This window comes from Phyllobates terribilis, unplaced genomic scaffold (genome assembly GCF_046119375.1).
Source record: "Phyllobates terribilis strain yellow unplaced genomic scaffold, ASM4611937v1 Scaffold_5__5_contigs__length_657084704, whole genome shotgun sequence".
NCBI lineage: Eukaryota > Metazoa > Chordata > Amphibia > Anura > Dendrobatidae > Phyllobates > Phyllobates terribilis.
In genome coordinates, this window is record NW_027362765.1 from 375,860,012 (window position 1) to 376,004,190 (window position 144,179).

General features: G+C 46.9%; 1 protein-coding gene across 1 annotated transcript; it reads left to right on the forward strand.

Annotated features, from left to right (window-relative positions):
* Window positions 1-18,374: 18,374 nt before the first annotated feature.
* Window positions 18,375-97,016, forward strand: LOC141273237 (transient receptor potential cation channel subfamily V member 6-like). Its single transcript, XM_073684809.1, has 13 exons — window positions 18,375-18,540; window positions 20,808-20,945; window positions 25,102-25,200; window positions 25,835-26,007; window positions 26,184-26,330; window positions 26,994-27,206; window positions 41,397-41,483; window positions 41,597-41,673; window positions 76,528-76,693; window positions 76,926-76,992; window positions 77,173-77,441; window positions 93,755-93,861; window positions 96,448-97,016. Exons 1-13 carry the CDS (start codon window positions 18,399-18,401, stop codon window positions 96,893-96,895), a joined length of 2,133 nt encoding a protein of 710 aa, XP_073540910.1. The 5' UTR covers window positions 18,375-18,398; the 3' UTR covers window positions 96,896-97,016.
* The last annotated feature ends 47,163 nt before the right edge of the window (window positions 97,017-144,179 follow it).

A 144,179-nucleotide genomic window follows, 5' to 3' on the forward strand; every position in this document is an offset into this window, starting at 1 on the left:
GTTATGAAGAGTATATTTTTGTTAGCCAGGCGCGCGCCCCATATTTCTATTGCTACCACTATTGGAAACAGTTCCAGGACTGTCTGTTTTTTTGTCAGCACTTGTTGTGCCCAATACAGAGGCCATAAGCTTGTGCACCATTGGTTATTTAGTATCGCTGCATATCCGCCTGATTCTGCCGCCCCGGTGAATAATCTTAGTTCAATGTTGGACTGTTCTGCTGACATAAATAACGTGTGACCGTTGAATGATTATAAGAAGGTTTTCCACACCTCTAAGTCCGCCCGTAGCTGCCTGCTGATTCTGATTGTATGACTCGGTTTAGATGCCAGTCGGAAGGGTTTTTTCTCTTCATTTATCACCCGCAACAAAAGGGGCATCACCCAGCTCGCAAACACGAGGAGACCTAGTAATACTTGCATCTGCTGTAGTGTTACTTTCCATACTGCGCAAAAAACCTAGATCAGGTGTAATGTTTTGGTATTTTTTCCCATGGGAGACGGAACAACCTTGCTGTGGTGTCGATTTCGATGCCTAAGAACAATTTTGTTTAGTTGTGGGGCCTATGTTTTTGGTTGGGCATAATGGGACTCCAAACCGACGGGAGATGTTTGTGAATTCGTTGAGTAAGGGGCAGCGAAAGTGGATGACCAATCGCCACATGGCAGAAAAAGAAAGGAAAAAATCAGCTTACCCACCTAGAAGATCAATAGCACGGAGCCAGGAGTGCTACCAGACGAACATGAGGAACCAGGAAGATCCAGCTGAACAAATCTTCTAAAATCCACTCTTTCTTGGGTCATACAAAAAAATATTTTAAAAGTCCACCTTGGAGAAGAACAGCAAACGCGTTTCGAACTAAGGGTTCTTAATCATTGCATAGCAAAAAAAACGTGATATTTATGTGTCATGTCCTGCTATGCACCTGTTCAAGGCTGAGTTAATCAGAAATTTAAACACGCATACCATGTTAAAATCGTATAGTATAGAAACAATGCATATAAATGTAAAAGAAAAAGAAAAGAGGAAAAAGGGAATATATATATATATATATATATATATATATATATATATATATATATATATATATATATATATATATATATATATATTATAATATAATATAATATAATATATATATGATCATTCATAATGATGCATCAAATCATGTCTGATGTTTTAAACCCGCTGGTACATGTGTATTTAAAGTATAAATCCACCAACTTTCTCTATTAAGGAGCTTTCTCCTATAATCATCCACCAATTCGCCATGGCCCACGGAGGGGCCACCACAGTCAGTGAATCCTTCCTTATCTGGTATAGAGTCTACCAATACTTTGGGCGTATTAGCCCAGCTGCGAAGCAAGCTGCACCGCCTGTGTATCTAATAATAATTTTTAACTGCATCTATCCTAGGCAGACTGTGGGGACCCCCAACCAAACCCAGACGCTCTGCATCTAACCCAGCCAATCATTTGATAGTATTGCTAGTAGCATAGCCTGTGCATTTTTTCAGATCGATAAGGATGACCCAACTCGTGTTATCTGTAACATTTGTCACCAAAAGCTAAGTAGAAGCCAAAAAATCCATAGTTTGAGTACTTCATGAATGAATCGTCACATGGATATGAAGCATAAGTTGTAGTGCGAAGCTCACTGTGCTACAATGCGGCCAAGCGGGCCGGGACAACCACCATCTGCCCCATCTGTGTCATTCTGGGGAGACTAAAAGCTTCAGGATTTTGGAAAATCACCTCACCAATAGTGTTGAGCATTCCGATACTGAAATATCTGGTATCGGCCGATATTCGCGGTATCGAAATTCCGATACTTTTGCAATATCGTATACCGGAATCGGAAGTTCCCATAATGCAATGAGCCATTTTCATTTTATTCAGCCAAGGAGGATCCTAAGTGTGGGCACATCCTGTTAGGCATGTAGGCATCTTAACTAATGGCATGGCTGTGATTGGCTGCTGAAATGATGTCATGATGCACTATAAAAGCCGCCGCCGCCATTTTGAGCTCACTCTGCTGTGAATTCAGTTAGGGATAGGACGCTGTTGTTCTGAGGGACAGTTTTAGCTACCTATTTGGTCGATTCTGCTTTACCCAAGCTACTTTATAAATCGCTGTGCCTTGTAGTGCTAGTGCACAGTTCTCTGTGCTGTTCACCGCTTTCTGCAAGGTCTCTGTGTGTGAGTGCAGCTCACCCTGTAGTGTGTGCTTCAGCCACGTCTGGTTGTAGTGCACTCAGTGTGTGTCACTGCCTCATACATTGTCCTTTTTTGCCAATTCACAATTTTTCCTGATATCTCCTATTAGTGTGGTGGTTCCATCCGTATTCAGCTAAATTGGTTCCAAACACACTATATAGGAGTAGTTAGAGGAGCCTTTCTGCAGCATTGGGCCCTGCAGCCCCAGCCAGATTAGTATTAGCCTATTTTTTGCAGCCTCATCTATTGCATTGTAGGTTACCTTCCTACATTGTAATAGCTACAAAAAGTTTGTGATACTATCGTTATTACATCTTTAGGCACATCCAGTGTCTTTTTGTGACAAAAAAACCTAAATAAAGTTCACCAAACACTCCACTTTACAGTTGTGTAGGCCACATTAGCTCATATTAAAGTCTAGTCCACACTTTATAAAATTAGTGTTTCTTATACCTGTTAGCAGCTGTTCAGGAATAAGCACACTAAGCCCTTAGTATTTTTCTGCCTATCTTTATCAGTCTACCAAGATGAAGGCAGGGAGTAAGGCATGTGGGCGTGGAGTTTCTGCAGGGAGAGGACGTGAGGATTCTGTGCCTGCAGGGAGAGGACGTGGGGATTCTGTGCCTGCTGTGGGCACCAGTGACTCAGCATCCCCCAGTTTTACCAGGGAACAGTCCTTTATGCGCAGCTTTGTAGGAGCTAGCCGTACCCCACTGCTGCGCGAGGACCAAATTGAAGCCGTTGTCGGATGGATGGCAGCTAACGCATCGACTTCAATTATTTCCAGATCCTCTCAGGTCCTGAGCACTGAAGAGCAGCCATCTGTCTCTTCACCACCTGCCAAATTGCCCAGGCAGTCAGAGAGCCCTGGACAGGAGCCATCTCTACTTCTGTTCTCTGAATCTCTTGGCTTGGAAAGAGGGGGCCAGCCAAGCAGAATTCGAGAATTTGAAGAAGAGGTAGTATGCAGTGATGCGCAACCGTTTTGTCTCTCTGAATCTGAAGAGGCGGGTGGGCCAGTGCCTATGGTCAGCAGCACACCTCAGTACGCATCTGATGATGAGACTCAGGTGCAACTTTCTGGTGCGTACTGTGCTGTCGAGACTACCCAGGAGAAGCAGTTGTTTGAAGAGGGTGGTGTAGATGATGAGGTCCTTGACCCATCATGGCGTGAGGGACAGGAAGGTGGTGGGAGCAGCTCTGAGGAAGAGATTCCCCGAACGGCCCAAAAAGGAGGGAGAGGGAGGGGGCAGACTTGGTTGCCTGTAGCCTCCACTTCGGCACCCATTAGGAGCATGGCTCTTCCAAAATCCAAAGCGGGCGCTCCCAAGACTTGCAGTGCCTGGTCCTTTTTTGACACAGTTGCAGATGACATTTGCTTTGTCAAATGCAAGCTGTGTAATCAGAAGGTGAAAAGAGGGAAAAGTGTCAGCAACCTCAATACCACAAATATGTGGAAACATGTGCGGACCAAGCACGTGGTGGAGTTACAAAAACACACTGAAGACCTAGGCCAAACTACAGCGCCACCTACCACCTCTTCAGCTCGTGTTGTAGCCTCTTCCTCCAGCTCACACACAGCTGGTTCGGCTTCCTCAAAGGATCGCCATGGAAGAATCTCTGGCACTGTTGTACAGAGACACAGTGTAATTCCACCCACAGCACCACTTTCCCAGTCATCCTCACACTCCCAGGCCAGTCTACAGCCATCGTTAGCACAGGCATGGGAGAAAAGGCGCCCATACTCGGCAAACCACCCCTGAGCGCAGGCTCTGAATGCTGGCATTGCTAAACTACTGGCCCTTGAAATGCTATCATTCAGGCTGGTGGAGACTGACACATTCCGTAACTTTATGGCATTGGCAGTCCCACAATACAACGTGCCCAGCCGATTTTATTTCAGCAGGCAAGCCGTCCCTGCCCTGCAACATCATGTGGAGGGAAAAATTAAACATGCGCTACAAAATGCCGTCAGTAGCAAGGTGCACCTGACCACTGATGCGTGGACCAGTAAGCAAGGACAGGGACGATACCTTTCCCTCACTGCCCATTGGGTAAATGTTGTGGAGCCGGGTACAGATCTTGAGAGTGGCGCTGTACGTGTTCTGCCAACTCCAAGGATTGCAGGAATCCAGTCTGTACACATTGACTCCTCCTCATACTCCAGTTCCTCTGAATCAGCGCTGCAGGAGCTGTCACGGTCTACCTCCACATCGTCCCGTGAACGGTTACCTGTTATGGTGACCAATATGAGCACAGCCGTGGCCAAACGTCAACAGGCCGTATTAAAATTAATTTCTTTGGGGAATCGAAGCCACACAGCGCAGGAGCTCTGGAATGCCATCAAGCAGCAGAGCGACGTGTGGTTTGTGCCAGCGAATCTCCAGCCAGGCATGGTAGTGTGTGACAATGGCCGAAATCTGGTGGCAGCTCTGGGCCTAGGCAACCTCACTCACATCCCATGTCTGGCACATGTGCTCAACTTGGTCGTGCAGAGTTTTTTGAGGGACTATCCGGATCTTGATGCACTGCTTCACAAGGTCCGCATAGAGTGCGCTCACTTGCGGTGTTCCAGCAATGCAAGATCACGCATTGCAGCTCTGCAGCGCCGATTACGTCTTCCGGAACATCGCATCATATGTGACCTACCCACCAGGTGTAATTCAACGTTGCATATGTTGGAGAGGTTGTGTGAGCAGCAGGCAGCTGTAATGGAGTACCAGCTGCAGCAGGCGCAAACAAGTCGCAGTGCGCGCCGTTCACACTTCACCACCACTGAGTGGGCCTCTATGAAGGACATTTGCCACGTTTTGCGTGCCTTCGATTATTCCACGCGGATGGCGAGTGCAGATGATGCACTAGTCAGCATGACTATCCCCCTTATCTGCCTGCTTGAAAAAACACTGCAAGCACTAAGGGACGAGGTTTTGGAAGAGGTGGAGGATGAGGAGTCACAAATGCCATCTGCTTCTCTACAGTCTGCGCAACGTGGTTCCTCACAAAGGCCTAGGCAGGGGACACTTTGTGAGGAGGATGAGGAGGAGTCAATGGATGAGGAAGACATCTGTCCAGAGGAGGGAGGTACACAATGCTCTAGTAGTCAGTATCTAGAGCGAGGGTGGGGTGATGCAGAGCAGGCAGAGATCACGCCTCAAGCAGGGGACAGCGTTTCTTGGCCAGTTGGCAGTCTGCAGCACATGGTTGATTTCATGCTGCAGTGCCTGAGAAACGACCGCCGCATCGCCCACATTCTCAACACAGCTGATTATTGGGTGTCCACCCTCCTAGATCCTCGCTACCGGGACAACTTACAAAGCCTCATAACACCGTTGAACCGGGAGCGTAAAATGCGGGAGTACCAAGACGCACTGGTGCATTCCATCATGTTCTCCATTCCAACCGAGAGCAGTGCTGCTAGTGCTTTACAAAGCAGCTCAGTGCGTCGAGGCAGTGGAGGAAGCTCTGCACAAAGAGGGAGCAGAAGCAGCGCCTCAGCACAAGGCAAGACCAGTATGGCCGAAATGTGGCAAAGTTTTGTGTCCCCGCCGCCACAAATGTCTACACCATCACAGATGGCTCCAGTCAGCAGGAGGCAACGTTTCCGTCAGATGGTGACAGACTACATGTCTTGCCCTCTTAGTGTACTCCCAGACGACTCTTCTCCCTTAAAGTTTTGGGTCTGTAAGCTGGATACATGGCCAGAGCTTAGTCAGTATGCATTGGAGGTGCTAGCTTGCCCTGCTGCTAGTGTATTATCGGAACACGTCTTTAGTGCCGCAGGTGGTGTACTAACAGACCGTCGCATGCGACTATCCTCCGATAACGTTGACCGGCTTACTTTTCTCAAAATGAACAAGGCCTGGATCTCTCATGAATTTGCCAGTCCTCTTCCAGAATAAATAATTGGTTGGCAACAGTATCCAGGTCTCCTGTTCTGTTCATGTTTCTACCACCTGAACTGTAATCCCTGAGCTCCAACACCGCCAGTTGGCGCTCGGAAGTGCCATCTGCACAGTCAACACTTGCTGCCGTGTTATTGGGGTTCAGTAACGTCAGCTGTTCCCCTGCTGTGCGGACGGCAATTTCTCCTGCTCTGTCCACATTCTCACTACTACAGATTTTAAAGTTGCTCCAATTACACCTCTGGCTCCTCTGTTTTCAGTATTATCTCTGAGCTCCAACACCGCCAGTTGGCGCTCGGAAGTGCCGTCTGCACAGTCAACACTTGCTGCCGTGTTATTGGGGTTCAGTAAAGTCAGCTGATCCCCAGCTGTGTGTCTGGCAAATTCTCCAGCTTTGTCCACATCCACTGTACTACTGATTTAAAACCTCCTCCAAATACACCTCTGGCTCCTCTGTTTTTAGTATTTACCCTGGGCTCCAATACCGCTAGTTGCTGCTCAGAAGTGCCGTCTGCACAGTCAACGCTTGCTCCAGTGTTATTTGGGTTCAGTAACGTCAGCTGATCCCCAGCTGTGTGTCCGGCAAATTCTCCTGCTTTGTCCACATCCACTGTACTACGGATTTAAAACTTGCTCCAATTACACCTCTGGCTCCACTCTGTTTTTAGTATTTACCCTGGGTTCCAGCACCGCCAGCTGGTTCTCGGTAGTTCCATTTGCTCTTGTACCTTCTACTACCCATCCGGGTTCCAGTACCGTCAGCTGGTTCTCGGCAGTGACTTTGGCACGGGTACTCCCTCCTGCCCAGCCTGGTTCCAGCACGCCAGCTGTTTCCGGGTAGTGTCAACGTCACTTTGCCTCCAATGCGTTGTCCTGTCGTGTTGCGGTCAGGTTAGCCGACTCTATGGTGCCTGCAGTTTAGGTGACTCCTATGTGGGCTGCGGGATCTGGCAATGAAGGCTGGTTCCATAGTGCCAATAGGACAAGCACCCCCTGTAGGACTGTGGGTTTTGGTAACTGCGGCCGGCTCGCGGCCTTGAACTTTTTTTTTACATGGGTACCTTCTGCTACCCATCCGGGTTCCAGTACCGTCAGCTGGTTCTCGGCAGTGCCTTTGGATTAGGTGCCTCCTTCTCGGTATCCGAGTTCCACCAACGTCTGCTGGTCCTTGGTAGTGCTTTCTGGCACAGGTACCTCCTGCTTAGTAACAGAGTTCCAGTACCGTCAGCTGGTCTTCGGCAGTTCCATTGGCTCTTGTACCTTCTGCTACCCATCCGGGTTCCAGTACCGTCAGCTGGTCTTCGGCAGTTCCATTGGCTCTTGTACCTTCTGCTACCCATCCGGGTTCCAGTACCGTCAGCTGGTCCTCGGTAGTTCCTCAGCTTTCTTGTACCTTCTGCTACATTTACAAGTTCAAGCTTTTTGAAATGGTTCTTGGTAATCACTCTAGATCTCCCTGACGAGGACCCTGAAGACCACCCCGAAGAAGACGAGGACCCTGAAGACCACCCCGAAGAAGACGAGGACCCTGAAGACCACCCCGAAGAAGACGAGGACCCTGAAGACCACCCCGAAGAAGACGAGGACCCTGAAGACCACCCCGAAGAAGACGAGGACCCTGAAGACCACCCCGAAGAAGACGAGGACCCTGAAGACCACCCCGAAGAAGACGAGGACCCTGAAGACCACCCCCGAAGAAGACGAGGACCCTGAAGACCACCCCCGAAGAAGACGAGGACCCTGAAGACCACCCCCGAAGAAGACGAGGACCCTGAAGACCACCCCCGAAGAAGACGAGGACCCTGAAGACCACCCCCGAAGAAGACCAAGAAGATGACCCTGAAGAAGTTGACCAAGAGGACAAGGACCCTGAAGACCACCCCCGAAGAAGACCAAGAAGGTGACCCTGAAGAAGTTGACCAAGAGGACAAGGACCCTGAAGACCACCCCCGAAGAAGACCAAGAAGGTGACCCTGAAGAAGTTGACCAAGAGGACAAGGACCCTGAAGACCACCCCCGCAGAAGACCAAGAAGTTGACCAAGAGGACAAGGACCCTGAAGACCACCCCCGAAGAAGACCAAGAAGATGACCAAGAGGACAAGGACCCTGAAGACCACCCCCGAAGAAGACCAAGAAGATGACCCTGAAGAAGTTGACCAAGAGGACAAGGACCCTGAAGACAAGCACCAAGAAGCTGCAGAACAAAAAGCGGAAGAACATTAAGCATAAGACTAAAAATCAGAGGCAAAGGTATTATCTAAATTATAAGCAGAAGATGACTAAGCAGTGTATGGGGGTGAGTCCGTTCCTCCTCGTGGTGCCCCTGGAAAAGACCTGCTGCTGCAGGCCAAACTGAACGCGGACAAATCCTGTTGTAAATCTTTTGTGACGGGCAGAACGAAAGGTGTAATGTCCAACCTTTTATAGATAACAATTACAGGAATGCCTGTCACAAATAAGAATATGATGAAGAAGAAGAAGTAGAATATGAAGAATGTAAAAAAAAGAATAATACGAAGAAGGTGAAGATGAAGAAGGTGAAGAAGAGGATGAAAAAGATGCGGAGGATGATGAAGGAGAAAGTGTGGGAGAAGTAAAAAAGGTGAAGAGCATGGAAGTAGTGAAACATAAATATCTGACAAAATATAAAAAAACTTAACATAGTCAATATTTCCGTAACTCAGAGCGTCTTAAAAAAAAATATTAATTCCTGCTATTCCATTTGATTGGGCTAAACCTCTATGCCTTTATTGTCTCCCCCAATACATTCTACATTATTCTTAGTTGTTTTCCTTCATGTAGAATTAAGCTACAAGGAAAGAAAGGGTTTATTTTCATTCCGATATTTCTGTCCCATTGACTTGCATTGGTTTCCGGTATCTGAATTGGCAATATCCGATACTTTTTCGGTATCTGTCCGATCCAATCCGATCCGATATTTCCCGATATCGGAAGGTATCGCTCAACACTACTCACCAACCATTTTAAGCAACTCTGGGACAATTGATGCCACTTAAGTGGTGTCTGTGCCACAATTTTGGGAAAAAATGGAGACTCTTTTTGGAGTCCCCTTGCTGTGTTTTACATGACGTTGCCATCGTCCATTCCAGGTGGGTCGGGTCTCACCCCCCCCTTTCTTTTAACCGTAAGAAACTACATACACTATAGCTTTGGGTAACACAGATGGTTGAGTCTGAAGAGCTGTTTACTCATACTATAGCCTGGGAATCAGAGGTCTGCTCCAAAGCTTCAGTGTCTGCTAGTCAGCGGAGTAGCCACCGCCTGTAGATCTAATTACAATTTTTTTTTTTCAAACTCAAGTTTTTTTTATTTTTGTGTTGAAAAAGTACAAGAAAATACAATATACATAGTAAAAGGGGTAGTATAACTATAAATCTATGCATAACGACAGTACATTGGGGGGTACAGGGAGGGTTTTCCATCAATATCCAGATCAAGCATGTATTTTTCCATATGAAAGATAGAGAGGGAGCGGACCACGGCAGACCACCAATCAATAGTGTGATTATGATCATTGTTGTGCCGACATCACGGATAACTTTAGTTTGGGGCTAGATGGTAGGCGTCAGAGTTTTGCAAATCAATCCAATCCCTCCAAATCACACAGTATCTATCAACATCAGCCGGTGAGATGGCAATCAGATGCTCCATCCTATTAAGGAGGGAGATCTCCGCAAACCATTCCTCCACAGTGGGTGGGTCTCTGCTTTTCCAGTGTCGTGGAATGACATTCTTAGCCGCCTGTATTAGGTAGCCTATTGATGACGTTTTATAACTACGTTTACTTATTGGCAACATTGATAAAAGGAGGGCTTCTGGCGTATTAGGGATAGTCAAACCAGTTATTTTCTCAATCATGGGAACCACCTTTGCCCAAAATGCATTTATTATAGGGCATGCCAACCATATGTGTGACATTGTCCCTTCCCCCTCCCCACATCTCCAACATCTATCTGAGACCACTGGATACTATCTATGAAGGACTGCTGGCACCCGGTACCATCTCGAGATAATTTTGTGAGTCAGAGAAGGACTTCCCCCAGTTCCCTTTCCCATGCACCGCAGAATCCTGGCCTATTGTCAGTTACCTGGGCAATGAGGAGATTATACAGTAGGGAGATGGAGTGTGTAGGGGGTGACAATGATAGGCTCAATTATTCAAAGTTTGTGAGATCTCTATGAAGATGTGTGCGCTTCTTCACAGTTGAATAGAAGTGTTGTAACTGGCTATATTCAAAATTAGCATTCGGGGAAGTGGCTCTTCCCTGTAACAAGTCATTGAGGGGGAGCAGCAAAGCATTGGAGATGACATGAGAAAATAATATCGGATGGGATTTATTTGAACCGAGAAATCTATTTGCAGATAGTCCTGGTGGGAAATCTGGATTATCTGAAATCAGGAGCAAGGGGCCCTGGGGGTCGATTTGAGGATAAGCTTTTTTTTGGGATCTCAAAGCCAAAGCAGTGGCATAAGTACTATATGACATGAAGCCAAGAGAGGGGACAATTAAATGGGCGCACCATGGGAGAGTGGTAAGAGCTTTAGGACAAATGGATTGAGCTATTTTGACCCACAATTTCCCCTCCAAATGATGGAAGAAGTCCAGGATTCTAGCGTGTACTGCTGCCATGTAATACCTTCTACAATCCGGAAGGCTAAGGCCCCCCTTTTGTTTGTGTCTGATCAGAACGTCCCCCCGAATGCGTGGACGCCCACTTGCCCATATAAATCTGCAAAAGCTACTGCGTAGTCTTTTCCAAAAATTTGAGTGAATTACCACGGGAATGGTTTGGAAGAGGTATAAGAGTTTAGGTAGGACGTTCATTTTTAGTATATTTATTCTGCCGAACCAGGAAAAATCCTTCACCGTCCAAGAAGTAAGATCTCTATGGAGTTGTTCAATAAAGGGCCCAAAATTAAGATAAAATAGACGACAGGTCTCTATGAATACGAATTTGATACCCTGCGAGAGCCAGGCAAAGGGAAAGTTGGACTGGATGGAATCCTGTATGGATTTGGGGAGGGAGACATCGAGGGCCTCAGACTTCGCTGCATTGATTTTAAAATTTGACCATGTAACAAAGTGATCTATTTTGGCCATAACAGCAGGTATGGATATATGTGGTTGAGTGATATATACTAGGACATCATCAGCAAATGCAGAGCACTTGTACTCGGTGCCTCCCACCTCAATCCCCCTAATATTGGGGTTATCGTGAATTGATGAGAGCTGGTGCTCCATCACTAGGATGTATAAGAGAGGGGACAGAGGAAATCCCTGCCTTGTCCCATTGGTGATTATGAAAGGTGATGATGATGTTCCATTTATCTTCAGTCTAGCTGACTGATTGCGATACAGGGCCATGATTTTGGCTAGAAAAGGGTCCCCTACCCCAAGCTTTTTAAGAGAATAATATATGGCGTGTCAGGAGACTCTATGGAATGCTTTCTCAGCATCCAACAAGAGTATCTAATTACAAATTTTTAACTGCATCTAGCCCAAGCAATACTTTGGGCCTAGTAGCAGTGTCTGCTAGTCAGTGGATTAACCCAGCTGTTAAGCTACACCACCTGTAGTTTGGACACTTAATTTTTTCAAAGGAAATGGTTCGGGCCCCCGGGACACTCAGTGAAGAGCATCGGGGAGGCACCCCAAGGCACAGGGGCTGGGACAGGCGGTAGGATGCCTTGCGGTGGACAGCCGAGCTCGATCCTTATAAAAGCTTTTTAACTGCAGCAGCTTTAGTGGACGCTACTGGAGCTGGAATTACCGTGGCTGCTGGCATGAGACTTGCCCTCCAATAGATCCTTGTAAATGGATTTAAAGTGTATTCATTCAAATTAGAGAGACAATTTTAAATTAAAAAGATTAGACCTGCCTCCACCGCTCGACCCACCAGCGGACAGGCACCAGTATTGGGAGAGGGGGGCTGGCCGTCGGGGTCCACCGCAGCTCTGGCACAAACCCGGCGACACGGAGGTCGCACGGGCAGGAACGGACTGGCCGTGTCGGCTTCGAACTTTTTTGGTTTTAGAAGTGCATGACATGCCTATATCTGTCTCCCCCTCCTTTTACTCCTCCACCTCTTTTCTTTTCGCATGACTGCATGTACTTGTCATTTTTCCATGTGTTAGTTGTGTCTTCTGAGCAGTTTGTCAGCTTTTGGACACCTTTGAAGGTGTTTTCTATGTGTTTTCTATGTGTTTTCTATGTGTTTTCTATGTGTTTTCTATGTGTTTTCTATGTGTTTTCTATGTGTTTTCTATGTGTTTTCTATGTGTTTTCTATGTGTTTTCTATGTGTTTTCTATGTGTTTTCTATGTGTTTTCTATGTGTTTTCTATGTGTTTTCTTTTGCCTGCCATTGGTTTTAACGGTGTTCGGCGAACAGGTCGGCTAACATACGGGTGTTCGGCGAACAGGTCGGCTAACATACGGGTGTTCGGCGAACAGGTCGGCTAACATACGGGTGTTCGGCGAACAGGTCGGCTAACATACGGGTGTTCGGCGAACAGGTCGGCTAACATACGGGTGTTCGGCGAACAGGTCGGCTAACATACGGGTGTTCGGCGAACAGGTCGGCTAACATACGGGTGTTCGGCGAACACTACGGGGGTGGCTCAACACTAGATACAGCTAGATACAGCATTTATTCTTAATTAGACCAGACCAATTTTTCAGGAAACATAGGCCATTGTTCATATGGGCCTGAACGTTGGCTCTTTGTTTGTTACAGTTCATTGTTCTGCTATCCTTGGGGGGAAAAATTTAACAATCTATGTTTGCTAATATGTTGATTACTCATTGTATCAGTCCATGTAGCTTGTTGACCTACAAACACAAAGAACAAACTATGCAGATTGATTGAATACCTGAGCAATGAGAGATGACCTCATCCTATCTTCCCTCTAACCTGTTGATGACGGCCTGAAGGACTGTTGTGAACTATAAAAGGGGATCTGTCCAGCGACATATAGAAACCATGAAGCCCCCATAGCAAAAGTCCTAATTGGGGGGGGGCCCTTCCCTCTCGGTGGAGTAGATGGGGTCACTGCACACCGGAAGAGTCACAAAATGGCATACATCATTACTGTGTATGTGATGCAATACAGGTCTCCCTATCTTTAAAAGTTATTTTGCTCCTTCTTAAGCCCTTTACTATTTTCACTCACTACAATGCACCTTTTGTGGTCACATTCTGTATAATGCATCTAATACACTGCATTATACCCACACGCACGGTATTATGAACCCACAGTACATTCCCCTGCATAGCATGATCCCCCCCTCCCCCACACCCTACATATCACACAAAGACATATCACCTAATACAGTATAATGGTCCCACCAGTACAAATCCCTCAAACATGGTATGAACGCTCACACAATGGTCCCCATCAGCACAGAGAAAGATGGCCATATAAGTACTGACTGATAAAAGAAAGCAAAAATACCACTCGCCTACCCACATTCCACTGTTGTGTTGCTCCACTCTGTGTGGACTGAGGCTCTGGGAAACAAAAGCATCAGGGAATGTGAGATGCTGCGGTGCCGTGGTCTGTGGGGAGGCAGAGCAGAGTGTATTGCTTTTCCAGCGGCCGTCTTCCTGAAACCATGGTCTACAGGGAAATGGCCCACGGCTCAGGAAGATGGCCGGCGCAGGCGAGGTTGATATATCGGCTGGACCTAGATCCAAGTCTGTGCGTGTGGCCCATGGCTTCAGGAAAAAGGCCGTCGGGAAAGCTCTGCCTGATCCCCGATACCGGTCCCGCAGCATCGCACCGCTTCTGCCGCCGCAAAGTTCCTGAGGTAAGGGGACCCTGCTTCCTGCGATCCCACTCCACCACCACCGTAACTTCCCAGTAAGCTACATTTGGACCATAAAACGCACCCCCAATTTTCCTCCCAAATTTGGGGAGAAAAAAGTGAGTCTAAGCCCACAACCCTACTATCAGTACTTGGTCAGTATTTTCTCTCAGGAGTGGGAGCCAAAACCATGAGTGGGTGATAAATGCAGAATTGGTGACTTGTTTCTATTATACCTTTTCTCTGATTGTTCCTCACCTGGTTTTGGCTCCCACTCCTGAGAAAAAATACTGACCGAATACTGATAGTGGGGCCGTGGCCTTTATGGTCCGAAAAGTAAGGTATGTCAGCGCTCTACCAGACACATGACTGCTGCAGCTTGTGATAGGCTGCAGCAGTCAGACGACTTGAACTGCATGCATCACAAGCTGCAGAAGTTGTCTGGTAGAGCGGTGACATACCGTATATTTCGAACCATAAGATGCATCCCCCCCCCCCCCCCCCAATTTGCTCCAGTGTCTGGTAGAACGGTGACATTGCTGCTGCTGGTGCAGATCACAGATCAGTCTGCACTGGATCCAGGAGGGCGACTACAGGTGAATATGGCCAATTGTGTTTTTATTTTTACAAGATCTAAACCCCCATGAGAACCCTTTACCAGATAATCTCTTTAATGTACATGTATTACTGCTGGGGCAGCCGATGCCCATCATCCAGGGCAGCAAGAATCAGGCACTGGCTGTGGGGTCTCAGCCAGAAATGCATGACTGAGACGCTAGAGCATTTCAGAGAAGAATGTACTTTAAAGCTGCTGGGGACGGAGCTACACAGTGGGTAAATCAGAGAGACATGACCCGGCGGCTTCTCCCACCTACTGCCAGTGACTGACAGGTCTACAGTATTACTGCATGTGTGATTAGAGAGACCTGTCAGTCACTGGCAGCGGGTGGGAGAAGCCATCGAGTCACATCTGTCCAACTAGTCCAACGTGCGACTAGTTCCATGGCAGATTTTAAAGTATGGGTTTATCTGAACCTCCGCCAGTGGAGCAGCGTATATCATGTCAGGTTCACTTTAGGCCGCGCTCTACATCACAGGTGGTACAGAATAAGGACAGATTCTCCAGAGGAAACAAAAAAACAGCCGCACCACAGACTTCATGAAATGTATTTATTCACCTGTATGTTTACATGTGGCACTTCAGCTCTAGAAATTACATATTTCACACCTCTATACAAATATATAGAAAAGGAGAGCGGGCATTCAGTGGGATGAGCCCTGGTCCATACTCTTTCTATAGACAGTCAGGCCAGCAGACGAGAGCAACCACTGACCCTTGTGTCTTCACAATACATACAGTTGAAACCAGAAGTTTCCATACACTATATAAAAAGACACATCTGCATGTTTTTTTTCAATATCTGACATGAAATCAGAATAAACCTTTCCCGTTTTAGGTCAATTAGGATTACCATAATTTATAATTGCCAAATGTCAGAATAATGAGAGAGAATGATTTAAGGCATTTTTATTACTTACTGCAAAGTCAAAAGTTTACATACACTAAGATCACTGCCTTTAAACAATTCTGGACTGCCCATATGATGAGGTCATGTGTAGCATGTTGGAAGCTTCTGATTTTTTTTGTTTTTTTTTGGCAACATCTGAGTTAAAGACACTCCTGTGGATGTATTTTAATGCACACCTGAAACACACTGCTTCTTTCTGTAGCATCATGGGAAAGTCTAAAGAAATCGGGAAGAGAATTGTGGGCTTGCACAAGTCAGGCTCATCCTTGGGTACAATTTCAAGATACCCGAAGGTGCCTTTTTCATCTCTACAAACAATTATACGCAAGTACAAACAAGATGGGAATTGTTAGCCATCATACCGCTCAGGAAGGAGACGGGTTCTGTGTCCCAGAGATGAACGTGCTTTAGTTCTTGGGCTTCCAAGCTTTTTCCTTTTTCCTCCAAACGTAAGGATGGTCATTATGCCAAAAAAGTTCAATTTTAGTTTCATCAGACCACAGGACATGCCTCTAAAAATTAAGGTCTTTGTTCCTGTGTGTATTTGCAAACATTAATCTGGCTTTTTATGTTTCTTTTGGAGTAATGGCTTCTTCCTGGCAGAGTGGCCTTTCAGCCCATGTTGATAGTGTACTCGTTTCACTGTGGATATTGACACAATCTTACCAGCTTCCGCCATCATCTTCACAAGGTCTTTTGCTTTTGTCCTTGGGTTGCTATGCACACGTCGGACCAAAGCGCGTTCATCTCTGGGTCACAGAGCCTGTCTCCTTCCTGAGCGGTATGATGGCTGGACATTCTCATCTTGTTTGTACTTGCATAGAATTGTTTGTACAGATGAACGAGGCACCTTCAGGCATCTTAAAATTGTACCCAGGGATGAGCCAGACTTTTGCAAGTCCACAATTCTCTTCCGGATATCTTGACTGATTTCTTTAACCTTTCCCATGATACTACACAAAGAAGCTGTGTGTTTCAGGGGTGTCTCTAACTCGGGTTTTTTGGCAACATCTATCAGAAGCTTCCAAACACATGACATCATCATATGGGTAGTCCAGAACTGTTTAAAGGCATATTAATCTTAGTGTAAACTTTTGACTTTGCTTTAAGGCATTTGTATTACTTACTGCATTCTCTCATTATTCTGGCATTTGGCAAATATTAAAAATTATGGTAATCCTAATTGACCTAAAACGGGAAAGGTTTATTCTGATTTCATGTCGGATATGGAGAAAAACATGCAGATGTCTTTTTTATATAGAGTATGTAAACTTAAAATAAATCTGGAGAAAATTAAATCCTGGAAATGGGCTAATTCTTTAATCTGAGCCACATCGTTTCACTATGTCCATAGAATTATCGCCGGCAGATGTATAACAATGGACTGCTTGTGTTGCAGGATTCAGGAATTGCCTCTTTTGTTCTGTGCACAGAGGAATCGCGTTCGAGCTCTTAAGAAGCTTTTGTCCTGTAAAGCCATTAATGCGCTACAGACAGGTAAGACACTGGTGGTGGTCATCTCCTAGATCTCCACCAGCTCTACGCCTGTTTAGTTGTTGTACATGCTAAAATTTATTGTGATTGGCAAACAAATTTTAGGCTCTTCTTCTGGTAGGTTGCAAAGCAGATCATATGACCATTTTAGCTGGACCAAATTACATTAGTGTTGGTCCAACTGGACCGAAATTGATCAGATAAAAGAACCATAAATCTTGGACGTAACATGTAAGGGCTCATACGCATGGTCACATTATACAGTAGCTCCACATCAACTTTAAACTGTGTTAAGAGCATTAATTAGGCACCCAAAAACTTCTTTAGAGTCCTAGACTTTAGGGGTCCCAGCACCAAACATTGAGCTTGTAATTAAACCAAAGCAGTCACTGAATTCTACTTACATGGGCCACACACCATGTGCAAAAAAAAAAATTGAAGTAACGTCATAACTTTGCTCTAACACAACAGGGCCATGCAAATACAATTGTGCCCCTATACTTTGTCCCCAGATAACAGTGCTACACTAAAGTCACTGCAAATAAGAGACACCATCCTCCCCGATAGATTAGTCCTGCCTTATAACTCACAGGCTTATCCTGCCTTTTAACACAGGCCACCAACCTGATGCCGGTACAGATACAGGTAGCAGCATAGGTGTATTTAGTAATTGAGTCTTCAGTGTTGATTGAGTGTTGAATACTCTTTATGTGAGAACATAGGTGGCCAATGCAGCCTCGTTATCGAGTCTCAGATCTGCTTCGCCCCAGTTTTAAGAACCAGCTGGTTTAGGAGGACCAGGAAGACCTGTCTGAATCCCAACCTTAAGCAGAACCAGCGAGGACCGGCTGGTTCCTACCCCTATTCATAGAAGATAAGAAAGAAATTACAATATAATCAGATATGGGATCAAGACTTCATGAATCTGGTGATTTTTTTTTTTTTTTTTTTTCTACTGGCTTTCATTTGAAACTGTAAACAAGTTGGGTATATAAAGGGAGATCTGATATTAGGAGATGAGCGCATCTCGAATGAGATAAGTGTCCAGAATCTGGTCTCCGAGAAATACTGGATGCTGATTCATACAATCGGGGGCTCCTCAGGTCCACCACAGCTGAGTTATTGTTTTAGCTTTTATGTTACTTCTGTGTATTATGTTCTACTGTTTTTGTTTTTGTTTTTTCTTTGACCAATTGTAGAACAATTTTGAAAGTTCGCTATTTTTTTATTTGCATCTTCACTCCAGTGATCTTTAAATCTATTATAAAATAGAAAAATGATCGAAGAATGAAAAATGATCTAACACAAGTTGTATCCTTGAATAAACTTCTCAGCTGGTAGACTACCAGGAATGTCAAGCTCTCGGCATTTATAAAGCCTGCTCTGTTAAATCCCTCTATAACTCGTTCCACCTTCTATGTCCTAACAATGATAAACCTTTCGCTAGGAGCTGTTGGTGAAACCGCGCTACATCTGGCCGTGCTACACGATAATTTGGAGTCTGTGAAGGTTCTGCTTCAACGCGCTCCTGAGCTTGTAAATATGCCCATGACCTCCGACCTTTACAAAGGTGCGTAGTAAATTGTTCTCATTGTCTATTTCCAAAGTACTAACCTATTCCATAACAATGTTAATAGAAAGGGATGTCCTCTCTTTAGAACCTCATCAAAAAGCTAAACCCAAAAGTGGCTACGAGGAGCATCTGGAGGACTTGATTAATTTAGTACGTAGACATCCCTACGATTATATTAGGGTGGTTTTGCTGCTTATAACCGTTACCTATAAGTTTAGAATGCAACCACAATAATTCAAAAGGAATCAATTCATAGTTTCAAAAGGAACTTTAAATTCCTTATTTCTCTTTTGTGGTGGCCCTGCAAGAAATTGAATATTTACTGCCAGGTGTCCTGAAGATAATGGTTGATCACTATGGAGGTTCCAATAGCAAAAAATCTATACTAATTACCATCCAGGAATTCTTTTAGGTAAAAAAGATAGTCCAATATGTATGAATGTGATTTGGTTCTCTCGAGTAACCCACATAATAGCAAGTTGAACATGTAAACCATTTGTAAGGATGGTTCATATCTCAGTTGGTTTATCTCAGATATTCTTCTAAGAATGGATCACATGGCTAACTATCTAATCTCAAGGCATATGGACCATCAATATTTAAATGGTCATTGTTCTTTCAGATAACTTGGTCTCATATATGATAATGGGAAAATGGGAAATCTGCAAATCAATTTATATACAATTTTTTTTTTTGTATTTTACCCCAAAAAAATCACTTTAAAGTTCTGGCCACTAGATGCTTGCCTTCTGTGTAAATTGCTGTCGGGTCTTTGTCCCTCTGCAGGAAGTGGGGGGTCGGGTCTTTGTCCCTCTGCAGGAAGTGGGGGGGTCAGGTCTTTGTCCCTCTGCCCCCGCTCTGCTGTTTGTCGTCAAACTACATACAGAAATAAGAGTGGCAGGGCTTTCATTTCATGGCAGGTAACACATCCTAGGATGTATGGCAAAGGAAGTTAAGATACTGTATCTACAGTGGTGTAAAAAAGTATTTGCCCTCTTCTTGATTTCTTATTCCTTTGTATGTTTCTCACACTTTAAATGTTTCAGATCACAAAACAAATATAAATATTAGACAAAGATAACACAAGTAACCACAAAATGCCGTTTTTAAATGAAGGTCTTTTATTATTAAAGGAAAAATTTAAATCCAAACCTACAGGGTCCTGTGTGAAAGTGATTGCCCCACCCTCTGTAAAACATAAATTAGCTGTGGTTTATCACATCTTTGGGAAGCAGAGTTCAGTTTCCCCAGCCACACACAGGCCTGATTACTGCCACACCTGTCCTCAATCAAGAAATCCCTTAAATAGGACTTGCCTGACAAAGTGAAGTAGACCAAAAGATCCTGAAAAGCTAGACCTCATATTAAAGTATGGCAAACATGCAAAAGGATAAGAAATCAGGAAGGGGGCAAACGCTTTTTCACACCACTGTATAGTACTTGTAGAATGCTAATGAAAAGGAACCACCTGCTCAAAAAAAGAATGGACGTCGAATTACAGACCAGAGCAATTGGGACATTATGTATACATTACGTACAGTATGTGCACTTAATTCAGTTTTGCACATTGTCGAGGGTAAGGAAAGCCCAAGATCATGGTTTCACCTGGGGTACAGGATGGGTATGCTTTAAGTCCCTTCCCAGTTTTTATTTTTTGAAAGACACAATAAAATCAGGACCCTCAAGAGGATTCCACCTTTTACTTGTAACAAAAGAATGATAGCAGTAGAAATCAGGAGCCATATGCTGGCAGCAAAAGATTGCAGAAGGATCCAATCTAATCTGTACCTCCTTTCCTTAGGACACTGGAAGCATTTACGGCACCTACTCTCTTGTCTTATACTAGTTTGCCATGTGCTTTTGGATGTAAGTTGCATAGAATGTTTGAGCAGTTTAGTAGCATTGTCATATATACAGTGGGGTAATTTGAAGCTTCTGGGCCACAATGCAAAATTTCCAAGAGAGTCTCTAACTATCACAGGTCTTTGCTAGTATTTGTTCTTCTCCTATGGCCAAAGAAACCTTGTTTGCCTCCCTAGGCTTCAGGGCCTGGCTATGAATGCAACCTCTTCCCCTATTATAGTTGCGCACCTTGATAAATCCCTGTAAGATGAAGCTGATTGCGTTAGGAAATTTTCAATTTTCCTTCCAATTGTCTCACTGTAGACGCTCCTCAGCTCACGTTAAGCAATATTAAACTTATATGCTAGATATGTACCTGCAATAAATTCCCTAAAACAATATTCTTGCTCTTTGTCTAATAGGTCAGACAGCTTTGCATCTCGCTGTCATGCGACAGAATGTGGCGATTGTTCAGGAGCTGATTAAGTACAAAGCCATCATGAGAACTCCCCGGGCTGTCGGCACTTATTTCCAACTCAAGCCCAATTCCTTCTATTATGGTGAGTAAGGAAACTACTTATCACCTACTCCAAAAAAATTCTCCCATTTTGTGTTATTAGTTCATACCATTTATCCCCACTTGCTAAATGAATGTTACCAAGAAGTAGGGGGTAGATGGAATGGAGTAAGATTGCGGAATCAGACTACAGGGGGCATTGATCTGCATAGAAGCTTTAAACCTAAAACACTACACTTTAAAATCCCAAACTACATGCACCATAAGCAATATTTCTATTCAATTGGCCTTTATTTTTCCCCAAACATAATTCAAAATGGCCTAAAAAAAAAAATAAAAAAGATGCTATACTCATCCTGGCCGATCCCCTTTTCCCAGCTCTTGCACCTATCGGGTCCCATCTTGACACACTAGAAATGTCAGAGCTCCTCTTACTAATCCAGTCTTCCCTCTGGTCACGGTTTTGCTGAGCCTTTATTCCAGTCATTTCCAGTGTGAGATGAGATCAAGAACAGTAAGAATGGGAATGGGGAGATGTTGGAGATTTCTCAAGATGAATTTTGCTTCTTATATTTTAACCAGTTTGATCCCTTAAAAAAAATATTTTTATCCTCCAGGAAAAACCCTTTAAATTGGTTATTTCATAACAATTAACTCAGAAGTTTCAGCTCATCGCTGGTCTTTCATCTTTTGACTTTCCCAGCAAACAGATGATTTTTCTGGGGGTAGCCATGGCCAGCCAGACGTTTCTCTTACACAGATGTAATAATGGACTGTTAAGCTGTGTTCCTACCCCTGATGAGGGCAATCGCGCTATGTGCACAGTGTCATTTGGTTTTACATGTACAGTACATCTTATATGCTGTACATGACTATAACACATTATATAAGGAATGTAAAGTATTAATGTATAATGTGCATAGAATTAGACTTGGAATTGCATGTGTGGCGCCTCCGAGGGTTCAGTTGCCACAGAGGTACTGCATCTCACCCAGAGGTGTGGTATCTCCTTCTCTCAGGTAAGGAAGGAGTACTGCCTGGGACCCTAACACCTGCATCCAACACTACACTGCTCCAGACCAGCAGGAGGGGCAAGATGCGTCGCTTCCCTGCTGAGCCCTGTACCTGGCTGGAGTGGGGGGAATCAAAGTAGGAAGAACCATGTAGTGGGTGTGGGTGGAGGAAGAAGTTCAGGGGAGCATTGAAAGAAGTGATATTAAAGAGAGGGTGGAACATTCTAGAGGGAGTTCTGAGGAGGACAGTGAGAGGAGCAGGAGCTCTGTAGGAGCTCTGCTCAGGAGGAGAACCTAGCCAGAGAGGCCCAAGACTGAAAGAGAAGAGCAGGAGAAAGGCTCCAGGAGTGAAGAAAGGATCCCAGGTGTACGGGCAGTGCTGGAGGCCACCCGTACGCCCAAGTCTACCAGGCGGTGGAGGGATCGGGTCGCAGAGGGGACCGGCCCCTAACTAGTGAGAATTACAAATATTCAGCTAGGAAACCAGAGGCTGCAGTATTTCAGGTACTGCAGCCACAAGTCACATCTGTCTCACAAAGAAAGTGGCCATAGAGGACCCAGGGGACAGAAGATGTCGCCCGGCAAGGTCCGCGGTCACTGGATTGGGAAACTAGGTGTGAGGTGTAGGGAGACGGCCAGAAGGAACACACAGAAGGGGGTCCCGTTATGTACTCCGGAGGTACCTGAGGGTTGGCTGAGCCCCTGCCCGGTGAACACAGCACGACGTGGGAAGTTATGATCTGCAGTTGTAACCAGGAGCCAAGTAAGAACTGTGAGTAAATCCGGAAGACTGCACCCCACTGTCTGTCAATTATTGCTGCTGCGCCATCACACCCTGAACTACACTGCACCACGAGTGCTACTTCCATAACCGCAACATCTACACTGCCCTGGAGCTAAGCTCTACCTGTGGAGAGCTGAACCAACTCTGCTGCATTTACACCAGCTCCAGAGGACCTGCTCCCCAGCAGCTGCTCCATATAGCCGCATACCACAGGTGGTGTCACGAACAGTAAAAAAGGGATATTTACAGGGGAATTAAAGTTCTTATGTACTGTTCGTGACACAGGTGGTGTCACGAACAGTACATAAGAACTTTAATTCCCCTGTAAATATCCCTTTTTTACTGACCGCCCTGGTTCACAGACCGGGTCACCGCCACTGTGACATCTCCCCTAGCAACGACCGGCCCGGCACCGAGTACCCCACGGCCCAGGGGGTGCGTCACATGCATGAGGTTCATATAGTAAAGTGGCTTAGCTATGGTATAGGACATTATATAAGGACAATAGGTTTAGTCTACAGGATATGATATAGTTAATGATAGAACTAGCCCAGTGGCGACTAGTGTTAATGAAAAGTGGGCACTTCCTGGTAGTGAGAGAGAGATGGGGAAGTGCAGTCACAAGATCAAGTTCAGATGTGACTCGCCCCCTGGGCCGTGGGGCACTCGGATCCGGGCAATAGGGAGACGATGGGGGTAGTAGTGGCGACCCGGTTCCGTGGCTCAGGGTGGTCAGGCCAATGGTAGTCTGCTATGTTCTGCTGATAATGTCCGACTACGCCACCCGTGGATTTGCGGTTATTAGGAACCGCCACTGCATGCAGACCGCTGGGGCTGATGAGGTGTGCAGCTAGGGTAGTGTGACTCCCCACGGGAAGAGTGCGGCCCCAGGGCAGTATAGTGGATGTTGGGAGTGATGGTAGTGAGAGTCCCAGTGCTGATAGTGCTGGAGGAGCAAGGAGCACACAGACAACAGGTTGCAGTCCAGGGTCTTTACTAAACAAGAAAACTGACCCACAAACAGTCCCAGCTAGGAGGGGACCTGGATGTCTGAGAGCAACGGGGAAATTGGCCCTGGTCAGGGTGAGGGTGTAGGCCTATCGTGCTTTCTGCGCTCCTTCTGGCTATCTCCTCTTTATAGGGTAACAGCCCACGTTTCCAAGCTTTCTGTGTATTCTCGCCTGTATGGCCTGCGACGTGGGTTCCTTTCTGCTCCCAGCCTTGTACGGCTTTACTGGTCCCTTCGGTTGTGGCAGGGCCTCCAGGCTTCTTAGGCCAAGGAATGTACAGTCCCTTGCGGACTGGTTCTCTGCTGGGGATGTGGAATCCTTCCAGCCTCAGACACCAAAGTCTGGTAGAATTAAGTCTTTTCTCTGCCAAGACAGGCTCTCTTCGCCTCTTGTCTCTGGCTTGTGGCTCTCCTCCTGCCACACTTCCTCTTAGGTTACAATGCAACTTTCTGTCCCTGCTCCACTCTGGGACACGTCTCAGAGCTGAGACAGGCAATCCAGTTCTCTCTAACCCTGCCCTCAGTACCAGCTTTTATAGGGGCAGCCAGCTCCCCCTACTGGCCTGAGACAGGAGGCATTGCATGCTAATGTTCCCCTGACCAGAGAACCTCCCCCTTGGTCTCAGACACAGCTTTATTACACTTTGTGGCATCCAGGTCAGGGTGACACAGATGCAGTGGGCTGCTAGGGGCAGCAGGTACCAGTCGTTCAAGGCAGTGGGAGGCCGTACTGAAATCCCTGTGGACATTCCTGCAACATTCAGAGCCTAGGGTTTGGGTCAGGTGCCAAGGAAAGGATCAAGTTTTCTGACTGATAAAAGTTTTGTGGATGTGGAACCGCTTGAAGGCCAGGTGTTCGATCCTGGGTGCAATACTGAAGTGGACAGGAAATTCCAGAGGCTGACTGAGCCAGTGGGCTTGGGGATAGTCCAGGATGAACGAGTGGTATAGCTGATGATGCTTTGTACTAAGGAGGTAAGAAACATGAAATGATGCGCCCTATCCCACATGTCACAACATGATGGACTTAAACGTTTGCTTGTTGCAATGAACTTGGTGTCCCTTGAATTGTGTGTCGTGGCTCCTGAGGATGGAAGCCTGGAGGCAGTGGAGACCTGCGGCCTACAAGTGAGTGTAATGCACCCCACACCTGACATGACACTGGGACTGGGACACTGTTTTCCTGTAAAGTGCCAGAGCATAACCGGACAGTAGCTACCATCATGACTACCGCTCATGGCCACTTTACACAAATACACACGGTTCATGTAATACATGGACAGATTGAGTCCTCCAAAGTGGAGACTGGTCTTGTACAAAGCCAGTTAGCTCTGGCTCATGAAGATAAGTCCACTGGATCTGATGTAAGATCTAGCTGCTTTTCTCATTGCAGGAGAGCACATTCTTTCGTTTGCCGCATGTGTGGGTAATGCGGAGCTGGTGCGGCTGATATTGCTACATGGAGCTAATGCTGAGGCCAAGGATTCCCACGGTGAGTAATTTACACATAAAAACAAGTTTACATGTATGTAGATGTTTGGCTCTTCTTAAGAAGACCATCCATGTATGGAATGTTGTTGGCAATGATCTTTTGGGGGGGGCTTCAAGAAAGAATAACAACTTGTAAGCCAGTTTCCAGCCCTTTACTGAGGCTTGTGACCCGATCATTAACAAAGTGAAGCATTCATCTTCAGATAACAGTTTGAGTCCTTTCCATCATTAGTGTGTAACAGGATTTTGCTAGATGATTAATTAGCCCATCAAGCAACTTTGGGTTGAGGTCTTCTCAACTAATGGAGATCACCTAAGTATTAGTAGTGTTTCATGGCAAATTAGCTACCTCCCAATTAGAATATTGCTAGTGCAATCTATTGAAGTTAGCACGCTATTAGCCAAGCCAGAAACCTATATACAGACAGCTGTTATGAGTTCTTCCCCCTCAGTAGTGTAGAACATGGTTGGGCTGCCCGAATGAGATGCCTCAGACACTGTTTTGGGGACTGACTTTTTTCTGCATTTATTGCATCAGAAAATTGCTCGATTTTTAAAATTATTTTTGACTGTAACCAAGAAAATTCATTAGTTGTGAGGTTGGCACCATTTTCATATATTCTTCTTCTCTCCAGGAAATACCATCCTCCACATCCTGACACTACAGTCAAACAAGATGTCTGCCTGTCAGATGTATGATCTTATCGTGAGCCATCACAAGGAGAACTATGGTCCAGGGCTTGAGGAGATACACAATAATGATGATCTAACCCCATTAAAAATGGCAGCTGTGGAAGGTAACACTGTGGTATGTATGCAAAAGAGATTACATCCAGTTGGTATATTTTAGGAAATTGTCAAATTGTCCATATTAGACTCCCGTTGGATCATGCGACTTAGAATTAAAAGTGAATTGTGCTGTGTTCAAATTATTTTCCACTTTTACACAATGCATTCATTTTCTATGCTCCTCAATTTCATCAGATGTTCCAGCACTTGGTACAAAAAAGAAGACAACTACAGTGGACGTTTGGCCCTATTAGTTGTTATCTCTATGACCTAACTGAGATAGACACGTGGGAAGATCATCACTCTGTACTGGATTTGGTGGTTTCTGGGAAAAAAAGAGAGGTGTGTGTGTGTAGATAATGTAATCTATAAGTAGAAATTAAAGTGTATTGTGGTGCCTGGTTTCCAAAGGATTGGTGCCACACGAGAAGTCCTAAAGTCTGTGCAATATCTCTACAGGTTAATATTAAGAATTACACAAAACCTATGTGTAAAGACCTCACACACCTTGGATAAAAGTCGGCCAAACCTGACAATTTCAGCAGTAATGCTCAAGCATCTAATGTGTATGTGATTCTCCCAACCATTGGGGAACATAAGGAATAAGGCTGTTGGAATTCAATTGCTCAATCCTTTCGTTCGGCCGGGAAATAAACCACTGGCAGATGATTACCCATAATCATAAAGGTTGATGTCACTTTAACTCCAACACAGCTTTAATAATGTCAAAGAACTTGAAAGGGGTTGGATACAGTAGTAGGGAGATGTAAGAATTGTCACTCATATCATTTCAGGGCAATTGGAGACATTGTAGGAATTTTGCATCTAATATTTTGGGAAAACTCAACAAATCTGGCAAATTTTAATTTCAAAACATTCACTCATCTTTACCTTTTTAAGTAATGAAATAGATGTTTCAAAGAGATTAAACTTTTTGAAGCTTCATACTTGATTAGCTGGAACCCTTATAGCATAGTCTTCATTAAAAACTTTTTTTCTTTTCAGGCACAACGGATATTGGACTTGTCTCCAGTAAAAGAACTAGTCAACACAAAGTGGCGGAGGTTCGGACGGCCGTATTTCTGGAGTTTGACTGTTCTTTACATTCTGTACATGACCATTGTGTCTCTAAGTTGTGCTAACAGACCTCTTAAACCAAGACCAGACAACAGTACCGATCCCAGGGACATCACTATTATGGTGCAGAAGACCCTAAATGTGAGACTCCTACATACAGTTATTATTGTTTTTCCACAAACTCCAATTAGAAACCATTATATGTTTTGTACATGCATACATATATACACATACGTGTATGTGTATAAAAAAAAAGTGAAAAAAATATATATCTCAATATATAATTATTCCTTTTTATTTACATTTGCTATAAATGTGGATAGAGCAGAAAAATCAGAATATGCAAAATCATTCTAAAAGAAATAAAGTAAAGGATTTATAATTTAATTTATAACTTACATTGTGGGAAAAATGTATTGTTGTCTTATTACTATGCATGATAGGACATGGTGACAATATATGAAAAGTTGCTAATTCTGGTTGCTTTTCTCACCCAGTGTTGAGGTCACAATGCAGATTTCCTGCCCAGGAGGGAGGATCATACATAAGGGTTGTTGAGTTTCTTGTGACTTCAGTGCTGGTCACATGTAAATATTTCTATACAGAAATTCCTTGGTGATTGACATGTTGACTGTAGGCAACAAAATGTAGATTAACATTAACAGATTTTAAGTGTATTCTATACATGTCAAATCTGGCTTTGTAAAAGAGATTAGTTACTTACCGGTAACGGGATTTCTCAGAGACCATGACAGCACCACAGGAGAGGGAATCCGCCCACCAAGGACAGGAAACCTACAGGCTTAAAAGGGGGCGGCCCTCCCTCTCGCCTCAGTTTGGATTACAGAGCATTGAGAGGACCGCCCGGTTAGTAGACATAGCAACATAATAATGAAACAAACAGTATACACATTTTCTTACAACACCAATGTGTGAGAATAAAGATTGAAAACAGATAAGAAGTCCTCCCAAAAGGGGTGAAGGGAGGGAATATAAGGGTGCTGTCATGGTCTCCGAGAGATCCCGTTACCGGTAAGTAACAAATCTCTTTATTCGTCGACCATGACAGGACCACGAGAGAATTGCAGAGATGAAGATTCTAGGGAGGGACCACGGCTTGGAGCACCCTTCTCCCAAATGTGAGGTCAGACGAAGTCCTCTCAATTAGAGATGAGCGTTGTTCTACTCGAACTGTTCGCCAATCTCAAATTCGAGCTGTTTTGGGCGGTGTTCGAGCCGTTCGGCGAACACGAACAATTTCCATTTTTTTTTCTCTTTCCCGCATTTACAGTGGGGAGGTGCAATCTGTCAGCCTATCAGCAGCGCACACACGGAGCGAAGTGCTTTTTTTCACACAAGCAAGGGCATGTGTCATTGGCAGTGTATGTCACATGTCCTTGCCCTATAAGACCAAGCCATTTTCCCCGTCGCCACCATTTTCTCACTGCTGCAGCTGCGTGTTAGACGGCAGCGCTGTTGCTGTGTGCGCTATACCTTGTTAATTTCAAGCCAATTTTCGCACAAATCTACAGATAGCTTGGGAGTAGGGAATAGTTGTGATTGCAGTCCTTTTAAGGACTAGGTTACAGCATTTCCTACGACTTTTATCAGGGAGGTCTGTGCTCTTAAATAGATAGGTTGTGGGAGTAAAGACTAATTGTAATTGGAGTCCTTTTCAGGACTAGGTTACATGAGTTCCTATCAGTTTTTGCCAGGCAGGTCTGTGCCAGTGCTGTGCAAGTTTTTTTCACAGCATTTGGCTGAATCTAGCAAAGCTAATCCTTTTTGGCCTATTGCAGAGTGTGTTAGTCAGTGGAGTAGCCTATCTGTGTTGCAAGATATACCACCTGTGTATAGAATACCAATTTTTTTACTGCACCTAGTGAAGTAAAATCTTTTGGGCATAGCATCATTCTATTAATCCATCTATACTGACCTCCATCAGGTTGCAAACTGAATATAATTTTTTTCTGCATCTAGCTCTGAAAAAATATTGGGCTTCTAGCTGTGTGTGGGTCTTGTTCTATTAATCCATCTATACTGACCTCCATCAGGTTGCAAACTGAATATATTTTTTCTGCATCTACCTCTGAAAAAATATTGGGCTTCTAGCTGTGTGTGGGTCTTGTTCTATTAATCCATCTATACTGACCTCCATCAGGTTGCAAACTGAATATAATTTTTTTCTGCATCTAGCTCTGAAAAAATATTTGGCCTTCTAGTAGTGTGTCGGACTTTCTCAATTAGTCCATCTATACTGACCTCCATCAGGTTGCAAATTAAAAATAATTTTTATCTGCATCTACAGTACCTCTGAAAAAATATTGGGCTTCCAGCTGTGTGTGGGACTTGTTGTATTAGTCCATCTATACTGACATCCATCAGGTTGCAAACTAAATGTATTTTTTTCTGCATCTACCTCTGAAAAAATATTGGGCTTCTAGCTGTGTGTGGGACTTGTTGTATTAGTCCATCTATACTGACCTCCATCAGGTTGCAAATTCAAAATAATTTTTTTCTGCATCTAACCCAGCCAATAGTTTTGGCCTAATACCACAGTTTGGTCACTCAGCTCTGCTCGGTTACCATCCATTGTTTTTTTGTGCAAACAACTCCAGAGTTGTGAATTAGTTAACCACCAAAATGAGTGGAAAAAGGCCTGCTGCTGGTGGAAAGGGGAATAGGCGTGTTGGGAAGGGGAAAAAAGGTTGTGTCCGTGGGGTAGGTGTTAAAGCAACAGTAACATCTGCAGAAGAAAGACCATCTTCCAGCCAAACTAAAATGTCTACTTCTTTTAGCAGACAATGTGATAAGATCCCTTTCTTACGGCCACGCCAATCGCTACAAATTCCAGATGAGGCACAAAAACAGCAGGTGCTTCAACGGATATCAAGTGCTCCTTTAAGTGGGCTCTCCTCCACATCAACTTCAACATCACAAATACTCCAGTCCTCAAAGGTGTCACCCAAATCGCACTTGCTTCCTCACAGCTCCCAAATCTCCAGCTGCCCGTCTGAGTATGAGGTAGAACAGATGGTTGAGTCTGCAGAGCTGTTTACTCATACTATAGCCTGGGAATCAGAGGTCGACTCCAGCGCTTCTGTGAATCCAGACGAGGAAATGATCTGCACTGATGCCCAGAATCTTTATGAGTCGGATCCAGGACCAGACGCAGAAGGTTCTGACCATAATGTAGACCCTCATTCCCAAACTGTAACTCCTGTTGGTGGAGACAATGAGGAAGACGATGATAAGACTCAAATACCTGATTGGAGCGACAACTTTAGTTTTTTGTCAGGGCAGGAACAGGTTGGCTCTGAGGACGACGGGTGTGATAACACACAGGGTGATGATGATGAGGTTGGAGATCCCACTTACTGTCAACCCACAGTCAGCCAAGAGATGAGGTCAGCAGAGGAGGTGGAGGAAGATGCTAGTGACGACGAGGTCAGGTTGCGCCTTCCTGGACAGAGACGTAGTACTGGAAGCACGTCAACAACTGCATCCTCAAACACAACTCTGCCTCTCACCACAAGTCGTGGTGGCTCTTCAGGTCGCATGGGTGCTAAGCCTTGCATAGCCTGGGCATTTTTTCAGATCGATAAAGATGACCCAACTCGTGTTATCTGTAACATTTGTCAGCAAAAGCTAAGTAGAGGCCAAAAAATACATAGTTTGAGTACTTCATGCATGAACCGGCACATGGACATGAAGCATAAGTTGCAGTGGGAAGCTCAGTGTGCTACAATGCGGCCTAGCCGGCCGGGCCAACCACCGTCTGCCATATCTTGTGCATCTGCGGCCTCTTCATCCTCTGTGACTGGGGGGACAGCAGTCACACCTGTTTTGGGGCGCAGACCTGCCACCTCTTTACCCGCAACAGCCAGCGTGATTGGCAGGTCATCATTTTCTTTGGAGGTGGGAACACCAGCTGGTGTTGAGCGCTGTCCGACATCGATAGCACCACCTTTGGATCAAGGCAACCTAACATGTCCGCCTGCATCTTCCTCACAGACCGGCAGTTTGCCGGGGACACCCTTATCAACCCCGTCTAAGCACAATAGCCAGCCCTCGGTCCCTCAGATGTGGACAAGTAAAAGACCATTTCCTCCTAGCCATGAGAAAGCTAAGAGGTTGAATTTCACCATCTGCAAGCTCTTGGCTACAGAAATGCTGCCTTTCCGCCTGGTGGACACAGAGGATTTTCGAGACCTTATGTCCGTCGCAGTGCCCCAGTACCAGATGCCCAGTCGGCACTACTTCTCAAAGAAAGGTGTGCCTGCGCTCCACCAGCATGTCGCACACAACATCACCGCTTCTTTGAGAAACTGTGTGTGTGACAGGGTGCATTTCACCACAGACACTTGGACGAGTAGGCATGGACAGGGGCGTTACATGTCGCTGACTGGGCACTGGGTAACTATGGTGACAGCAGGACAAGGGGCTGCTGTCCAAGTCTTGCCATCCCCACGAGTTGTGCGTCAATCCTCTTTATGTCAAAGTTCCTCCACTGCTTCTGCCTCCTCAACCTCCTCTCGGTCTTCCACCTGCACCCAAAGCCTGTCTGGTCATGCCACAAGCTTTCTAACTGCGCAGACGGGATCCTGCACACCTCCTTACTATGCTGGCAGTAGGGCTCAACGTCATCAGGCGGTTTTTACATTGAAATGTCTGGGAAATGTGAGTCACACAGCTGAGGAGTTGTGGTCAGCTCTGGAGAACCAATTTCATGAATGGTTGTCTCCACTGGACCTGAAACCAGGGAAGGCCGTGTGCGACAATGCTGCAAACCTGGGTGCGGCCCTTCGCCGGGGCAATGTCACACACGTGCCTTGTATGGCTCACGTGTTGAACCTGGTTGTCCAGCAATTTTTAGCCCACTATCCCAGACTAGATGGCCTTCTGCAGAGGGCACGGTCGCTGTGTGCTCACTTCCGCCGTTTGCATCCCGCAGCTCAGCGACTTACATCTCTACAGAAGTCGTTGGGCCTGCCACTTCACCGGCTAAAATGCGATGTGCCTACCCAGTGGAATTCAACTCTGCACATGTTGCAGCGACTGTGGCAGCACCGACAAGCCCTGGTGCAATACGTTCTGACGTATAGCCTGGGCCAACGAGATTCAGAGGTGGGGCAAATCACGCTGGAGGAGTGGTCTCAGATCAGGGACCTATGCACCCTTCTGCACAGTTTTGAAATGGCGACGAAGATGTTTAGTGCTGACGATGCCATTATCAGCATGACTATTCCGGTGATTTACATGCTGGAGCACATGTTAAACAGAATTCGGAGTCAGGTGGTGGCACAAGAGGAGGTGGAGGAAGTAGAGGAGGAGGAGTTGTATGCGGAAGGGCTAACATCTGCAAGGTCCAGACGGTCGGCAGCACCAAGGCGGCAGGCATGTGAGGGTGGGGGAGATGGTTTTACCAGGGCGCATGGTAGCAGCCAAACTAGTGAGGAAGGTGCAGGAGCCCAGGAAGAAGTGGAGGACGAACTGATGGAAGACTCCTCAGATGAGGGAGACCTTGATCACATTTCTGTTGTGCGAGGTTGGGGGGAGAGGACAGAGGAAGGAAGCATGATTGTTACCTCGCCACCAACACAACAGGGACTTGGTGCTCCTGGATGCGCAACACACATGAGTGCCTTCTTGCTGCACTACCTGCAACATGACCCTCGAATTGTGAGAATTAGAAATAATCCTGACTACTGGGTTGCCACACTGTTAGATCCCCGGTACAAAAGTAAATTTGCAGAAATTATTCCTGCCATAGAAAGGGATGCACGCATGCAGGAGTATCAGCAGAGACTGTTGCAGAATCTTACATGTGCTTTTCCACAAAATACCAGTGGTGCACGTAGTGAATCTCACAGTTCCAACTTGCCAACCGTGGGACCGTCAAGTGTTCAGCACTCAAACCGTAACAGAACCACAGTATCTGCTGGTAACATCAATTTTGCGGAATCATTTCACCACTTTTTTAGCCCATCCTTTGCAAGGCCACAGGAGACAAGAAGTCTGACACATAGTCAACGCCTAGAGACGATGGTACAGGAGTATCTCCAAGTAAACATTGAAGCCACGACTGTGTCACTGGACCCTTGCTCTTTTTGGGCTTCCAATCTGGATAAATGGCCGGAGCTAGCCACTTACGCCTTGGAGATCTTGTCATGCCCCGCAGCCAGCATTCTGTCTGAACGTGTGTTCAGCGCTGCTGGTGGTGTGCTGACAGATAAGCGCACGCGGCTCTCCACTGATAATGTAGACAGACTCACGTTCATAAAGATGAACAAATCATGGATCCGAAACGACTTTTCTACCCCTGTGTCATCCTGGGGAGAGTAAAAGCTTGATGATTGGTTAAAATCACCCTACCAACTGTTTTAAGCTTTCAAATTACTAATCATGTTTATCTGTATCTTGACTGGAAAATAATTTGGGCTTTGTAGCAGTGTGCAGCACTGATCCTATTAGGCCATCTATACTAAAGCTTCACCAGATTTAAAATTAAAAATAATTTTTAGCTGCATCTAGCCCGGAAAATAATTTTGGGGCTCCGAGATGCGCAAGACACATAAGTGCCTTCTTGCTGCACTACCTGCAGCATGACCCTCATATTGTCAGAATTCGAAGTAATCATGACTACTGGGTTGCCACACTCTTAGATCCCCCAAACTTTTCGATCAAACTTTTCATTTTAATAAAGACCAAAAAAATGGTCATTTTTGAAACTATAAGCATTAGCAGGTTGTTAGAAACTGAAATCAAACAGTTTTCAACTCAAAACTTTATTCTAGGTGATGTTACATTTTCACATAGGACCCCTTGTTCGAAAGGAGCTTCTGAACTCTCTCGTCCATTGAATTTGTCAGGTTTTTGATGGTTTCTGCTTCAATTGTTTTGCATGAGGACAGAATACCCTCCCAGAGCTGTTGCTTAGATGTGAACTGCTTCCCGCCATCATAGACACTCCTTTTAATGATGCTCCAAAGGTTCTGAATGGGGTAGAGGTCAGGGGAGCATGGGGGTCACACCATAAGTTTGTCCCCTTTTATGCCCATATCAGCCAGAGATGCAGATGTTTTATGTGCAGCATGAGATGGTGCATTATCATGCAGAAAAATGATCTTGCTGTGAAATACACGGTTCTTCTTCTTGAACCATGGCAGGAAGTGCTGTTTGAGAAAATCCACATACATTATGGAGTTCATCTTTAGCACCTTCAGGGATCCTAAAGGGGCCGACAATCTCTCTCCCCATGATTCCAGCCCAAAACATTACTCCACCTCCTCCTTGTTGGCGCTGTAGCCGTGTTTGCGTGGGGTGTCCATCAACCAGCCATCCTCCACTCCATCCATCTGGACCATCGAGCGCTGCACGGCACTCATCCGTGAACAAAACAGTTTTGAAATCAGTCTTCATGTAATGTTTGGCCCACTGGAGCCGTTTCTGCTTGTGTGAAGTGGATAGAGGAGGTCGACAGGATGGCATATGCACAGCTGCAAACCTCTGAAGGACCCTGCATCTTGTTGTTCGGGGGATGTTGGAGGCACAAGCAGCTTCAAAAACTTGTCTGCTGCTATGACAAGGCTTTTTTGCCGCTGCTCTTTCAACCTGACGTAATTGCCTGTAGGAAAGAGTCCTCAATTAGCCCTTATCAGCACGCACACGTGTGTACTGTGAATCAGCTACATACTTCTTGATTGCCAAGACACTTCATCCTGATCATCGCACAATGTTGATTGTAGTCATGCCTTGACCTAAACACTCCACAATTTGTTGCTTCTCAGCAGCCGACACATCCTTTTTCTTTCCCATTTTGGCAGAAAATGTAGGCTGCTTAATAATGTGAGAGAGCCTTCTTAAGTAGTCTTGCCTTTCATTGGACACACCTGCCAAACTAATTAGCACAGGTGTCTGCAATTGCTTACAGTGATATAAAGAGCCCTGACACACATCACCATCAATGAGTTTAACTGACAAACAAACAAATTCTTCCCTTATCACTCCTAAACACTTTTTGCATAATAATTTGGAACGCAGTGTACATGTGCTTTTCCACAAAACACCAGCGGTTCACGTAGTGAATCTTACAGTTCTAACTTGCCAACCGTGGTCTGTATGGAGTTGTTCAATAAAGGGCCCAAAATTAAGATAACATAGATGGGAGAGGTCTCTATGAATAGGAATTCCTAAGTATTTGATACCCTGTGAGGGACAGGCAAAGGGAAAGTTGGACTGGATGGAATCCTATATGGATTTGGGGAGGGAGACATCGAGGGCCTCAGACTTCGCTGCATTGATTTTAAAATTTGACCATGTAACAAAGTGATCTATTTCAGCCATAACAGCAGGGATGGATATATGTGATTGAGTGATATATACTAGGACATCATCAGCAAATAGAGAGCACTTGTACTCGGTGCCTCCCACCTCAATCCACCTAATATTGGGGTTATGGCGAATTGATGAGAGCAGGTGCTCCGTCACTAGGATGTATAAGAGAGGGGACAGAGGACATCCCTGCCTTGTCCCATTGGTGATTGTGAAACGTGATGAAAATGTTCTGACGCACCCCCTGGGCCTTGGGACACCCGGAGCCGGACCCTTTTTGGTGGATGCTGGTGGTTGTAGTCTTCGTGGCGGCGACCCGGTTCCGTGGCTCAGGGCGGTCAAACCAGTGGCGGAACTATTTATGTGGTTTTGATGTTTAAATGTCCGACTACGCCACCCGTGGATTGCGGTCAGAGTGAACCGCTGCTACAGGGCAGACCGCTGAGGCTGGTGTTGTGGGTGCAGCAGAGCGTAGCATAACTCCCCATGGGAGGAGTATAGCCTCAGGGCAGTGTATGCGGAGGATGGGGGTGATGGTGCAGGGCAGCAGCAGTAACGACACGGAGTCAGTGATGCAGTCCAGGGCCTTTACTCACAGTTCTTATTATCCAGACCACGTCTGCAGGTAACGGCTGCCCACGTCGTACTGTGCTCACCAGGTGAGGGGCTCAGACAACTCCCAGATAACTTTGGAGCACTTCACATGACCCCCTTTGTGTGTCCTTTGTCTGGCCTTTCTTACCAACCCTTCTGTCCGGCAGCCTCGGGCCTCCTCTTGGTAAACTTGGCGCCAGTATCCCTGACCCTATGTGGTGCCTTCCTAGCGGGTGTAGCGAGGGGCTGCGCCACATAAAATGTCAGAGCCTCCGGTTTCTAGCTGAGGGTCGTTTCCTGCCTCCACTAGTTCGGGGACCGGTCTCCCCCTTTGGCCTGACCCCTCCACGCAGGTGGATTCGGGCGTGCGGTGGCGACTCGCCCGTCCGCACCCCTGGGATCCCTTCATTCCTCATTCCTGGAGCCTTCTCCGCTCCTCTTCCTTCCTTCTCCCTCTTCCAGGCCTGGGCCTCTGTTACTAGGCCCGCCTCCGGAGCAGAGCTCATGCAGAGCCCCTGCTCCCTGCCACTTCTGCTCAGACTTCTCTGCACTGAACTAAGATGGTGCCCACCTTTTATACTTCCTTCTCAATGCACCCAGGAACTGCTTCCTCCCTGCTCCTGCACTACAGGGTTCCCCTTCCTCAGTGATCCCTCCCCCCACTCCAGCCAGGGACAGGGACTGTCGTGCCCATCTCAGGGGCATATCGGTCGCCCTGCCCCACGGCAATGTGGTGTAATGCATGCAGGTGTCGGGTCCTGATCCACACTCCATCCTTACCTGAGAGTGAGATATCACACCTCTGGGTGAGGTGCAATACGTCTGTAGCAACCGAGCCCTCAGGGTGCTACAGTTCCATTTATCTTCAGCCTAGGTGACGTATTGCGATACAGGGCCGTGATTTTGGCTATAAAAGGGTCCCCTAGACCTCTACCCCAAGCTTTTTAAGAGAATCATATATGGCGTGCCAGAAGACTCTATGGAATGCTTTCTCAGCATCCAACGAGAGTATCTAATTACAAATTTTTAACTGCATCTAGCCCAGGAAATACTTTGTGCCTAGTAGCAGTGTCTGCTAGTCAGCGGATTATCCCGGCTGTTAAGCAAGCTACACCACCTGTAGTTTAGACACTTAATTTTTTCAAAGGAAATGATTCGGGACCATGGGATACTTAGTGAAGAGCATCAGGAGGCACCCCAAGGCATAGGGGCTGGGACTGGCAGTAGGATGCCTTGCGGTGGACAGCCGAGCTCGATCCTTATAAAAGCTTTTTAACTGCAGCAGCTTTAGTGGACGCTACGGGAGCTGGAATTACGCGGCTGCTGGCATGAGACTTGCCCTCCAATAGATCCTTGTAAATGGATTTAAAGTGTATTCATTCAAATTAGAGAGACAATTTAAATTAAAAAGCTTAGAGCTGCCTCCACCACAGGGGGGCTCGCTCGACCCACCAGCGGACAGGCACCAGTAATGGGAGAGGTGGGCTGGCCGTCAGGGTTCACCGTGGCTCTGGCACAAACCCGGCGACACGGAGGTGGCACGGGCAGGAGCGGACTGAACGTGTCGGCTTCTCACTTTTTGGATTTTAGAAGGGCATGACATGCCTATATCTGTCTCCCCCCTCCTTTTACTCCTCCACCTCTTTTATTTTCGCATGACTATATGAACTTGTCACTTTTCCATGTGTTAGTTATGTCTTCTGAGCAGTTTGTCAGCTTTTGGACACCTTTGAAGGTGTTTTCTATGTGTTTCTATGTGTTTTTGTTTGCCTGCCATTGGTTTTAATGGTGTTCGAAGGTGTTCGACGAACAGTTCGGCGAACACACGGGTGTTCGACGAACACACGGGTGTTCGACGAACCGAACCGAACTCGAACACTACGGGGGTGGCTCAACACTACTCTCAATGCTCTGTAATCCAAACTGAGGCGAGAGGGAGGGCCGTCCCCTTTTAAGCCTGTAGGTTTCCTGTCCTTGGTGGCGGATTCCCTCTCTCATGGTGCTGTTATGGTCGACTGATAAAAGTAAGAATAGTGCACCATAGCACTTTGCTATGAAGGAGACCCTTTCATTGTCATTTTACCTTTTTGCAGATTAGTCATGTATATGGGAACTTGGGACCAATATTCCTATAACCAAAAGTATCTGGTTGAATAAGAGATGCACCTAAATATTACACGACAGACAAAGAAAAATGGTGCAACAAAATATCTCACAAGTAGTTCAACTTTATTAAATCTAAAATATTATAACTGATTTTCTTAACCTCTTAATGACTTTTGACGTATATTTTACAGTGCCGGCAAAAAAAATCTTTACAAATTCAACAAAACCACAAAATCTTAACGTTCAAGTGTTTTATTGCGGATATTTCGTTACAATTAGTATTTTAATTAATTAGTATTGATATTTTCATTTTACTAAGCCAGTTTTGCTATTATATAGTTTTTGATTATCCTCCTTCATTGTGTGCACGTAAAGTTTTTTTTTTTTACTGCACAAATGTAAAGATTTTTTGCCGGCGCTGTAGTTTAGTTACACATCTTCCCCCTCACTTAATGGCTGATTTAATCAGCTGTCATTTGCCTTTAACAGCCGCGGGTAGAGTGGCGCTCCACACATGGCCTAATCCGGTTATTAAATCCCATTGCCAGTCACTGACATTTAACACACACTGGCCGAAAGCGCGTCACAAATCCCGCCCATAGTCGCCCCTGTCACATGATCACGGGGTGCCAATGGGTTTTCTTGAAAGCCGGGGATTTGTAGAAGACCACCGTGCCGGTCATTGTGAATATCTTGAACGTTCGTAGCCAGCGTTCATAGGAGATCAACGTGATATTGAAACTATTGAAGTTAGTAAAAATTGTGGGAAGAAAAATCATTCCCCTTAAAAATAAAACCAACAAAAATATACATTTGGTATTGCTGCATTCAAAAATGTCGGATGCTTTTGTAGCGCGGGGCGGTAGCCGCAGGCGAGGCACTCCTCTCTTTTTACACCACAGCGTGCTGCATGAAAGTATGGGCCCTGACTGGGCATGTGGACTTGTGCTGTGTAGGCACCACGCCCGTGCAGGCTGCCTGTAGTCGATGGTGTTGGCTGGCCAGGACCATAGGTTCCACAGTTTAATAAAGGAGCCTGCCATTTAAACAGTCTTTATTTGACAGTGAGGGTGATCAATACGTGAAACAAGTGGCCACAAAAGGTGGTGAGTTCTCCTTCAATGGAAGTCTTCAACAGAGGCTGGACAGGCATCTGTCTGAGATGGTTTAGTGAATCCTGTATTGAGCAGGGCATTGGACATGATGACCCTGGAGGTCTCTTCCAACTGTAACATTCTAGGACCGTGCTGGCGAACCTATGGCACGCGTGCCAGAGGGGGCACGCAGCGCCCTCCCAAAGGATACACATGCCATCGCCTCAGCACTAGCGCTCCTGGACCGGACCCGGTGGGTGAGGAATCGGATTACTAGCTGAAGTGTATTGCAGCGTACAAACTTGCCAGGCCGATGCGCCGCAATACACGCTGCTGTCCAGCAGCTGATGTCAGCGTACACGCGACTGGGCGCATTGCAGTGATGTCATGCGCCCCATTGTTTGGACGCTAAAGTCAGCTGCCAACTTCAGAACACGACGCAGAGCGGGAGAGGAAGGGAGGGAAGTAGGAGTGTTTATTGTTTTTTTTTTTTTTTTTTCTATGCAATGAACAGCGGCACCGGCAGGATGGGGGATATACCACGATGAGGGCGCATATACAATGATGGGGGATATACCAGGATGGGGGCTTATATACACTGATGGGGAATATACCAGGATAGGGGCCCATATACACAGTTGGGGGATATAACAGGATGGGGGCACATATACACTGATGGGGGATATACAGTACCAAGATGGAGGTGCATATATATTGATAGGGGCAGCATATACAAGGATTGGGGAGAATATATCAGGATGGAGGGCATATAAAAGGATGGCGGATATACCAGGATTGGTGGGAGCATATACAAGCATGGGGGCCATATTCATGAATTGGGGCATATACCAGGATGGGTGATATACCTGGGGGGGCATATACAAGGATTGGGGGTAACGTATATACCAGGATGGGGGTGAGCATGTTCTTTACATCTGCAGTCTCATACCCCTGCTCCTGTCTGTGGCTGCTCTATGCTGCCTCCGCCTGCTCTCCGTATGAGTTTTTTTTTCAGAACTAAAACCGCAGTATTTAGTTTAAATTGCCATGTTGGCACTTGATGATAAATAATTTGGTTTTGGGTTGCAGTGAGGGCACTCAACTCTAAAAGGTTCGCCATCACTGTTCTAGGATTTTACGATACTTTTTGAGCGATAACTTGGCAAAGAATATGTACAAGGGATAATGGGTACAAAGTCTTATGGCCATTTCCTTTTCAGTACAAAGAATTTTCCACATACCACATACCATCCTACCTTTTGTAGGTTAATCTAGGGCTTTGCAGGCACACAGTGTTCTTCCTACTATCCTTCCTTTTGTAGGTTACTCCAAGGCTAGTGAGGCACACTGCTTTCTCCTTACTTCACCAACACCCATCTATAACGCTACATTCCAAATCAGCAAGTCTCCTTACTTGCTCTGGGGTTCCACATCCTTTCTTCCTTTACCTTTCGTCCACAACTGGTGCCCTGAAACCCTTACAGTTTGGAACCCCAATAGTCTGTCGTTTTCAGTCCTGCTTCAGTCTATAACCTTTGTGTTACAAGTTATAGGGTGCGTAATCTGTGTCCTCTGCAAGAACGCTTTTCCAGAAGGTCACTGTCTTGTCAGTCCCTTCACTTCAGGATCTCGCTATTCCTCGCATTTGGTCTCCTCTTACCATGGATCACCCTTTGGCAGCACTGCTCATTTATCACGCCAAACTCGAACTATCTGTAAGAAGCAGTCACTTTCCCTAACACTAAGCCACTAGGCTAGTCCCAAACATTAACTCTATCTTACCCTAATGTTAAAGTTCAGTCAACTACTTATCGGTCCCTATATTACCTACCTTATCAACTGTCCTACACTGTACATTATTAACATTGCTTATCTTGTACTATACATGACAACACAATTCACATATAGATATAGAGGTGTGTGCATACATACATGCATACATACATACATACATACACACACACACACACACACACACATACACACATACACGCATGATATAATGCACAGTACACTTGACGCAATTGGGGTCTTCAGGGGTAGGAGTGCTGCAGCACTTTCCACCATCCTTACACTTTCACTATTCTATTCTTTTAACTAATTCAGACATAATAGAATACAGGTATGACTATGTTGACACATGTGATGAAAGTAGAGGTTTCAACCTCCCTTTACTGATGCATGTATAATTTTTTTATTCCAGGAATCTTATGTCACGTCTGAAGATTACCTACGTCTGGCTGGAGAAATTATTAGTGTCATAGGAGCCTTTCTAATCTTTTTACTAAAGGTAAGGACTGGACTTGGTTACATAGTCACTATAACATCATTCTTCATAGTAATTTGTGTATCGCCACTTATTTAAACAATGTAGCTAATTTTAACAAAAAAATATCTCTGTAGATTCCGGACCTGTTTCAGATTCGTGAGGCAAGATATCTGACTCGAGCAGTACAAGGAGGACCATTTACCCTTATTATGTAAGAAGCCCAATGGTATCACAGATATGTTTAATTAGTCATCTTTAGTAGAGATGAGCGTTGTTCTACTCGAACTGTTCGCCAATCTCAAATTCGAGCTGTTTTGGGCGGTGTTCGAGCCGTTCGGTGAACACGAACAATTTGAGAAAAATTCGGCTGTTCGAGGTTATGTTCGATAACTGTTCGTGCACCAAAATCATAACTGGATTTTTTCTCAGTAATGATGAAAATTAATGTTAATACGCAGTTTGAGTGTACAGCGGGGTGGGGGGAGGGGCAGGGGATGGATCTCTGCAGGAACAATGAAGATCTCCATTTTTTTTTTCTCTTTCCCGCATTTGCAGTGGGGAGGTGCAATCTGTCAGCCTATCAGCAACGCACACACGGAGCGAAGTGCTTTTTATCACACAAGCAAGGGCATGTGTCATTGGCAGTGTATGTCACATGTCCTTGCCCTATAAGACCAAGCCATTTTCCCCGTCGCCACCATTTTCTCACTGCTGCAGCTGCGTGTTAGACGGCACCGCTGTTGCTGTGTGCGCTATACCTTGTTAATTTCAAGCCAATTTTCGCACAAATATACAGATAGCTTGGGAGTAGGCAATAGTTGTGATTGCAGTCCTTTTAAGGACTAGGTTACAGCATTTCCTACGACTTTTATCAGGGAGGTCTGTGCTCTTAAATAGATAGGTTGTGGGAGTAAAGACTAATTGTAATTGGAGTCCTTTTCAGGACTAGGTTACATGAGTTCCTATCAGTTTTTGCCAGGCAGGTCTGTGCCAGTGCTGTGCAAGTTTTTTTCACAGCATTTGGCTGAATCTAGCAAAGCTAATCCTTTTTGGCCTATTGCAGAGTGTGTTAGTCAGTGGAGTAGCCCATCTGTGTTGCAAGATATAACACCTGTGTATAGAACACCAATTTTTTTACTGCACCTAGTGAAGTAAAATCTTTTGGGCATAGCATCATTCTATTAGTCCATCTATACTGACCTCCAGCAGGTTGCAAATTGAATATAATTTTTTTCTGCATCTAGCTCTGAAAAAATAGTTGGGCTTCTAGCGGTGTGTGGGACTTGGTCTATTAGTCCATCTATACTGACCTCCATCAGGTTGCAAATTAAAAATAATTTTTTTCTGCATCTAACCCAGCCAATAGTTTTGGCCTAATACCACAGTTTGGCCACTCAGCTCTGCTCGGTTACCATCCATTGTTTTTTTGTGCAAACAACTCCAGAGTTGTGAATTAGTTAACCACCAAAATGAGTGGAAAAAGGCCTGCTGCTGGTGGAAAGGGGAATAGGCGTGTTGGGAAGGGGAAAAAAGGTTGTGTCCGTGGGGTAGGTGTTAAAGCAACAGTAACATCTGCAGAAGAAAGACCATCTTCCAGCCAAACTAAAATGTCTACTTCTTTTAGCGGACAATGTGATAAGATCCCTTTCTTACGGCCACGCCAATCGCTACAAATTCCAGATGAGGCACAAAAACAGCAGGTGCTTCAACGGATATCAAGTGCTCCTTTAAGTGGGCTCTCCTCCACATCAACTTCAACATCACAAATACTCCAGTCCTCAAAGGTGTCACCCAAATCGCACTTGCTTCCTCACAGCTCCCAAATCTCCAGCTGCCCGTCTGAGTATGAGGTAGAACAGATGGTTGAGTCTGCAGAGCTGTTTACTCATACTATAGCCTGGGAATCAGAGGTCGACTCCAGCGCTAATGTGAATCCAGACGAGGAAATGATCTGCACTGATGCCCAGAATCTTTGAGTCGGATCCAGGACCAGACGCAGAAGGTTCTGACCATAATGTAGACCCTCATTCCCAAACTGTAACTCCTGTTGGTGGAGACAATGAGGAAGACGATGATAAGACTCAAATACCTGATTGGAGCGACAACTTTAGTTTTTTGTCAGGGCAGGAACAGGTTGGCTCTGAGGACGACGGGTGTGATAACGCACAGGGTGATGATGATGAGGTCTGAGATCCCACTTACTGTCAACCCACAGTCAGCCAAGAGATGAGGTCAGCAGAGGAGGTGGAGGAAGATGCTAGTGACGACGAGGTCAGGTTGCTCCTTCCTGGACAGAGACGTAGTACTGGAAGCACGTCAACAACTGCATCCTCAAACACAACTCTGCCTCTCGCCACAAGTCGTGGTGGCTCTTCAGGTCGCATGGGTGCTAAGCCTTGCATAGCCTGGGCATTTTTTCAGATCGATAAAGATGACCCAACTCGTGTTATCTGTAACATTTGTCAGCAAAAGCTAAGTAGAGGCCAAAAAATACATAGTTTGAGTACTTCATGCATGAACCGGCACATGGACATGAAGCATAAGTTGCAGTGGGAAGCTCAGTGTGCTACAATGCGGCCTAGCCGGCCGGGCCAATCACAGTCTGCCATATCTTGTGCATCCGCGGCCTCTTCATCCTCTGTGACTGGGGGGACAGCAGTCACACCTGTTTTGGGGCGCAGACCTGCCACCTCTTTACCCGCAACAGCCAGCGTGATTGGCAGGTCATCATTTTCTTTGGAGGTGGTAACACCAGCTGGTGTTGAGCGCTGTCCGACATCGATAGCACCACCTTTGGATCAAGGCAACCTAACATGTCCGCCTGCATCTTCCTCACAGACCGGCAGTTTGCCGGGGACACCCTTATCAACCCCGTCTAAGCACAATAGCCAGCCCTCGGTCCCTCAGATGTGGACAAGTAAAAGACCATTTCCTCCTAGCCATGAGAAAGCTAAGAGGTTGAATTTCACCATCTGCAAGCTCTTGGCTACAGAAATGCTGCCTTTCCGCCTGGTGGACACAGAGGATTTTCGAGACCTTATGTCCGTCGCAGTGCCCCAGTACCAGATGCCCAGTCGGCACTACTTCTCAAAGAAAGGTGTGCCTGCGCTCCACCAGCATGTCGCACACAACATCACTGCTTCTTTGAGAAACTGTGTGTGACAGGGTGCATTTCACCACAGACACTTGGACGAGTAGGCATGGACAGGGGCGTTACATGTCGCTGACTGGGCACTGGGTAACTATGGTGACAGCAGGACAAGGGGCTGCTGTCCAAGTCTTGCCGTCCCCACGAGTTGTGCGTCAATCCTCTTTATGTCAAAGTTCCTCCACTGCTTCTGCCTCCTCAACCTCCTCTCGGTCTTCCACCTGCACCCAAAGCCTGTCTGGTCATGCCACAAGCTTTCTAACTGCGCAGAAGGGATCCTGCACACCTCCTTACTATGCTGGCAGTAGGGCTCAACGTCATCAGGCGGTTTTTACATTGAAATGTCTGGGAAATGTGAGTCACACAGCTGAGGAGTTGTGGTCAGCTCTGGAGAACCAATTTCATGAATGGTTGTCTCCACTGGACCTGAAACCAGGGAAGGCCGTGTGCGACAATGCTGCAAACCTGGGTGCGGCCCTTCGCCGGGGCAATGTCACACACGTGCCTTGTATGGCTCACGTGTTGAACCTGGTTGTCCAGCAATTTTTAGCCCACTATCCCAGACTAGATGGCCTTCTGCAGAGGGCACGGTCGCTGTGTGCTCACTTCCGCCGTTTGCATCCCGCAGCTCAGCGACTTACATCTCTACAGAAGTCGTTGGGCCTGCCACTTCACCGGCTAAAATGCGATGTGCCTACCCAGTGGAATTCAACTCTGCACATGTTGCAGCGACTGTGGCAGCACCGACAAGCCCTGGTGCAATACGTTCTGACGTATAGCCTGGGCCAACGAGATTCAGAGGTGGGGCAAATCACGCTGGAGGAGTGGTCTCAGATCAGGGACCTATGCACCCTTCTGCACAGTTTTGAAATGGCGACGAAGATGTTTAGTGCTGACGATGCCATTATCAGCATGACTATTCCGGTGATTTACATGCTGGAGCACATGTTAAACAGAATTCGGAGTCAGGTGGTGGCACAAGAGGAGGTGGAGGAAGTAGAGGAGGAGGAGTTGTATGCGGAAGGGCTAACATCTGCAAGGTCCAGACGGTCGGCAGCACCAAGGCGGCAGGCATGTGAGGGTGGGGGAGATGGTTTTACCAGGGCGCATGGTAGCAGCCAAACTAGTGAGGAAGGTGCAGGAGCCCAGGAAGAAGTGGAGGACGAACTGATGGAAGACTCCTCAGATGAGGGAGACCTTGATCACATTTCTGTTGTGCGAGGTTGGGGGGAGAGGACAGAGGAAGGAAGCATGATTGTTACCTCGCCACCAACACAACAGGGACTTGGTGCTCCTGGATGCGCAACACACATGAGTGCCTTCTTGCTGCACTACCTGCAACATGACCCTCGAATTGTGAGAATTAGAAATAATCCTGACTACTGGGTTGCCACACTGTTAGATCCCCGGTACAAAAGTAAATTTGCAGAAATTATTCCTGCCATAGAAAGGGATGCACGCATGCAGGAGTATCAGCAGAGACTGTTGCAGAATCTTACATGTGCTTTTCCACAAAATACCAGTGGTGCACGTAGTGAATCTCACAGTTCCAACTTGCCAACCGTGGGACCGTCAAGTGTTCAGCACTCAAACCGTAACAGAACCACAGTATCTGCTGGTAACATCAATTTTGCGGAATCATTTCACCACTTTTTTAGCCCATCCTTTGCAAGGCCACAGGAGACAAGAAGTCTGACACATAGTCAACGCCTAGAGACGATGGTACAGGAGTATCTCCAAGTAAACATTGAAGCCACGACTGTGTCACTGGACCCTTGCTCTTTTTGGGCTTCCAATCTGGATAAATGGCCGGAGCTAGCCACTTACGCCTTGGAGATCTTGTCATGCCCCGCAGCCAGCGTTCTGTCTGAACGTGTGTTCAGCGCTGCTGGTGGTGTGCTGACAGATAAGCGCACGCGGCTCTCCACTGATAATGTAGACAGACTCACGTTCATAAAGATGAACAAATCATGGATCCGAAACGACTTTTCTACCCCTGTGTCATCCTGGGGAGAGTAAAAGCTTGATGATTGGTTAAAATCACCCTACCAACCGTTTTAAGCTTTCAAATTACTAATCATGTTTATCTGTATCTTGACTGGAAAATAATTTGGGCTTTGTAGCAGTGTGCAGCACTGATCCTATTAGGCCATCTATACTAAAGCTTCACCAGATTTAAAATTAAAAATAATTTTTAGCTGCATCTAGCCCGGAAAATAATTTTGGGGCTCCGAGATGCGCAAGACACATAAGTGCCTTCTTGCTGCACTACCTGCAGCATGACCCTCATATTGTCAGAATTCGAAGTAATCATGACTACTGGGTTGCCACACTCTTAGATCCCCCAAACTTTTCGATCAACCTTTTCATTTTAATAAAGACCAAAAAAATGGTCATTTTTGAAATTATAAGCATTAGCAGGTTGTTAGAAACTGAAATCAAACAGTTTTCAACTCAAAACTTTATTCTAGGTGATGTTACATTTTCACATAGGACCCCTTGTTCGAAAGGAGCTTCTGAACTCTCTCGTCCATTGAATTTGTCAGGTTTTGGATGGTTTCTGCTTCAATTGTTTTGCATGAGGACAGAATACCCTCCCAGAGCTGTTGCTTAGATGTGACCTGCCTCCCGCCATCATAGACACTCCTTTTAATGATGCTCCAAAGGTTCTGAATGGGGTTGAGGTCAGGGGAGCATGGGGGTCACACCATAAGTTTGTCCCCTTTTATGCCCATATCAGCCAGAGATGCAGATGTTTTATGTGCAGCATGAGATGGTGCATTATCATGCAGAAAAATGATCTTGCTGTGAAATACACGGTTCTTCTTCTTGAACCATGGCAGGAAGTGCTGTTTGAGAAAATCCACATACATTATGGAGTTCATCTTTAGCGCCTTCAGGGATCCTAAAGGGGCCGACAATCTCTCTCCCCATGATTCCAGCCCAAAACATTACTCCACCTCCTCCTTGTTGGCGCTGTAGCCGTGTTTGCGTGGGGTGTCCATCAACCAGCCATCCTCCACTCCATCCATCTGGACCATCGAGCGCTGCACGGCACTCATCCGTGAACAAAACAGTTTTGAAATCAGTCTTCATGTAATGTTTGGCCCACTGGAGCCGTTTCTGCTTGTGTGAAGTGGATAGAGGAGGTCGACAGGATGGCGCATGCACAGCTGCAAACCTCTGAAGGACCCTGCATCTTGTTGTTCGGGGGATGTTGGAGGCAAAAGCAGCTTCAAAAACTTGTCTGCTGCTATGACAAGGCTTTTTTGCCGCTGCTCTTTCAACCTGACGTAATTGCCTGTAGGAAAGAGTCCTCAATTTGCCCTTATCAGCACGCACACGTGTGTACTGTGAATCAGCTACATACTTCTTGATTGCCAAGACACTTCATCCTGATCATCGCACAATGTTGATTGTAGTCATGCCTTGACCTAAACACTCCACAATTTGTTGCTTCTCAGCAGCCGACACATCCTTTTTCTTTCCCATTTTGGCAGAAAATGTAGGCTGCTTAATAATGTGAGAGAGCCTTCTTAAGTAGTCTTGCCTTTCATTGGACACACCTGCCAAACTAATTAGCACAGGTGTCTGCAATTGCTTACAGTGATATAAAGAGCCCTGACACACATCACCATCAATGAGTTTAACTGACAAACAAACAAATTCTTCCCTTATCACTCCTAAACACTTTTTGTATAATAATTTGGAACACAGTGTACATGTGCTTTTCCACAAAACACCAGCGGTTCACGTAGTGAATCTTACAGTTCTAACTTGCCAACCGTGGTCTGTATGGAGTTGTTCAATAAAGGGCCCAAAATTAAGATAACATAGATGGGAGAGGTCTCTATGAATAGGAATTCCTAAGTATTTGATACCCTGTGAGGGCCAGGCAAAGGGAAAGTTGGACTGGATGGAATCCTATATGGATTTGGGGAGGGAGACATCGAGGGCCTCAGACTTCGCTGCATTGATTTTAAAATTTGACCATGTAACAAAGTGATCTATTTCAGCCATAACAGCATGGATGGATATATGTGATTGAGTGATATATACTAGGACATCATCAGCAAATAGAGAGCACTTGTACTCGGTGCCTCCCACCTCAATCCACCTAATATTGGGGTTATGGCGAATTGATGAGAGCAGGTGCTCCGTCACTAGGATGTATAAGAGAGGGGACAGAGGACATCACTGCCTTGTCCCATTGGTGATTGTGAAAGGTGATGAAAATGTTCTGACGCACCCCCTGGGCCTTGGGACACCCGGAGCCGGACCCTTTTTGGTGGATGCTGGTGGTTGTAGTCTTCGTGGCGGCGACCCAGTTCCGTGGCTCAGGGCGGTCAAACCAGTGGCGGAACTATTTATGTGGCTTTCATGTTTAAATGTCCGACTACGCCACCCGTGGATTGCGGTCAGAGTGAACCGCCGCTACAGGGCAGACCGCTGAGGCTGGTGTTGTGGGTGCAGCAGAGCGTAGCATAACTCCCCACGGGAGGAGTATAGCCTCAGGGCAGTGTATGCGGAGGATGGGGGTGATGGTGCAGGGCAGCAGCAGTAACGACACGGAGTCAGTGATGCAGTTCAGGGCCTTTACTCACAGTTCTTATTATCCAGACCACGTCTGCAGGTAACGGCTGCCCACGTCGTACTGTGCTCACCAGGTGAGGGGCTCAGACAACTCCCAGATAACTTTGGAGCACTTCACAGGACCCCCTTTGTGTGTCCTTTGTCTGGCCTTTCTTACCAACACTTCTGTCCGGCTGCCTCGGGCCTCCTCTTGGTAAACTTGGCGCCAGTTTCCCTGACCCTATGTGGTGCCTTCCTAGCGGGTGTAGCGAGGGGCTGCGCCACATAAAATGTCAGAGCCTCCGGTTTCTAGCTGAGGGTCGTTTCCTGCCTCCACTAGTTTGGGGACCCGTCTCCTCCTTTGGCCTGACCCCTCCACGCAGGTGGATTCGGGCGTGCGGTGGCGACTCGCCTGTCCGCACCCCTGGGATCCCTTCATTCCTCGTTCCTGGAGCCTTCTCCGCTCCTCTTCCTTCCTTCTCCCTCTTCCTTCCTTCTCCCTCTTCCTTCCTTCTCCCTCTTCCTTCCTTCTCCCTCTTCCTTCCTTCTCCCTCTTCCAGGCCTGGGCCTCTGTTACTAGGCCCGCCTCCGGAGCAGAGCTCATGCAGAGCCCCTGCTCCCTGCCACTTCTGCTCAGACTTCTCTGCACTGAACTAAGATGGTGCCCACCTTTTATACTCCCTTCTCAATGCACCCAGGAACTGCTTCCTCCCTGCTCCTGCACTACAGGGTTCCCCTTCCTCAGTGTTCCCTCCCCCCACTCCAGCCAGGGACAGGGACTGTCGTGCCCATCTCAGGGGCATATTGGTCGCCCTGCCCCACGGCAATGTGGTGTAATGCATGCAGGTGTCGGGTCCTGATCCACACTCCATCCTTACCTGAGAGTGAGATATCACACCTCTGGGTGAGGTGCAATACGTCTGTAGCAACCGAGCCCTCAGGGTGCTACAGTTCCATTTATCTTCAGCCTAGGTGACGTATTGCGATACAGGGCCGTGATTTTGGCTATAAAAGGGTCCCCTAGACCCCTACCCCAAGCTTTTTAAGAGAATCATATATGGCGTGCCAGGAGACTCTATGGAATGCTTTCTCAGCATCCAACGAGAGTATCTAATTACAAATTTTTAACTGCATCTAGCCCAGGAAATACTTTGTGCCTAGTAGCAGTGTCTGCTAGTGAGCGGATTATCCCGGTTGTTAAGCAAGCTGCACCACCTGTAGTTTAGACACTTAATTTTTTCAAAGGAAATGCTTCGGGACCATGGGATACTTAGTGAAGAGCATCAGGAGGCACCCCAAGGCATAGGGGCTGGGACTGGCAGTAGGATGCCTTGGGGTGGACAGCCGAGCTCGATCCTTATAAAAGCTTTTTAACTGCAGCAGCTTTAGTGGACGCTACTGGAGCTGGAATTACCGCGGCTGCTGGCATGAGACCTGCCCTCCAATAGATCCTTGTAAATGGATTTAAAGTGTATTCATTCAAATTAGAGAGACAATTTAAATTAAAAAGCTTAGAGCTGCCTCCACCACAGGGGGGCTCGCTCGACCCACCAGCGGACAGGCACCAGTATTGGGAGAGGGGGGCTGGCCGTCAGGGTTCACCGCGGCTCTGGCACAAACCCGGCGACACGGAGGTGGCACGGGCAGGAGCGGACTGGCCGTGTCGGCTTCTCACTTTTTGGATTTTAGAAGGGCATGACATGCCTATATCTGTGTCTCCCCCTCCTTTTACTCCTCCACCTCTTTTATTTTCGCATGACTATATGTACTTGTCACTTTTCCATGTGTTAGTTATGTCTTCTGAGCAGTTTGTCAGCTTTTGGACACCTTTGAAGGTGTTTTCTATGTGTTTCTATGTGTTTTTGTTTGCCTGCCATTGGTTTTAACGGTGTTCGAAGGTGTTCGACGAACAGTTCGGCGAACACACGGGTGTTCGACGAACCGAACCGAACTCGAACACTACGGGGGTGGCTCAACACTAATCTTTAGCTCACGAATGTTAAAATAAAGTGGTTTCACCTTAGGCGGTGGAAGTAATGTTCCTTACTATGCTCCGGGATCTTTTCTAGTGGCTCCCTTTTATCTCCTCCAATTATAAAGCACCTAATTTTTTTCTCCCTAACAATCCACCGGTAATTATGAGCTATAAAGATTTTAGTTCACGCCCTTACATGCTATCTAATTAATGGTAAGAAACTACTTTTCAGATGACAGTTGGCCCCCAACCTATTGGGCCCTTGTGCAGCTGCATCGGTTGCACTAATGGGGTGTCCTCAACTACTGCAAACTCCAGAGCATAAGCATAGGGTGAAGAAAAAAAATACAGCCCCCCCCCCCCCTCAAACTGCATAAAAAAATATCCTGCACTCGTAGGTGGAATAAAGGCAATCGCTAGCTTTATTTCTTCATGAACAAAATTTTAAAACATGGGCGTAATGATGGAAGCCGCAGAGGGTGCGACAGCAACAGAGCTTGTGTGGGAGGGGGATCCGCAGACAACAATTTCACCAGGCTGTGCTTCTGAGGACACACATTCAGATGAAATGTATTGCCGCGCAGACACCCGCTGTCTCCCTGGGCTGCAATACATGCTGCTGGCCAATCAGAAACCAGCAGCTGATGTCGGCATGCCAGTGAGTGACGTTATACGCTGCCCATAACGTGGACACTGAAGTCAGCTGACGACTCCTGAGGTGGCTAAAGAGGATGACTCGCGTCGTGGGAGCGGAGGAAGGAGAGCAGAATTTTTTTTTCTTAAAAAGTCCTGGAGAAGAACAGAGGGCACAGAATGGGGGCCATTGTACCAGGATGGGGAAAATTTAATATTATGGAGCCCATGAGGGGGGAGATTATTACAAGGAGGAGCCAGGGCAGGGGACATCACTGCATGGGGGCAAACGCATACAGGTGCATCTCACTAAATTAAAATATCATCAAAAAGTTAATTTATTTCAGCTCTTCAATACAAAAAGTGAAACTCATATTATATAGAGTCGTTACAAACAGAGTGATCTATTTCTAGTGTTTATTTCTGTTAATGTTGATGATTATGGTTTACAGCCAATGAAAACCCAAAAGTCATTATCTCAGTAAATTAGAATACTTTATAACAGCTTGAAAAATGTTTTTAAAATCCAAAATGTTGTCCTACTGAAATGTATGTTCAGTAAATGCCCTCAATACTTTGTCGAGGCTCCTTTTGCATCAATTATTTCATCAATGCGGCATGGCATGGAGGCGATCAGCCTGTGGCACTGCGGAGGTGTTATGGAAGCCCAGGTGGCTTTGATAGCAGCCTTCAGCTCGTCTGCATTGTTGGGTCTGGTGTCTCTCCTCTTCCTCCTGACAATACCCCATAGATTCTTTATGGGGTTAAGGTCAGGCGAGTTTGCTGGCCAATCAAGCAGTGATACTGTTGTGTGTAAACCAGGTATTGGTACTTTTGGCAGTGTGTACAGGGGCCAAGTCCTGCTGGAGAATGAAATTAACATCTCCAAAAAGCTTGTCGGCAGAGGGAAGCATGAAGTGCTCTAAAATTTCCTGGTAGACGGCTGCGCTGACTTTGGTCTTGATAAAACACAGTGGACCTACACCAGCAGATGACATGGCCCCCAAACCATCACTGATTGTGGAGACTTCACACTAGACCTCAAGCAGCTTGGATTGTGGCCTCTCCACTCTTCCTCCAGACTCTGGGACCTTGTGGAGTGGGTCAGTGACTGCTTTCTGGACATCTGTCAAGTCAGCAGTCTTCCCCTTGATTGTGCAGCCTACTGAAATTGACTAAGGGACTTTTTAAACGCTTAGGAAGCCTTTGCAGGTGTTTTTTGTTAATTATTTTAATTTACTGAGATAATGACTTTTGTATTTTCATTGGCTGTAATCCATAATCATCAACATGAACAGAAATAAACACTTGAAATAGATCACTCTGTAATGACTCTATATAATATGAGTTTCACTTTTTGTATTGAAGGACTGAAATTTAACTTTTTTATATTCTAACTTGGTGAGATGCACCTGTATGTCTTTAAACAATCTAGAACTAGTGATGCGTGAGAACTAAAATGCTCGGGTGCTCGATGCTCTGGTCAAGCACATTGGAATACTCTGGTGCTCGACCCGAGCAACAAGCCCAATGTAAGTCTATGGGAAATTCGAGCATTTTTCAGGCGGCTCCCCCCGGGGGTCTGCAGAGAGCCTAAAAATTGTCCAAATCGATGGGAACAGTGCTCAAATGACATGGGAACAGCATGGGGAAGACCCCTGGAAGCATTTCTGACTCCCAGGTCACTGCTGTCAACAACGTTGTCAGAGGTATTACGCCACTTTTACGGACTCACAATAAAACATAAAAAACCAAAATGGATTTTCCTGGAAATATGCTAAGGAACATCCTTTTCAGGGTAATGACTTGTATATAAGGCAAAACAAATAGCCCAAGGTGTGGAGTATTTTTGTTTTTGGTTATGTTCACAAGTAGCGTTTTTTATGCGTTTTTGCACTTTGGCATTGCTATCAACCATGACAAATGCATTCACCAGGAAATGTAATTTTAACATTTTACAACCATATCTGGCCATGTGGCGTGTGAGACCTGATCAGACACATCCCTCCTTCATAAATGAAACAGGACTCTGAAAGTCACAAAGACTACTTTTATAGGGCCGTCAGGCGGCATTTACTATACTTAAAGGGCCAGCAGTCGACCCTCACTATTCTTAGAGAGCCATCAGCCGGCTATGTTTTATTGTTCCCATTACTAAAGAGTGGTTCTCCTATACTGCTATTGTGTATGCAGTGAGTGGCAGAGCTGCTCAAAATTTGAATGCACCCAAATACCCCTTTGAAGAGACTTAGAGGAGGGCCTCCTGAAAACAATGTTCCCATTATTAGGAAGTGGGTCTCCCATACTGTTTGCCTATGCACTGCATGCAAGGGCTGAAAAAAAAAATTGGGAGGCACTCCAATGCCTCTTGGAAGAGACGTAGAGGGCCTCATGAGAAATTGTTCCCATTATTAGGAAGTGGGTCTTCCATAGTGTTGGCCTATGCAGTGAATGCAAGGGCTGCCAAAAATTGGGAGGCACTCCAATGCACCTTGGAAAAGACGTGGAGGAGGGCCTCATAAAAAAAAATGTTCCCATTAGAAAGGAGCGGGTCTCCTATACTTGTAATGCCCATGCACTTAGTGTATGGGCTGACAAATATTTACCCCTGGGGGGTATACATGAACATACTGTATAAAAAATTTTTTAAGGGCATCATAAACACCCTTTAAAAAAATTATGTGGGTGTTGCATCACAGACCACGGTCACCCTGGTGATATGGTGGTAGAGGATGAGGAGAAGGAGGATGACAAGAGCAAATAGACAAAATCAGGAAGTGTATACCCATGAGTGGGTGTGAAAAGGTGCATGGGAATACACCTCCCAAGAAAAGACACTGGATTGGAGTTTGTTACGCTGCTATCATTCGGTGGTGTTGAGAAGTCTGGCCAAATCCAGTCCTTCTTTTTTTATAAGAGTCAGCCTGTCAGCATTTTCAGTTGACAGGCGGATGCGCTTATCAGTTTTAATTCCACCAGCGGCACTAAAAACCCACTCTGATAAAATGCTGGCGGCAGGGCAGGCCAGGACCTCCAAGTCTTAGAGAGCCAGTTCATTTCACGTGTCCAGCTTGGATACCCAATAATTATATGGCACAGAGGAATTGCGGCGGACGTTGGTACAGTCATCAAGGTACTCCCTCAGCATCTTCCTAAACTTTGCACTCCTTGTGAGAGTACCCCACGCCTCAGGGCCTGTGCGATAGGAGGGGCTGAGAAAACTCTCCCAGAACTTTGACAGTGTTCCCCTGCCTCTGCTGGATTGGAGTTGTCTCTCGCCTGTACTCCTTGGTTGTCCAACGAACTGTGACTTCTGCTGCCAGCGTTTAGATGGGAATTTTTTTTATAGTTCCGCTACAAGGGCCTTCTGGTACTGCCCCAGTTTTGTAGATCTGTCCGCCTGAGGAATATAAGATATAAAGTTCCCCTTGTAGCGTGGGTCTAGAAGTGTAACCAACCAGTAATGACTGTCACCCAAAATTGAGAACGCGAGGGTCATGAGAAAGGCAGAGTAACAAACTCAGCCATGCGTGCCAGACTGCTAACAGGCAAGACTTCCGTGTCCTCACCAAGAGGATGACTGACCATGCTCTCCTCCTCCTCCCGGTCCTCAGGCCATCCACGCTGAACAGACGGTATGACAGTTGTGCGGAAGTTTCGTCTATAACTCATGAAACTAGCTTTTGTTCTTCCTCCTCATTGTCACCCAATCCATGTTGGGATGAGAGGAGGCTGGGCTGTGTGTAATCACACTGTATGGTTCCTTGCTCCATCTCATTGTGCTCTGCCTGCAATGCATCCTCTTTGATTGTGAGCAGAGAGATTTTCAGAAGACAGAGAAGCGGGATGGTGACGCTAATTATGGCTTCATCGCCGCTCACTATCTTGGTGGAGTCCTCAAAATTTTTGAGGATGGTACATATGTCTGACATCCATGTCCACTCCTGAGGTCTTATGTGTGGAGTCTGAACTGAATACCGACGGCCTTGTTGATGCTGGTACTCAACAACTGCCCTCTTCTGCTCACAAATCCTTCCCTACATCTGCAGTGTAGAGTTACAACGCGTTTGGACATCACACACCAGTCGGTGAGCCAGAAGCTGCAAACACTGCTGAAGCACGGCAAGGGTGGTGAAAGCTGTAGCTGACTTTCTAAAATGGGCACAAAGGCAGCGTACTTTGACAAACAGATCTGGCAGCTCCAGGTAGGATTTGAGAAACCGCTGAACCACGAGGTTAAGCACATGGGCCAGGCATGGTACATGTGTGAGCTTGCCTCGCCTCACAGCCGGCACCAGGTTCCGGCCATTGTCACACACGACCATGCATGTCTGTAGGTTCAGCGGTGTGAGCCACAGATCTGCCTGCTCTTTCAGAGCTGTCCACAACTCTTCAGCATTGTGCGGTTTGTCACCTAAGCATATTAGCTTCAGCACAGCCTGTTGCTGTTTGGCCGAGGCAGTGCTTGCAGCTTGTGACTGATGTGGTCATTTCGGAGATGGAGGATGAGGTGCAGGAGCTGTAGACTGCGGGGGCAACCCTGATTGACCTAGGGCCCGTAATCCTCGGCATCGGGAGGATGTGTTCCATCCCAAGGTCCGCCATCAGCGAGATGTACCGTTCCTGCCCACAAGCACTTGTCCATGTGTGGTTAGGTGGACTTTCCAAGTAACTGAATTGTTGAGGGCATGGCTAATGTTGTGGGACAAGTGCTTGTGTAATGCGGGGACAGCACACACCGCGAGAAATAGTGGTGGCTGGGGACCGAGTATCGAGGGACGCCCGCCGCCATCAGGTTGCGGAATGCTTCCGTCTCCACGAGCCTAAAAGGCAACATTTCTAGCACAAGCGGTCGTGAAATGTGTGCATTTAGTAGTGTGGCCTGTGGGGCATTAGCTGCGTATTTGCGCTTGCGTTCCAAGGACTGGGGTATGGAATACTGAATGCTGCGCTGGGACAAGGATGTGAACGTGCTTCCTGATGGTGCTAGTTGAGTGTGCAATAACAGAGGCAGGACAGGATGCATCTTGGCATGCACAACAGCGGAAGAAGTAGTGGTGTCACCCGCAGACACTGTTCCTGGAGCTTGGGGTTTGGCCCACAAAGTCGGGTGCTCTGCTGCCATGTGCCTGATCATGCTGGTGGTGGTCAGGCTAGTAGCTTGCTACCCCTACTGATGCTGGCCTGGCAGGTGGTGCAAATGGCCTTTTTGGGGTTATTTGCGGAGTCTTTAAAAAAACAACCAGACTCTGGAAGACCTAACAGTGGTACTGGCAACTTCCGTCGTGTTGGTGTTAAGGGCAACGGTTGCCTGCCTTCTGTCTGCGGCCACCATGCTGCTTCTTCCTGCCTATTGGGGTGCTCTGCCTCCCTCCCCCTGTGTGCTGCAGTCCTCGCTCTGCATGTCCTCCTGCCTGGTTGGGTCAGTTACTATATCATCCACCACCTCGTCTTCCACTTCCAGAGCCTGGTCTCCTTCTGACTTTCTGGTAATTGTGTCTCATCATTGTCCACCTCTTGTGACACTTTCCCACCGTCGCCTTCGTGTGACCGTGGCTGCTCAAATATTTGGGCATCGCTACATGCGATCTCCTCTTGCCCCGCTTCAAGTGGAACAGGCGAGAGCCCCGAATCTATAAATGGAAAAATGAACAGCTCTTCGAAGTGTTCAAGTGTTGGATAAGTTGTCTCTGGGCACTTGGCATAGTGGGAGGAAGGCGGTTCAGAGTGAGGAATATGCGGTCCAGACTTATGGCTACTGAGACATGGTGGTGGCTAAGTGACTGGAAGCGTTATCTGCTATCCAACCAATAACCTTTTCACACTGCTCTGTGTTCAATAGTGGTGTTCTGCTGTCCTCTATTAATTGGGACAGGAAGGTCGAGCGAGAAGATGTGGGTGTTTGTTGTGGCACAATTTCAGCTTGCCCACAGCCTCGGCCTCTGCATGCACCATTACCATCATGTCCAGTTCCCTGTCCTTGCCACGTGCCTTGCCCATTTTAAATGGAGGACAATATCTTCCACGCTCACTACAAATGGCTGAATTTGGAGTGAACTTATGTGTGATCCGTGTGACGGACAAACCACAGTTTTAAATACCTGGCCTGTAGGTAACTATTTTTAACTGCAAACTGGTGTCAATAACTTCACTGACACTGAAGAAAAATTTTAATGGAGGCCAGAAATGGCAGAATTTTCAGCGCTATTATGTGATCCATGTGTTGGACAAACCACAGTTTTAAATAGCTGGATTTTTAGGATTGTAATATGGAAAGGACCTGGCTGTATTCTGCAGTGCCAACAAGCAAATGGCGCAGAACAATGGTGTAATCTGGATTGCTTTTTAAAGTAAATAATCAGGATTAAGATCTAGGGTTGAGCGAGTATGTTCTGTCAGAGTATTCTCGGGCCGAGCTCCGAGTATTTACAGCTGCTCGGTGATGAGGTTAAATCGCTCCCGTGTGCATGATTTGCAACTGTTTGACAGTTTTATTACATGTGAGGAATGTGTAAGAAATAGACATTCCTCACATGTAATAAAGCTGTCAAACAGTTGCAAATCATGCACACAGGAGCGATTTAACCTTATCACCGAGCAGCTGCAAATACTCGGAGCTCGGCCCGAGCATACTTGGCGAAAGGGTTACTAGAACATACTCGCTCAACACTATTAAGATCCCCAAAAAAAAATATTCCTGGCCCCTGATACCTGGGGCTATTTCTACAAATATCTGTAAAAGAACCAGCAGACAGAACTGGAATGGACCCTCTTGCTATGTGCACTGCAGTCTGCTATATACACTGCCTGCCTGTATACACTGCCTGCCTTCCTAACAATATCTCTGTAGATGGCTTAGTCCTTAGAAGGACTGTTAGTTGAGATGGATATGTGTCTCTAATATAGTTTGGTACATCTACACTACCTAATAAACAATAGTGTTGAGCCATCCCCGTAGTGTTCGAGTTCGGTTCGTCGAACACCCTTATGTTCGTCGAACACCTTCGAACACCGTTAAAACCAATGGCAGGCAAACAAAAACACATAGAAACACATAGAAAACACCTTCAAATGTGTCCAAAAGCTGACAAACTGCTCAGAAGACACAACTAACACAAGGAAAAGTGACAAGTTACATATAGTCATGCGAAAAGAAAAGAGGTGGAGGAGTAAAAGGAGGGGGAGACACAGATATAGGCATGTCATGCCCTTATAAAATCCAAAAAGTGAGAAGCCGACACGTTCAGTCCGCTCCTGACCGTGCGACCTCCGTGTCGCCGGGTTTGTGCCAGAGCTGCGGTGGACCCTGACGGCCAGCCCCCTTCTCCCAATACTGGTGCTTGTCCGCTGGTGGGTCGAGCCCCCCCGCGGTGGGGTGGGGGGGGGGGGGGAAGTAACATCTGCAGAAGAAAGACCATCTAACAGCCAAACTAAGATGTCTACTTCTTTTCGTGGACAATGTGATACGATCCCTTTCTTACGGACACGCCCATCGCTACAAATTCCAGATGAGGCACAAAAACAGCTGGTGCTTCAACGGATATCAAGTGCTCCTTCAAGTGGGCTCTCCTCCACCTCAATTTCAACATCACAAATACTCCAGTCCTCAGAGGTGTCACCCAAATCGCACTTGCTTCCTCACAGCTCCCAAGTCTCCAGCTGCCCGTCTGAGTATGGGGTAACACAGATGGTTGAGTCTACACAGCTGTTTACTCATACTATAGCCTGGGAAACGGAGGTCTGCTCCAGAGCTTCTGTTAATCCAGATGAGGAAATGATCTGCACTGATGCCCAGAATCTTTGAGTCTGATCCAGGACCAGAAGGTTCTGAGCATAATGTAGACCCTCGTTCCCAAACTGTAACTCCTGTTGGTGGAGACAATGATGAAGATGATGATGAGACTCAAATACCTGATTGGAGCGACAACTTGACTTTTCGGTCAGGGCAGGAAGAGGTTGGCTCTGAGGACGACGGGTGTGAGAACACACAGGGTGATGATGACGAGGTTGGAGATCCCACTTACTGTCAACCCACAGTCAGCCAGTCGATGAGGTCCGCAGAGGAGGTGGAGGAGGATGTGACTAGCCCAGGGGATGGAGATGACTCGGTACCCAGGCCTTTGCCTGGCCTTGCGGATGTCGCGGTGGTCGGCTCCTGGGCCCGTACCCTGGGGACAGTCTTTAAAAGGGTGGATAATTGTTAATTTTATAAGAGTTCGTGACGCCACCTGTGGTATCTGGTGAGAAGCACCAGCGCTGCAGTAGTCCACTGAGGCCGGTGATAAGGCAGCTCGATTGTATAGCTCCCCACAGGTGGAGCTAGGCCTCAGAAAAGCGTATGGAGGGGGAATGCAGAACAGGTGAGACCCAGCTGGGTCAGAGCAAGAACGGGAACGGACACGGTAGTCACTTCGGTACCTTTTACTGGTGGAAATTCAGGCAAATCCCGGAGCACTGTAGGATGAATGGTGCATATCAGGATCCTCCCCAATGAGCGGGTGTAGGGCCTCCTGTTTCTTGCCTCTGTGTAGTAAGTTTCTGACCTGCCTGGAGCTAGGCCTAACTTTGTCTCTGTCCTGCGCTGGCTGACCTTGTGGTAGGGCCTTGTCTTGGAGTTCACGCTCCCAGTATGCGGGCCTAAGCGTCTCCTGGCTCTGTTACGTATCAGCACCTTAGCGATCCTGGGACTTGTAGTTCTCCAGGGATTCCAGTTATCCCTTACTGGGTAATAGAGATCCCGGTTAGCTCGGATCCGGTGTCCGGTAAATTCTTCAGGTGAGCTTTTTAAGCTCCTCTGCCCCCTATGTACTAACTCTCCACTCGCCTTCGGCCTACTCGGGCCCTCACTAGGCTAAACACACTAACGGCAACTTGCCGCGCTTCACCGATCTTATGGCGCCGGCACACCTTAAGCTCTAACTGGGCTCCCTGAATCTAGCTAACAGCCTCGTGCTCCACTAGTTCTCTAGACTAGACTGAGCTCCACTGCAGATTGACCTCTTAGGCTTCTCTACTGCAGGAACTCTTCAGAGGAACTGAACTGCCTAGCTCCACTTTCACTAGTTATATCCCTAACGGGCTACCTCTGCTGGTCTGAGGTGGAAGGTGGAGATGTGTGAATGTTTATGGGGGCCTCTTGTGGAGGATTCCATCAATGCACTCTTGTAGGATCTGTGATATCAAGCGCAGCTGGGCGTCACAGATGCTATTGACGACGAGTTAAGGTTGCACCTTCCTGGACAGAGACGGAGTACTGGAAGCACGTCAACAACTGCATCTTCAACCACAACTCTGCCTCTGACCACAAGTCGTAGTGGCTCTTCAGGTCGCATGGGCTCTAAGCCTTGCATAGCCTGGGCATTTTTTCAAATCGATAAGGATGACCTAACTCATGTTATCTGTAATATTTGTCACCAAAAGCTAAGTAGAGGCCAAAAAATCCATAGTTTGAGTACTTCATGCATGAACCGTCACATGGATATGAAGCATAAGTTGCAGTGGGAAGCTCACTGTGCTACAATGCGGCCTAGCGGGCCGGGCCAACCACCGTCTGCCCCATCTTGTGCATCCGCGGCCTCTTCATCCTCTGTGACTGGGGGGACAGCAGTCTCGCATGTTTTTGGGCGCAGACCTGCCTCCTCTTTACCCGCAACAGCCAGTGTGATTGGCAGGTCATCATTTCATTTGGAAGTGGAAACACCAGCTGGTGTTGAGCGCTTTCCGACATCGAGAGCACCACCTTTGGATCAAGGCAACCTAACTTTTCCGCCTGCATCTTCCTCACAGACCGGCAAGTTTGCCGGGGACACCCTACTCAACCCCGTCTAAGCACAACAGCCAGCCCTCGGTCCCTCAGATGTGGACAAGTAAAAGAGCTTTCTCATGGCTAGGAGGAAATGGTAAGAGGTTGAATTTCACCATCTGCAAGCTCTTGGCTACAGAAATGCTGCCTTTCCGCCTGGTGGACACAGAGGATTTTCGAGACCTTATGTCCGTCGCAGTGCCCCAGTACCAGATGCCCAGTTGGCACTACTTCTCAAAGAAAGGTGTGCCTGCGCTACACCAGCATGTCGCACACAACATCACCGCTTCTTTGAGAAACTGTGTGTGACAGGGTGCATTTCACCACAGACACTTGGACGAGTAGGCATGGACAGGGGCGTTACATGTCGCTGACTGGGCATTGGCTAACTATGGTGACAGCAGGACAAGGGGCTGCTGTCCAAGTCTTGCCGTCCCCATGAGTTGTACGTCAATCCTCTTTATCTAGAAGTTCCTCCACTGCTTCTGCCTCCTCAACCTCCTCTCTGTCCTCCACCTGCACCCAAAGCCTGTCTGGTAATGCCACCCGCTTTCTAACTGCGCAGAAGGAATCCTGCACACCACCTCACTATGCTGGCAGCAGGGCTCAACTGCATCAGGCGGTGTTTACTTTGAAATGTCTGGGAAATGTGAGTCACATAGCTGAGAAGTTGTGGTCAGCTCTGGAGACCCAGTTTCATGAATGGTTGTCTCCACTGGACCTGCAACCAGGGAAGGCCGTGTGCGACAATGCTGCAAACCTGGGTGCGGCCCTTAGCCGGGGCAATGTCACACACGTGCCTTGTATGGCTCACGTGTTGAACCTGGTTGTCCAGCAATTTTTAGCCCACTATCCCGGACTAGATGGCCGCCTGCTGAGGGCACGGTCGCTGTGTGCTCACTTCCGCCGTTCGCATCCCGCAGTTCAACGACTTACATCTCTACAGAAGTCGTTGGGCCTGCCAGTTCACCGGCTGAAATGCAACGTGCCGACATGGTGGAATTCAACTGTGCACATGTTGCAGTGACTGTGGCAGCACAGACAAGCCCTGGTGCAATACGTTCTGACGTATAGCCTGGGCCAACGAGATCCAGAGGTGGGGAAAATCACGCTGCAGGAGTGGTCTCAGATCAGGGACCTATGAAGTTGACGCACCCCCTGGGCCGTGAGGTACCCGGAGCCGGGCCGGTTGACGCTGGGGGTTGTAGTCACTGTGGCGGCGACCCGGTCCGTGACCCAGGGCGGTCAATCCAAGGGTAATTTGTATATATCGGTTTTATAGTGTCCGACTACGCCACCTGTGGAGTGCGGACAAAAGGGGCCGCCGCTGCGGAACAGTCCTCTGAAGCTGGTGGTTTTGCAGCAATGGTATTATTACTCCCCACAGGAAGAGTGTAGCTTCAGGGCAGTGTGGGTGGATGATGGTGGTTGTAGTGCAGGGAGTCAGTAATGAACACAGAGTCCGTGTGATGCAGTCCCAAGATCTTTACTCACAGTTGTTGCAGTCCAGATTACAGGTACCAGAGCAATCTCCCCCGTCGTGCTTTGCGTACTCAGTGAGGGGCTGAGTCCACCCCCAGATAGCTCCGGAGAACTTAGCAGGACCCCCTTCTGTGTGTCCTTTCTCTGGCCTTCTCCCTGCACCTCACACCCAGTGATACTTCTATCCGGTATCCTCTGGCCTTGGCGGGCGATGTGTGTTCCGTCCCCTGGGTCCTAAGTGGCTACCTTCTTAGTGAGACTGGTGTGGACTTTGGCCTGCAGTACATGAAATGCTGCAGCCTCTGGTTTCTAGTTGAGCCTTGCTGTTTCTCCGCTAGTTGAGGGACCGGTTCCCCTTATGTGGCCTGACCCCTCTACCTCCTGATAGCAGCGGGCGTACGGGTGGCCTTCTGCACTGCCTGTACCCCTAGGGTCCCTTCGGTTCCTGGAGCCTTCCTGCTCCCACTCCTCTCTTCTCTCCTTCAGTCCTTGACCTCCCAGGCTAGGCCCGCCTCCGGAGCAGAGATCATGCAGAGCCTCTGCTCCTGTCACTTTTCCTCCTCTGACTGGCTTGCTCTTTCTGAGATGGCTTACTATTTATACTCTCCCTGTCATGTGCTCCCCTAAGCTGCTTTCTCCACCCACACCCACTACATAGGACCCTCCCACCAGCTAGGGATCTGGGACTGTGCTCTCCCTTAGGAGCAATCTCGCCCTACCCCCACTGCGGGTATGTGTTGGATGCAGGTGTTAGGGTCCCGAGCCATACTCCTTCCTTACCTGAGGGTGAGATACCACACCTCTGGGTGAGATGCAGTACCTCAGTGGCGACTGAACCCTCAGGGGCGCCACACACCCTTCTGCACAGTTTTGAAATGGTGACGAAGATGTTTAATGCTGACGAGGATGCCATTATCAGCATGACTATTCTGGTGATTTACATGCTGGAGCACACGTTAAACAGAACTCAGAGTCAGGTGGTGGGACAAGAGGAGGTGGAGGAAGGAGAGGAGGAGTCGTTTGCGGAAGGGATAACATCTCCAAGGTCCAGGCTGCCGGCAGCACCAAGGCGGCAGGCATGGGATGGTGGGGGAGAGGGATTAACCAGGGCGCATGGTAGCAGCCAAACTGTTGAGGAAGGTGCAGGAGCCGAGGAAGAAGTGCAGGATGAACTGGCGATGGGCATGGAAGACTCATCAGATGAGGGAGACCTTGATCACATTTCTGTTGTGCGAGGTTGGGGGGAGAGGGCAGAGGAAGGAAGCATGATTCTTACCTCGCTACCAACTATTGTTGAGCGAACATGCTCGACACTGCTCGGTACTCGCCCGAGCATCACGCTACTCGGGATGTTCGGCGAGCACCGAGCATTTCCGGGTTACTCGGGCGGGAGCTCGGGTCTCCGCAGTGCATGTTTGGCGCTCTTTACAGAGCCAATGAACATGCAGGGATTGCCAGCCAGTCACTGTAATGCCGCAGCCATGTTGTTTGTGGGCATTACAGTGATTGGCTGGCTGCACAGTGTCACCTCGAGTATTTAAAACCGGGCGCCGCCATCTTGGACACAGTCGCTCCGGATCAGACAGTGTAGGGACAGCGCTGCTGAATTAGGGAGAGATATATCCTGCAAAATAGTTAGTGTAGGGTCTGTAACGGCTGCCAGATCAAACAAACAGTCCTTCTCAGGACTAATATCCATCCCAGGTATATCAGGCAGGCAGGCTGTATAGGAGACGCAGTGGTTATACCAGCAAACGCTGCATTACAGTCTTGTGTGCTGCTCCTGTTGCTGAAATTGCTGGACTTAGCTCCAGGTCCCGGGGGCCAGGAAAAATCCTTTTTAATCTAAATCCTCTTTTTTTTTTTCCTCCTTCACAATGTACAAATACCCATCTTATTAACCTTTTGGTGCCCCCCCCCAAAAAAAAGTGTGCCTCTGATTTTTCAGACACAAATATATCTGTTGAAAATAGTCTGGTGTAGGCCAGAGAAATACAAGTGTGGTTTTGCAGTTCTATGGGCCATTTGTATCTAAAACAAACAATTTGAGTGAGTCGCTCACTGTTCAGCCGCAAATATCTCTATTTAAAAAAGTGTGGTATACCCCAGTAAACAATAACTGTGGTTTTCCTCTTCCACGGTTCTAATCTACTCTTTATTACCCTTTTTCCATTGATAGTGCAAGTGTAAGCTATTTTACTTCATTTACAATGGGCAAGGCGCGTGGCAAGGGATGTGGAAGTGGACGTTCTGGTGATGGTTCGTGCAGAGGATGGGGCTGTGGCCATGGTGAAAATGTGCCACAACCAACAGCCACATCTTCTCGCTCCCACTTCTTGACCGAAATTACTAGGGAAGCACAGAACAACACCAGTATTGAGAAGTGATCAGTGTGAACAGGTTATTAATTGGATAGCAGACAATACTTCCAGTTACCTGGGCACCACCACCTCCGGTCTGTCTTCCACACGGTCAACTCTTAGTAGCCGTGAGTCTCGACCGCATACTCCTCCTCACCCTGATGCTCCTTCCTCCCACCATGCCGAGTGTCGTCAGACAGCAAGTGATCCCACACTTGGACACTCTGAAGAGCTGTTCACTAGTCCATTTCCATATTTGGGCCCCTCGTCTGATGCGCTTGAAGTGGTGGAAGAGGAGATCCCATGTTGCGATGCCCAAATATTTGAACAGCCACGGCCACAGGAAGTCGACGTTGGCAATCTGTCACAAGAGGTGGACGATGACGAGACACAAATGCCAGGAAGTGAGGAGGAGGATCGTGGTGCGCAAGTGGAAGAGGAGGTGGTGGTGGATGATCTAGTAACTGACCCAACGTGGAAGGAGGACATGCAGAGTGAGGCCAGCAGCACACGGGGAGGGAGGCAGAGTACCCCAACAGGCAGGAAGAAGCAGTGTGGTGGCCGCAGACAGAAGGCAGGCAACCGTTCCCCGTAACACCAACACGAGGGACATTGCCAGTACAAGCGGTAGGTCTTCCAGAGTCTGGAATTTTTTTTAAAGACTCTGCTGATAACCCCAAAAAGGCCATATGTTCCACCTGCCATGCCAGCATCAGCAGGGGTGACAAAACTACCAGCCTGACCACCACCAGCATGATCAGGCACATGGCAGCAAAGCACCCGACTTTGTGGGGTGAAACCCAGAGTCCACGACCAGTGTCAGCGGGTGTCACCACTGCTTCTTCCACTGTTGTGCGTGCAATAGAACCCCCTGTTGTGTGTGCAAGGCAATCCCCTGTCCATACTGCATGTAAAGATGCCCCCTCCTCTCAGTCTTCACTTGTTATGTCAGTTTCTCAAGAAACAGCATCAACGTCCACGTCCCACCGCAGCGTTCAATTGTCCATATCCCAGACCATTGAACGAAAGCGGAAATTCGCAGCTAACGCCCCACAGGCCACAGTCCTAAATTCGCACATTTCACGACTGTTTGCATTGGAAATGCTGCCTTTTAGGCTGGTGGAGACTGAATCCTTCCGCAATCTTATGGCGGTGGCCGTCCCTCGGTACTCGGTCCCCAGCCGACACTATTTTGCCCGGTGTCCAATCCCCGCACTACACAAGCACGTGTCCCAAAGCATCTGCCGTGCCCTCAACAATGCAGTTACTGGGAGAGTCCACCTGACAACGGACACGTGGACAAGTGCTTGTGGCCAGGGACGGTACATCTCTCTGACTGCACACTGGGTAAACCTAGTGGAAGCCGGGACCCAGTCGGACCTCTGGACGGAACACATCCTCCCCACACCGAGGATTGCGGGCCCTATGTCAGTCAGAGTTGCCCCCACAGTGAACAGCTCCTGCGCATCCTCCTCCTCCTCCACCTCCACCTCCACCTCATCAGTTACAAGCTGGAAGCATTGCAGTACTGCCTCCGCCAAGCGGCAACAGGCTGTGCTGAAACTCATAAGCTTAGGTGATAAACCTCACACTGCTTGTTGTGAGTTGTGGACAGCTGTGAAAGAGCAGGCAGATCTGTGGCTGAGACCGCTGAACCTACATCCCGGCATGGTCGTGTGTGACAATGGCCGTAACCTGGTGGCGGCTCTGAGGCGAGGTGAGATCACACACGTACCATGCCTGGCTCATGTGCTTAACCTCGTGGTTCAGCGGTTTCTTAAATCATACCCCGAGTTGCCAGATCTGCTCGTGAAAGTACGCCGCCTGTCAGCTCATTTTCGCAAATCGGCTACAGCTTCCGCCGCCCTTGCTGTGTTGCAGCGTTTGCAGCTTCCGGCACACCGACTGGTGTGTGATGTCACCGCACGTTGGAACTCTACCCTCCACATGTTGCAAAGGATTTGTGAGCAGAAGAGAGCAGTTGTGGAGTACCAGCTGCAACAAGGCCGTCGATATTCAGGTCAGACTCCACACATAAGACCTCAGGAGTGGACCTGGATGTCTGACATATGTACCATTCTGACAAACTTTGAGGAGGCCACCAAGATGGTGAGTGGCGATGACGCCATCATTAGTGTCAGCATCCCACTTGTCTGTCTTTTGCAACGCTCTCTGCAGAGAATTAAAGAGGAGGCATTGCAGCCAGAGTATGATGAGATGGATCAGGAAGCCGCAGCGGGCGATTACACACAGCCCAGCCTCATCTCATCTCAACATGCATTGAGGGAGAGGAGGAGGAGGAGGAAGAACAGGAGCTTGTAGACGGTAGTACCTGTACAAGTGTCATACCGTCGGTTCAGCATGGGTGGCCTGAGGACAGGGGGGAGGAGGAAGAGGAGGAGGAGAGCATGGTCAGTCGTCATCTTGGTGAGGACACGGAAATCTTGGCCGTTACCAGTCTGGCACGCATGGCTGACTTTGTTACGCTGCCTTAACCGTGACCCTCGCATTGTCAAAATGTTGGGTGACAACTCCTCCAATCCAGCAGAGGCAGGGGAACACTGTCAACGTTCTGGGACAGTTTTCTGACACCCGCCCAGCTTACAGCTCACAAGGAGTAGAAAGTTTCAAAAGATGGTGAGGGAGTACCTTGCCGATCGTACCAGCGTCCTCCGTGATTCCTCTGTGCCTTTTAATTATTGGGTATCCAAGCTGGACACTTGGAATGAACTCGCTCTGTACGCCTTGGAGGTCCTGGCCTGCCCTGCCGCTAGCGTGTTATCGGAGCGTGTTTTTAGTGCCGCTGGGGGAATTATAACTGATAAGCGCACTCGCCTGTCAACTGACAATGCTGACAAGCTGACCCTTATCAAAATGAACAAGGGCTGGATTGGGCCAGACTTCTCATCACCACCAAATGACAGCAGAGTAACATAAAGTCAAATCCACTGTGTTATTTCGGGAGGTGTATTCACATGCACCGCTTCACACTCACACATGGGTATACGCTTCCTCTTTTCGGCTGTTTAATCTTCTTCTCCTTATCCTCAGCCTCCACCACCACTATACCACCAGGGTGCCAGCATTGCAAGTTGCTCCGTCCTAATTTTTGGCAGGTTTTGCTTGCAAGGCATAAGCAAATACTATGGGACACCCACTCCCCAATAATGGGACTTATGTTTGTAATATGCTGTACTGCATGTGACGCGCCCCCTGGGCCATGTGTACACGTGTGTGGGATACCCGGTGCCGGGTCTCTGGGGTCTGTAGTCTCCGTGGCGGTGACCCGGTCCCGTGGCTCAGGCTGGTCAAACCAGTGGCAGTCTTTCTTAGGTTTTGAGGTTAATTGTCCGACTGCGCCACCCATGGATTGCGGTCAGGGAGTACCACCGCTGCGAGGCAGACCGCTGAGGCTGGTGTTGTGTGCGCAGCATAGAATGGGATAACTCCCCTCGGGAGGAGTATAGCCTCAGGGCAGTGAGTGTGGATGATGGGGGTGATGGTGCACGAGCGCAGCAGGAATGACTCAGAGTCTTTGCAGTGCAGTTCAGGGTCTTTACTGATGATTATAAGGTAGACCCTCCCGGGAGTACTGGCTAGCATAAGAGGCCTGGTCAGTCTGTGAGCAAGCAGGAGTTCCCCTGGCCAGGTGGAGTTGTAGGCCTCCCCGTCTGTCTGCACTCTTCCTGGCTACCTTGCTGTAAGCGGGTAGAAGTAGCCCACGTCCCTGAGTGTACCGTGTAGTGCTCACCCGTATGGCTGGTGACTTGGGGCCTTCTGTTAGCCTCCGCTCCACGACGGCGGTGCTGGTCCCTTGCTTGTGACTGAGCCTCCGGGCTTCTATGGCCAGAGGACCTGAAATCCCCTGCCGGCTGGTTTCTGCTGCTGGATATATAAGTCCTCACAGCTTCGGACTCCTGTGTCCGGTTCCTATTGTCTTCTGCCAGGGCGAGCTCTGCTCAGCTTCCAGCCCCTGGTCTTTAGCTCCTAGCTCCTACAGAGCTCCTTGCTGTTACTTTCCCTTGCTCTCACACTGACTGACTGTTCTCTGACTCACTCAACCCCGCCCCAGATCCAGTTTATAAGGACCGAATTCTCCCCTCCCAGGACTGGGGCAGGAGGATGTTGCATGTTTAAGGGATCCTGACCAGGAAACCTCCCACTTGCTCTCCGACGTAATATCTCTATTACTGTGGTGACCAGACCACTGGGTTGCCACACATGGCTCTTGTAAGGGGCATTGCAGTTCCTCATTTTTGGAAAGCCTTCCATTCACTGCTTAGGCCAACAGTGCACGGGAGACCCAGCTGCTATAAATCAAAAAAAAGGTTTAGTTAACGCCCTCTGACCTCCATGTCATTTCCAAGGGGCATTGGAGTGGCTCGAAATTTTTGGTAGGCATTGCACTCACTGTATGCCCTATAACTGTGTAGCCGAACCGCTCCTTTTGTTACAGAAACATATCCTACAAGACATATCTGGTTGACTGGCCTGATATTGATGTGAATGGTCCCTGTTCCTCCTGCTCTTTCTCCTTTGCCACCACCTCATCCATCATTTATCACCTGAAGCTTTGTTTTAACGGGAGTCATAGAACTGGGATAGTAGCAGGAAAATATCCAGCAATCCTCGGAGGAGGTAGGATATGCGCCAAAACGCGGACCACCTCAGGCCTAGCCGCTACTACATACATGCGCTTGCATTCCAAGAAAACAAAGCAGATGCTAATTTCTATCATCCTCATCATGCTCCTCACCTAGGCACTCTCAACTCCCCTGATGGAGAAGCCAGGGCCCTCCGGAGAAGTCTGGTTCTCTGGTGGGCTCGTCCAATGCTGCCCTTAAGCAGGCCAGGCTAAGAAAAGTGTGGGGGAAGGTGACATGAGAAATCAGGGTGGCTGGGGACCGAGCGTGGACACCTGGGCGGCTGGGGACCGAGCGTGGACACCCGGCCGCCGGGCGGCTGGGGACGGAGTATGGATACCTCGCTGCCGAAGCGGCCATGAGGTAGTGGCCAGCTTCGGCCTCCTCCAAACTAAAAGGCCCCATTTCAAGTGAAAGCTAGCAGTATGGTATTGCAGCCTGCGGGTGGGTGGGTGGTTGGCTGCATATTTTCACTTGCATTGCAAGGAATGGGGGAGGTACAATTGAACACTGCCCTGGGACAAGGACTTGCACGGGGATAGTTCCAAGTCTGCATCTTCTGATGCGGCAAGGATCACTTCTGATAAGCACACTTTTAGACAGTGACCTGGGGGTCATAGATGCTTCCAGGGGTCTTCCCCATGCTGATCCCTTGTCTTTTCAGCAATGAATGCATGTGTCACACAGCACATGGCCAGATAAGGTTGTAAAATGTTAAAATGACATTTCCCGGTGAACGCATTTGTCACGGTTGAAAGCAATACAAACGTGCAAAAACGCATAAAAAATCCTACTTGTGAACATAGCCCAAGGTGTGGAGGAGTATTTTTGTTTTTGGTTATTTATTTTACCTTATACACAAGTTTTTACCCTGGAAAAGGATGTTCCTTAACCCCTTTCCGACCTGGTCAGTAATAGTACGCACCAGGTCGGGAAGGCCCCGTCTCATGCTGCACATAACACATCTGCATCTCTGGCTGCTATGGGCATAAAAGGGGGACAAACTTATGGTGTGGCACCCATGCTCCCCTGACCTCAACCCCATTGAGAACCTCTGAAGCATCATCAAAAGGAGTGTCTATGATGGAGGGAGGCAGTTCACATCTAAGCAACATCTCTGGGAGGGTATTCTGTCCTCATGCAAAACAATTGAAGCAGAAACCATCCAAAACCTGACAAATTCAATGGACGAGAGAGTTCAGAAGCTCCTTTCGAACAAGGGGTCCTATGTGCAAATGTAACACCTAGAATAAAGTTTTGAGTTGAAAACTGTTTGATTTCAGTTTGTAATAACCTGCTAATGCTTATAATTTCAAAAATGACCATTTTTTTGTTCTTTATTAAAATGAAAAGGTTGAAAACTCTGCTGTGCATAATAATTTGGAACATGCATTTTGAGTGCATTTTGAGTTTTTTATTTTTTTTAAAATGTACTGTTATCATAGGCAGTTTGTACAAAAACCTTTCAATTGTACTCTAATAGTTATTTGACTGGAAAATTACAATGACTGCAATTCATATAGGTAATTTGGGAAAATCTGAGAAAATATTATTTGCATAATAATTTGGAGCACAGTGTAGACCATCCTTTGTAAGGCCTCAGGAGACCAGAAGTCTGACACATAGTCAACGCCTAGAGAGGATGGTACAGGAGTATCTCCAAGTGAACATCGAAGCTATGACTGTGTCACTGGACCCTTGCTGATTTTGGGCTTCCAATCTGGAAAAATGGCTGGAGCTCGCCACTCACGCCTTGGAGATCTTGTCATGCCCCGCAGCCAGCGTTCTCTCTGAACGTGTGTTCAGCGCTGCTGGTGGTGTGCTGACAGATAAGCGCACTCGGCTGTCCACTGAGAATGTAGACACTCACGTTCATAAAGATGAACAAATCATGGATCCGCAAGGACTTTTCTAACCCTGTGTCATCCTGGGGAGACTAAAAGCTTGAGGATTTGGTAAAATTACCTCACCAACCCTTTTTAGCAACTCTGGGGCAATTGATGCCACTTAAGTGGTGTCTGTGCCACAATTTTTGGAAAAAATGGAGACTCTTTTTGGAGTCCCCTTGCTGTGTTTTACGTGACGTTGGCATTGTCAATTCCAGGTGGGTTGGGTTGCTCCCCCCCCTCTTTTGACTGTAAGAAACTACATACACTATGGCTTGGGATAACACAGATGGTTAAGTCTGAAGAGCTGTTTACTCAGAGGTCTGCTCCAAAGCTTCAGTGTCTGCTAGTCGGCGTAGAATTTTTAACTGCATCTAGCCTAGGCAGACTGTGGGGACCCCCAACCAAACCCAGACGGTCAGCCACCCCCTACCGCCCCCCTGTCCTTGACAATACAATAATGTAACTCTTACAACTGGATGGGTGAGGATCGGTCACAGCTTTATTAACTCTTTATACTCATTCCATTAGAAAGGCATTTTATTTCTAAAATAATTCCGCTTATTGCAGCATGCCCTGGGTCTCCACACCGCCAAGTTGGCCAACAAGTGTAACTCTCCAACATGTCCTTTCTATTTCCAGGCCACGGAGGATCCTGCGTACTCGTATGCAGGACTCTGACCCCCATCCATCACTCTTAACGCTTGTTCCACTCCGTCCTGGAGTACTGACAGGAATATGTCCAGTCCAATATCCATTAAGTGAACACCGTCGGGCCGTATGAGGCCTGCTTTATCTCCTTCCAGTTGTCGGTGTTGTATCACTACACCGCCTCTCTCTTCTAAATTTTGCCATCCGAATATTTATTACCCGCCTTGTCCGTTCGATGGCCGTGATGTCTCGCACACCTTGCCATACCGCTATCGGCACAATCTCTGACCATACTATAGTTAGTTTTGTGAAAAATTCTCTGAAGCGCTCAGTGTCTAGTTTCATTATTGCCATTAGTTATGCGCTCTAGTGATGACCTTGGTCTTTTCCCCGGGCCTGTATAACTAAGATGACCGGACCTCTTGCCTCTCTCCCTACCTTGATTACCTCCATTAGTACCTGTGGCCATAGCAGGCCTCTAATACCTCTCCAGTTGAAATGTGTTATGAAACTCTAATTTCCTCCCACCTGGGCGGACTTTCGCCCTTTTTTCTGCCCAATATATATACGAGTGGCCTATCACCCACACTGTTGGCTTAGCGTCACCTGTAAAAGAAACAAACCATGTTAGGATAACAAGTCCGGTCTTATGTATCTCGCCAAACACGTGGATAGTCATCTCCCTATCCTCTGAACTTCCGTTTCTGACAGTCCTGCTCTGGCTGCTTCTGTGGCCGCGCCTATGCAGAATGAGTGTGTCCCGTAATCTTTGGGGTGGTTCCCTGCCAATGTTATGCATTTATTAAATATAGCTTGGAACTGGTATCTTGATGATGGCGTTCCATCAATGTGTGATAGGAAGAAATTACTTTGTGATCTGATGGTTATATATGTTTTTACTATAGTTACCCGACTCGGGTACTTCTACAACCCACAAACGGTACACTAAGTGCCCCTGCCCTCTGGAACCGTTTTCAATTGGCGTATGCGTAGACGTATTGCATTATTGGCTATGACTACGTCCTGGTCTAATAAGCCTCCACTGGTGGTAATTTTGGATTGAGGGACTAATTCGCTTATGCATAGCGCCCCGAAGAAGGCGATCGCAAATGCAGTAGACAGTAGTGTTGCTTCAAATTGTGAGTGTCATGTTAATGGTGTTAGGGATATGATGTGAGAAATCAGTTTTAGTGACACGGGACAGGAAGTCTACACTCCTGACTTGGCTGACCGCTTTTCCACCCTTTTATGGATTGTCTGATGATGAATCTTTGTCACATCTCCCCAATTCAGTAGTTGGAAGTGAAATGCTACTCCGGTCAGATACCGCTGCGCTGACGCCCCTGATATGCCCCTCATCATTAGCTTGTGGAGAAATTCTATGGTCACTTGTAATCTGGCTTGTTCACATTGGTCAACCCATCTGCCTGCTACTAGTCGTGTCCACTCTTCCCATGCCTTACCGTATGCTTGCCACGTCGACGGGGCAACGGACGTTCAGATTAATGGCATCAACTATTCGCCACTAGATCCCATAGGGAGAGTGGGCAACTGTTGCCCGATGGGTGGGCGTTGGGGAGGAGCTCTGTGTAAATCTGCCTATTGAATTGTGATAAAGCGTCAGCAGCAGCAGCAGCTTTAGACCCCTCAGCATCGTGACTAGTGCGGACCCAATGCACAGGAATGCTAGCCGGCGTAGATGGGAGAGACTATGATGCCATCTTATTAATGCAGTGCGCTAGGCTGGTATTTTTTGTTATGAAGCGTATATTTTTGTTAGCCAGGAGCGCGCCCCATATTTCTATTGCTACCACTATTGGGAAGAAAAATTTTTTTCCGGGCTAGATGCAGCTAAAAATTATTTTGAATTTGCAACCTGGTGGAGGTTAGTATAGATGGACTAATAGAACAAGTCCCACACACTGCTACAAGCCGAAGCCCAAATATTTTTTCAGAGTTAGATGCAGATAAAAATTATATTGAATTTGCAACCGGGTGGAGGTCAGTATAGATGGACTAATAGAATGATGCTATGCCCAAAAGGTTTTTCACTAGGTGCAGTAAAAAAAATTGTATTCTATACACAGGTGGTGTAGCTTGCACACAGATAGGCTTCTCCACTGACTAACACACACTGCAAGAGGCCAAAAGATTTGCTTTGCTAGATTTAGCCAAATGCTGTGAAAAAAAACTTGCACAGCACTGGCACAGACGTGCCTGGCATAAAGTGATAGGAACTGATGTAACTTAGTCCTGAAAAGGACTGCAATTACAATTAGTCTTTACTCCCACAATCTATCTATTTAAGAGCACAGACCTGCCTGATTAAAGTCGTAGGAAATGCGGTAACCTAGTCCTTAAAAGGACTGCAATTACAACTCTTCCCTACTCCCAAGCTATCTGTAGATTTGTGCGAAAATTGGCTTGAAATTAACAAGGTATAGCGCACACAGCAACAGCGGTGCCGTCTAACACGCAGCTGCAGCAGTGAGAAAATGGTGGCGACGGGGAAAATGGCTTGGTCTTATAGGGCAAGGACATGTGACATACACTGCCAATGACACATGCCCTTGCTTGTGTGAAAAAAAGCACTTCGCTCCGTGTGTGCGCTGCTGATAGGCTGACAGATTGCACCTCCCCACTGTAAATGCGGGAAAGAGAAAAAAAAATGGAGATCTTCATTGTTCCTGCAGAGATCCATCCCCTGCCCCTCCCCCCACCCCGCTGTACACTCAAACTGCGTATTAACATTAATTTTCAGCATTACTGAGAAAAAATCCAGTTATGATTTTGGTGCACGAACAGTTATCGAACATAACCTCGAACAGCACAATTTTTTTCAAATCGTTTGTGTTCGCCGAACGGCTCGAACACCGCCCAAAACAGCTCGAATTAGAGATGAGCGGTGTTCGACTCGAACTGTTCGCCAATCTCTAATAAACAAGTGAATCTCTCAGTAGCTCAGCAGCAGCTCTCCCTACACTGTTTGATTCCGGAGTGACTGTGACGAGCATGGCGGCGCCCGGTCTTATATACTCCTGACGCTGTGCAGCCAGCCAATCGCTGTAATGCCACAAACAACATGGCTGCGGCGTTACAGTAAGTGGCAGACAATCCCTGCATGTTCATTGGCTCTCTAAAGCTCACCAAACATTCAGGGAGGGGACCCGAGCTCCCGCAGAGCAACCTGGAAATACTTGGCGAGTGCCGAGCATCTTCAGCAGTGAGATGCTCGGGCGAGTACCGAGCAGTAGCGAACATGCTCGCTCATCACTATCTAGAACTCTACATGGGCCCATACTGCTGCCCAACATGCCGGTGGGGGCTCGGGTCCAAATTTTTCACCTGGTCCCATCGGACTCTAGATACGCCACTGGTTCTCTGTGTTCAAAAAGCATAACACAAACTGGGTGGTTCAGATCTTGACCTCTCTTGGATTTTTACATTTTTATGAAAAAAAAAAAAAAAAAAATGTGTAGGTGTATGTATATATGTATGTGTGTATATGTGTATATATATGTATGTATGTATGTATGTATATGTGTGTATATGTATATATATATGTATATGTGTGTATATGTATATATATATATGTATGTATATGTATATATATATATATATATATATATATATATATATATATATATATATATATATATATATATATATATATATATATATATATATATATATATATATATATATATTATGCTACAGATTGCTATTATTTCACCTACGAGTGCAGGATTTTTTTCTTTATAGTTCTGGTGGCCGTACTGGAGCATGCACCATGATGAGCTGACGTCTCTTTTACACTTTTCTATTCTCCCGATAAGAGGAGGTCTTGTGTAAATTTTAAACTTTGCCCATATGCATTTAATTCCTAATGTGTTCTGTGACCCCCCCCCCACAGCACTTCCTGCCCATGTCTGGTTCTGGTGATACTAATTCTGAGACTTACCAACACCGAAGGAGAGGTCATCCCGATGTCTATGCTGCTAGTTCTGGGCTGGTGCTATGTCATGTATTTTGCACGTGGATTTCAGATGCTTGGACCATTTACCATCATGATTCATAAGGTAGGCAGATATCCTGATCTAAGCCTCACCATAATGTCAACTTCAGATCAATGGACTGAGTAGTCCCAAAAGAAAGACCCTTCAAACACTTTTGCCTTTTAAGACATCACTAATAATTATGTCACACTGCAAGTCTGTCAATGCACGCATGATCGATGTCTAGATTTGGCTTAAACTCAATTTGGTGCATATGCCATCATCAAAATAGTAAAGTGTACTTGTCTTTGTCCAGATGATTTTTGGGGATTTGCTTCGGTTCTGCTGGCTGATGGTTGTGGTCATTTTTGGATTTGCTACCAGTAAGTAACATTTAATGACCTCTTTTGCAATCTTAGTACAGACTAGAAAGGCATTTATTTAAAACTAAATATAGTAAAAAAGGATAACTTTGTAATTTTTTTCTTTTATCATTTAAAGTAAAAAATTTTCCCCAAAAAAATTAGATGTTTTACAATAGAACTTTGTATTAATTTCTGCAGCTTTCTACGTCATATTCCAGACAGAGGACAACAGCCAGCTTGGACATTTCTACAATTATCCTATGGCCCTGTTCAGCACCTTTGAACTTTTCCTCAACGTCATCAACTCTCCAACAAACTATGCTGTTGACCTTCCCTATATCTTCCACGTTGTGTATTTTAACTTCACCATCATTGCCAATCTCCTCATGTTAAACCTTCTGATAGCCATGATGGGGGACACACACTGGAGGGTGGCACAGGACAGGGATGAGCTGTGGAGAGCTCAGGTATAGTAACTCCAAAAGTTTGGGGGATTTGCATGTTTCAAAAAAAAACTTTGAGGCAAAAATAGTAGCATTATGTAGCGGCTGTAAAATCGAACTTTAATGATAAAAGTGTAACTGGACTAAGTTTTGCACCCCCTCCAATTACCCTGGCATGCACACTTCTTTGTTGGGTTTGGTACACTTGGACAGTTTCCATCCCTCGGTGTGTCAATGATATCATATAGGGCTTCTGGTCAGGCTGCATTTATTAACTTAGCCAGCATCTTTTCCCAGCATGGCAGATGTTGGAGGCTGGAGTAGCTAGTGAACTAATGCACCTGGAATTCAGCTCCTACACCATGTCATTGACTAAAGAGAATTGACATAATGCTATCTAAACAACTTTTTTATCTCGCCAGACAATCCCTCTAAAAATCACAGGAGAAAAGCATATGCGACTTTTCTTCAATATTTGTAAAGTTGTCTAGCAAGGGGCCTCCAAAATGAATAAAGATGCTCCAGAGTTGGAGATACAGTAGGGAAAATAAGTATTTGATATGCTGCCGATTTTAAAAGTTTTCCCACCTACACAGAATGGAGAGGTCTCTAATTTTTATGGTAGGTGCACTTCACCTGTGAGAGAGAGAATCTAAAAATAAAATCCAGAAAATCACATTGTATGATTTTTACGTAATTCATTTGTATTTTATTGCATGAAATAAGTGTTTGATACAATAGAAAAACAGAACTTAATATTTGGTGCAGAAATCTTTGTTTGTAATTACAGAGGTCAGATGTTTCCTGTACTTCTTGACCAGGTTTGCACACACTGCAGCAGGGATTTTGGCCCCCTCCTCCATACAGATCTTCTCCGGATCTTTCAAGTTCCCGGGCTTTCGCTGGGCAACATTGAGTTTCAGTTCCCTCCAAAGATTTTCTATTGGTTTCAGGTCCGGAGACTGGCAAGGCTATTCCAGGACCTTGAAATGCATCTTAAGGAGCCACGCCTTAGTTGCCCTGGCTGTGTGTTTCAGGTCCTAGTCATGCTGGAAGACCCAGCCACGAATAGTCTTCAGATGCTCTTACTGAGGGAAGAAGGTTGTTGGCCAAAATCTTGCGATTCATGACTCCATCCATCCTCCCTTCAATACGATGCAGTCGTCCTGTCCCCTTTGCAGAAAAGCACCCCCAAAGTATGATGTTTTCCCAACCATGCTTCACTGTTGGGATGGTGTTCTTGGGATTGTACTCATCCTTCTTCTTCCTCCAATCACGGCAAGTGGAGTTGATATCAAAAAGTTCTATTTTCCCCTTCTCCCATGACAGCACCACCTGAGAGAGGGTATTCGCCCACCAAGGACAGGAAACCTACTGAATAAAAAGGCAGTACCTCTCCTCCGCATGAGTTTGGTTTCCTGTCCTTGATGGGAACCTCTCGGTGGTACCTTGTGCTTACCTGGCTGAGGGTGTCCGGGACTTTGGACACTCTTGATCAGGGTCCTACTGCAGCCTGGAGGTCAGCGGCGAGTAGGCGTGCAGGTGGGGGTCATGTCAGGCACGTCCCTAACCTGCACTCATCCTGGTTCTGCATTCATTGAAGGGGTCCGCCTGGCCTGGATACTGCATCAGTTTCCAGCTGGGCCTGTGTTGCTCTGGGCGGGTGGGCCTCTGGAGTGCGTCGGGACCTGCTGCCGGGGCTGCGCATGCGCGGGATGCTACGGTGATGTGCCCCGTGGCTGAGCGCGCCAGCAAGGAGGACTTCCAGGCTGCACATGTGCAGGGCTCGTGTTGGGAGTTTCTGGGCCGGGACTGCACACGAGCAGGGTCAGGAAGTGACGCGCCCTGTGGCCTGAGTGCGCCAGTAGGCTTTAGTAAAAAAAAAAAAAAAAAAAAAAATCATTCAATCAATTAAATCAGCCTTGTCTGCCCGGATTTCCGGGGGAGGGGCCGGATCGGAGGTGGATGGCATCCCTCAGCTATTTAAGAGTGGGAGGGCTGCAAGATGGCGGTGTCTGCAATCTTCTCCACTGTGGACCAAGAGCCAGAGTCACCTGAGCAGCGGCCACCAAAACCGCCTCAGAGGCAACAGCAGCGCCGTCATCAGGGCCGCAGCAGTGGCAGTCTAACGACCACCAGCAAGACCAGCCAGAGGAACAAGGCAGGTAGAGAGTTCAGACTGGAGTAATCATGTGAACGGATCCAGCCTCCATCTCCGGTACCCTAGACTGAATGGCAGAGTGGTGAGTGATCTCCGAGATAATTCACCATAGTAAATGGGTCCCTTTTTTTTCTATTTTTTTTCTGCTAGGAAAGGCCCAAAAAGTCTAGCGCCAAGAGCAATAACAAGGAGTGTACGCTGTGCGGGGTTAACCTTCCCAGCACTTTATGCTAAGAAGCTTTTCCCGGCTTGTATCCAAACTATAGCAGAGGAAACTCCTAGATTTGCTATGGATTTAAAATCCTTAATCCAGGCGGAGGTTGGGGACTCCCTGAAGACGTTGGCTACACATAAAAGAAGTAGAAAGCTGAAACATCATACATCACACTCAGAATCTGTAGAGTTCCACGACAGAGGGGAGTCTATTTCCTCTCCTACCTCCTCGTCCTTATCATCTTCCTCAGATGGCGATGCAGGGAGTAGGCCATGTTTTCCAGCGGATAAGCTGATTTAAGCCATCAGAACGACTATGGGCATAGCTGATACCAAGACCCCTAAAACTGTTAAGGACATCATTTTTGGGGGTCTGGATAAGAAGAGGAGGCATACATTTCCGGTCAATGAGAGGATCAAGACCCTTATTGACAGGGAATGGAAAAGGCCCAATAGAAAAGGGCAGTTACCATCATCTTCAAAAAGAAGCTACCCATTTGAGGAAGAGGATGCAGCCAAGTGGGATAAAACCCCAAAAATTGATGTGGCAGTATCAAAATCCTCTAAAAAATCCACCCTACCGTTTGAGGAATTAGGAGCTCTCAAAGATGCTCTTGATAAGATAGCAAAGACCTTCCTAAAGCAGACCTGGGAGTCCTTAGCGGGAGCATTGAAACCAGCAATTGCAGCCACTTGCACTGCCAGGTCAATGATAGTCTGGTTGCAACAGCTAGAAGAACAAATTAAAGGGGACGTTCCCAGGGAGAAGATCCTGGCCGGTCTTCCGCTAATGCAGGGGGCAGCTGCCTTCCTAGCGGACATGTCGGCAGATTCATTAAGGCTAGCTGCCAGATCAGAAAATCTGTCCAATGTGGCTCGCACCGTTTTGTGGCTCAAGAGCTGGTCAGGTGACGTGCAGTCCAAGATGAAACTCTGCTCGGTCCCGTGTGAAGGAGAGTTTCTTTGTGGCAAGGCTCTGGGTGACATACTGGGCAAAGCCACGGATAAAAATCATGGGTTTCCCAGTGTGTCTGTGCCACCAATACAAGACGTCCTTTCGTAAAAAGTATAGCAGAGCTAAATTTTCCAGAGACCAGGGCAGATGGAAGGACAAGAAGCCAAGAAGTGGAGACTTCATGTTCGGAGGTCCTTCCTCCGAGAATAGAAAAACTCCTAAGTGACGGGCCTTCTCCTGCCTGCCTGGGAGAAAATTACATCCAGCGCCTGGATATTAAGCATAATAAAGCGAGAGCTGAGACTGGAATGCAGAGCCATTCTGTAGTAGAGACGAGAGAGCCTTTAAGACAACTATTACATGATGCTTCAAAGATGGAGAGAGACTGCCATCTGCTGGCCAGACACAGTCAGGGGGAACCAGGATATACAAGGGAAGTTGAAGAGAGAGCAGATTTAGACACTGGACCTGATCAGGTGACTTCCAGGAAGGAGTTCCTGGAGATAAGAGGCCAGCGCGCCAAGCCTGATGAGTTTTTGGCACCAAGCAGCAGAGATTATCAGACGTGTTCTTTGCGTGCGGAGAAGCCCCGCGTGGCGGGCCTAAGCCAGAGGCCTGTGAGGTGCCACAGCCGGGCGCCGGTGGAAGAGCTCCGGATCCCTGACAGATGTGACCCGAGTGGTGTGCCTGCTGAGGAGACTCGGAACCTGCTTGCGATTAGTGTTGAGCCACCCCCGTAGTGTTCGAGTTCGGTTCGTCGAACACCCGTGTGTTCGTCGAACTGTTCGTCGAACACCTTCGAACACCGTTAAAACCAATGGCAGGCAAACAAAAACACATAGAAACACATGGACACCTTTTGAAGGTGTTTTCTAAAAGCTGACAAACTGCTCAGAAGACACAACTAACACATGGAAAAGTGACAAGTACATATAGTCATGCGAAAAGAAAAGAGGTGGAGGAGTAAAAGGAGGGGGAGACACAGATATAGGCATGTCATGCCCTTCTAAAATCCAAAAAGTGAGAAGCCGACACGTTCAGTCCGCTCCTGCCCGTGCCACCTCCGTGTCGCCGGGTTTGTGCCAGAGCCGCGGTGAACCCTGACGGCCAGCCCCCCTCTCCCAATACTGGTGCCTGTCTGCTGGTGGGTTGAGCGAGCCCCCCTGTGGTGGAGGCAGCTCTAAGCTTTTTAATTTAAATTGTCTCTCTAATTTGAATAAATACACTTTAAATCCATTTACAAGGATCTATTGGAGGGCAAGTCTCATGCCAGCAGCCGCGTAATTCCAGCTCCAGTAGCGTCCACTAAAGCTGCTGCAGTTAAAAAGCTTTTATAAGGATCGAGCTCGGCTGTCCACCGCAAGGCATCCTACTGCCAGTCCGAGCCCCTATGCCTTGGGGTGCCTCCTGATGCTCTTCACTGAGTATCCCGTGGTCCCGAAGCATTTCCTTTGAAAAAATTAAGTGTCTAAACTACAGGTGGTGTAGCTTGCTTAACAGCCGGGATAATCCGCTGACTAGCAGACACTGCTACTAGGCACAAAGTATTTCCTGGGCTAGATGCAGTTAAAAATTTGTAATTAGATACTCTCGTTGGATGCTGAGAAAGCATTCCATAGAGTCTTCTGGCACGCCATATATGATTCTCTTAAAAAGCTTGGGGTAGGGGTCTAGGGGACCCTTTCATAGCCAAAATCATGGCCCTGTATCGCAATACGTCACCTAGGCTGAAGATAAATGGAACTGTAGCACCCTGAGGGCTCGGTTGCTACAGAGGTATTGCACCTCACCCAGAGGTGTGATATCTCACTCTCAGGTAAGGATGTAGTGTGGATCAGGACCTGACACCTGCATGCATTACACCACATTGCCGTGGGGCAGGGCGACCAATATGCCCCTGAGATGGGCACGACAGTCCCTGTCCCTGGCTGGAGTGGGGGGAGGGAACACTGAGGAAGGGGAACCCTGTAGTGCAGGAGCAGGGAAGAAGCAGTTCCTGGGTGCATTGAGAAGGGAGTATAAAAGGTGGGCACCATCTTAGTTCAGTGCAGAGAAGTCTGAGCAGAAGTGGCAGGGAGCAGGGGCTCTGCATGAGCTCTGCTCCGGAGGCGGGCCTAGTAACAGAGGCCCAGGCCTGGAAGAGGGAGAAGGAAGGAAGAGGAGCGGAGAAGGCTCCAGGAACGAGGAACGAAGGGATCTCAGGGGTGCGGAGGGGCGAGTCGCCACCGCACGCCCGAATCCACCTGCGTGGAGGGGTCAGGCCAAAGGGGGAGACCGGTCCCCGAAACTAGTGGAGGCAGGAAACGACCCTCAGCTAGAAACAGGAGGCTGTGACATTTTATGTGGCGCAGCCCCTCGCTACACCCGCTAGGAAGGCACCACATAGGGTCAGGGAAACTGGCGTCAAGTTTACCAAGAGGAGGCCCGAGGCAGCCGGACAGAAGGGTTGGTAAGAAAGGCCAGACAAAGGACACACAAATGGGGTCCTGTGAAGCACTCCAAAGTTATCTGGGAGTTGTCTGAGCCCCTCACCTGGTGAGCACAGTACGACGTGGGCAGCCGTTACCTGCAGACGTGGTCTGGATAATAAGAACTGTGAGTAAAGGCCCTGGACTGCATCACTGACTCCGTGTCATTACTGCTGCTGCCCTGCACCATCACCCCCATCCTCCGCATACACTGCCCTGAGGCTATACTCCTCCCGTGGGGAGTTATGCTACGCTCTGCTGCACCCACAACACCAGCCTCAGCGGTCTGCCCTGGAGCGGCGGTTCACTCTGACCGCAATCCACGGGTGGCGTAGTCGGACATTTTAAACATCAAAACCACATAAATAGTTCCGCCACTGGTTTGACCGCCCTGAGCCACGGAACCGGGTCGCCGCCACGGAGACTACAACCACCAGCATCCACCAAAAAGGGTCCGGCTCCGGGTGTCCCAAGGCCCAGGGGGCGCGTCAGAACATTTTCATCACCTTTCACAATCACCAATGGGACAAGGCAGGGATGTTCTCTGTCCCCTCTCTTATACATCCTAGTGACGGAGCACCTGCTCTCATCAATTCGCCATAACCCCAATATTAGGTGGATTGAGGTGGGAGGCACCGAGTACAAGTGCTCTCTATTTGCTGATGATGTCCTAGTATATATCACTCAATCACATATATCCATCCATGCTGTTATGGCTGAAATAGATCACTTTGTTACATGGTCAAATTTTAAAATCAATGCAGCGAAGTCTGAGGCCCTCGATGTCTCCCTCCCCAAATCCATCCAGTCCAACTTTCCCTTTGCCTGGCCCTCACAGGGTATCAAATACTTAGGAATTCCTATTCATAGAGACCTCTCCCATCTATGTTATCTTAATTTTGGGCCCTTTATTGAACAATTCCATACAGACCACGGTTGGCAAGTTAGAACTGTAAGATTCACTACGTGAACCACTGGTGTTTTGTGGAAAAGCACATGTACACTGTGTTCCAAATTATTATGCAAAAAGTGTTTAGGAGTGATAAGGGAAGAATTTGTTTGTTTGTCAGTTAAACTCATTGATGGTGATGTGTGTCAGGGCTCTTTATATCACTGTAAGCAATTGCAGACACCTGTGCTAATTAGTTTGGCAGGTGTGTCCAATGAAAGGCAAGACTACTTAAGAAGGCTGTCTCACATTATTAAGCAGCCTACATTTTCTGCCAAAATGGGAAAGAAAAAGGATGTGTCGGCTGCTGAGAAGCAACAAATTGTGGAGTGTTTAGGTCAAGGCATGACTACAATCAACATTGTGCGATGATCAGGATGAAGTGTCTTGGCAATCAAGAAGTATGTAGCTGATTCACAGTACACACGTGTGCGTGCTGATAAGGGCAAATTGAGGACTCTTTCCTACAGGCAATTACGTCAGGTTGAAAGAGCAGCGGCAAAAAAGCCTTGTCATAGCAGCAGACAAGTTTTTGAAGCTGCTTTTGCCTCCAACATCCCCCGAACAACAAGATGCAGGGTCCTTCAGAGGTTTGCAGCTGTGCATGCGCCATCCTGTCGACCTCCTCTATCCACTTCACACAAGCAGAAACGGCTCCAGTGGGCCAAACATTACATGAAGACTGATTTCAAAACTGTTTTGTTCACGGATGAGTGCCGTGCAGCGCTCGATGGTCCAGATGGATGGAGTGGAGGATGGCTGGTTGATGGACACCCCACGCAAACACGGCTACAGCGCCAACAAGGAGGAGGTGGAGTAATGTTTTGGGCTGGAATCATGGGGAGAGAGATTGTCGGCCCCTTTAGGATCCCTGAAGGCGCTAAAGATGAACTCCATAATGTATGTGGATTTTCTCAAACAGCACTTCCTGCCATGGTTCAAGAAGAAGAACCGTGTATTTCACAGCAAGATCATTTTTCTGCATGATAATGCACCATCTCATGCTGCACATAAAACATCTGCATCTCTGGCTGATATGGGCATAAAAGGGGACAAACTTATGGTGTGACCCCCATGCTCCCCTGATCTCTACCCCATTCAGAACCTTTGGAGCATCATTAAAAGGAGTGTCTATGATGGCGGGAGGCAGTTCACATCTAAGCAACAGCTCTGGGAGGGTATTCTGTCCTCATGCAAAACAATTGAAGCAGAAACCGTCCTATGTGAAAATGTAACATCACCTAGAATAAAGTTTTGAGTTGAAAACGGTTTGATTTCAGTTTCTAACAACCTGCTAATGCTTATAATTTCAAAAATGACCATTTTTTTGGTCTTTATTAAAATGAAAAGGTTGATCGAAAAGTTTGGGGGATCTAAGAGTGTGGCAACCCAGTAGTCATGATTACTTCGAATTCTGACAATATGAGGGTCATGCTGCAGGTAGTGCAGCAAGAAGGCACTTATGTGTCTTGCGCATCCAGGAGCACCAAGTCCCTGTTGTGTTGGTGGCGAGGTAACAATCATGCTTCCTTCCTCTGTCCTCTCCCCCCAACCTCGCACAACAGAAATGTGATCAAGGTCTCCCTCATCTGATGAGTCTTCCATCAGTTCGTCCTCCACTTCTTCCTGGGCTCCTGCACCTTCCTCACTAGTTTGGCTGCTACCATGCGCCCTGGTAAAACCATCTCCCCCACCCTCACATGCCAGCCGCCTTGGTGCTGCCGACCGTCTGGACCTTGCAGATGTTAGCCCTTCCGCATACAACTCCTCCTCCTCTACTTCCTCCACCTCCTCTTGTGCCACCACCTGACTCCGAATTCTGTTTAACATGTGCTCCAGCATGTAAATCACCGGAATAGTCATGCTGATAATGGCATCATCAGCACTAAACATCTTCGTCGCCATTTCAAAACTGTGCAGAAGGGTGCATAGGTCCCTGATCTGAGACCACTCCTCCAGCGTGATTTGCCCCACCTCTGGATCTCGTTGGCGTCAGAACGTATTGCACCAGGGCTTGTCGGTGCTGCCACAGTCGCTGCAACATGTGCAGAGTTGAATTCCACCGGGTAGGCACATCGCATTTTAGCCGGTGAAGTGGCAGGCCCAACGACTTCTGTAGAGATGTAAGTCGCTGAGCTGCGGGATGCGAATGGCGGAAGTGAGCACACAGCGACCGTGCCCTCTGCAGAAGGCCATCTTGTCTGGGATAGTGGGCTAAAAATTGCTGGACAACCAGGTTCAACACGTGAGCCATACAAGGCACGTGTGTGACATTGCCCCGGCGAAGGGCCGCACCCAGGTTTGCAGCATTGTCGCACACGGCCTTCCCTGGTTTCAGGTCCATTGGAGACAACAATTCATGAAACTGGTTCTCCAGAGCTGACCACAACTCCTCAGCTGTGTGACTCACATTTCCGAGACATTTCAATGTAAAAACCGCCTGATGACATTGAGCCCTACTGCCAGCATAGTAAGGAGGTGTGCTGGATCCCTTCTGCGCAGTTAGAAAGTTTGTGGCATGACCAGACAGGCTTTGGGTGCAGGTGGAAGACCAAGAGGAGGTTGAGGAGGCAGAAGCAGTGGAGGAACTTTGACATAAAGAGGATTGACGCACAACTCGTGGGGACGGCAAGACATGGACAGCAGCCCCTTGTCCTGCTGTCACCATAGTTACCCAGTGCCCAGTCAGCGACATGTAACGCCCCTGTCCATGCCTACTCGTCCAAGTGTCTGTGGTGAAATGCACCCTGTCACACACAGTTTCTCAAAGAAGCGGTGATGTTGTGTGCGACATGCTGGTGGAGCGCAGGCACACCTTTCTTTGAGAAGTAGTGCCGACTGGGCATCTGGTACTGGGGCACTGCGACGGACATAAGGTCTCGAAAATCCTCTGTGTCCACCAGGCGGAAAGGCAGCATTTCTGTAGCCAAGAACTTGCAGATGGTGAAATTCAACCTCTTGGCTTTCTCATGGCTAGGAGGAAATGGTCTTTTACTTGTCCACATCTGAGGGACCGAGGGCTGGCTATTGTGCTTAGACGGTGTTGATAAGGGTGTCCCCGGCAAACTGCCGGTCTGTGAGGAAGATGCAGGCAGACATGTTAGGTTGCCTTGATCCAAAGGTGGTGCTATCTATGTCGGACAGCGCTCAACACCAGCTGGTGTTACCACCTCCAAAGAAAATGATGACCTGCCAATCACGCTGGCTGTTGCGGGTAAAGAGGTGGCAGGTCTGCACCCCAAAACAGGTGTGACTGCTGTCCCCCCAGTCAGAGGATGAAGAGGCCGCGGATGCACAAGATATGGCAGACGGTGGTTGGCCCGGCCGGCTAGGCCGCATTGTAGCACACTGAGCTTCCCACTGCAACTTATGCTTCATGTCCATGTGCCGGTTCATGCATGAAGCACTCAAACTATGTATTTTTTGGCCTCTACTTAGCTTTTGCTGACAAATGTTACAGATAACACGAGTTGGGTCATCTTTATCGATCTGAAAAAATGCCCAGGCTATGCAAGGTTTAGCACCAATGCGACCTGAAAAGCCACTACGACTTGTGGTGAGAGGCAGAGTTGTGTTTGAGGATGCAGTTGTTGACGTGCTTCCAGTACTACGTCTCTGTCCAGGAAGGCGCACCCTGACCTCGTCGTCACTAGAATCTTCCTCCACCTCCTCTGCTGACCACATCTCTTGGCTGACACTGGGTTGACAGTAAGTGGGATCTCCAACCTCATCATCATCACCCTGTGCGTTATCACACCCGTCGTCCTCAGAGCCAACCTGTTCCTGCCCTGACAAAAAACTAAAGTTGTCGCTCCAATCAGGTATTTGAGTCTTATCATCGTCTTCCTCATTGTCTCCACCAACAGGAGTTACAGTTTGGGAATGAGGGTCTACATTATGGTCAGAACCTTCTGCGTCTGGTCCTGGATCCGACTCCTAAAGATTCTAGGCATCAGTGCAGATCATTTCCTCGTCTGGATTCACAGAAGCGCTGGAGTCGACCTCTGATTCCCAGGCTATAGTATGAGTAAACAGCTCTGCAGACTCAACCATCTGTTCTACCTCATACTCAGACGGGCAGCTGGAGATTTGGGAGCTGTGAGGAAGCAAGTGCGATTGGGGTGACACCTTTGAGGACTGGAGTATTTGTGATGTTGAAGTTGATGTGGAGGAGAGCCCACTTAAAGGAGCACTTGATATCCGTTGAAGCACCTGCTGTTTTTGTGCCTCATCTGAAATTTGTAGCGATTGGCGTGGCCGTAAGAAAGGGATCTTATCACATTGTCCGCTAAAAGAAGTAGACATTTTAGTTTGGCTGGAAGATGGTCTTTCTTCTGCAGATGTTACTGTTGCTTTAACACCTACCCCACGGACACAACCTTTTTTCCCCTTCCCAACACGCCTATTCCCCTTTCCACCAGCAGCAGGCCTTTTTCCACTCATTTTGGTGGTTAACTAATTCACAACTCTGGAGTTGTTTGCACAAAAAAACAATGGATGGTAACCGAGCAGAGCTGAGTGGCTAAACTGTGGTATTAGGCCAAAACTATTGGCTGGGTTAGATGCAGAAAAAAATTATATTCAATTTGCAACCTGATGGAGGTCTGTATAGATGGATTAATAGAACAAGTCCCACACACAGCTAGAGGCCCAATATTTTTTCAGAGGTAGATGCAGAAAAAAATATATTCAGTTTGCAACCTGATGGAGGTCTGTATAGATGGATTAATAGAACAAGTCCCACACACAGCTAGAAGCCCAATATTTTTTCAGAGGCAGATGCAGAAAAAAATATATTCAGTTTGCAACCTGATGGAGGTCTGTATAGATGGATTAATAGAACAAGTCCCACACACAGCTAGAAGCCCAATATTTTTTCAGAGCTAGATGCAGAAAAAAATTATATTCAATTTGCAACCTGATGTAGGTCAGTATAGATGGACTAATAGAATGATGCTATGCCCAAAAGATTTTACTTCACTAGGTGCAGTAAAAAAATTGGTATTCTATACACAGGTGGTATATCTTGCAACACAGATAGGCTACTCCACTGACTAACACACTCTGCAATAGGCCAAAAAGGATTAGCTTTGCTAGATTCAGCCAAATGCTGTGAAAAAAACTTGCACAGCACTGGCACAGACCTGCCTGGCAAGAACTGATAGGAACTGATGTAACCTAGTCCTGAAAAGGACTCCAATTACAATTAGTCTTTACTCCCACAATCTATCTATTTAAGAGCACAGACCTGCCTGATAAAAGTCGTAGGAAATGCTGTAACCTAGTCCTTAAAAGGACTGCAATCACAACTATTCCCTACTCCCAAGCTATCTGTAGATTTGTGCGAAAATTGGCTTGAAATTAACAAGGTATAGCGCACACAGCAACAGCGGTGCCGTCTAACACGCAGCTGCAGCAGTGAGAAAATGGTGGCGAATGGGAAAATGGCTTGGTCTTATAGGGCAAGGACATGTGACATACACTGCCAATGACACATGCCCTTGCTTGTGTGAAAAAAAGCACTTCGCTCCGTGTGTGCGCTGCTGATAGGCTGACAGATTGCACCTCCCCACTGTAAATGCGGGAAAGAGGAAAAAAAATGGAGATCTTCATTGTTCCTGCAGAGATCCCCCCACCCCGCTGTACACTCAAACTGCGTATTAACATTAATTTTCATCATTACTGAGAAAAAATCCAGTTATGATTTTGGTGCACGAACAGTTATCGAACATAACCTCGAACAGCCGAATTTTTCTCAAATTGTTCGTGTTCGCCGAACGGCTCGAACACCGCCCAAAACAGCTCGAATTTGAGATTGGCTAACAGTTCGAGTAGAACAACGCTCATCTCTACTTGCGATGCTGAGTGAGTTTGCGGAACCCGACGTCGCCCGCCGACAGACCAGGTCTGGACCCCCCTACCCAAGGCTTGAGAGATTGCCTCCAACAGCTAAGCAGAGAAGAGTTGAGAGACGACTGTCCCAGGAAAGTCACGCCAATGAAAGCAGAGGAGCTGCATACGTGAACAGGGCCGTCACTTCTACTGTTCACTCACTGTACTGGGGCCAATTGGGTTTAGGTACTCAGGTTGGGAGGTGAACGGTTGGGGCTAAAGAAGCTCAACGTGATCTAATTGAATTTGTCCGGAAAAGACTTTCGGCCTAGCGGGAATAACCGGTGATCCCCGCTAGGGCCATATGCAGAGTTAAAGAACTCACGTGGTGTCTCCCATGATTGAGGGCACCACATTACTTTGAGAGACTTCGTATTTTGCTAATATTTCAAATTACTGTTCATTACCCTTTTTGGCAATCCCTTGTTCCGAGTACTATCTCTATTCTCTAATCGAGATTGTGTCTCTGTGCGTTGCATTCCGGTACCTGCATTACAATTCCCCAGCAGACCTCCAGGATGTCTGCCCCCTGTAGTCCCAGAGAACAAACAGCTTTGGACCAGGAGGTACTAGGCCTAGTGGAAAAGAAGGTTCTGGTAGAGACACCATTAATCGAACAGGGGAAAGGATTCTATTCCCCCCGTTTCTGATAAAGAAGCCGGACGGCTCCTTCAGAACCATAATCCACTTGAAGGGTCTAAGCAACTTTCTAATCTACAGACCCTTCAAGATGGAATCTATAAGATCAGCCATAAAGGTGTTGTTCCCAGGGTGTTATATAAGCGCCCTCGACCTGAAGGCCTCCTACTACCACGTCCAATCCATACAGAACACCAGCAGTATCTGAGGGTAGCTGTATATATCAACAAGCATGTAAAACATTTTCAGTTCACAGCTCTGCCTGCTGTTCGGCCTCTCCATGGCTCAGAGAATTTTTACAAAGATCATTCTGGAGGTCACAGCACATTTTGAGAGAGCAGGATACTCTAATTATACCTTACTTGGACGACTTCTTGGTAGTAGGCAGATCAAGAGAGCATTGTGAACTTGCATTGACAAGGGTCAGAGCCAGTATTGGTCAGTCTTGGATGGATACTGAATCTAAAGAAGTCAAAGCTGGTACTTCAGAAGGTTCAGTCTTTTTTAGGACTTATCTTGGACTCGGAGGGACAGTCTTGTCTACTTCCAGAGGATAAGAAAGTCAAAATTACCTCCCTAGTCTCAGAAGTGATCAGGAATCCGTCCATGACCCTAAGGAAAGCAATGTCTCTTTTAGGGACAATGACATCATGTATCCCAGCAGTTCAGTGGGCTCACATACACTCCAGACTTCTACAGCAAGAGATCCTGGCAGCGGAGAAACTGCTCAGCGGACACTTGGGAAGATGATACTTTCCAGTTCAGTCATCAGCTCAATCAGATGGTGGCTAAATCCGGAGAACCTGTCACAAAGAGTTCCTTGGTCATACTGGATCAGGGACATAATCACAACTGATGCAACCAAAAAACAATGGTCTTCTGCTCTTTAAATCCAAAGGAATCCCTATGCAGTGGATGCACTACAAATTCCCTGGAACTTTTGCCTAGCCTATGTGTTTCCCCCGCTAATGTTTATTCCAACGATCTTGAGGAAGATCCGAGAAGAACAGGCGAGAGTCATACTAATCACCCCATTCTGGCCCAAGAGGCCATGGTTCACCTGGATAAGGAGGATGTCCCAATCGGAACCATGGTTCCTTCCGGACACTCCAGGTCTCTTCAAGTAGGGCCCAGTCTTCCACCCTCAGAGGTCAGGTTTGCTTTTGATGGCTTGGAGTTTGAAAGGTCATTACTAATCCAGGAAAGTTTCTCCCTGGGTCTAGTCACTACCCTGCTCAAAATCAGGAAGCCTGTGACTACTAAAATCTATGATAGGACTTGGGCAAAATTCCTATCTACTTTCGGGCAGTCAGCTAAGGGTAAAATTCCTAATAGAACTATCCTGGAATTTCTTTAAAGCGGCTTAGATATGGGGTTGGCTACCAGTACCCTTAAGGTGCAAATATCAGCTCTTGTTCGCAGTAAAACTATAATTTACCAGCGGATAGATGGGTCATCAGGTTTATGAAAGGCGTGCGATAGATCCAGACCTATTGCTACCGCGAGAATGCCTCCCTTCATCTGCTGATCTATCCTTTGGGAGGAAGGTGTTACAAGCGGTGATCCCTCCCTAAGGTGTCTGTTCTATATAAATCTCTCAGGTGGTGCTGTCATGGGAGAAGTGGAAAAGTCTTAGTTACTTACCGGTAACGGGATTTTACAGAACCCATAACAGCATCCTTATATTCCCTCCCTTTTATCACATGTGGTGTGCACTATATATGCGTGTATACCAAGAAATGTTTTATTGGTGGTAGTTGTGTACTAACATACTGTCTGGAGGTCCTCTCATGCTCTGAAACAAAACTGAAGCTGAAGAGAGGTACTGTACTGCCTTTTTATTCAGTAGGTTTCCTGTCCTTGGTGGGAGGATACCGTCTCTCAGGTGGTGGTCATGGGCTCTGTAAAATCTCGTTACCAGTAAGCAACTAAGACTTTTGCTCTCATCTGACCACATAACCTTCTCCCATGCCTCCTCTGGATCATCCAGATGGTCATTGGTGAACTTCAAATGGGCCTGGACATGTGCTGGTGTCAGCAGGGGGACCTTGCGTGCCCTGCAGGATTTTAATCCATGACAGCTTAGTGTGTTACTAACTTTAATGCTTGAGACTGTGGTCCCAGCTCTCTTCACGTCATTGACCAGGTTCTCCTGTGGATTCTGGGCTGATTCCTGACCTTTCTCAGAATCATCCTTGCCACACGAGGCGAGAACTTACATGGAGCCCCAGACCGAGGAAGATTGACAGTCATCTTGTGTTTCTTCCATTTTCTAATAATTGTGCCAACAGTTGTTGCCTTCTCACCAAGCTGCTTGCTTACTGTCCTGTAGTCCATTTCCAGCCTTGTGCAGGTCTACAATTTTGTCCCTGGTGTCCTTAGACAGCTGTTTTGGTCTTGACCATGGTGGAGAGGTTGGCGTATGATTGAGTGTGTGGACAGGTGTCTTTGAGCTCATTACCTGTATAAAACAGGTGCAATTAATACAGGTAATGAGTGCAGAGTAGAAGGGCTTCTTAAAGAAAAAGTACAGCTCTGTGCGAGCCAGAATTCTTGCTGGTTGGTAGGTGATCAAATACTTATTTCATGCAATAAAATGCTAATTAATTATGTAAAAATCATACAATGTGACTTTCTAATTTTTATTTATAGATTCTGACTTTCACAGTTGAAGTGTACCTACGATAAAAATTACAGACCTCTCCATTCTTTGTAGGTGGGAAAAATTGCTAAATTGGCAGTGTATCAAATAGTTATTTTCCCCACTGTATGCAGTCTTCCCATGGGATCTACATATCATCAGCAAACTGTCTCATAAAATCTGCTAACTTTATTGCACTAATGGACAAATTTATTATATTATCATGGAATATATAAATATAATATGATTTTAAATTAACCCAATCTAGTAATATTAGACATTCTGCACAAGATTAAATTTCAGATGAACCTCATGAACTCTGTTGTGGCCAGGTCATCTTGTATGAATCTGGCTCTTGCCCGATTGGCATGTGGTTGTGGAATATTACTTCATCACCTACCTTTCTTTTGCTACCACAGGTAGCTGCTACCACTGTTATGTTAGAAAGGAGGCTCCCTCGATGTCTCTGGCCACGAACTGGAGTGTGTGGCACTGAGTATGGCTTAGGGGATCGATGGTATCTCCGGTAAGTTCAAGTAAATGCCTAGAGATAAATCTTCCCTTTATCTCTAAACTCTTGGAACGCCTGGTCCATTCCCGTCTAATAAGCTATCTGAGATAACTCTCTTCTTGACCCTCTACAATCTGGTTTCCTCTCTTTATATTCTACTGAAACTTCCCTCACTAAAGTCTCTAATGATCTACTAACAGCTAAATCTAATGGTCACTACTCCCTGCTGATTCTCCTGGATCTCTCTGCAGCATTCGACACTGTGGATCACCAGCTCCTCCTCACTATGCTCCGCACTATTGGCCTCAAGGACTCTGTTCTCTCCTGGTTCTCCTCCTATCTCTCTGACCGCTCCTTCTGTGTCTTTCGCCGGCTCCTCCTCCTCCCTACTTCCCCTTACTGTTGGCCTTCCTCAAGGATCAGTCCTAGGCCCCCTTCTTTTCTCCTTATGCACTGCTTCTATTGGACAAACAATCAGCAGATTCGGTTTCCAGTACCATCTCTATGCTGATGACACCCAATTATACACCTCTGCTCCGGACATCACCCCTGCATTACTACAAAATACCAGTGATTGTCTTTCTGCTGTGTCTAACATTATGTCCTCCCTCTGTCTACAACTGAATCTGTCAAAAACGGAACTACTCGTCTTTCCTCCCTCCACTAACCTACCTGTGCCCGATATTGCCATTTCCGTTTGTGGCTCAACCATTACTCCCCAGCAACAAGCCCGTTGTCTTGGGGTCATTTTTGACTCAGATCTTTCCTTCACTCCTCACATCAAATCACTCGCTCGTTCATGTCATCTACACCTCAAAATCATCTCAAGAATCAGGACTTTTCTCACCTTTGACTCGGCAAAAACTCTTACTGTAGCTTATTCATTCTCGTCTCGACTATTGCAACTCTCTACTAATCGGTCTCCCTCTTACTAAACTCTCCCCTCTCCAATCCGTTCTTAACACAGCAGCCAGGACCATATTCCTCGCCAACCGCTACACCGATGCCTCTTCCCTGTGCCAGTCATTGCATTGGTTGCCCATCCAATATAGAGTTCAATTTAAACTTATCACTCTTACCCACAAATCTCTACATGCTTCAGTACCCCCCTACATCTCCTCCCTTGTCTGTCTACCACCCTACCCGTGACCTCTGTTCTGCCTATGACTTAAAACTAAAATCCTCCATAATCCGAACTTCCCACTCCCGTCTCAAAGATTTCTCGCGTGCTGCGCCAATTCTTGGGAATTAATCGAACTGTCCTGGATAGTGCATTCCAAATACCCACAGTTTCAAGCGGACTCTAAAAACCCATTTCTTTAGACTGGCGTATCGCCTCCACACACTGTCCGTCCCGGTTTTCCCCCATATTAAAATCATCTTCAATTTCAGGTTCATACCAACCATGCACATAATAGCCTCAGTCAGGACTGCACACCTACTGGCAGGCGACCAGTCCATGTATTATTTATCCTATTTAGTATATCAAGGCTGCATTATACAATATATGTACATTTTACCTTTTGTGTCTCCCCCATTTCCTCAAAGACTGTAAGCTTGCGAGCAGGGCCCTCACTCCTTTTGATTTGAGAGATGCTTATTCTGTATTGTTTGTATAAGTCCCCCCTAAAATTGTAATGTGCTGTGGAATATGTTGGCGCTATAAAAATAAAAATGTATTATAATCTGATCGTAAATGGTATATTATCAATTTAATGTATATTTGGGTAAAAATGGAATATTGCAGAGGCATAGCTAGAGGTTCAGCTCAGGGGTGTAAAACCCTCTGAGTGGGCTCCTAACAAGGTAAATCTGAGTACAACTACGGTGGTGCAGCCTAATAGTGGGTATAGGGGAACCTCAGCAGATGACTGTGCTGCTGCTAAAAATAAATCACTATACAAAGGCCAACACTGACCATATGATGACCATGAAGACACATTTCACTAATCAAATTTCCAGCCCTGTCCCCATGTAATCCCAACCTGCCCAAACTCCTTAACCTGCTGATACCTCAGTACTGAGCCGCCGCTGCCATGTGTCCCTATAACTGCACCAACTGTGTGGTACAATAACTGCTCCTCTAAGTGCCCCACATAATGATGACACCACTGTGCCCCTTATAGTAAAATGCTCTCTAGATGGTAAAATTACCCCCTAGAAAATGACTGCCCTGTGCAAGTGTCCTAGAAAACAGTGTCCACTTTTTGGATTTCCACTACTAATTTAACCCCCTTTTCTAATACATTTTTATTACCTTCCCTGCTCACTTAAGCTCATCTGTGCGTCAGATATCCTTTTGTTTTGATTCTGGCTCTGCACCTTCTGATCTGGGATGCGGAATCGACCAAACAGAGCAGGATATGTCACTGGTGGGAGCGGGGCCATGTCTCAGTGAGTGCTGTGCACGCCGAAACAGTTAAGTGTAGCATAGCTCCAAGTGGGCCCCTATGAGCACGGGGCCTGAGGCGACTGCGCCGCCTTATCCCCCGGTAGCTATGCTACTGTGTAGAAGGCCTGTTGAAATACCATGGCATAATTTGGGGGGAAAAATGTTTAATTCAAGCAATTCCATGGAATTAACATATGTTTGTATTCCAGTGTGGTGGTGAGGAAAGACCTAAGTAAACAGAAGATCCGCCGTTATGTTGAAGCATTTCAAGGACCTGAAGGAGACCAGCTCGATAAACAAGCCAACGATATCCTCAAATCGAACAAAACCTTTTCCTCCACCATAAAGTCCAATCTTCCCACCCTGAAGGTCACAGAGGTGGATTCACATGAGCTACCAAGGACGTCAGAAACTCAACATAGTCAATTACATGGTCCCACAACAAGTATACACAAGACCTATCTTGAGCTGCCAGAAGTATACATAGAACCGCAAAGAAGGGAATTGACAGGTGAAAATAATTTGGTGTCATCAGAAATACAGAAAGGTAGCAGTCGTGGGTGCCAGATATTGAGATCGGCTCCCGTACAAAAACTACAAGCGCCGTTACCACAAGATGCCAGTAGTGAAGCTGAGGAAGAAATCTACCATGTTTGATAAAAAGCTGGAATGGTGGAGACAAAGTGAAATTGTTTCTCCGTAAGGAAAAAAAAAATAACTCAATGAGTTAAAATCTGGTCTTAACCAGAAAACATTTTTGACTTTCTAAAAGTATTGTAGCTATAGATGTCTAAAGGGCCTGCGAAACATAGGACATAAAGTCAAGTTTTAATAAATGGGTCGTTGTCTCAGAAGATACAGTATTATATTGTTTTTAAGACTTCCAAAACCTTGAGGAAACGGTGATGTGAGAAAGACCTTGCCCTGTGATAAAGTTGTATAGCGATACCTAAGGATTACTTTGTATAGGATATACTACAAGACGTGATCAGTATATGGACCGATAACCTATGATGCAATCATGTTTCCACTGTCTTCCTACCAGATAGTTGCATTCATTTTCTGTAATGCCTAACAAATATATTTAATAAAATTTGTAAAAAAAAATTGATATTTCCAGAAAAGAACTTGCAGCATACTCAAAGGCATTTAAAACACAAAATTTGGAGCCCCAGATCCCAAAAAACTAGAGAACAACCACCCCAAACTATCCCCATTGAGCATGGCTTCGCTAAACGTTACTTTTTGCTGTTGGGTCCCGTTATTGATTTGTCGAAATCTGGACTGTTGGCTACCGGTACACAGACTTTCAAACGGAGGTTCATGTTACTGTTCGTATTCGACATTCTAATAAATCTTGTTGAAAGGCTGCAGCACAGCCCATCAACAAACTCTAAGACTGTGGGCACTTCCAGCCAATCACAGCCATGCCAAGTATTGGCATGGCTATGATTAGCCGACGCACCATGTGATCCACCTTGTATAAAGGCTGGATCACGTGTTGCGCCGCCATTCTGTCACCTGGTGTACGGTCCCATGAGAGCCTGGTGCAGCATGCCCTACCAGCCTTGTGTGGTGTGCCCGTAATACATGTTGGTAGATACTGCCCTAACCTGCCTGGTACAGAGTGCCCTAATCCAGCCTTTTCTCTACTGGGAAATTTTTTAGGGGGAAAAACATTTAACAAAGGATCGATTATGGGATGTGGTGGTGGTTGTGGTGATCATATTGCTGCTGCAGGGAGAGGATGTAGTCGATCGGTGCCTAAGTGAAACACCTTCCTCTGGTGCACACATGCGAAAGGAAGTTCTGCGTCATGTGGTGGGGCCTAGTACTGCTGGCTGAATGGTGAGGCTAGGACATGTTGAGGTGGTTAGATTGGATGGCTGAGAGTGCTTCCAGTTCTTTTTTATTGTCTTCCATCCAGTCCCCTGCAGAAAGCGCAGAGTAGGCACCTGAGGACCATGGGCATCTTCTTCCACCTCACCTCCTTGCAAATCAGCCAAGCAGTCTAAGCCCAAAGTCATGCAGCAGTCTCTTCTACTTTTTGATGACCTGTCCCTGCCCCAGAAGTGGAAGAGACTGAGTGCACTGATACCAAACCACTTGCTACGTTGGAGGATGAGTACGTGGGAGGGCTAGTGCATTTGGTCAGTGGACCACAGTAGCACATATCAGAGGATGATGAAACACAGGTGCCAACTGTTGCGACTTTGTACAGTGTGCAGACCGCCAAGGAGGGCAGGGGTGAGGACTGGGTGAAAGATGATGCAGGGGATGATGAGGTCATAGACCCCACATGGACCGAAGGCCATCCGTGTGACGTGCACAGTTCGGAAGAAGAGGGGGTGGTCATGTTGCCCCAAAAGCACAGCAAAAGAGGGAGCAGGGTGCAAAAGCACAGCAGCCAGCCCAAAACCAGTACGTCAGCGGATACTACCCACTGTGCCGAGGAAATGAGCAAACCAAAGCCAGCTCAAAAAAGCTCTCTGGCGTGGCATTTCTTCAGGCAATGTTCTGATGACAAGACACGGGTGGTTTGCACGCTGTGCCGTCAGTCTAAAGCGAGGCATAAATGTTCTGAACCCCTGAGCACCACCTGTATAACGAGTCATCTGAATTCCAAAAATGAGGTGTAGTGGAGTACCCACCTTTAAAAGCATTCCAGATTTGAGCCTCCTCCTGCTCCCTCTTCTGCTGCGGTCTCTGCCTCTTCCTCCCGCTCATGATCAACAGTGCCACTGCCTCCCTGCAAAGAGATTGTGACAGCACCACCAGCAATGTCACTGAGCATCTCAACACTGTCCCATGCAAGTGTTCAGCTCTCAATCCCCCAAAGCCTCGAGAGAAAGAGGAAGTAATACACCCTTACCCACCCATGAGCCATGGTCATGAATGACAGCATTTCCAAATTCCTAGTCTTTGAAATGCTGCCATTCCAGCTGGAGGAGACAGACAGTTTTAAAAAATGGATGACTGTGGCTGTTCCATAATACACTGCTCAAAAAAATAAAGAGAACACTCAAATAACACATCTTAGATCTGAATGAAATAGTCTCATTGAATACTTTGTTCTGTACAAAGTTGAATGTGCTGACAACAAAATCACACAAAAATCATCAATGTAAATCAAATTTATTAACCAATGGAGGCCTGGATTTGGAGTCACCCCCAAAATTAAAGTGGAAAAACACACTACAGGCTGATCCAACTGTGATGTAATGTCCTTAAAACAAGTCAAAATGAGGCTCCGTATTGTGTGTGGCCTCCATGTGCCTGTATGACCTCCCTACAACGCCTGGGCATGCTCCTGATGAGGTTGCGGATGGTCTCCTGTGGGATCTCCTCCCAGACCTGGACTAAAGCATCCGCCAACTCCTGGACAGTCTGTGGTGTGGTGTTGGTGGATGGAGCGAGACATGATGTCCCAGATGTGCTCAATCGGATTCAGGTCTGGGGAACGGGCGGGCCAGTCCATAGCTTCAATGCCTTCATCTTGCAGGAACTGCTGACACTCCAGCCACATGAGGTCTGGCATTGTCCTGCATTAGGAGGAACCCAAGGCCAACCGCACCATCATATGGTCTCACCAGGGGTCTGAGGATCTCATCTCGGTACCTAATGGCAGTCAGGCTACCTCTGGCGAGCACATAGAGGGCTGTGCGCCCTCCAAAGAAATGCCACCCTACACCATTACTGACCCACTGCCAAACTGGTTATGCTGAAGGATGTTGCAGGCAGCAGATCGCTCTCCACGGCATCTCCAGACTCTGTCACGTCTGTCACATGTGCTCAGGGTGAACCTGCTTTCATCTGTGAAGAGCACAGGGCGCCAGTGGCGACTTTGCCAATCCTGGTGTTCTGTGGCAAATGCCAAGCGTCCTGCACGGTGTTGGGCTGTGAGCACAACCCCCATCTGTGGACATCGGGCCCTCATACCCCCCTCATGGAGTCGGTTTCTAATCGTTTGTGCAGACACATGCACATTTGTGGCCTGCTGGAGGTCATTTTGCAGGGCTCTGGCAGTGCTCCTCCTGTTCTTCCTTGCACAAAGGTGGAGGTAGCAGTCCTGCTGCTGGGTTGTTGCCCTCCTACGGCCCCCTCCACGTCTCCTGGTGTACTGGCCTGTCTCCTGGTAGCCCCTCCAGCCTCTGGACACTACGCTGACAGACACAGCAAACCTTCTTGCCACAGCTCACATTGATGTGCCATCCTGGATGAGCTGCAGTACCTGAGAAACTTCTGTGTGCTGTAGAGTCCGTCTCATGCTACCATTAGTATTGTGAAAGCACAACCAACATTAAAGTGACTAAAACATCAGCCAGAAAGCATTGGTACTGAGATATGGTCTGTGGTCCCCACCTGCAGAACCACTCCTTTATTGAGGGTGTCTTGATAATTGCCAATAATTTCCATCTATTGTCTATTCCATTTGCACACCAGCATGTGAAATTTATTGTCAATCAGTGTTGCTTCCTAAGTGGACAGTTTGATTTCACAGAAGTTTGATTTACTTGGAGTTATATTCTGTTGTTTAAGTGTTCCCTTTATTTTTTTGAGGAGTGTACTTTGTTCATGGCCGCCACTACTTTTTCAGGTTGGCTATCCCTGCCCTGCACACACATCTTGCGGACCAAATCAGGTGTGCACTGCGCAGCGACATCCGTGGCAAGGTCCATATACTCACTGCTGCGTGGACCAGTAACCACTGCCAGGGATGTTACATCTCCCTAACTGCCCACTGGAGAAAAGTAATGGTGGCTGGGCCAGAGGCAAAAGGCATTCTAGCTCATGTCCTACCACCACCTGGGAGTGCTGGACATTTCTCTGTCAATGTTACTTCCTCCTCCTACTCTGCTTCCTTCACCACCTCATCGTCCAGTCACAGTAAGACCTGCACCACCAACTTCAGCACAGTCAGGGTGAAATAACAGCAAGCTTTACTGAAACTCATCTGTTTGGTTGACAAATCTCACATTATGCAGTAGCTGCGGAAGAGGATCAAACCGCAGACAGGAGAGTGCTTGGTGCTGGTGAACCTCAAGCCCGACCTGGTGGTGTATGATAACAGGCAAAATCTCATAGCAGCTCTGGGCCTAGATGGTTTGATGCACATCCCTGGCCTGGCACATGAGCTGAATTTGGTGGTGCAGGGCTTCCTTAAAAAATGACCCGCATATGTCAGAGCTGCTGCTGAAAGCGCGGGCAGTGTGAGCGTGTTTTCGCATTCACACCCTGCTTCTGCTCGCCTGTCTGCATTGCAGTGACACTTGTGCCTTCCTGCTCACCGACTCATATGGACGTACCAACAAGGTGGAACTCCACCTTGCATATGCTGGGGAGACTGGGCGAGAAGTAGTCATTAATGGAGTTTAAGCTGCATCATGCCCAGTTTAGCCGCTCTGTGGAACAACACCACTTCACCACCAATGAGTGTGCCTCTATGCAGGACGTGTGCCTTTTTGTGCTGCTCGAATAATCCACCAACATGGCCAGCACTGATGATACTATGATGAGCATTACTATAGCACTCCTATGCCTGCTTGAAAAATGCCTCAGGCAATGATGGATGAGGTGGTGGCACAGGAGGAACAGAGACTCCACACCTTTATCAGGCCTGTCGTCCACAAATGGCTTGGAGGGTGGGTTCCTGTAGCAACAGCAGCCAGGTACATAACTGTCCAGCCAGGGGACCGTTTTGGAGGATGAGGAGGAGGAACAGTGTTCTTGGTAGGGTGGCACTCAAAGAAGCTCATGAACATCACTGGAACATGGCTGGGGTGATACAGAGGACCAAGACCATATACCTCCTACTGAGGACAGCTTGTCAATTCTTCTGGGCAGTCTGACACACACAAACCAATACATGCTGCTATGCCTACGCAACGACCACTGAGTTACCCGTATTGTAGCCAGTGCTGATTACTGGATGGCCACCCTGCAAGATTTCCACTACAACGACAATGTAACATCCTTGCTTCTGTCGCTGGAGCTGGATCGCAAAATGCGTGAATACAAGCGTACGCTGGTAGAGGCACTACTGACGGCATTCCCACCTGACAGTGGGGGCTCGGTGGAAGAACAAAGCAGAAGAGAAGGAGGAAGTCCCCAACACAGCTGGGGCACCAGCACCACATCGGAAGGCAGAGTTAGCATGGCTGAAATGTGGCAAAATTTTCTCGGCACACCACAACATATGTCACCACCATCTGTTACTGTCTGTATTACCAGTATGCAACATTTCAACAACATTGTGGAAGAGTACTTATCCACATGTAGCCACATACTAAGTGATGGGTCTGCCCATTTAACTTCTGGGTCTCCAAATTGGACACAAGGACTGAGCTTGCACTTTATGCCTTGGAGGTGCTCGCCTTCCCTGCGACAAGTGTACTGTCAGAAGGTGAGTTTAGCATGGCAGGAGGTATATCAGCAGAGACTGCAATGAAAATTAGAGACATTAAAAAATTGTTGTCCCAGTATAGTGAATTGCTCGAATTCAAACGTCTGAATAATAGTGTCACCTTAAGACTAACAAATTTAAAACACAGACTGGTGCATCTGCCTGTCCACAGTCAATGTGGAGACTTGAAGCTAACATTCATTAAGATGAACCAGGCTTGGATCACACAGGACTTGCCCGTACCTTTTGGCTGACAAGTTCCTCCCAGCCATTGTTATACCCTTTTTCCCTGGCAATTGACCCGCTCCCAGAATATTAACTTCAGCCCCCAGCTGTCTGCTTTCCCTCAGCTGGTTATAAAAATTACAGGGGACCCCAAGTCGTTTTTTTTATTTATTTTTTTTATTTATTAATAAGTACAGTAAGGTCACCTGAGTTCATAGCAGCTATTTCTCTTGCTTTGCAAATGTCAGTGCCTGACTGATGAACGATCGCAAGTCCGACATTCAGCACTCCAACATTCATCAGTCCAGCACTCGAGTTACCATGAGATCTGGTGGCTGTGAACTCGGGAAACCTCTCAGGCTACCAGAGTTTGAAGCCACTGGGTCTCCCAGCAGCTGCGAGGCCCGGAAACCTCATGGGAAACTTTGAGGAACATTTCAAGGTTACTGGAGTTTTCAGCTGCTGGAGCACCTGGAGGCTAAGGTTACCTTGGGTGTATATTTTATTGTACTTGTTAATAAATTAAAAAAACATGGAATTGGGTCCCCCATAATTTTAATAACCAGCTGAGGGAAAGCCAACGGCTGGGGGCTGATGTTAATATTCTAGGAACGGGCCAATAGCCATATAGGTTCCCAGGCTATTAATATCAGCTAACAGCTGTTTGCTTAGCCTTTACTGTTTATTATAGGGGAGAACCCCCCCCCAAAAAAAAAAATGTGGGATCCCCCTATGTTCAATCACCAACAAAGGCTAAACAGACAGCTGTGGGCTGATATTTATAGCCTAGGAAAGGGCCATGTATATTGGCCAACTCCCAGATTAATAAGAGTTACATCAGCCTTCAGTTGCCCCAGAAATGGCTCATCCATTGGATGTGCAAATTCTGGCGTTTAGCCTCAGCTCTTCCCTCTTGCCCTGGTGCGGTGACAAGTGGGATAATATTTGTGGGTTTGATGCCAGCTTTGTAGTGTCAGCTGACATCAAGCTCACAGGTTAGTAATGGAGAGACATCTATAAGACGCCTCCATTACTAACCCCAGAGTGAAATGTAATAAAAACACAGACACAGAGAAAAGTTCTTTATTTGAAATAAATACTCCCCACCCTCTTTTATCCATTTATTAATGTAAAATTAAAAATAATAAAACATTATAAATCAGAGACGGTGTTTCTTTCACTGTCACACAGATGACATCATGGGAAACAATGGCTGTTCGGGCCCCCCATTCATTTGACTTGGGTTCTAGTTCAGATACCGTTCTGGTACTCAAACCAAACTTTTTTTAATGTTCGGTTGAACCCGCCGGGCCCGAAAATCCACGGGTTCGCCCATCACCACTGCAGAGTAGAATTATTTTTTGTCACACTACTCATACAAACATGGCTTCAGAGTACCCAAAGGCTTAACTGCACAATACTCCCACAGGCAGGGGGGTGCAGAGTACATACAGAGGCTTAAAAGCACAGTACTCTCACAAGCGGGGTTGCAGAGTACATACAGAGGCTTAAAAGCACAGTACTCCCACAGCCTGGATTACACAATACACACAGAAGCATAAAGGCACAGTACTTCCACAGTTATGGAAGCATTGTACACACAGCGGCTTTTTGGCACAGTACTCCTACAGATATGGGTGCAGAGTACACTCAGCGGCTTTTTGGCACAGTACTGCCACTGAAACGCATGCAGAGTATACACAGAAGCTTTTTTGCAGAGTGGGCAGTCTAATTCTCTCCCTCACTCAAAATGCGTCCTTTCCCTACACTAATCAGAGCAGAATAATGAAGGCACACGTGATCTGGTATTTATACAGGCCAGGTTATGTGGTGAGCCGGCCAATACTTGCCATGGCTGTGATGGCTCAGGAAGTGTCTACAGCTCAAAAGCTTGATGATTGGCTGCGTTGTAGCTTTTCAGCAAACTTTATTAGGCATCCGAACCCAAATAGTAAACCAGACATCCAGTAAAAAGTCTGTGTTTGAAGTTTGGTAACGGACACTAGGAGTACGGTACGAACCCTGAAGTTTACAGTTCGGATTTGCTCATCCCTACTCATTACCAAACATGAAAGTACAGTATATCAGCACAGACTGCAATGAAAATTAGAGACATTAAAGAGTTATTCCTGTACAGTGAATCGCTCGAATTCAAACATCTGGATAATAATGTCACCTTAAGACTAACCAAATTAGAACAAGAGACCATCAATAAGAAAGTTAAAAAACTTTTTAGGGATCAGGAGGATTTCAAATCAGGGCAACTATTGTCCAGGCAAGATACTCGGAAATTCAGGCTCTCTGAGACCAGGGAGGTTGTAACTGACCCCTTAGAGTGTCTTTTAGAGCTCGGACGACTTCAAGTATTTTGAAATGTCACAAAAATAAAAAAAAACATGAGTCCGTTTACCATAACTCAAAAATTATTTGTCTGTGCCCAAAATGGAGACTAAAACGGGCACAAATAGAATTTTCACCATCTTTAACAACTAATGATGGTGCTCCCTTTGTAATTCACAATAAGGCCACGGCCCCACTATCAGTATTCGGTCAGTATTTTTTCTCAGGAGTGGGAATCAAAACCAGATGAGGAACAATCAGAGAAAAGGTATAATAGAAACAAGTCACCAATTATGTATTTATCACCCACTTCTGGTTTTGTCTCCCACTCCTGAGAAAAAATACTGACCAAATACTGATAGTCGGGCCGTGGTCTAATGGTTATTCTACCAGAACATTTGTTAATTCCCGTAACAAATCACATGCTGGTAAAATCAATAGTCATCAACCAAATAGAGAATTTATATTATCCCTTACTGAGGCGGCTTCCCACATCACTATTGAAAAGGGAACGACATTCAAAAACAACATCGCAATATCTAACATCTCGGACAGAGAATTATATTTATCTTTCCTTGAATGTAAAGTAACAGTTTTTGGGGTCCATTTTCTCCTCTTACCCTTATGAAAATAAAAAATTTGGGGCTAAAAGATAATTTTTGTGGAAAAAGTTTGATTTTTTTATTTTCACGGCTCCATGTTATAAACTTCTGTGAAGCACCATCAGGGTGCTCGCCACATATCTAGATAAGTTCTCTGAGGGGTCTAGTTTCTAAAATGTCACTTGTGGGGGGTTTCCACTGTTTAGGCACATCAGGGGCACATCCGCTAATTATTCAAGCAAATTTTACATTCAAAAAATCAAATGGCGCTCCTTCCCTTCTGAACCCTGCTGTGCGCCCAAACAGTGGTTTTCCCCCACATATGGGGTATTGGCATGCCCAGGAGAAATTGCACAACATATATTGGGGTCCATTTTTTCCTGTTACCCTTGCGAAAATAAAAAAATTGGGGTCTAAAGTAAAATTTTTGTGAAAAAAGTTAAATGTTCATTGTTTTCTTCCACATTACAAAAATTTCTGTGAAGCACCTGAAAGGTTAATAAACTTCTGGAATGTGGTTTTGAGCATCTTGAGGGGTGCAGTTTTTAGAATGGTGTCACTTTTAGGTATTTTCTGTCATAAAGGCCCCTCAAAGTCACTTCAAATGTGATGTGGTCCCTAAAAAAATGTTTTTGTAAATTTTGTTGGAAAAATGAGAAATCTCTAGTCAACTTTTAACCCTTATAACTTCCTAACAAAAAAAAATTTTGGTTCCAAAATTGTGCTGATGTAAAGTAGACATGTGGGAAATGTTATTTATTAACTATTTTGAGTGACATATCTCTCTGATTTAAGGGCATGAAAATTCAAAGTTTGAAAATTGTGAAATTTTCGCCAAATTTCAGATTTTTTTTCACAAACTCAAGTCATATCGAAAAAATTTTACCACTATCATGAAGTACAATATGTAACGAAAAAACTATCTCAGAATCGTGAATCCGTTGAAGCGTTCCAGAGTTATTACCTCATAAAGTGACAGTGGTCAGAATTGTAAAAATTGGCCCGGTCATTAACGTGCAAAGCACCCTCGGGGGTAAAGGGGTTAAACACTTCCAACTATCATACACTGCTCAAAAAAATAAAGGGAACACTTAAACAACAGAATATAACTCCAAGTAAATCAAACTTCTGTGAAATCAAACTGTCCACTTAGGAAGCAACACTGATTGACAATAAATTTCACATGCTGGTGTGCAAATGGAATAGACAATAGATGGAAATTATTGGCAATTATCAAGACACCCTCAATAAAGGAGTGGTTCTGCAGGTGGGGACCACAGACCACATCTCAGTACCAATGCTTTCTGGCTGATGTTTTGGTCTCTTTTGAATGTTGGTTGTGCTTTCACACTTGTGGTAGCATGAGACGGACTCTACAACCCACAGAAGTTGCTCAGGTAGTGCAGCTCATCCAGGATGGCACATCAATGCGACCTGTGGCAAGAAGGTTTGCTGTGTCTGTCAGCTTAGTGGCCAGAGGCTGGAGGGGCTACCAGGAGACAGGCCAGTACAGCAGGAGATATGGAGGGGGCTGTAGGAGGGCAACAACCCAGCAGCAGGACTGCTACCTCTGTCTTTGTGCAAGGAGGAACAGGAGGAGCACTGCCAGAGCTCTGCAAAATGACCTCCAGCAGGTCACAAATGTGCATGTTTCTGCACAAACGGTTAGAAACCGACCCCATGAGGGTGGTATGAGGGCCCGACGTCCACAGATGGGGGTTGTGCTCACAGCCCAACACAGTGCAGGACGCTTGGCATTTGCCACAGAACACCAGGATTGGCAAAGTCGCCACTGGCGCCCTGTGTTCTTCACAGATGAAAGCAGGTTCACACTGAGCACATGTGACAAACGTGACAGAGTCTGGAGACGCTGTGGAGAGCGATCTGCTGCCTGCAACATTCTTCAGCATGACCAGTTTGGCAGTGGGTCAGTAATGGTGTGGGGTGGCATTTCTTTGGAGGGCCACACAGCCCTCCATGTGCTCGCCGGAGGTAGCCTGACTGCCATTAGGTACCAAGATGAGATCCTCAGACCCCTTGTGAGACCATATGCTGGTGCAGTTGGCCCTGGGTTCCTCCTAATGCAGGACAATGCCAGACCTCATGTGGCTGGAGTGTGTCAGCAGTTCCTGCAAGATGAAGGCATTGAAGCTATGGACTGGCCCGCCCGTTCCCCAGACCTGAATCCGATTGAGCACATCTGGGACATCATGTCTCGCTCCATCCACCAACGTCACGTTGCACCACAGACTGTCCAGGAGTGGGCGGATGCTTTAGTCCAGGTCTGGGAGGAGATCCCACAGGAGACCATCCGCAACCTCATCAGGAGCATGCCCAGGCGTTGTAGGGAGGTCATACAGGCATGTGGAGGCCACACACAATACTCAGCCTCATCAGGAGCATGCCCAGGCGTTGTAGGGAGGTCATACAGGCACGTGGAGGCCACACACAATACTCAGCCTCATTGTGACTTGTTTTAAGGACATTACATCAAAGTTGGATCAGCCTGTAGTGTGTTTTTCCACTTTAATTTGGGGGGTGACTCCAAATCCAGGCCTCCATTGGTTAATAAATGTGATTTCCATTGATGATTTTTGTGTGATTTTGTTGTCAGCACATTCAACTTTGTACAGAACAAAGTATTCAATGAGAATATTTCATTCATTTAGATCTAGGATGTGTTATTTCAGTGTTCCCTTTATTTTTTTGAGCAGTGTATTTTTATTTTTTTACCCAAAGTGCATAAAAGTGTTACTAATAACAGCAAATTTATCCCACTATATTGATTTATTTTTGCAACCTTATGTTATTACTTTATCTTCATATATATATATATATATATATATATATATATATATATATATATATATATATATATATATATATATATGTTTTTTTTAATATAATTTCTTCTTTTTACGTTTGCTTTAAATGTGAATGGAGCAGAAAGGTCAGAAAACGCAAAATCATTATAAAATAAATCAAGTAAAGCATTTATAAATTAATTTATAATTTACATTGTGGGAAAACTGTATTATTGTCTTATTACTAGGCATGACAAGACATGGTGACAGTATATGAAAAGTTACTAGTTCTGGTTGCTTTTCTCACCCAGTATTGAGGTCACAATGCAGATTTCCTGCCCAGGAGGGAGGATCATACATAAGGGTTGTTGAGTTTCTTGTGACTTCAGTGCTGGTCGCAAGTAAATAGAGAGTTTATATAGAAATTCCTTGATGATTGACTTGTAGACTGTAGACAACAAGAGAATAGAATGCAGTTTTTCTTCCTTTTCTTTTTTTTTTTACAATAACAGATTTTAAGTGTATTCTATACATGTGTCTGGCCATGTCAAGAGCATTGGTAGTGCACCATTATGTGCTGTTTTATTGCCAGTTAAATGTGTTGTCATAATTTTTGTATTTCCTCCTAAATACCATAAAACATTCAGAACTATAACTCCTTGAGTTGTTCTTGTCTGTTAAGGTGTTTTCAGACTCATTTATATTTATTAGAATTTTTTTAATTCCATTTTTTTGTTTTTTTTTCCATGGGGAAAATAATTTTAAAATGCTCCCATCATGTATTGGTCAAATAAGTGACAATCAAATATGGTAATATTTGTCACAAGTGACATTTTTTTGTATTGAAGCAGATACAAGGAGTATCATATAGCTACATGGTTGATCTGTCCATTTTTTATTTTTTTAGACCTTGGTTAGAAAGTTTTATAAAAACTTCCATACACTTTGCCTTGAGGGAGACACTTTAATTGTTAGAGTTGTCATTTTACCTTCTTTTACAGAAAAGTCATATTTTTGGGAACTTCAGACCAACCAATATTTCTATAACCGAAAGTATCTGGCTGAATAAGAGGGATACACCTAAATATTACAAGACAAAACAAAAGAAAAATGGGGCAACAAAATATCTCACAATTATATCAACTTTATTAAATATTATAACTGATTTTGTTAAAAATAAGAGTAACTCAATTGAGGCCTGACAACAAATCTACCAAGGCTATAAGCAGTATATAGTTACTATGTCCAGATATCTGTTGCAGTATATTCCCTAGTGGTCAACTACATATTTTAAAGCATCATTTATGGGGGAGATTATTACAAGAAGGAGCCAGGACTGGTGACATTATTACAAAAGGAGAGAACACAAATGTTTTTAAACTGTCTAGAATGCTACAAGGGACCATTCATCTAACCAATATGCAGGTGGGGGCCAAGGTCCAAATTTTGCACCGGGGCTCATTGGACTCTAGATACACCACTGGTTCTTGCGCATAATGTGTAGTGTCAGTGATGCACTACTCTGCCATAGATCACACACAGGTGGTGTACTCAGGGCTGCCACCAGGAATTTCGGGGCCCCATACTGGCAAAATTTTTGGGCCCCGAAAATGGGACTGGAGAAGGTTCGGGCCTCCCTCCCTCGAACCTTCTCCAGTTCCACTGCCCACTCTTGGAAAAACTCCACTTCTGCACCCCATGCTCACCAATAACACATTACCAGTTCCCAGTGAACACCAGATCACATACATAGCCAGCAGCTTTTGTTTTGGCCAAAAGATTTTTAAAGTCGCCACCACGATAAGGTAGACTCTTCTGACCGGGCCTTACTCTAACCTATTAAAAATTTCTTAAAATATCCAATACTCTTTTTAGGTATATTTTTATTTATTTTTCTTTAAGGGAATGTGTCATATACACTACCATTCAAAAGTTTGGGGTCACCCAGACAATTTTGTGTTTTCCATGAAAACTCATACTTTTATTTATCAAATGAGTTGCAAAATGAATAGAAAATATAGTCCAGACATTGACAAGGTTAGAAATAATGATTTTTATTAGAAATAATAATTTTCTCCTTCAAATTTTGCTTTCGTCACAGAATGCTCCCTTTGCAGCAATTCCAGCATTGCAGACCTTTGGTATTCTAGCGGTTAATTTGCTGAGGTAATCTTGAGAAATTTCCCCCCATGCTTCCTGAAGCCCCTCACACAAGTTTGATTGGCTTGATGGGCACTTTTTGCGTACCATACGGTCAAGCTGCTCCCACAACATCTCAATGGGGTTGAGATCTGGTGACTGCGCTGGCCACTCCATTACAGATAGAATACCAGCTGCCTGCTTCTTCCCTAAATAGTTCATGCATAATTTGGAGGTGTGCTTTGGGTCATTGTCCTGTTGTAGGATGAAGTTGGCTCCAATCAAGCGCTGTCCTCAGGGTATGGCATGGCGTTGCAAAATGGAGTGATAGCCTTCCTTATTCAAAATCCCATTTACCTTGTACAAATCTCCCACTTTACCAGCACCAAAGCAACCCCAGACCATCACATTACCTCCACCATGCTTGACAGATGGCGTCAGGCACTCTTCCAGCATCTTTTCAGTTGTTCTGCATCTCACAAATGTTCTTCTGTGTGATCCAAACACCTCAAACTTTAATTCGTCTGTCCATAAAACTTTTTTCCAATCTTCCTCTGTCCAATGTCTGTGTTCTTTTGCCCATATTAATCTTTTCCTTTTATTAGCCAGTCTCAGATATGGCTTTTTCTTTGCCACTTTGCCCTGAAGGCCAGCATCCCGGAGTCGCCTCTTCACTGTAGACGTTGACACTGGCGTTTTGCGTGTACTATTTAATGAAGCTGCCAGTTGAGGAGCTGTGAGGCGTCGATTTCTCAAACTAGAGACTCTAATGTCCTTGTCTTGTTGCTCAGTTGTGCAGCGGGGCCTCCCACTTCTCTTTCTACTCTGGTTAGAGCCTGTTTGTGCTCTCCTCTGAAGGGAGTAGTACACAACGTTGTAGGAAATCTTCAGTTTCTTGGCGATTTCTCGCATGGAATAGCCTTCATTTCTAAGAACAAGAATAGACTGTCGAGTTTCACATGAAAGTTCTCTTTTTCTGGCCATTTTGAGAGTTTCATAGAACAAGCAAATGTAATGCTCCAGATTCTCAACTAGCTCAATGGAAGGTCAATTTTATAGCTTCTCAAATCAGCCAAACCGTTTTCAGCTGGGCTAACATACTTGTGCAATGGTTTTCTATGGTTTTCTAAACATCCATTAGCCTTCTTACACAGTTAGCAAACACAATGTACCATTAAAACACTGGAGTGGTGGTTGTTGGAAATGGGCCTCTATATACCTATGTAGATATTGCAATAAAAACAAGACGCTTGCAGTAGAATAGCCATTTACCACATTAACAATGTATAGAGAATATTTCTGATTCATTTAATGTTGGCTTCATTGAAAAAAAATGTGTTTTTCTTTCAAAAATAATGAAATTTCTAGATGACCTCAAACTTTTGAATGGTAGTGTACATTTTTTAAAATGATCAATAATACCACATACAACGAATACCTTCACACCATGACCAGACCACATATTGCCCCCACATAGTGACTGAAAAATACCATATACAAGGGACAAATACTGTCACACCATGACCAGACCACATATTACCACCACATAGTGACAAAATAATACCACATACATGGGAGAAATACCGTCACACCATGACCAGACCACATATTACCACCTCGTAGTGACCGAATAACACCACATACAAGGGATAAATACTGTCACACCATGACCAGACCACATATTACCACCACATGGTGACCGAATAATACCAGATACAAGGGACAAATATCGTCACAACATGACCAGACCACATATTACCACCTCATAGTGACTGAATAATACCACATACAAGGGACAAATACTGTCACACCATGACTATACCACATATTACCACCTCATAGTGACTGAATAATACCACACAGAAGGGACAAAAACCGCCACCGATCAAATATGAAGGGACAAAAACCGATCACATATTACCGCAACATTGCCACCGAATACTACAATACTGATCATTAATAAAAGAACACAATACTAATATTACCATAAGTGCCATTATACACAACATCTCTGTACATGGTATACAGTGTATAATGTAAGTGTACAGGTAATCTAGTGATCACCAGTGACATTATACATGAGCTCTGTATATAGTGTACAGGTAATACAGTGATCACCAGTGACATTATACACAGGAGCCCTGTACATAGTATATAATGTATAGTGTCAGTGTACATGTAATACACTGACTCACCGGTGACGTCACTGCCTAGGTGAAGTCCTTCATCTTCGCTTCTCTCCTTCATCAAGCACAGACTGCCATCACTTCTTCCAGCCAGGACTTGTCTCTGCATAAAATAACACAGTTATCTAGAGCACATTCCCCAACTTCTACATTACGCAGCTGTATACAGACGTTCATCCATCATTAATATGTAATTAGTTATTATACAACCCACCAATCCAAATATAAATTGTAATGCACCACTGAGCCCCCACTAACTGTAAATAGCCACTTCTCCACCTAATCTACTATATAATTGTCTTATCCTGTCTGTCTGTCTGTCTTTCTGTCCTGGAAATCCCGCGTCGCTCATTGGTCCGGCAGCGGCCAATCAGCGCCGCGGGATTTCTGAAAAAAGATGGCGGCCGTTACCGGCTCATCTGGCGGACGGAGGTCAGCGGCGATGCAGCGGAGAGATGAGCGGCGCTAGCAGCACAACTACCCCGACCGGCGCCGCTGACCTCCATGCGGCTAACGTCGGAAGATCAGCGGCATGGCCCGCTGATCTCCCGACAGCAAGTGTGAACGGAGGACCGGGGAGCGGGGCCGCCGGTCGGGATGCTTCTGCTGCGAGCAGCCGCTCATCTCCCGGCTTCTCGCAGCAGAAGGAGCCGCACAGGCAGCGCCGCTCCCCGGTCCTCGCTAATACGGAGCCGCACAAGCAGCACCGCTCCCGGACCCACACTAATACGACGCTGATTGGTCGCGGTGGCCGCCGCGACCAATCAGCGAGATGGGCTGCAAATTTAAACGCCGCTCTGCTGATTGGTCGCTGTGGCCGACCGCGACCAATCAGCGAGATTGGCGCCAAATGTAAACAACGCTGTGCTGATTGGTCGCGGCTGGCGGCCGCAACCAATCAGCGAGATAGGCGCCAAATTTAAACACCGCTCTGCTGATGGGTCGCGGCCGCCGGCGACCGCTACCAATCAGCGATTTTGGCGCCAAATTTAAACACCGCTCTGCTCATTGGTCGAGGCCGGTGGCCGGCCGAGACCAATCGGTGAGGTTGCCGGCAAATGTAAACAATGCTCTGCTGATTGTCGATTTTATCGCCAAATTTAAACAAGCTCTCCGGTCCTCATTAACACAGTTCGCTGATTGGTCGCGGTCGCCACCCGTGACCAATCACCGATATTGCCGCCAAATTTAAACACCGTTTTGCTGATTAGTCGCGGTTGCCGGCGTCAAATTTAAACAACGTTCTGCTGATTGCGCCCGGTCGGCCGCATACCTATTCTAGAATACCCGATGCGTTAGAATCGGGCCACCATCTAGTAAATATATAAATTAATTAGAACCTGTACTCATTCCAATTTATTACCAGTCACACTCCTGCATCCGCAACGCCCCCCACTCTGTACCTCCTGCTCCACCAATTCATTATATTTACATGCACCCTCTGCCGCAATTCATTATGTCATGTCCGTGCTCTCCCCACCTCCACCCTTTATTCATCATTTACTCTCCTCCACTCCCAATTCATCATGTACTCTCCCCATCCCACCTACTCCCAATTCATCATGTGCTTTCCCCACTCCCATCTCCCAATTAACCATGCCCTTATCCCCCCCCACTCCCAATTCCCCATGTGCAGATCATTATCCCCCCCCACTCCCAATTCCCCATGTGCAGCTCATTCTCCACCCTCACTTCCAATTCCCCATGTGCAGCTCATTCTTCCCCCTCACTCCCAATTCCCCATGTGCAGCTCATTCTCCCCTCTACTTCCAATTCCCCATATGCAGCCCATTCCCCCCCCCACTTACAATTCCCCATGTGCAACCCATTCCCCCCCACTTCCAATTCCCCATGTGCAGCTGATTCTCCCCCCTACTTCCAATTCCCCATGTGCAGCCCATTCCCCCCATTTCCCAATGTGCAGCCCCTTCTCCCCCCTCACTCCCAATTCCCCATGTGCAGCCCATTCCCCCCCCCACTTACAATTCCCCATGTGCAACCCATTCCCCCCCACTTCCAATTCCCCATGTGCAGCTGATTCTCCCCCCTACTTCCAATTCCCCATGTGCAGCCCATTCCACCCATTTCCCAATGTGCAGCCCCTTCTCCCCCCTCACTCCCAATTCCCCATGTGCAGCCCATTCCCCCCCCGCTTTCAATTCCCCATGTGCAGCTGATTGTCCCCCCTACTTCCAATTCCACATGTGCAGCCCATTCCCCCCCCCATTTCCCAATGTGCAGCCCCTTCTCCCCCCTCACTCCCAATTCCTCATGTGCAGCTCATTCTCCCTCCTACTTCCAATTCCCCATATGCAGCCCATTCTCCCCCCACTTCCAATTCCCCATGTGCAGCCTATTTTCCCCCCACTCCCAATTCCTCATGTGCAGCTCATTCTCCCCCCTCACTTCCAATTCCCCATATGCAGCCCATTCTCCCCCCACTTCCAATTCCCCATGTGCAGCTCATTCTCCCCCCTCACTTCCAATTCTCCATATGCAGCCCATTCTCCCCCCCACTTCCAATTCCCCATGAGCAGCTCACCCCCCCACTTCCAATTCCCCATGTGCAGCACATTCTCCCCCCTCACTTCCAATTCCCCATGTGCAGCTCATTCTCCCCCCTACTTCCAATTCCCCATATGCAGCCCATTCTCCCCCCACTTCCAATTCCCCATGTGCAGCCTATTTTCCCCCCACTCCCAATTCCTCATGTGCAGCACATTCTCCCCCCTCACTTCCAATTCCTCATGTGCAGCACATTCTCCCCCCTCACTTCCAATTCCCCATGTGCAGCTCATTCTCCCCCCTTACTTCCAATTCCCCATGTGCATCTCATTCTCCCCCCTTACTTCCAATTCCCCATGTGCAGCTCATTCTCCCCCCTCACTTCCAATTCCCCATGTGCAGCTCATTCTCCCCCCTCACTTCCAATTCCCCATGCGCAGCTCATTCTCCCCCCCTCACTTCCAATTCCCCATGTGCAGCTCATTCCCCCCCACTTCCAATTCCCCATGTGCAGCTCATTCTCCCCCCTCACTTCCAATTTCCCATGCGCAGCTCATTCTCCCCCCCTCACTTCCAATTCCCCATGTGCAGCTCATTCTCCCCCTCACTTCCAATTCCCCATGTGCAGCTCATTCTCCCCCCTCACTTCCAATTCCCCATGCGCAGCTCATTCTCCCCCCCCCACTTCCAATTCCCCATGTGCAGCTCATTCTCCCCCCTCACTTCCAATTCCCCATATGCAGCCCATTCTCCCCCCACTTCCAATTCCCCATGTGCAGCTCATTCTCCCCCCTCACTTCCAATTCTCCATATGCAGCCCATTCTCCCCCCCACTTCCAATTCCCCATGAGCAGCTCACCCCCCCACTTCCAATTCCCCATGTGCAGCACATTCTCCCCCCTCACTTCCAATTCCCCATGTGCAGCTCATTCTCCCCCCTACTTCCAATTCCCCATATGCAGCCCATTCTCCCCCCACTTCCAATTCCCCATGTGCAGCCTATTTTCCCCCCACTCCCAATTCCTCATGTGCAGCACATTCTCCCCCCTCACTTCCAATTCCTCATGTGCAGCACATTCTCCCCCCTCACTTCCAATTCCCCATGTGCAGCTCATTCTCCCCCCTTACTTCCAATTCCCCATGTGCATCTCATTCTCCCCCCTTACTTCCAATTCCCCATGTGCAGCTCATTCTCCCCCCTCACTTCCAATTCCCCATGTGCAGCTCATTCTCCCCCCTCACTTCCAATTCCCCATGCGCAGCTCATTCTCCCCCCCTCACTTCCAATTCCCCATGTGCAGCTCATTCCCCCCCATTTCCAATTCCCCATGTGCAGCTCATTCTCCCCCCTCACTTCCAATTTCCCATGCGCAGCTCATTCTCCCCCCCTCACTTCCAATTCCCCATGTGCAGCTCATTCTCCCCCTCACTTCCAATTCCCCATGTGCAGCTCATTCTCCCCCCTCACTTCCAATTCCCCATGCGCAGCTCATTCTCCCCCCCCCACTTCCAATTCCCCATGTGCAGCTCATTCCCCCCCACTTCCAATTCCCCATGTGAAGCTCATTCTCCCCCCCTCAATTCCAATTCCCCATGCGCAGCTCATTCTCCCCCCTCACTTCCAATTCCCCATGTGCAGCTCATTCTCCACCCTCACTTCCAATTCCCCATGTGCAGCTCATTCTCCCCCCTCACTTCCAATTCCCCATGTGCAGCTCATTCCCCCCCACTTCCAATTCCCCATGTGAAGCTCATTCTCCCCCCCTCAATTCCAATTCCCCATGTGCAGCTCATTCTCCCCCCTCACTTCCAATTCCCCATGCGCAGCTCATTCTCCCCCCTCACTTCCAATTCCCCATGTGCAGCTCATTCTCCACCCTCACTTCCAATTCCCCATGTGCAGCTCATTCTCCCCCCTCACTTCCAATTCCCCATGTGCAGCTCATTCTCCCCCACTTCCAATTCCCCATGTGAAGCTCATTCTCCCCCACTTCCAATTCCCCATGTGCAGCTCATTCTCCCCCCTTACTTCCAATTCCCCATGTGCAGCTCATTCTCCCCCCTTACTTCCAATTCCCCATGTGCAGCTCATTCTCCCCCCTCACTTCCAATTCCCCATGTGCAGCTCATTCTCCCCCCCACTTCCAATTCCCCATGTGCAGCCCATTCCCCCCCCAACTTCCAATTCCCCATGTGCAGCTCATTCTCCCCCCCAACTTCCAATTCCCCATGTGCAGCCCATTCCCCCCCCAACTTCCAATTCCCCATGTGCAGCTCATTCTCCCCCCTCACTTCCAATTCCCCATGTGCAGCTCATTCTCCACCCTCACTTCCAATTCCCCATGTGCAGCCCATTCCCCCCCCAACTTCCAATTCCCCATGTGCAGCTCATTCTCCCCCCCACTTCCAATTCCCCATGTGCAGCTCATTCTCCACCCTCACTTCCAATTCCCCATGTGCAGCTCATTCTCCCCCTCACTTCCAATTCCCCATGTGCAGCTCATTCTCCCCCTCACTTCCAATTCCCCATGTGCAGCTCATTCTCCCCCTCACTTCCAATTCCCCATGTGCAGCCCCTTCTCCCCCCTTACTTCCAATTCCCCATGTGCAGCCCTTTCTCCCCCCACTTCCAATTCCCCATGTGCAGCTCATCCCCCCTCACTCCCAATTCCCCATGTGCAGCACATTCTCACCCCCACTCCCAATTCCCCATGTGCAGCTCATCCCCCCTCACTCCCAATTCCCCATGTGCAGCACATTCTCACCCCCACTCCCAATTCCCCATGTGCAGCTCACCCTCCCCCCTCTTCCAATTCCCCATGTGCAGCTCACCCCCCACTTCCAATTCCCCATGTGCAGCTCATCCCCCCTCACTCCCAATTCCCCATGTGCAGCTCATTCTCACCACCACTCCCCCATGTGCAGCTCATCCCCCCTCCCTCCTAATTCCCCATGTGCAGCTCATTCTCCCCCCTCACTCCCAATTCCCCATGTGCAGCACATTCTCACCCCCACTCCCAATTCCCCATGTGCAGCTCACCCTCCCCCCTCTTCCAATTCCCCATGTGCAGCTCACCCCCCACTTCCAATTCCCCATGTGCAGCTCATCCCCCCTCACTCCCAATTCCCCATGTGCAGCTCATTCTCACCACCACTCCCCCATGTGCAGCTCATCCCCCCTCCCTCCTAATTCCCCATGTGCAGCTCATCCCCCCTCACTCCCAATTCCCCATGTGCAGCTCATTCTCACCACCACTCCCCCATGTGCAGCTCATCCCCCCTCCCTCCTAATTCCCCATGTGCAGCTCATTCTCCCCCCTCACTTCCAATTCTCCATGTGCAGCTCATTCTCCCCCCCACTCCCAATCTCCTCCTCTCTCCTTCTCCTCAGGCATACACTGAACTAAGCTCAGGACCTTGTCATGTGGTCTAACCATGTGACATTATTGCCATATATGGAAAGCAGGGCTGATTCATTAACTCTTAGTAATCTGGTAGCAGAACACAATAAGTACATCACTCTATGCATATATAAACCATTCTGTACATTATCTGCAAAAGGGAATATGAACAGTGTGAAAACATAATAAGGTAGCTGCTGGCTCTGCTACATCTTAAAGGGGCATATACATACAACTTTGGGGCATTACAAATGCGTCAGGGGTGGTTGTGTGGATTTTTTTTCAAATCTTGACCTGTCTTGGGTTTTTACGCTTTTCTAAAGTTATAAAGCTAAAGATTGCTAGAATTTCACCTACGAGTGCAGGATATTTTTCTTTATTGTTCTGGTGGCCGTACTGGAGCATGCACCATGAAGGTGAGCTGACATTTCCATTACACTTTTCTATTCTCCCAATTAAGAGGAGGTCTCGTGTCGATTTTCAACTTTGTCCATATACATTTAACTCCTAATGTGTTCTGTAACCCCACAGCACTTCCTTCCCATGTTTGATTCTGGTGATACTAATTCTGAGACTTTCCAACAATTTTTTTTGCAGCGACAGGGAGCGAGTATGGGCGCAAAATTTTGGCCCTCTAGCAAACATTGTTATGTCTAGATGGGAACAACTTTTTCTATATAGTATCCATTTCATTCTAATATTGTCTACCATGGGCGCTTTTATGACAACCTGCTGTTTGTATGGAGAGGTACATCTTTATAAGCCCACAAGTTTCTAACATACAGTATATGAATAACAATGGTTTTAATTTGAGATTTACTATTTTTTTTCATGAGACTATTAATTTTTTGGACATCACCTTACTGGGGGATAAGGAGAATCAAAAAGTACAGATATCTCCATACAGAAAACCCACATCTAGCAATACCATTCTAAATGCTACATCTTGTCACCCACCACATGTAAAAAAAAACATTCTTATTGGTGAATTAATCTGAATAAAACATAATCACTCTGGAGCAACCACTTATCAGTAGGAAGCAGACAAAACATCTGCCAGATTATCTCAGAGAGGCTTTCCTACTTGGTCTCTGAATAGAGCCAAAACTGTGGTGGATGATGGTCAAATGGTAAAAGATGGACAGAAAAATGAAAAATAACATTAAGCATTAATGTATAATAACCATATACCTACATTTTCATCAGAATATAGCCCACAGTTTAATAAAATTAGTTTGATTATTAAGAAATTCATTCCATTGTTAAACCAGGATCCGAAATTAAGTTTAAAGTGCACTTGTCAGCAGGATTGTGCTCAGTAAATCACATACACTGTCAGGTGGGTGACATTACACTGATTAATGTGATACCTTGGTTGATGAAATCTGTCCTGTGGTTCTTGTGTAATCTTTACTTTTAGTTTGGAGATAATGATATGCTCATGCTCCGGGGCGGCCTGTGTGAGGCGCTCTATTTGGTGCTCAGCTTATATATTCATCTGTATGCTCTTACGACAGCTCACTGTGCCTTCCCTGACCTGCCTCCTATTTTACCTAGCCCCGCACTACTAGATTATTTTTGTAAAATAGGAGGCAGGTCAGTGAGCTGTCATAAGAGCATACAGATGAATATGTTAGCAGACCACCACATAGAGCACCCCCACAGGCCACCCCGGATCACATCATTATCTCCAAACAGAAAGTAACGATTACACAAGAACCACAGCATGAATTTCATCAACCAAGGTATCTATTAGGTGTCGGTCTGGTGCTGGATTCGAAATTGGTCCAGGACCTTCTGAGGTCTCCCATTTCAGTCCAGCCAGGGCTGTTGCTGCTCAGCCTCACCGTCAGCCCCAACGCCTAGCTGGTCCGCGAGCCCTGTTTGTCTCCCAGGTAGTTGTGCCTAGCAATGTTAAGCCTGGGTTGAAGAGTGAGACAGGGCTTGTGGAATCTAAGTCCAGGTTTTGCTGTACTGAGCATGTCCGTGACCTGGCGGATCATGATTGGTGGGTTGGCACCCACCTGACCCGGTGACCTGACACCGCCTGATTGGTTCACGGGTAATGTCACCAATAGCGCGTCGGTGGGCAGGGCTTAATCTTTAAAAGGCTCGCCCACAAAGATGGCGACACGCTCAGATCATTTGAGTTAGTTGTTTGGTTGTGCACGCATATCTCCAGAGCTCCTATAAGAGCCATATTGAGCGGGTCGGCTCAGTCCGGTAGCACGCCGGCTGAGTGCTCGAGTACCTGGCGGAAATCACTCCCGCACACTAGTGCCTTCTCCTTAGCGTAGCGCCTGTATCGAAGACAGGGCTACTGCTCCCAGTCCGGTCACACGTCTCCCTGCGGTTCTTGGAGATGGTGTGAACCGCTTTAGCGCCATTCCCCATAGCGTAGCGCCTGTATCAAAGACAGGGCTACTGCTTCTCCCACGGTCGCACGTCTCCCTGCGGTTCTTGGAGATTGTGCGAACCGTCTTACCCTTTCCGTGTGCATTAACACGAAGGGCTAAGATAGTTGATAGGTGCGTCGCCGGTCGCTCTCCCTCCGTGCAGTTAACGGAGATAGAGCGTACCGCTTTACCCGTTCCTGTGTGAAGAAACACGGGTTTAACATTTAAGTTGTCGCTTGCCTTTCCACCCGGAAAGTGTTCGGCAGCAGTCCTCCAGGCTGCATCGCGGACCCTGGGGTCGGTTGCGTTCCATTAAAATAAAGTTGTCTGCAACCGCCCTCTTAACAGTATCATTATAGTCAGTATAATGTTGCCCACCTGACAGTGTATGTAGTTTACTGAGCACAATCCTGCTGACATGTGCACTTAAAGTACATAATGTGGAATATCTGCTGAAAAAAATGAATAAAGTGAAACAGTTTTTTTGTATAAAGCCCTTGTGTTAAATAAAAAGAGCAAACGATAAACAATAATTTAAAACAAAAAACAATGGGAGGGAAAAAGAGAAAAACCTAAGCCCTGAGGTGACACTGGTATTGGCACCCTTTAAATTAATTCATTATGGAAGCACATTTTGACTCACCTGTGGTAAATCACAAAAGAGATTCACCTGTGATTAATTGTCGGTGCCCTTGTGACATGAGTTAGCCAATGAATGATGACTTCAGTGTTTTAAAAAGCCACATGGTAGGTCCGGTTCCTTTGTCATAATGGTGAAGACAAAGGAGCTGTCTGAGGACATCCGAACTGCTATTATTAGCAAACACAAGACTTACAAAGGGTATAAGGTCATCTCTAAAGACTTTGGTATCCCAGTTTCAACAATACGCAATTTTATTAAAAAGTTTGCCAGGCATGGAACCGTCAAAAACCTCCCTGGACATGGAGTAAAGAGGAAAATTGACAAGAGATGTCTTCATAGTTTGATGCAAATGGTGGAAAAAACACCATGTTAAACATCCAAATACCTGAAGGCCTACCTGAAATAGTCTGGGGACATGATTTCAACAAGTACCACACACCGCTCATGAAACCAAGCAAAGCTTTATGGGCGAAGGCCAAGGAGGAAACCATTGCTGAAGAAAAGATAAAAAAAGGAATAACTGATCTTTGCCGAAGAGTACCTTGACAAACCACAATTTTTATGGGAAAATGTTCTGGGACAGATGAAACAAAAATAGAGCTTTTTGGCAATGCAAAGCAACAGTTTGTTTACAGACGGCGCAATGAGACTTATAAGGAAAAGAACACCTTACCAACAGGTTAAGCATAGTGGAGGCTCCATAATACTATGGGGTTGCTTTGCTGCCTCTGGTACTGGAGGCCTGAACTGTATCACAGGAATCATGAAATCAGAGAATTATCAAGAGATTTTAGAGCAAAATGTCCTATCCAGTGTAAGAAAACTTAGTTTCAGTCAAAGATCATGGGTCCTCCAGCAAGACAATGACCCAAAGCACACATCCAAAAGTACATAGGAATGGTTGAAAAATAAAAAATGGACTGTTTTAAAATGGCCAGCAATGAGTCCTGACCTCAATCCCATTGAAAATCTTTGGGGTGAGCTGAAATCTGCCATTGGAAAAAAAAACCCTGCAAACATTCAAGAGCTTGAACAAACTGCAAAGGAAAAGTGGGAGAGCTTATAGATGGCTACAAGAAACATCTGGAGGTTCTCAGCAATGCCAAAAGGAGTGCAACCAAGTATTAAGGGGTGCCTTTATTGCTGCACATGCTGTTTATTCTGTTTTTTCCTTGAAATTGCAACATAGAAGTTGAAAAACAATGTTTTATTGTTGTATTACTTTGCACCACTAATTAAAAAATCCTGAGGATATAACTTTGGTACATTTCCATTTATGTCTGAAGATATTGTACAGTCAATGAAAAAAATAAAGGGGTGCCAATAATAGTGAGCCGCATTGTATGTTGCCAGAAAAGCCCCAACATCGAAAATGATTCTTTCACTTAGTCTCTTTCTTAGTGAGAAATTTGCAAGAAAAAACATGGCTTAATTTTTCTGGCTTTTAAAAATGTGGAGCTAGCAAATGTAAATCCTGTCATTATGCGCAAAAAAACACTACTTTCCATTCAATTAACAACCAACAAATTTTTATGATTAACCCCTTTACCCCCAAAGGTGGTTTGCACGTTAATGACCAGGCCAATTTTTACAATTCTGACCACTGCCAGTTTATGAGATAATAACTCTGGAACGCTTCAACGGATCCCACTGATTCTGAGACTGTTTTTTGTGACATATTGTACTTCATGATAGTGGTAAAATTTCTTCGATATCACTTGCGTTTATTTGTGAAACAATCGGAAATTTGGCGAAAATTTTGAAAATTTCTCAATTTTTAAACTTTGAATTTTCATGCCCTTAAATCAGAGAGATATGTCACACAAAATAGTTAATAAATAACATTTCCCACATGTCAACTTTACATCAGCACAATTTTAGAACCAACATTTTTTTTTAGGAAATTATAACGGTTAAAAGTTGACTAGAGATTTCTCATTTTCCAACAAAATTTACAAAACCATTTTTTTAGGGACCACATCATATTTGAAATGACTTTGAGGGGCCTTTATGACAGAAAGTACCCAAGAGTGACACCATTCTAAAAACTGCACCCCTCAAGGTGCTCAAAACCACATTCAAGAAGTTTATTAACCCTTCAGGTGCTTTACAGGAATTTTTGGAATGTGAAAGAAAACAATGAACAATAAACTTTTTTCACAAAAATGTTACTTTAGACCCCATTTTTTTTATTTTTGCAAGGGTAACAGGAAATATTGACCCCAAAATTTGTTGTGAAATTTCTCCTGAGCATGCAAAAACCCCATGTGTGGGAGAAAACCACTGTTTAGGCGCACGGCAGGGCTTGGAAGGGAAGGAGCGCCATTTGACTTTTTGAATGCAAAATTTGCTTGAATAATTAGGGAACGCCATGTTGCGTTTGTAGAGCCCCTGATGTGTCTAAACAGCGGAAACCCACCACAAGTGACACAATTTTGGAAACTAGACCCCTCAGGAAGCTAGATGTGTGGTGAGCACCCTGAACCCCAGGTGCTTCATAGAAGTTTATAACCGTGAAAATAAAAAATCTAACTTTTTCCACAAAAATGATTTTTTAGCTCCAATTTTTTTCTTTTCACAAGGGTAAGAGGAGAAAATGGACACCATAAATTGTTGTGCAAATTCTCCTTAGTACGCCGATACCCCATATGTGGGGAAAATACACTGTTTGGGCACATGGCAGGGTCCAGAAAGGAAGGAGCACTGTGTGACTTTTTGAATGCAAAACTGGCTGGAATCAAGAGCGGACGCCATGTCGCGTTTGGAGAGCACCTGATGCACCTAAACAGTGGAAACCCCCACAAGTGACCCCATTTTGGAAACTAGACCCCTCAAAGATTTTATCAAGGGGTATAGTGAACATTTTGAACCCAGAGGTATGACAGAATTTGATAACATTAGGTCATCATATTGAATAAGTTTACTTTTGAAAAAATTCCAACCTCAACACAATCCTAACCCTGGCACAGCTCTAACCCTAACCCTAGCACAATCCTAACCGAAACCCTAGCACAACCTTAAACCTAACCCTAGCACAATCCTAACCCTTGCACAACCACAACCCTAACTCTAGCACAACCCTAACTCTAGCACAACCCTAACTCTAGCACAACCCTAACTCTAGCACAACCCTAACCCTAGCACAACCCTATCCCTAGCACAACCCTAACCCAAACACAACCCTTACTCTAACACAACCCTAACCCTAGAGTTTATTTTTTACGCCGTTCCTCATGCGGTATAAGTGATTCGACGATTTTATTCTTTGGGTCAGTGCGATTACAGTGATACCAGATTCATATATTGGGTTTTTATGTTTGGCAGCTGTCATACACTAAAAGACTTTTTTTTGCAAAGACTAGTTTTTGCAATCATTTTCCCATATTTCGACCGACAGAGTCATATAAGTGTTTGTTTTTTGTGAGACAAGTTGACGTTTTTATTGGTATCATTTTCCGGCATGAGACATTTTTTGATCGCTTTTTATTCCGATTTTTGGGAGGCGCAATAAACAAAACCCAACAATTCAGAAATTGTTTTTTCTTTGTTTTTTTTAATGCCGTTCCCCGTGTGGTAAAATTGATAAGGTAGCTTTATTCTTCGGGTCAGTACGATAACAGCGGTACCACATTTTATCTTTTTTTATGTTTTTGTGCTTTTACACAATAAAAACTATTTTATAGAAAAAATATTTTTTTTGTATCGCTTTATTCTGATAGCTATAACTTTTTTTATTTTTCGGCTGATAGAGCTGTATGGTGGCTTGCTTTTTGCAGGACAAGATGACATTTTCAGCGGTACCATTTCTATTTACATTCTTCTTTTTGATTGCGTTTTATTCCATTTTTTGTTTAGCGGTATGATGATAAAGCTTCATTTTTTGCTTAATTTTTTATTTTTATTTTTTTACCGTGTTCACTAAAGGGGTTAACTAGTGGAACAGTATACAAATATGTGTAGTTTTATTGTTTTTTTTTCATAATAATATTTATTTATGGAAACAGTATATTTTTATTTTTTTATATATTTTTTTCACTTTGACATTTTTTTTTACTTTTACACTTTGTCCCACTATGGGACTTTCATTTTTTGCAGGCTGACCACTTGCATATCATAGAGATGCAGCAGCATCTCTATGCTATGCTGCGTGTCAGCGCTGCACAGGCAGAAGTTACTTTGATCGCGCACTTCGCATGATCAAAGTAATTTCCTGCTGTCTGGTGACCCGGATGTTGTCATGACGACATTGGGTCACCATGACAACTACCGTGACCCGGCACAGACAACACGGGATGCCGGAGAGGAGGTAAGTAACGGCGCTTACCACCACTTGCTCTCGAAATGCTGCGATCGACTTAGATCGCAGCATTTCAGGGGTTAATGTGCCGAAATGCGGTGTGGCACCGCTCCTGGCACATAGCACTGGGTGTCAGCTGTGAGAATCAGCTGACACCTGGCGGCGATTGCCCCGCACCGCTTGTGTGCGGGCGCAATTGTAGTGCACGTAATAGTATATACCTGGTCCAATAGGCCCATGTCAGTACAACATGTTATTACTGAGCACTTCAGAAAGGGGTTAAAAATTTTCTTAATTGTAATACAACACATCTGGTTTATTTAATAGAATGTACAATATGTCAATTGCAATACACAGGATGCACAACATGTCCTCTTAAAGCACGGATTAGGCATCATTTATAAGATGAGGTTAACCCCTCAGCGATCTCTCCCTCTGCAGTCTCAATGCATTTTGCCAATGTTCACAAAGGCAGTGTTATAAGTTTAAAATGTATGGGGATTGAAAAAATTCATAGACCTCTGAGATCTCGGATGAGATCTCATCTCTAGAGATCTCAATCTGCACATGCGCCGCCTCCGGTGGCCATTTTTCCAAAGTCCACCACAGGGATATGTACGGAAGCGGAAACCTCCACTCACTGGCACTGACGTCTTGCCAGAGAACGGGGCCTGCAGCATCGCCCCACTACTCCTGCAGCCACTGCCACCCTCCTGAATCAGCGACGCTGGCTCCTGTGACCCCACTCCACTGCCACAGCCCCCCCAGGTATCATACCTTTGGATTATATAACACACCCCCTTTTCTTCCCAAATTTTGGGGTAAGAAAGTGCATAGTAAAACAATGGTGTATATCTATATATATATATACATATTTTTTTTCTTATAATATCATTTTTTCTTTTTTTTTTACATTTGCTTTAAATGTGAATGGAGCAGAAAGATCAGAAAACTCAAAATCCTAATAAAATAAATCAAGTAAAGCATTTATAATTTAACTAATAATTTACATTGTGGAAAAAATGTATTGTTTTCTTATTGCTATGTGTGGCGCCCCTGAGGGTTCAGTCGCCACAGAAGTACTGCACCTCTCCCAGAGGTGTGGTGTCTCCCTTCTCTCAGGTAAGATGGGAGTGCTGCACGGAACCCCAAACACCTGCATCCAACACTACACTGCTCCAGGCCGGCTGGAGGGGCAACATGCAGAGCGCAGCTGCTGAGCCCTGACCCTGGAGTGGGGGGAACCCAAAGGTAGGGGGAACCAGTAGTGGGTGTGGGTGGAGGAAGGGAGGAAGTAGTTAGAGAAAGCACCATCATAGGAGATATAAATAGGGAAGCCATCTTAGGGTGGCAGGTTAGTCAGTCAGGACAGTTCAGAAGAACAGTCCGGGAGCAGAGTCTCAGTAGGAGATCTGCTCCACAGTTAGGGCAAGGTCAGAAGGCCCAGGAGGGGAGCAGGGAGTAGGCTCCATTCTAAGAAAGGATCCCAGGGGGTACGGCGCATGCAGGACGGCACCCGTACACCCCGCATCTGTCAGAAGACAGAGGGATCGCTGCGGCATTCTAATCCCCCAGGAGGGTCAAGTAGGTCCCGGATCCGATGTACAGGAAGTACTTCAGAGCACCCGAGCGGGATTGAGAGTGGGCAGCGCAGAGCAGGAGGGAAAGAGACCAGAGTAAAGACGGTCAAAATAGGAACACGAGAAAGTGGGGTTCTGCCAGGCATCCCCAGGCTGCCTGAGGAAGGATTGAACCCCTGCCCGGTGAACGCAGCGCGACGTGGGAGGCCTTCACCTGTAAAGTGCACTTGTGGATTGCTTAAGGAACTGTGAGTAAAATCCTGGATGACTGCACTGAATTGCCTCCGTCCATTCTTTCACCGACGCCATTGTTCCCCCCCCATGCACTACAACGCCCAGCGCAACCCACTCTCCTCAACTACACTGCCCTGAGGCCTGCTCCAGCTGTGGGGAGCTGTCCCATCCCAAGCTGCCCTAACATCTGCCTCAGAGGACTGTTGCAGCGCTGGTGATCCTCACCAGACACCACAGGTGGCGTCACGACAAATCCCCTATATATAATCCCCCCCTTTTCACTGACCGCCCTGGGTCACGGACCGGGCCAGCTACCGTGATATCCCCCAGCAACCAGAGGCCCGGCTGCCGAGTACCCAACGACCCTGGGGGCGCGTCATACGCGTCATATGCATGACAGGACATAGAGACAGTATGTGAAAAGTTACTAGTTCTGGTTGCTTTTCTCACCCAGTGTTGAGGTCACAATGCAGATTTCCTGCCCAGGAGGGAGGATCATACATAAGGGTTGTTGAGTTTCTTGTGACTTCAGTGCTGGTCACAAGTAAATAGAGAGTTTATATAGAAATTCCTTGGTGATTGACATGTTGACTGTAGGCAACAAAAAAACAAAATGTAGATTTTCTTCCTTTTCTTTTTTTTTTTTTACAATGATCGATTTTAAGTGTATTCTATACATGTGTCTGGTCATCTAAAAGCATTGCACCATTATGTGCTGTTTTATTGCCAGTTGTCATATTTGTGCTGTTATCATTTTTGTATTTCCCCCTAAATACCATAAAACATCTATATATATAATCGTCTTATCCCATCTGTCTGTCTGTCTGTCTTTCTGTCTGTCCTGGAAATCCCGCGTCGCTCATTGGTCCGGAAGTGGCCAATCAGCGCCGCGGGATTTCTGAAAAAAGATGGCGGCCGTTAGCGGCTCATCTGGCGGACGGAGGTCAGCGGCGATGCAGCGGGGAGATGAGCGGCGCTAGAAGCACAACTACCCCGACCGGCGCCGCTGACCTCCATGTGGCTAACGTCGGAAGATCAGCGGCTTGGCCCGCTGATCTCCCGACAGCAAGTGTGAACGGAGAATCGGGGAGCGGCGCCGCCGGTCGGGATGCTTCTGCTGCGAGCAGCCGCTCATCTCCCGGCATCTCGCAGCAGAAGGAGCCGCACAGGCAGCGCCGCTCCCCGGTCCTCGCTAATATGGAGCTGCACAAGCAGCGCCGCTCCCGAGCCCACACTAATACGACGCTGATTGGTCGCGGCCGGCCACCGCGACCAATCAGCGAGATGGGCGGCAAATTTAAACGCCGCTCTGCTGATTGGTCGCGGTGGCCGGCCGTGACCAATCAGCGAGATGGGCGGCAAATTTAAACGCCGCTCTGCTGATTAATCGCGGCCGCCTACCGCGACCAATCAGCGAGATGGGCGGCAAATTTAAACGCCGCTCTGCTGATTGGTCGCGGCCAGCCACCGCAACCTATCACGATATCGGCGGCAAATTTAAACGCCGCTCTGCTGATTGGTCGCGGTGGCCGACCACGACCAATCAGCGAGATTGGCGCAAAATTTAAACACCGCTGTGCTGATTGGTCGCGGTGGCCGGCCACGACCAATCAGCGAGATGGGCGGCAAATCTAAACGCCGCTCTGCTGATTGGTCGCGGTGGCCGGCCGCGACCAATCAGCGATATAGGCTGCAAATTTAAACGCCACTTTGCTGATTAGTCGCGGTGGCCAATCGCGACCAATCAGCGAGATTGGCGCTAAATTTAAACACCTCTCTGCTGATTGGCGCCAAATGTAAACACCGCTGTGCTGATTGGTCGCGGCCGCCAGCGACCGCGACCAATCAGCGATTTTGGCGCCAAATTTAAACAACGCTCTGCTCATTGGTCCTGGCCGCCGGCCGAGACCAATCTGCGAGATTGCCGCCAAATTTAAACAACGCTCTGCTGATTGGTCGATTTTATCGCCAAATTTAAACAAGCTCTCCGGTCCTCACTAACACAGTTCGCTGATTGGTCGCGGCCGCCACCAGTGACCAATCACCGATATTGCCGCCAAATTTAAACACCGTTTTGCTGATTAGTCGCGGTGGCCGGCCGCGACCAATCAGCGATTTTGGCGCCAAATTTAAACAACGTTCTGCTGATTGCGCCCTCTCGGCCACATACATATTCTAGAATACCCGATGCGTTAGAATTGGGCCACCATCTAGTTAATAAATTTAATTCCTTGAGGTGTCCTTGTCTGTCAAGGTGTCAGGCCATTTCTTAGCTATATATTTTTTTCTAGTAACACAGAGTGATAACTAATTTGACCACAGACTCATTTATATTTACTAGAATTTTTTTATTCTATTTTTTTTTGTTTTTCTTTTTCCATGGTCAAATAAGTGACAATCGAATATGTTAATTTTTGTCACAAGTGACATTATTTTTTTTTTGTATTGAAGAAGAGACAAGAGTATAAAATAACTACTTTGTTGATCTGTCCACTTTTTATTTTTTAGGATTTGGTTGAAACGTTCTATAAAAACTTCCATACACTTTGCCATGAGGGAGACCCTTTCATTGTTAGAGTTGTCATTTTACCTTCTTTTACAGAAAAGTCATATATTTGGGAACCAACCAATATTTCTATAACCGAAAGTATCTGGCTGAATAAGAGGCATACACCTAAATATTACAAGACAAAACAAAAGAAAAATGGGGCAACAAAATATCTCACAATTATATCAACTTTATTAAATATAAAATATTATAACTGATTTTGTTAAAAATAAGAGTAACTCAACTGAGGGCTGACAAAAAATCTACCAAGGCTATAAGCAGTATATAGTTACTATGCCCAGATATCTGTTGCAGTACATTCCCTAGTGGTCAACTACATATTTTATACCATTATCTATGGGGGAGATTATTACAAGAAGGAGCCAGGACTGGTGACATTATTACAAAAGGGGCGAACACGAATGTTTTTAAACTGTCTAGAATGCTACAAGGGACCATTCGTCTGACTAACATGCAGGTGGGGGCCAAGGTCCAAATTTTGCACCAGGGCCCATCAGACTCTAGTCCACTGGTTCTTGCTGTGTTCAAAATGCATAATGAGTCAGGGAAGGCTGTGTGGATTTTTTTTTTTTTTCAAATCTTCACCTGTCTTGGATTTTTACGTTTTTCTAATGTTACACAGTAGTGTTCAAAATAATAGCAGGGTGTTCAAAAACATGAGTTAAGCATAAAATCTTTGTACTAGTTTCTATTTCCAGCATTGGGAACATTGCACGCTGTTTTCTAATTCAAAATATGAAGAGAAATGTATATAATTTTTAACTACTTTACAGAAAATAACAAAAAATGAACATTGGGCTGTTCTAAAAAATAGCAGTGTCTGCATTTGTCTTTACAATATGTCTCTTTTTTTTGAGGATTTAGCATTCCTGTGAATCACTAACCTAATATTTAGTTGTATACCCACAGTTTTTTAGAACTGCTTCACATCTATGTTGCATAGAGTCAACCAACTTCTGTCACCTGTCAGCTGTTATTCCAGCCCAGGATGCTTTGACTACATCCCACAATTTTTTGGCATTTGTTGACTTTCCCTCAGAAACGTCCTTTTTGATATCACCCCACAAGTATTCTATCGGATTAAGGTCCAGGGATTGGGCTAGCCACTCCATAACCTCAATTTTGCTGGACTGGAACCAAGATTTTGCTTGTTTACTGGTGTGTTTAGGGTCGTTGTCTTGTTGAAACACCCATTTCAAGGGCATATCCTCTTCAGTGTAAGGCAACATGACCTCTTTAAGTATTTTAATTTATGCAAACTGGTCCGTGATCCCTGCGGTAAATCCTATGCGGTAAATAGGTCCGGCACTATAGTATGAGAAACATGCCCATATCATGATGCTTCACCACAATGCTTCACTGGCTTGTACAGTGGCTTGAATGCAGAGCTTGAGGGTTGTCTGATGAATTGTCTGCGGCCCTTGAACCCAAAAAGAACCATTTTACTTTCATCAGTCCACAAAATGTTTCTCCATTTCTCTTTAGGCCAGTTGATATGTTCTGTTGAAAATTGTATCCGCTTCAGTACATGCCTTTTTTTTAACAGTGGGACTTTGCGGGGACTTCTTGCTAAGAGATTAGCTGTCTTTGATCATCCTGGAGCTGATCATTGGCTGAGCCTTTGCCATTCTGCCTATTCTTTGATCCATTCGACCTTGTTATGGATTAAAATCCTGCAGGGCACGCAAGGTCCACCAATGACCATCTGGATGATCCAGAGGAGGCATGGGAGAAGGTCATGTGGTCAGATGAGAACAAAATAGAACTTTTTGGTATCAACTCCATTTGCCGTGTTTGGAGGAAGAAGAAAGATGAGTACAACCCCAAGAACACCGTCCCAACCGTGAAGCATGGTGGGGGACATCATACTTTAGGGGTGCTTTACTGCAAAGGGTACAGGATGATTGTACCGTATTGAAGATAAGATGGATGGGGTCATGTATCATGATATTTTGGCCAACAACCTCCTTCCCTCAGTAACACACAGCCAGGGCAACTAAAGAGTGGGCCCATAAGAAGCATTTCAAGGTCCTGAAGTGGCCTAGCAGTCTCCAGCCTTGAACCCAATAGAAAATCTTTGGAAGGAGCTGTAACTCAATGCTGCCCAGCAACAGCCCCGAAACCTGAAAAATCTGGAGAAGATCTGTATGGAGAAGTGAGCCAAAATCCCTGCTGCAGTGTGTGAAAATTTGGTCAAAAACTACAGGAAACGTCTAACCTCTGTAATTGCAAACAAAGGTTTCTGTACCAAATATTAAGTTCTGTTTTTCTATTGTATCAAATACTTATTAAATGCAATAGAATGCTAATTAATTATGTAAAAATTATACAATGTGATTTTCTGGATTTTTTTTTAGATTCTGTCTCTCACAGTTGAATTGTACCTACAATAAAAATTACAGACCTCTCCATTCTTTGTAGGTGGAAAAACTTGCAAAATCGGCAGTGTATCAAATACTTATTTTCACCACTGTATATAATTAGTGCAGTGCATGTGTAGCTTACTGTACATGTACATTAATTAAATAAATTAAAGAAAAAAATGATGTGGGGTCCCCCATATTATAATTAACCAGCTGAGGGAAAGCAGACATCTGGGGGCTGATGTTAATAGTATAAGAAAGGGGGTAATAAACATGGAGATTCCCAGGCTATTAATATCACCTTACAGCTGCCTACTTAGACTTTACTGGCTGTTATCAAGGGGTGACCCCAAAAAAATGATGCGGGGTCCCCCTATTTTTAATAACCAGTGAAGGCTAGGCAGACAGATGCGGGCTGATTTTAATAGCCTAGGAAGGGGCCATGGATATTGGCCCCCTCCCAGACTAATAACATCAGCCCTCAGCGTATCCATTAGATGAGCCAATTCTGGCACTTAGCCTTGGCTCTAACCACTTGCCCTGGTTCTGTTGCAAGTGGAGTAATAGTGTTGCGGCTGATGTCAGCTTTGTAATGTCAGCTAACTTCAAGCCCAGGAGTTAGTAATGGAGAGGAGTCTATAAGACACCCCCATTACTAACTCTGTTGTGAAAAATAAATAAAGACACACACACAGAAAAAAATCCTTTAATTGAACAAAACATGCTGAAAAAAGTCCTTCATTTGAAATAAACACTCCCCTCCCTCTTTTCTCCATTTATTTATGTAAAAATAAAAAATCACAGTAGTCCTCACCTGTCCACCAATAATCCATATGTCCCATGACGAGCTCCAACTCAAATACATCTGGATGTATTGCTGAGCGGAGACATACAATACCACCATTCAGCCCAACATCCAGGAGACAATGAGCTGGGTGTGAGAACGTAACTTCAGTGCCGAGTGCTGATGTCAGTAAGATGACTGGAGTTCATAGCCAATAATCTCAGGTCACCTCAAGAACGTCAGCACTTGCTGCGTGAGAACTTCCTGCGTGAGAGCTCAGTGTCTCCTGGGTGCCGGTCTGAGCAGTGGCATTTTATGTCACAGTATTATGGGCCCACAGTTCCCCTATATACAGTATGATGGGCCCACAGCTCCCCTATATATACTATGATGGGCCCACAGCTCCCCTGTACATAGTATGTTGGGCCCACAGCTCCCTCATACATAGTATGATGGGCCCACAGTTCCTTATACATAGTATGATGACCCCCTCAGTAGACCCCTCATTTTATGAATGTCCTCACATTAGCCCCCATACTGCAAGATGGCCCCCCACATTAGCTCCCTCTTTGTATAATGGCCCTCACACTTTGAGGGCCCCCCACAGTAGCCCCTAAAATGTACGAGACCCACTCCCCACTGTATGAGGGTCCCCCTCAATGTATGATGCACCCACAGTCACACAAGTTTTAAAGTAAAAAAACGTCATATACTCGCCTAATCCAGGATCCTGACGAGTCCACCGGGCAGACCAATGCATTGATGTCCCTGCGAAACTGCTCTCAGCCACAGTAGGATAATGCAATGGCTGAGGCGCCGGTGCACTCACAGGATATCAGAGTCCCAACGCTGCGCAATCACGTCACTGCGCGGGGACTCTGACCTTCCTGTGCGTGTGTCGGTGCCTTAGTCATTGCATTATCCTCCATGGCTGAGAGCGGTAGTGCAGGAAAATAGTCTCTCCCTGCTCTACTGCAGAGTTTATCTGGATCTGCGTGCTGTGCATGCTGATACAGCTAAGTGTGAGTAAAGACCCAAGTCAAGAGAAGATCTGCTGTTATGTTGAGGCATTCCAAGAACTTGAAGGAGAAAACCTCGATAAACCAGCCCACGATATCCTCAAATCAGACAGAACTTTTTCCTTAACCATAAAATTCAATCTTCCCACCCTGAAAGTCACAGAGGTGGATTCCCATTAGCCACCAAGGACGTCATAAACTCAACATAGACAATTGCATGATGACACAAAAGGTATATATAATACACACAAGACCTATCTTGAGCTGCCATACGTATACGTAGAACCGCAAAGAAGGGAATTGTCATGTGAAAATTATGTAATGTCATCAGTATCACGGAAAGGTAGCAGTCATTGGTGTCAGATATTGAGTTCAATTACTATGCAAAAACTACGAGCGCCATTACCATAAGATGGCAGTAGTGAAGCTGAGGAAGAAATCCACCATGTTTGATGAAAAGCTGCAATGGTGGAGACAAAGTGAATTGTTTCTGACGCGCCCCCTGGGCCGTGTGTGTGTGTGTGTGGGGATACCCGGAACCGGACCCGTTGTGGATGCTGGGGGTTGTAGTCCTTGCGTGGCGGTGACCCGGTCCCGTGGCTCAGGGTGGTCAAACTAAATGGCAGTCTATAAGCTGAATGTCCGACTACGCCACCCGTGGATTGCGGTCAGAGTGTACCGCCGCTGCAGGGCAGACCGCTGAGGCTGGTATTGGGAATGCAGCAGAGGATAGTATAACTCCCCACGGGAGGAGTATAGCCTCAGGGCACAAAGTAGGGATGTTGGTGGTGATGGTGCGCTGGAGCAGGAGTAACCACACGGAGTCTGTCATGCAAGTCAGGGTCTTTACTGTTGGTGGTATTAAGGGACCCGTCCGGAATACAGATTAACAATAGAGGCCTGGTCAGTCTGAGCTCAACTGGGAAATCCCGCTGGTCAGAGGGAATTTGTAGGCCTACCGTGCTGACTTCACTCTTTCTTGGCTATCCTGCTGTAGTGTAGTGGTAGCCCACGTCTCTGAGTGTACCGTGTTGTTCTCACCCGTATGACTGGCGACTCGGGCCTTCCGTGCTTCTCACCCCTCCAGGGCAGTAGTGGTCCCTCTCGTGTGGCTGAGCCTCCGGGCTTCCTTGGGCCAGAAGACTTGAAGTCCCCTGCATGGTGGTTTCCTGCTGCTGGGCTTATAACCCTCACAGCCTCGGACCCCAGTGTCCGGCTTTTCAAGTCTCTAGTCAGGATGAGCTCTTCTAGCTCCCCTCCTGGCCTCGTGTTCCTCCTCTGCCTACAGGGACTCCTCAGCCTGCTGCTGACCTGTCCCTATCTGCGACTTGTCTGGAACTTCTCTCTGGCTGGACTCTAACTGGTCTCTCTAACCCCGCCCCAGATCCAGTTTATAAAGGGCAGGTTTCTCCCCTCCCTGGACTGAGGCAGGAGGTGCTGCATGCTATTTGTCCCCAACCAGGGAACCTCCCACCTGCTCTCAGACATGACATTGCTGCCACTGTGGCAACCAGACCTGGGGTGCCACATTCCCCCCTAGTGAAATTTAGTACTCCGGGACTAAACACATTTAGCAAAAACACAACAGGTAATAACAATACAGTAACATGTATACAAGAAGTTTACTCTTTTAGGTCACGACGCTCCCGTAACTAGGTGTCCTTGTCACCCATGATGCAGTTTGAGGGACCCGTCCCAAACCCTCCACGTAGGCCCTGGGGTGGCTACAGGGCTTTGATGATCCAGAGTTGGACCACGTCTTCATCCACCTCCACGGGTTTTGTGTTCTGTGGTCGTCTTCAAAAGAGGGCACCTTACCAGGTGCAACTATGTACAAGGTACAGTTCCGGTTATTCACTGTCCATAACCTGTTAGTCCATGAACCCTGTCGGGTAACTAGAAAGACATAATTAGTATTCAGGCAACAAACATTTTAACATTTGCAATATACAGGTAGATATATTACATTTCAAATTCTCCAGCGAGCTGGTATTTGACCCCTAGTGCTCCTGGTGGACCTACGTAACCCACTGTCTGGTGGTACTCTGTTTGTGTCCCCTGTTTCCACCCCCTGTGTACTGGGTGTGCTTGTGTCTGCACTAGAGGTGTTTGCAGATGTTACGGGTGGGTTGGGAAGCTTTTTGCGTACTCTTTGGCTCACCACGGGCATGGCAGGTTCACTACTAGCAGAGGGTTGATTCTCCTGAGCTGCTGGTATGGAATCTTCTGCCTCCGGGGCCACTTGCTCTTCCAATACTACTTGCTCTTCTGCAGGCCCTTGAGGGGCTGGCTGGAGGAATGTAAGGATGGGTACCACTATAGCGTTGTTGATTTGTGTCCAGGACCGGGGAAATTCTCCGAGCACTGTACTGACCATTTCTTCCATTTCCTCTGCGGGTTGAGGGCTATCTTGGTCTTCATCAGCACTTTGCAGCTGCTCGGGACACCTCTTCAGGTGGTCTCTGGAGACAGTGGCTGTGGTCTTTCCTCCATCCTTACTGATGACACACACCTTTGGGTTTTCATGGCTTGACGGCAGTACGGTGTACGGGTCTTTCTCCCACTGGTCATACAACTTGTGGAGCCATCTCTTCCTCTTCAAGACCCGCTCTCCAGGTGCCAGGGGAGCAGCTGGAGCATGCTGGTTGTAGTTCCTCTCTTGCCTCTCTCTTGCTTGAGACAGACTTCGCTCCACACTCTCCTGTACTTTTCGGTACTGCTGCTGTCGTTCTGTGTCCCAGTCTGCTTCTGGTGAGGTGTCCTCAGGTGTCAGGCCTCCCATCTCCAGGTCAATTGGCAGCTTACCAGGTCTTGCTCTCATTAGGTAAGCCGGGATGTAGTTGGTAGAACCCACTGGGATATGGTTATACAAGTCCACCAGATCCGGCAGTTTCTCAGGTCACAGGCTGCGTTCTTCCAGGCGCAACGTCTTGAGCAGGTCTATTACTACCTGGTTCATTTTCACACACATCCCGTTGGTTTGGGGGTGGTAAGGCGTTGTCCTAATCTTCTTGCAGCCATACAGGTTGCAGAATTCCTGGAAGACTTCAGCCTCGAACGCTGGACCTTGATCAGTCAACACTTGCTCCGGATACCCGTGTGGGCGGCAGAAATGCTGCTGAAAGGTTCTGGTGGCCGTCTGAGCTGTTAAGTCTTTGACAGGGACCACCACTAGGAACCGGGAGTAGTGATCTACGATTGTGAGGGCGTAGACGTATCCCGATCTGCTCGGAGCCAGCTTTACGTGGTCCAGGGCCACCAGCTCAAGGGGCTGTTTTGTGATGATGGGCCGCAGGGGAGTCTTCTGGCTGGAGCGGTCCTTCCTCCTTAGGTTGCACGGGCCACAGTCTCTGCACCATCTCTCTATAGCCCCTCTCATGCCTACCCAGAATAACCGCTCACGCAACAGGAACTCCAGCTTCTTCCATCCAAAGTGCCCTGCGCCGTCATGATATGCTTCTAGGACCATAGCCGCATCCCGCCTTGGGACCTGCCAGATCAGCTTATGTGTTCGAGAGTTGACGGTCCTGCGGCACAGCCTCCCCTCGTAGAGAAACAGCTTGCTCCTCTCCTTCCACAGCTGCTTGGCTTCTTCTGGAGCATCCGGATCAAGGTGGGCATCAGCCTGGGTCAGCATCTCTTTTACCAGGCGGACTGCGGGGTCAAAATCCTGTGTCTCTGCCCAGCCGTGGTGGGGTAAGGGATTGAACATAGCGGTGGCAGAGCACCTCTCCTTTACGCAGTGGGAACACTGGGCGATCCCATGAAGGTGGAATGCAGGGAGTTCAATTTCTTCCAGTTCTTCTGGATCCTCTCCCCCGTCCTGCAAGTGAGGCATTCTGGACAATGCATCTGCATTGGCATTTGCGCGCCCTGTCCGGTATTTGATGGTAAATTCATAATTGGACAGCCGGGCCATCCATCTCTGCTCTAGGGCACCAAGTCTTGCAGTGTCCAGGTGTGTCAGTGGGTTGTTGTCCTCGTACACAGGGAACTTAGAAGAAGCCACGTAATGCTTGAAGCGTTCGGTGACTGCCCACACCACTGCCAGGAACTCTAGCTTGAAGGAGCTATAATTCTCAAGGTTTCTCTCTGTGGGTCTCAGCTTTCTGCTTGCATCAGCAATTACCCGTTCTCTGCCCTGCTGGATCTGGGACAGTACGGCTCCTAGCCCCACGTTACTGGCGTCGGTGTGGAGGATAAAAGGCTGGCCGTAATCAGGGTAGGCCAGGATCTCATCCCCCGTGAGGGCCATCTTCAGCTGGCGGAAAGACTCCTCCTCCCGCTTGTCCCACTTAAAGGGCGGCTTCTGACTTTTAGTCTTTGACTGACCTAACAGGAGGTCCTGCATAGGGGCTGCCATCTTGGTGAACCCGGAGATGAATCTTCGGTAGTAGCCTACCAAAACGAGGAACTGCCGCACTTCCTTTATGCTGGAGGGTCTTGGCCAGTCCTTAATCACCGTGATCTTGCCAGGGTCTGGGGCTACTCCGTCAGCACTCACCACGTGTCCCAGGTACTGTACTTTTGGCTTCAGTAGATGACACTTGGAGGGTTTCACCTTTAGGCCGAAGCCTGCCAGGGCATCGAACACCTCTGCCAGGTGCTTTAGATGGTCCTCATAGGTCTTGGAATATACGATGACATCGTCCAGGTAGAGTAGGACCGTCTCGAAATTCCTGTGCCCCAGACAGCACTCCATCAGCCTCTGGAAGGTCCCTGGTGCGTTGCAGAGTCCGAACGGCATACAGTTGAATTCACTGAGACCCATCGGGGTGGTGAAGGCGGTCTTCTCCTTGTCTGACTCTGCTACAGGAACCTGCCAGTACCTGCTAGTGAGATCCAAAGTAGAGAAGAAGTTAGCAGATTTTAGTGCAGCCAAAGACTCCTCTATCCTAGGTAACGGGTACACATCTTTGTGTGTTATTCTGTTGACCTTTCTATAATCTACACACATCCTCATCGTGCCATCTTTCTATTTTACAAGAACTAGAGGAGCTGCCCAGGGGCTACAGCTATCCCTGATCCCCCCAGCCTCCTTCATCTCCGGTAACATACCCTTGGCAATCTGATAGTGTGCAGGGGGTACAGGTCGGTATCTCTCTTTTATGGGTGGATGGTCTCCTGTGGGGATTTGGTGTTCTACCCCCTTTACTTGCCCAAAGTCTAGCGGGTGTTTGCTAAAGACTCTTTCGTACTTCTGAACCACCTGGTAGACTCCCTGTTTTTGGTGTGAGGGAGTGGAGTCGGTGCCCACATGCAGTTTCTGACACCAGTCCTCCATTTGTTTCTTGGAGCCGTTACCCTCCTCTGGTTGAGATGGAGGCAAGGGTTCCACGGCCTTTACAGAGTTCTGGTTAATGGTGAACAATTTGGCTAAAGTGGCATACCGGGGCAAGTGTACTTCTCTTTCCCCAATATTTAGGAGGCAGACTGGTACCTTCCCATGGCGGACATCAACCACCCCCGTGCTGTCAAAATGGTGGGCCTACTGTCTGAGTAAACGGGTTCTACCATAGCTTGGTAGTCTCTACCTCTTAACCCGATTGCAGTCCGGCACCAGATCATCATTTCGCTTTTTGGGGGCATGGCGATAAGGAATGGGTCACTCATCCTAACGCTACCAATCTCACCACCAGACAGTTCTACCTGTTGCCGCTTCATCAGGGCTCTGATCTCCTTTTGTAAGACACGCTGCTGGCTGGAGCTGGCATTCATTGCGACCTGCTGTAATATAACAATTATCTCTGAAAGACAATTTTCAATTACGTTAGTACCCAAGGTTATTGTAGGGTGACTTTCACAACGGTCAATGTCCACAATAATCAGTCCTTGCGCCGGCAGTTCAACTTTACCTATTTTGATGGTCACCTCCTTGAACCCCACCTGCGGCACGGGCTGACCATTGCTGGCGATGATGCTCAAGTCATTATCTGGGTAGCGGGTAATATCCGTGTCATCCCAGTACCGCTTGAAAAGTACATAGGGGATGGTGGTTACCTGTGACCCGGTGTCCAACAGTGCACTCATGGGAATGCCATCCAGTACCACAGGCAAGACCGGTCGTCCCCCCACATACTTGTCACGCCAGTTTGACGGGCCTGATGATCTTATGCCTGGGGGTTGGCCCTCTGCCCCAGATTGGTCTCGTTTAAAATACAGTACCTCGCAATATGTCCTGACTGGCTGCAGCGGCGGCAGATGGGTTGTCCATCCTGGTCGTAGCGGTCCGTTGGCTTCCCTCTGGACGGTGGGATCCTCTTCTGTCGGCGCCACTGGACGTCCTCCGGACTGGTAGCCAACTGGATCTTTCCTGGAGAGGATACCTGTAATGACTGCACAGTCCTGGTTAGTGCGGCAACGCTTTTGGTCAGTTCTTGGACCTGATGGTGCAGGTCTGCAGATGGGGTACTATTCATAGTCTGTGCATTGGCTCCTGCAGATTCTGTAGACTGGGGCACCGCCTCCTGGTGATAAGTGATAGCAGGGCGCCTGGGGGCTGCAACGCCACCGGGTGCGGGTTCTCGGAGTACCCGGATGGCTCTGTCCTTAAACTGCGCAAAGTCTAACTCAGGGTTCTGCAGGGCCATTAGGCGTAACTCGGTTCGGTGGGCGCTGGACAGCAGACCCTCAATGAATTGTTCAGTCAGCAGTTTATCTGCATTCCGCACACTGTCAGGGTCTGCCTGCTTAATGGCTCTCAGGACCTCTTGCAAATTCAAAGCATAGTCTCTTATACTGTCTTGGGCCCGCTGCTTGCACCCATAAAATCTCATTTTGATCTCTGCTGAGGTGCGGGTATCAAAAGTGTCCTTTAGACAGGCTAAAATCTCCTTCACGGTCCCCTTGTCCCTGACTGACCAGGACTTTACTTCTCGTTGGGCCGCGCCGGTTAACTGGCCTATCAGTATGGTCACTTTTTGTTCTTCCGTCAGGGGGTACACCTTGAATAGGCTATACAGTCTCTCTTTAAAGTCGCTCAGGGTATGCGACTCCCCTGAGTACTGGGGCAACCAGGCCGCTCTGGGGATATAAGGCATCGTCAACGGCATTACTGCGGCAGCGGCCACACTGGCAGTGACAGTTCCCTCCACTTCCGTCATCCTCTTACTCCCTAGATAACCATGGCCTACCTTCGGTTGCTTTTCTTCTGTAGGCCGCGGCTCCGCAGGCGACCGTCTGGGTTGAAGACCTTGCGTCGCGTCCAGGTGACATCAGCGTCTGCTCGGCTCATTTCAGGACCTTGCACAGCATCCGTGCGTAAAGTGGGGCTCCAGTTCTCGCGCGCTTTCGTCGTCCACGCCCCTCTTCTTCCCACGCGGCGTCCCAGAGATGGCGCTTGATGGCGGGAAAATGGCCACGGATGGCGGGAAACGGCTGCGGATGGCGGGAAACTCCCGTTGGTGGCGGGCACGAAATCCTGCCGACTACCCCAAAGTTGACATGCCCCCTGGGCCGTGTGTGTGTGAGGATACCCGGAACCGGACCTGTTGTAGATGCTGGGGGTTGTAGTCCTTGCGTGGCGGTGACCCGGTCCCGTGGGTCAGGGTGGTCAAACTAAATGGCAGTCTATAAGCTGAATGTCCGACTACGCCACCCGTGGATTGCGGTCAGAGTGTACCGCTGCTGCAGGGCAGACCGCTGAGGCTCGTATTGGGAATGCAGCAGAGGATAGTATAACTCCCCACGGGAGGAGTATAGCCTCAGGGCAGAAAGTAGGGATGTTGGTGGTGATGGTGCACTGGAGCAGCAGTAACCACACGGAGTCTGTCATGGAAGTCAGGGTCTTTACTGATGGTGGTATTAAGGGACCCGTCCAGAATACAGGTTAACAATAGAGGCCTGGTCAGTCTGAGAGCAACTGGGAAATCCCGCTGGTCAGGGGGAGTTTGTAGGCCTACCGTGCTGACTTCACTCTTTCTTGGCTATCCTGCTGTAGTGCAGTGGTAGCCCACGTCTCTGAGTGTACCGTGTTGTTCTCACCCGTATGACTGGCGACTCGGGCCTTCCGTGCTTCTCACCCCTCCAGGGCAGTAGTGGTCCCTCTCGTGTGGCAGAGCCTCCGGGCTTCCTTGGGCCAGAGGACTTGAAGTCCCCTGCGTGGTGGTTTTCTGCTGCTGGGCTTATAACCCTCATAGCCTCGGACTCCAGTGTCCGGCTTTTCAAGTCTCTAGTCAGGATGAGCTCTTCTAGCTCCCCTCCTGGCCTCGTGTTCCTCCTCTGCCTACAGGGACTCCTCAGCCTGCTGCTGACCTGTCCCTATCTGCGACTTGTCTGGAACTTCTCTCTGGCTGGACTCTAACTGGTCTCTCTAACCCCGCCCCAGATCCAGTTTATAAAGTGCAGGTTTCTCCCCTCCCTGGACTGAGGCAGGAGGTGCTGCTGCTAATTCTCCCCAACCAGGGAACCTCCCACCTGCTCTCAGACATGACATTGCTGCCACTGTGGCGACCAGACCTGGGGTGCCACATTTCTCCATAAGGAGAATAATTAACTCGATGAGATAAAATCTGGTCTTAACTCGAAATCATTTGTTGGCTTTCTACAAGTATTGTAGCTATTGATGTCTAAAGGGCCTGCGAAACATAAGACACAGTCAAGTTTAAATAAATCGTCATTGTGAAGACCCAGGGTCTTCCGTGGGCGTAACACTACTCAGACAGCACAGGGTGATGGTAAAACATTGTGGCAATACTTTATTGAACCACAAAGTGGACAATAAACACATAGAACAGTCTCAGCAAATGCCCAAGATGGTACAACATTATACAGTCTCATCCTTCCGCTCTGCCCGCCTGTGATAGAGCAGCTGCGATTTTGAGACTTCCAGGGCCAACTACCTCAACCAGTGGCCCCCCGCTTCTGGCGGGCCCCCACAGGGAGAAGGTAGCAGCAAGCTTAGGAAGCTAGCAGTCCATCGAGATACAAGGCCAGGAGACCCAAGGGTCCCACCCTGGCCTCTCCAAGAGTTTTCATGGGGCTAGACGACTGGCTGGTCCCAATCTGGCTTCTCCAAATGTCTCCTTGGATTCCAGGTGACCAGTGGGTCCCTCCTGGCATCCCCAAGCAACATATCCATGGGGCCAGGTGACTTCATAGTCCCAACCTGGTCTCCCCAAATGTATCCATGAGCTCTCTGATGGTCAATAGAGCAGATCTGTTTCTTTCCAGTCAGGGCTATATACCCTTACACTAGAATCATGTAGAATCTGTGTCTCTTTGGTTAAATCCATGCTTCCAAGCTGATGGTTTCAGAGAGCCTGTGTGTCCTCTTGCTTCTCCTTGATTCTCTGTTTTAAGTCTCCCTTGCTAGATGTACATGTACATTAATTTAATAAATTAAAGAAAAAAATGATGTGGGGTCCCCCATATTATAATTAACCAGCTGAGGGAAAGCAGACAGCTGGGGGCTGATGTTAATAGTATAGGAACGGGGGTAATAAACATGGAG

Coding starts and splice junctions, on each gene's coding strand:
- LOC141273237 (XM_073684809.1), top strand. CDS start 18,399: ATGATAAACCTTTCGCTAGGAGCTGTTGGTGAAACCGCGCTACATCTG. Junction 27,207..41,396: donor TGGTGCAGAAGACCCTAAAT/GTGAGACTCCTA, acceptor TTTTTATTCCAG/GAATCTTATGTCACGTCTGA. Junction 41,674..76,527: donor GGACCATTTACCCTTATTAT/GTAAGAAGCCCA, acceptor CCCCCCCCACAG/CACTTCCTGCCCATGTCTGG.